General features: G+C 36.0%; 2 protein-coding genes across 2 annotated transcripts in view; one reads left to right on the top strand and one right to left on the bottom strand.

Moving 5' to 3' along the window:
- Positions 1–34,977: 34,977 nt before the first annotated feature.
- On the bottom strand, positions 34,978–95,017 carry LOC109073041 (complexin-1). Its single transcript, XM_019089226.2, has 4 exons — positions 94,826–95,017; positions 93,768–93,880; positions 43,843–44,018; positions 34,978–38,602 (listed from the first exon to the last, which is right to left on the bottom strand). Exons 2-4 carry the CDS (start codon positions 93,796–93,798, stop codon positions 38,405–38,407), a joined length of 405 nt encoding a protein of 134 aa, XP_018944771.1. The 5' UTR covers positions 93,799–93,880; positions 94,826–95,017; the 3' UTR covers positions 34,978–38,404.
- A 45,832-nt stretch (positions 95,018–140,849) lies between these two features.
- The window catches only part of smu1a (SMU1 DNA replication regulator and spliceosomal factor a), a 4,978-nt gene continuing 1,648 nt past the window's right edge, over positions 140,850–144,179 (top strand). The window contains exons 1-7 of the mRNA XM_042769923.1: positions 140,850–141,007; positions 141,492–141,702; positions 141,824–141,976; positions 143,119–143,229; positions 143,353–143,481; positions 143,571–143,690; positions 143,777–143,893. Of these exons, the coding sequence (XP_042625857.1) occupies positions 140,982–141,007; positions 141,492–141,702; positions 141,824–141,976; positions 143,119–143,229; positions 143,353–143,481; positions 143,571–143,690; positions 143,777–143,893 (867 nt within the window). The 5' untranslated portion in view covers positions 140,850–140,981. The remainder of the gene's footprint in view (positions 141,008–141,491; positions 141,703–141,823; positions 141,977–143,118; positions 143,230–143,352; positions 143,482–143,570; positions 143,691–143,776; positions 143,894–144,179) is intronic.

Raw genomic sequence — 144,179 nt, forward strand, 5'->3', positions numbered from 1 at the left:
ACTTCCGTTTACTTGGTAAAAATTACATTTGTTTTGGATTTATTTATTTCATTAGAATTTCATTAGAATTGTAACACCTTAAATTCAATCCCAATTAAATTGACATTTTTAAATTGGAAAAACATTCTCAATTCAGATCTGAATGGTCCACAACCCTGATTCACACACAGTTCGGTTATTAGTGAGATTGACAACTGTATTCTGTAACTGAAGTGACTCCCTTACATTTACTTTTGTGCTTGAGTTCACTTGAGTTGAGTTCAGACTGTGCGAATGCAATGCAGTGGGCAACTAGCTGTCTGTCACACATTCTTGTCTAGTGTGTGCCATTTTTTTTTTTAATCCTATAACTCACTGGACAGCGGTTATGTCATCCAAAAGTGTTAAATCCAGTCTCAGTTTTGTGTTCTGGGCACGACTTGAATGTTGCACTTGGTTAATTAAGATTAGACGGATTAAATCGCACCTTGATTAGACTCGTTTATTAAATAATGTCATGTCAGTTGCGATAAGACTTTATGGTGTTATGGATGTCACTATTTTTGACATTTACTTTAGTGACTGTCACTATGGTTACAGGGTTATTCACAGTTATTGCTATAGAAAAGGCACTTAACTTTGGTTATTTGCTCACATACAGTATGAACAGGACAGTTTGAGGGTCACACCTGTTCATAAAACACAAAAAGCCCAATAGATCTGAGCATTTTAGTTTCATTAAACTATTAATAACAAGAAAATGCATCATTTATATACTAGCATGAGTTCAAAGAAATTATTTTGCTGGTTAAAACAGTCCAGTCTGGATATAACTTTTAAAGTACACACTCAGCAGTTCAGAGCAGCATGAATAATTTACAGAATGATCCACTTTGATGTTCATCACTGGCAGCTGCTGATTTCCTCATGATGAACCCTAGAGGAGCCACGAGACACACACTCATCCACTCCAGATGCAGCTGTTGCCCGGATGAGCCTCCGCCCCACAGGATCATGCAAAGCCACCCATCCAAACTCACTGACGTCTGTGCTGTGACACCAGGGGCTCATGTTTAATTCAGTTTGACCTCACATATTCGTTCAAGGTTAGAATATATGTCTTGGGAATTTCAGGTCTTCATTGTCTTCTCACTCTCTCTTTCTTTCTTTCTTTTTTAAAACCCTTGTGTGGTCTTCGGTCATTTCTGACCAGAGAATTTTACATTTAGAATTTTTCAAAATCGTAGCTTCACCAGAATGGTATGAAACTTGGCTTTTATTTGGCATTTTTTACTTGGCATTTTAACACATACACAAAATTGAGGCCATGATTCGAAAAAGTTAAGTGGTAGTAAAAAAAAATAGTCACACTCATGGTCTTCGGTCAAAAATGACCGACCATAGGAAATTAATGGGAAATTATAAAAAAATTTTCTATTTTATAAAAAATACAGAAAAAATCACTGTTTGCGGACATTATATTAAATATGGGAGTTAAAAGCAGTGTTTGCGGACATTATATTTTTTCACTTCAGTAGTTTCTTTTGTCTTGCACCTGCCAGAAGGTGGGATGTGCACACAATTACTTAATTAACTAAAATCAGATCAGACCCAGAAGGATTAAGCTCTGATAAAGCATTCCTGTTAATTTATTTTATTTTATTTATTTATTTATTTATTTTAATAGAATTTTATTCAAAAATGCTTTCTGTGTTCAGGTTGGAATGTAGTAATAATAATGCAATAAAACTACACTTCAAATCAACATTTAAAACAACAATTATATACATTTAACCATAATATACATATAAATCCACAACCTAATAAAAGTTAAGTCTAAAAACAACTATGGAATTCACAGGCCACTCTATAGAGTCCTATACAGGAATCAAGTGGTTACACCATGAAATTACAGTTTTTTTTTCTGCTCTCACCAGGAGGTGCTATTCTGCCTTCAAAAATTGGATTTTAAAGGCCTAGTCTCTATTTTGATCTGAAATACTGCATTAATTGAAAAATAATTGTAAAAATTTAGAAAAAAAATGTTTGTACTATTTTCAATGGGAAAAAATTATCATAATTATTGCATACATATTAATTATCGAAAAAAAAATATTATTGAACAAAAATATATTACACTGATTTCACTGAAGAAAAAAAAGTTAGGGTTAGGGTTAGGGTTATATTTCATATATTATATTTCAGGTGTCCGGTCACTTTTGAGCACAATGACCATGAGTGTGACTCCCAAATAAGGAGCGCACAAGGGTTAAACTTAAAGTATTCAAGAGGCTTTTGTGTAATCTCTAATATGGATTGAAGACATTGTTATGTCTATAAATAACTAGATTATTAAAGTTAATTAGCTTTAAAGTAATAGTTCTGGTAATCTTCAACTACTCTAAATCTCCGAAATGAAATCTCTGTGTGTGTTTTTACCCTTTTATGTAGTTTTAATTTATGTTTGACAGCGCTGTTATTTACATTTACCCTACTTTTCAAAAGTATGGGGTTAGTAAGTTTTATAGTTCCCCTTCAGGAACTCGAGCTGCATCAAGAAAAGCTTTGGGAATGCCCCTCCGTAACCGCATTCTGAAGTACGTGTAAAAACAGCCCAATGGAGCAGCGAGACGTCACGAGTGGGGTGACGTGAGCAACCAGGAAGTATAAAAGTGCATCCGGCAGTCGCGCAAGTTAGCTTCTGCTCTTCATTAGCACTGTGTGTATGTGTCAGTCTTATTTACTGTTGTCTGTCAGTCACAAGCATTCATTTATTCATTCAATATATCTAAAACAAAGTTTAAATCAGTGGCGAGCGAACCACATTACAGACGTTGTGTTCCTCCCTGCCCACGATGGCAGTGGGGGATACACACGATCTGTGTGTTGTTTGTTTAGGAGCGGAGCATGCAGGGTCAGCTCTCGAGGGGGCTGATTGTAATGACTGTGAGCTGCTCTCGCTGTGTGTGCTTCGCTCTCGTCTGACGGTGTTTGATGAGAGCGGCCAGGCTAGCGATCGCGCTGGCAGCAGTCCTGCTGTTGCCGAGGTACAGCGTAGACTGTTGTCATGGGGATCGCAAGTGGATTTAGCCGAGGGATCCGAGATGGGCTCGTCCTTTTCTCGGTCTTCACCCGCTAGATCCAAGGCTCCCTCTTAGGGATCGGAAGCCCTCGCTGCAGTTTCTTCCCCCCCAAGAGAGAGCCAAGCACTTTGTTTATCCTCTTCCGAGGAGGTGGATATTATGAGTGTTGAGACATGGGAGACTGTGGACTCGCCAGCACAGTCCCTCATGTATAAGGAGCTTGTGGAGGTTGTGACTCATGTAGCCAAATTAAATATCGGTTGGCCAGCTGAGAAAACAGGACACTGATCCAAAAAGTAAATTAGATGAGCGTTTTCTGAGATCCAGATCACAGCCTTTATGACGGGGCCTTCCGTTTTTCCTCGATCTCCATGCTGAGGTGTCAAGATCGTGGGAGAAACCGTACTCATTCTGTATTTACAGCCCCACAGTTTCAAAATATTCCAACATCGTGGGGCTGAATGATAAAGGATATGGGGCGATGCCAGTGGTGGAGCAGACGCTTGCAAGCTATCTCTCCCCATCTTCAGCATCGTCCCTGTAGGCCCCGAAGCTTCTCACCAGGCCCGTTAGACTGACATCGAGTCTGGATGGGAAAGCTTATACGGCAGCAGGTCAGGCTGGCGCATGTTTGCACACCATGGCGGTGTTACAAGCGTACCAGGCTGACCTGCTCAGGGACCTGGATGACAGGGGGAGGAGGAATCCAACGTAGTAGCAGAACTGCATCGGCCCACAGATTTGTCTCTCTGGGCCACCAAAGAAACGACCAGAGCTATCGCCTGTTCTATGGCAGCTATGGTGGCCACGGAACGGCACCTGTGGTTGAATCTGTCCGAAATGCAAGATAAGGACAGATTCTTTCTCCTAGATGCCCCGCTCTCACCCTCTGGCCTTTTTGGCGACACAGTCAACACTGTCGTCGATAGGTTTCAGGAGACGAGGAAGCAAGCGGCGGCATTCCAACGTTTCCTCCCTCGTTGCTCCCAGGCCCATGCCGTCAAGCTCCTTCATACTGCCAGTCTCAAAAGCAGAGTGTTGCAACCTGCAACCCTCCACAGAAAGAGTGGGGGTCGGGGCGACGCTCTCAGTCGGGGTCTTCTAGACCGAAAACGGATCTACGGACAGTTATTTTGTGTAAGAGGACCTCGGCTAAACGGCCCTGATGCCACCATCGTCAGGTCCCTGAGGGCAACCCTACCTGGGGAGGGAAGGATAACACCTCAGTATACGGTGCCCAATCCTCCTCAGTGCCCTCACGGAGGCTCGTTGATACCTCTGCCACCCTCGGTGCTTCAGGGCTCAGTGAGCTCTGATGAGCGAAATTCCCAGCTGCCACCCAGCGATGGTACGGCACGGGAGAGCTTGTCCCCTTTAGTGAGGGTGCTACAGCAGTCAGGTCAGTCATTCCCTGCTGGTCATCCACTTCAGGGCAATGAAATGGCTCCTATAATAACACCAGAGGCCAGCCTTGAGAGGCTGGTTCCCTTAGTAGATTTTTTGGCAGTGTGGAAAATTCTACCAAATGTCTCAAAATGGGTCCATCCTTCCTCAACATTGGAAGTTCCTGAGGTTTGCTTTCGGGGGCGAAGCATACCAATATCGAGTTCTTCCCTTTGGCCTATCACTCTCACCCCGCACTTTCACAAAGTGTATGGATGCTGCTCTGGCTCCTCTGTGACTCCAGGGCATCCGCATACTCAATTACATCAACGATTGGTTAATACTAGCTCAATCAGAGCAGATGGCGGCTTGGCATCGAGATGTCGTCCCTGCCCATATAAGAGAGCTGGGGTTAAGACTAAACACCAAGAAAAGTGTGCTTTCTCCACTACAGAGAACTACTTATTTAGGCATGGTGTGGGATTCAACCACGATGCAGGCACGTTTATCTCCTGCTCTTATCGAGTCAATCCTCACGGCAGTCAAGAGAGTAAGAGAAGGCCAGTCACTCACTGTCAAACAGTTCCAAAGGCTGTTGGGTCTGATGGCAGCAGCGTCCAACGTGACACCTTTTGGCCTGCTATACATGAGAATCTTGCAGTGGTGGCTCAGAACCAAGGGACTTTCCCCAAGGGGGAATCCACTTCGCATGATCAAGGTCATGTGGCGATGCTTACATGCCTTGGACATGTGGAAGAAATGTTGGTTCCTAGCTCAAGGCCCGATGTTAGGGGCTCCTTGTCATCATGTAACGCTAACGACAGATGCCTCCCTCACAGGTCGGGGGGCGGTCATGTTGAGTGGCTGTTCTGCCCAGGGTCTGTGGGAAGGCCATCATCTCACGTGGCACATAAACTGCCTGGAGATGCTGGCTGTGTTTCGAGCTCTGACACACTTCCTTCCAGACCTAAGGGGACATCATGTGCTTGTCCGCACAGACAACACATCAGTGGTCTCCTACATCAATTGTCAGGGGGGTCTGCACTCACGCCCTTTGTACAAGCTGGCACGCCAGATCCTTCTGTGGGCTCAGGGAAAGCTCCTCTCACTAAAAGCAGTATATATTCTTGGTTATCATAATCAGGGGGCAGACATCCTGTCGAGGCAGGGGCTGAGGCCCGGGGGATGGAGACTCCACCCAGAGGTGGTGGAGCTCCTTTGGAAGGAGTTTGGCCAGGCGGAAGTGGATCTATTTGCATCACAGGAAATGATACACTGTCCGCTCTGGTTCTTCCTCACATATCCAGCTCCACATGGGCTGGTTGCCATGGTGCAGATGTGGCCGAGGCTTCGTCTGTATGCTTTTCCCCCGATCGTTCTGCTCCCGGGAGTTCTGGAGAGAGTACGCCAGGAAGGGGTCCATCTGCTGCTTGACCCCCGTTTTGGCTGGCCTGAGTATGGTTCTCGGACCTGGTGTGCCTCCTCGATGGCTCTCCACTGGAGATTCTGATCAGGAGGGACCTCCTCTCTCAGGCGGGGGGCACCATTCTTCACCCCCGCCCAGAGTTGTGGAAGCTGTGGGCATGGCCCCTGAGGGGGCACAGCTCCCTAGCATCTGGTCTCTCAACTGAGGTTGTCGAAAAAGTGAAAACTTTTTACTTCTTGGTGCAGACAGTGACTGCAAGACCCAGTCAACTGCCCAGTTGGTACAGTTCTGAAGTTTTTGCAGGAGCGATCCTCTGTAGGGTTATCTCCCTCCCTTAGCTGTTTACCACACCCTTCTGGGTGGTCAATCATTGGGAAGACACCCACTTGTCACTTGTTTCCTCTGTGGCTCTCTGAGGCTGAGGCCAGTACAGTGCACTAAGGTGCCCTCATAGGACTTGGCAGTGGTTCTGGAGAGCTCCTTCACCCCACACTTTCCAGTCAAGTTTCTCACGCTCAAGACTATTTTCCTCCTCACTATTTCCTCACTTAAAAGGATCGGGGATTGCTCCAGGCATGGTTAGGGCATTCCTTTACCCGAGGGTTGGGTATGTCCCTAAGGTGCCCGCTTCTTTGCCAGGGCCCATAGTACTTCAGGCATTCTGTCCTCCTCCATTCCAGGAAGTAGGCCAAGAAAGGCTTAATGTGCTCTGTCCAGTTCGAGCACTGGACACTTACGCACACAGAGCTGCCCCATGGCGTAAGGCAGATTAATTGTTTGTTTGTTTTGGTCCGCCAAAGAAAGGCTCTCCAGCGACCAAGCAGACTATGAGTAGGTGGGTAGGCGAGGCCATCTCACTAGCCTTCGAGTCCTCTGGCCTTTGTCCTCTATGGGGTCAGAGCACACTCGACCAGGAGTATGGCGGCCTCCAAGGCTTTCAACTTGGGTGTGGCCTTGCAGGACATTTGTGCTGCAGCAGGCTGGTCCTTTCCGCACACTTTTGTCCGCTTCTAAAACCTAAACCTGGCATCTCCCCAGGGTCCCAAGTTCTCTCTTCATGATGTGTTCAAGAAATACACACACAGGAATGGGACTTGCTCATATGGCGCAGTGGGTATTCTTGTTCCCAAAGCATTTCTCGATGCAGCTCGAGTTCCTGAAGGGGAACGTCTCCAGGTTACATATGTAACCATGGTTCCCCAAGGGAATGAGATGCTGCGTCTCTTTGCCATACTTCCTGCATCCCTGCAGGCGCTACTTCATCGAAGCTAACTTGCGCGACTGCCAGATGTGCTTTTATACTTCCTGGTTGCTCACATCACCCTGCTTGTGATGTCTCCCTGCTCCATTGGGCTGTTTTTACACGTACTTCAGAACTTGGTCACGCAGGGGCGTTCCCAAAGGGTTTCTCGACGCACCATCTAATCCCCTGGGAAACCGTGGTTACATACGTAACCTGGAGACGTTTTTGATAGAAAGCAATATTATGATTATGTATGTCATAATATTGGTCATACCAATATTATGGTCATACCATACCAATATTGGTCATAATATTGGTTTCCTTCAGTGTCACATGATCTGTCTTATATTGTCACATGATATTGTCTTCAGTGTCACATGATCCTATATGATGATTTGATGCTCAAAAAAAAATTCTTATTATTATCAGATTATCAGATTATCAGATTAAAACTGTTGTTCTAATTAATATGATACAGTTATACTTTTTAAATAATTCTTTCATTTGTCACTAGTAGCTGGCAAAGAAGGAAAGTCAAATCAATTTCCTCTTTGGAATAACATACACTGATATAAAAAAAAGTGAAAAAAAAATTTAAATCTAAAAATCATTTACATTGTAAATACAATGTTTTATACTTTAATAAGTGTGTAAGCAGTAAAACAACACAAACGGGGAAAAAAGCATTTTAAGTTTAAAAACATTTTGAGTCTCCACCTCCCTTGCCTCACAGTGCTTTGGTCCAAATGCCTGCTTTCCTCTATTACATCACATAGGCTACACACAAGAGTCCGGTGAGAGAGAACAAAGTCAATAGTTGTGGAACTCCAAGGCTGTCAAGGCTATTTTATTCACTCAAATGTCAGATGAAGTGATTATTTTCTCTTTAATACAGATGATGCCAATGTATTTTTCGATGAGTTGCTACGCTAGCAATAATAAGGTTACCAGCTTGATGGAATGGGTTTCCAGTTTTTTTGTTTTAACAACAAAACCCCCTCCATTTCTACCCAAAACTATCCCAAAAGCTAACTGCGTTTCGAGGGGTCCCCCGGTAATAATCACATTTAAAATACACGTTATTGGGGTTGCTTCAACCCACAGACATGAAAAACAACCTGCAGCAACAGTGATAAAGGAGCCCAGTTCCATGGAAAAACCGTGGACTTGGCAACACTGTGACAGATACAATGGACACGAGTGCTGTCGTTGTCTTATTAGGCGAGCCTGGTCTCATGAAATGCTTATTTGGCATACTATTTATACACACTTTCATGAGATCGGGTTAAATTTGGCATGGTTTCCCTGCTGTACTAATAGTAGTAAGGCTTTCCTCTGTGTATACATATCCTACAAGTACAATTTTAGCTGTATTATTTGTGTCCCCTTCAAAAATCACTCTTGAAAAATTTTATGTTTATTGTCCCTCTCAACTGTTAGACAAAATTTATGCCTCTGGTAATATACACCTAGGATGCCTTGGGGGTGAGTAAAACGCAGCCTAATTTTCATTTTTGGGTAAACTAACCCTTTAACACACTGTATGATGACTTGGTCTCAAGTTAAAGGTACAACACTGAAGCCCATTCTTTCCCTGTATAAGCAGGCATATAAAGTGTTAGACAGAAAACCTAATACATACCACCACTGTGATATTTTACGCAAATATGATATCCTTAGTTGGGACAATCTAACAAAATATACTGACGCCTGAAGGTTTTGTTTAGGATCTTAAATTGAAAAGCTCCTCCACCATTTAGTTTTTTTATTAAGCAGAAAGATCCAAATAACAGATCTACAAGATCCACTCAGAGAGGGGACTGTGAAATCCCTTTCAGGTCCACCTCATTCAGCCAATTATGCCCCATGTCCCATGTCAAAACATGGCTTGGGTATGTTTGGATTATTTAATTAGTTAATAAATTTTCTGGAATACTTTTTATAGTGTTGTTATGCAATTTAGGTGTTTGCTATTATTTATTATAACTCAAAATTGCATCTGTTGTGCTTTATGTATGCTTACTGTTTTCCAGCAGGCTTGCATCTTATGTATTTAGGGTTGTGTGTTGTCACTTTGTGTGATTGCATGGCTAATTGTGGAAATGTTATTGAGTTATTCTGCTGAAGTTTTGTTGTTATTTCTTTTGTTATTTTAAATGTTTTTTAAACATCTTGCCGAAGGACTGCAGTTGAAAATTATGTTTGTATTAAGTATGAGGGGGTGAATTATTGCTAACCTGAGTGGGAACATATCAGTGTGGGGCACATTATGGCGAGAGCAAGACATTCTGTGAAACTAGTGAAGCGAGAGGCGTATTTCTCTGTTCACCTTTTTCCTTCCTTCTCCATTATTTAACTCTCTTAGCCCTCTTATGGATTTTCTCCCTGTTCTCACCTCCCAGTCACTGTCAAATTAAAGGAGCCCATGAAAGGAGGCATGTAGGTGTGCATCTAGATCCTCACTGTTTACCTGAGGAAGTATTTAGCACTGTTATGCTCCCTTTGCATCACTTTTTCAAATTTCTTTCTATTTTACACAGTTGAAATAAAATCACGGTTGGCGACTTTGCCTTGCAGCACTTGAATCAGTGCAGCATAAAGTTATAAAATCAGAATCAGCTTTTAGTGACACTATAATAAATACTTTTGGTTGCTCTTAATTGGTGCATCCTGAATGTAATTTCTTACTTGTTAGAACACAATGAAGAGCTTTTTGAAGTTTAGAGTTTAGCCAACAGAATGTGCCAGAAGCTGCCCCTACGTAGCTTTTGCTGGTTAACGTTGATTTAATCAATTATTTGTGTCCATCAAACGTGAGGAGAACAAAACACATTTGTGACCCTGGACCAAAAAACCAGTATTGAGTGTCAATTTTTTTTTCGAAATTGAGATTTATACATTTGAAAACTGAATAAATAAGCTTTCCATTGATGTATGGTTTATTAGGATCTGACAATATTTGTCCGAGATACAACTATTTGAAAATGCAAAAAATCTAAATACTGACAAAATTGCTTTTGAAGTTGTCCAAATGAATTCTTAACAATGCAGATTACTAATCAAAAAATAAGTTTTGATATATTTACGGTAGGAACATGATCTTTACTTAATATCCTAATGATTTTTGGCATAAAAGAAAAATCTATAATTTTGACCCATAAAATGCATTTTTTTGGCTATTGCTAAAAATATACCCCAGCAACTTAAGACTGGTTTTGTGGTCCAGGGTCACATTTCTAATATTCATTAACTGCAGCACTCATGTGCTGAGCTGAATGAATGGGCTTACTGTAAAGTTGTATTTACTAATTAAAACGAATTTATGTGTACTTAAAATTTCTGTACTTAAAATTTCTGTTTTAAAGGGGTGATAAGTTTTATTTGTATTTACTAATTAAAACGAATTGATAATTTAAAAGGGTTACAAATTTACCATATCGCTACTTGACTTCATTATTTGTTTATTTTTACATTTTACACCCAAATTGTCAGTATTGCAGTGCTGAAACATTTCATTCTCAATACAAGAATATGCTCTCAAGCTTTAAATTTTTATTTTTAAAGTAATGAATGTGAAAAGTCAGGTCAAGGTTACTTCAACATGGTGCTAAAATCCTCAGATGACCTCATACTGAAATATTAATGCAAGAGGTCATGGTATTTTATTCCAATTACTCGCCAGGCTTTCCTTAGACAGCCTGTCCTAACGATTAAAGCACAGCTTTATGTCATTGATTCAGTCCTTCCCAAGGCCTCTCTTTAGCACTCTTGGGCTTCTCCCAAACAGACAGTGCCTTTGATGGCTGACTTGAATTGGTTGGACTTCGGTTAAAAGACTTTAGATGAGTGTCAGAGCTGACAGTTCTGGCACATCAAAGCACTCATATATCAACTGTCAAGGGAGGCTATCTAAAACTGAACCCCAGACAAAACCCAGAGTCCCTCTATTTGAACTTGGTATTTTACCCTCTTTTAAAAACAGAGCTGCTCTCACAGTCTAAGCTAAAAGCAGTTTATTGTAGCCAGCTAGCTTTTGACCCAAGTGTCATGGAAGAAAACATCTAACAGATGCTTCCTGAAATGGAAACTTGATCTACAGCAGAGCTGAAGAGTAGACAATCTAGTAACTGAGTGCATTTCCTCAGCCAGTTCCTCAGTAATGATTTTCTCTGCTCCAATTTACTGCATTGTACTGACTCCATCTCAGCCTTCTGGCCATGTTTCCACAAGCTCTAATGCGGAGCTCAATTGGTTTCTTGGAAAATCCATTGCAGGTAAAAGATAATTCCTCCCCCATTACTTTCCAGTTACTCTTCTACTCCATGCTGACAGTTTCCAGAGACCTGCATTGCTATGTATCAAGATTGCTCTCAATGTTTGTCTAAAACCCCCATGAGCCCCATCTTTCAGCCCTCTGTGGACGATTGCCTTTATTTCTTTCAAAGTCTCTTGATTAAACTGTGTTCATAACCATCAGCCTCGTATTCATCATAAAAAACCCCAGTGCCTATAACATGCTCACATATTGGGTAGTTTGTCTGAGCAACACAAAAGAATGACATAAAAGTGGGATTTCTTTTATTATGGTATCAATTATAATAGTAGAGCTCGGTTGTCATCTTGACAAGCTGTTTGTCTGCACTATTATTGTGATACTTTACAGATGGAATTATTAGTGATCTCAATGAATATAATGCATTCATAATGGCTCAGTGGCTATTGTTGCTTCTTCTTATGGTGATTTGCAGTGTTCCTTGTTTGAACGTGAATAAAAAATAAAAATAAAAGCAATAATGATGGAAAGTCAATTTTTTTTTTTTTTTTTTTTTTACATTTTCTGAGTAAGCAGTAGCTGCACATTCAGAGCTAATTGTCACGATAATAAAGTGTTGTGGGTGATTACAAGGGTGTTTTGTGTGGTTAGTGTGTTGTTATGTGGCTGCTGGGGGTTGTCCAGGGTGTTCTGAGTGGTCATAGTGTGTTTCTGTGGTGGTCTGGGTGGTTGTTTACTCTTGTTTATATCAGAATGTGTCTTAAATTTGAGAGAATGTAATAAATTATTTTTAAGTGTTAAGGGCAACATTTATAATGTTAATATAAGACATTTATAATGTTAATAATGAAACATTTTTAATAAATGCTGATTTTTTTTTTTAACTTTCTACTGAACAAAAAACAATACTGAGAAAATGTATTACATTTTCAACAAAAATATTAAGTTGAACAAATGTTTTCAACATTGATAGCAATATGACAAAAGCACCAAATCAGCATTTAAGAATGATTTCTGAAGGATCATGTGACACTAAAGAGTGGAGTAAATGCTGAAAATTCAACCTGAAAATTCAAAAATGCAGCCTTGGTGAGCATATAACTTTGGCACTATTTTTATCTTTTTTTTTCTTTTCTTTTTTTTTTTGAAAAAGCAAAGATTTTTTTTGACATTTTAATCATTTGTTTTGCCTTAAGTGCATTGGTGAATAAAACCTATTTATTTTAGAAATGTTTTTGTAATATCAAATGTATATATATTTTTTTTAATATATAGCTGTGTTTATAATTTAGAAAGGGTCATCAAATAGTTAGGGATTCTTAGCTAAAGTTGCTAAAGTTTAAATCCACTAACATTGCTTCTGTAAGCAATGCTAACACATAAATATGACCTACAGTTTACATGTCCTCCCATTGCTATGCATCAACACAATAGAAGTGGATGGCAAGGTTCAAGTGCCATCACCAAGGTTGATTTGTAGGAGCAGAAACAATAAATTGTTATTACTTTGGTAGAGGAACATTTGTTATTTAGACAGGGTTCCCTCCATGCATAATGAAATGTATTCCCTGGAACAATCTCTTTTATCTGTGTATCTATTTTATCCTGTGCTCCAACTCAGAATCGACTGTGAAATAAACCGCTTTTCAGACCATGTTCCCCCATCTTGCCGTGACTGGGACTAAAAACGGCACCATTTAGAGTAAGCGAGTCATTCAAAAACATGCATAGCTATTGCCTTGATGTTAACAACACAGCTAGCTGATTGCATATAATCAGTCATTCAGTTGGCATTCATGTCATTTTCACTCTCACAAAAAACATGTAAAGGCATGGCAGACTTCTCACAAGTGTTCCTGTGAGGGTGAAGGTACAGATCAAAGAACAATAGGTTTAACTCTTCGAGATGAAAAGAAAATCTATCAGTGCAGAGGTAGTTGGAGAATACACATAGGGATTTGGGGCTTCATTTGCGATGGCAGTCAGCAGGCAGTGTTAAACTGCTCTAGCTCTGAGCGGCACGCAGATGTGACACGCTACTAACGGTGAGCTGCAACTGGAGGTTTCAGGGGTTAGAGTGCGGTCAGGGGAATTGAATGGGGCTTTACGGCCATTATGAAGAAGTAATGTAGATGACAAGAATTCTTGGATGACAGGAAGTTAGATGATCGCAATCACATTTTTGCTCGCCTGGACGCTCGGGTATGAACGCGCTACATTTATTATGGTTCCCCGATGGCCTTTGCTTGTGCTGAATGTGGCAAATCGAAAATGGAAATCAGTATCATTTCTAGTGGTGAGACTTCTATTTTTGTGCATAATTTTATCATGAATATTATGAATGATCAAGTGCATTTTAAAGGTTTTAATATTATGACTATTGATTGGAAAATTCAAAAGAACTATGTTTGACTTTTTTGGGAACAATTTAAAAGTTTTTATTGTAACTTTTAATCTTGTTTTGTTTTGGGGCAGAAATGATCTATTTGTGCATAAGCATAACTGTATTATTTATATTATGAGTGATCAAGTGCTTTTTTAATGATTTTATTACATTAAAAAGAACAGCACTTTTTGTAATATTTTAAATATTTTTATTTTAATATTTCTTTCAAAGAAATAAAAATCATACTTTTTGAATTTCAAATGTTTCAAAATCAGAACTTTAGAATGCACACATTATATATTTATTTATTTTGTTTTTTTTTTGGACAGAAATGACAGCGGAAATCTATTTTTCTCATTTATCTATTTAATATAAAATAAAATCTATTTTAGCATGAATTTCTAATGGTTTTACTGTTATGAGTAGGCTGCATATATTCTGCAATGGTTAAAATCATCTTTTTTTTCACATCAGCTTCACTTAAATGTGGAAAATACAGAATGTTAAGGAATATTTTTCTCAGTGACAAATAAATCATTTTTATGGTCTTAATTTATCATCTTCTTCACAGTAGTGCACAAGTAGGCCATACAGTTCCGCACAATTTAACATCTTTGTTCTGGGCTCTTGTGTACTTAGTAGATGTGTACTTTGGAGAGATTTTGAAAGCTTTGGAGAAGCCTGAGTGCTGATGAGGAGCAAGTGTAAAAGATCCGTCTAGCCTTTCACTCCCTCTGTCATTCATCAACGCCGTCTGACAGCCTGATGCAAATCCAGTAGGAAGTTTGTCTCTATTTTGATGCCACTCACAGAGAAAATGTTCCCAGGGCAAGGTGTCTAAAATTGCTGCAGAAATTAGAGTCTGAAAAAATGTTCAGTCAACCTTAGAATGGAACGACAGAATATAAAAAGTGTCTTTCAGTGTAGAAACAAGGATACAAAACATGCGAGGACAACAGATTTATAATTAGAGATGCTACAAAGGGCCGTTCACGGTAGGCAAAGCTCTTAAGAAATATGCTTGTGGCAGGTTTTTGTGTGATGCTGCACACAAATGATTACAAATAGACGGAGAAAAGCAGCTTTGAGAACCTATACAGTACAAATGAAGCAGTGGCGCAGCTTCAAAAAGGTTTGTATAGGAGGTGACAGTCAAAATGGTGTGTAAACCATATTCACTCGATCAAATCTCTCCTGTAAAGAGATTCTATTCTAGTACTCCTATTCAAATTTATTGCTTTTTTTTAAATGCTGCTCAGTGGTGTTTGATTATAATCACATTAGCTATGCTTTAGTGTAATGTCACATTTTGAGTCGTCACACACACACACATACACACACACACACAAATGTCTTTAGCTGTGGTTTTGTATGCTGGTTTCATACAACCTACAGTATATGTTTATTTATTTTTGTAAATTATGTCCTCTAATGAAAACACCAACATAATCATACGTATGTAATATATGTATATTATATAATATAATGTTACATCATATTTTATCTACTGTGTGTTTTCTTTAGAACTGGTTTTATATTATTTGTGTATTATATAGTATGTATGTCACAAAACTGTGAATATTTTATTGGTATTACCAAAGTCACATGATCCTTAACAAATCATTGAAATGCTGCTTAATATTTTTGTGGAAACTGATATTTTTTGTAAATAAAATTGTTTTATGTCAACTTTGAAATGTTTGCAGTTTAGATTTGTGTGCCATATAATGGTTTAAAATTTTAAATGTATACCTTTATTGGAAATTATCTTGTTTAATGACATGTTCCTATTTGCACACACACACACACACACACACACACACACACACACACACACACACACACACACACACACACACACACACACACACACACACACACACAGTTTTTGGCATGTTTTCACAAAAGGTCAATTTGTGTTATATGAAATCTCTCTCTCTCTCTCTCTCTCTCTCTCTCTCTCTCTCTCTCTCTCTCTCTCTCTCTCTCTCTCTCTCTCTCTCTCTCTCTTTTGGCCAGCAATGATGCTGGAAATACCTTTAAAATATGTGCCTATACAAAAAAGAAGTGTGACATCTAGTCCATATAGCTCAAACCCAAAAGCAAATCCTGTCTTTCCTTATAACAGTTCCTATACATCTGCGCTCATTATCTCATAAGAACATGGTCTTTCTGTAGCGCTGTGCCATGCTTTTTCTGTCTCTTTGAGAGACAGATGGACAGCGTTCCCTGTCTGCTAGTGAGAAGAAATCAACCCCCGATGTCTCCACGGCTCTCTCAACTCCTCCTGGATCCTTATTGTGCCACCTGGCACCAGAGCCGAACTGTTTCACGACACGCTCATCCTGAATGTCAGCATCAGAGGCTGGTAAAGCTGTATTTTTAGATATCCTGTGCTGTGATTGACCCACAATTATCTGAAGGCTCCCAGCATGACATTGTTTGGAATCAGGGGGGTATAATCAGGTGTTAAATGAGAGTTTCCTCTGTTTGTCTTGGTGCTAAGGAAGAACTCCAGATCGCTTGTTAATGCTGGCTGCATGGCAGAGTCTGACTCATTTCACTGTCAGCTCTCTGTTTGTACACTCGCAAAGCCCCAGGCCTGAGAACAGACCCCTGTGCTTAGAAAAGACCCCCCACCTTGTGTCATCTCCTCTCCTGTCTTTGGCAAAATAGCAGCTTGTTGCACAATATGCTGGGCTCTGACAGCATCCACAAACCCGGCAAGCATGATTACACACACACAAATATACAGAGAGAAACTGGGGCACACACACACTGAAGAGACCGTGTGTCAGAGCCTCTCACCTTACTTCCTGTGAACCTAGATCTCTAAGTCTTTGCTGACAGGAACAGAAGGGGCAGCGGGGAGCAGGAGAAGGGGTAAACACTGTCATTCCTGTAGTTCCTTCCCTTTTTAGCTGACAAGTCAAAATGTGATGACCGAAGGTCAGATGAGTAGCAGAAACATAGAGTGATGCCCTGAATTCTCACGGGAGATGTGACTTGGAGTGAGTTTTTTTAGCTAACTGTTTGGCTGTTGGAGGTCCATTTATTTGGATGGTCATACTGTAACCATTTTAACAGCTTACTTTTGAAGAAAGGAGGGATCAAGGGTCTTCAGTGTCACATGATCCTTCAGAAATCTTTCTGATATTTGCTGATTTGCTGCTCAAGAATCATTTCTTATTATTATCAATGAAGAAAACTTTGAAAAAATAAATGGGAAAAAATGTTGTGCTGCTAAATATTTTGTGGAATCCTCAATCAAGTCTTTCTTTTCAGGATTCACTGATGAATAGAAAGTTTAAAAGAACAGCTTTTATTTGAAAATAAATAATTTGTAACGTTACAAATGTCTTCACTGTCATTTTTAATGATTTTAATATGTCCTTGCTGAATAAAAGTATTCATTTCAATAAATAAATAATTTTACTGACCTCACACTTTTGAATGATAGGATACTTATAAACGCAATGCCTAATTATAATACTGATTTAATAGAAAAAAAAATCACTGAAGAGTTTATGCATTATCTTTCAGATGTACAACCTCATATTCACTCATAACCTGCAGTCTATTTAATTACATGTGAAAAATTAAATACATGTGAAATTTGTATTTAACTAATAATTTTTTTCAGCACAATCACACATTCTTTTATGTAAATTCTGTTTGTTAACAACCTAAATTTCAGTCGCTATATCACATAACGCAATCATATTTCAGGTTTCAGGCTTGAAATACACTAGTCATATGCTTTTATGGGTTTATGTCTTTTTTTGGAGCTTGACAGCATCCTTCCCCATTCACTGTCATTGTATGCTAAAGTTGTGTTGTGATACATGTTAAAACAGCATGAGGATGAGTAAGCAATTTATTGTTGGTTAAACTATTTACAGCATCATCCATTTTGTTTTTTGTTGAGATACACTATATACTTTGGAAGCATTTTTAAATGAATTGACAGTGATTATCACAGCTTGAGTCAGAGTGAGACATAATACTGTGATGTGCCCATCAGTTGCTGAATCACTTCAGGTTTTGATACGGGTATCTTGCCAGACAGTCATATTTTACCAGCACCACTGAGGTTTAACTGGCAGCAAACCCCAAACGCCATCGATCACAAGGAATGACATCATAGTCTGTCTGCATATCCAATTTCAGGGAGGTGCTGGTGCAAAAAATTGAGGAATGAGGAACAGGGTTGATCTGAACCATCTATCATTTCAGACTCACCCACCCACACACACGCTTTTGGAGCTATATTAGTGCGGCCCTCTTATAGATGTGATGGTTTTCATACTAAGATAATGATAATTGCTTTAATGCACACCTTCATGAACCTCTTGACATTTTTAAATAGGCTTTGGCTGATTTGGAGCATTTCAAATAAAAGGGACTAGTTAAAATGTCCACACAAATCAGTTTGTGAAATGATAAAATTTATGAGAATATAGTCATATACATACATGCATTTAATGATTTAAATGAATTTTGTATTAATCATTTATACAATTAATCATCCCTGAATGTCTCCACAGGGAGATTTGGTCAATTTTAGCTCACATCTGCAAAGAATTTGTTCCTTTAAATAATGCACACGCTTACATTTCTTTTGTTTTTCTTTGACTTCTGTTGTTTTATACTGAGTTAAGTAGTTAACACTTCACAATAAGGTTACATTAGTTAACAATGAAAAAATACTTCTATAGATTTATTAATCTTACTTAATTTATTAATTTACTAATCCATTTTTGAAATCAAAAGTTGTATCTGTTAAAGTTATTTCCATGTTATGGACCTGACATAAACATGAACAAATAATGAACAGTTGTATTTTTTATTAACTAACGTTAACAAAGATTAATAAATACTGTAACCAATATATTGTTTATTGTTAGTTAATGAATTAACTGTTATAAACGAATGGGACCTTATTGTAAACTGTGACCAATAATTATATTTTCTATTCCCCAGACCCTCACTATCACAAAAAACTTTTTTCATTTTTTATTAAGTATTACTATTTTGGTAACGCGATACAATAAGGTTCATTAGTTAACTACTATAGTTAACATGAACTTAGCATGAACAATACTTCTACAGCATTAATTAATCTTAGCTAGTGTTAATTTACATTTACTAATGCATTATTAAAATCAAAAGTTGTGCTTGTTAACATTAGTTAATGCATTGTTAATAAACATAAACATTACCAAATATTAATAAATACTGTAATAAATGTAATGTTCATTGTTTATTCATGTTAATTAATACATTAGATAAATTAATATTAATTTATTTAAATAATTTTCCTAACTTTTTGTTCTGTATTATTATTATTTAACCATAATGAGCCCATAATCCCCTGGAGTATTTTTTCTTTCTCGTTACATTAGAAGTGTATTTCATTACACTTCTAACTCCTTCCAAATCATGTCAGAGGTGGGATGTAGGTTATTTTAAGTTTTGCTATTTATTCCTCACAATGTTCTTGTCTTAGTTTCAAACACAGTAATATAGCAGTATTATATATAATCATAACTACAGTGGTGAAAACCCGTTGAGGCTGTCATTTCTTAGCTAAATCAGTTTCCCATTAACACATAGAGATTGTAAATATATAATCGGTAAAAAGGCAGAAATTGTCACAAACTATCATACAGACAAGCTGGAATTATTCTTGGACTAGTGCGTCCATGACCTTGTCATTAGCCTTTATTAGTTTAACAAATTGCCAATTTGAACTTCTTGTTCAAGTTTGACCTTTCTGTTGTATTAGTTAAAGCTTTTTAAATCAAAAGCGTCCATTGGGTATGATGGTGTCATCTCAAGGAGCTCTGTTGAGAACAGAAGGTGAAACTTGAACCTCATGGTTTTTAACTCCAGCACTTACAAATAAATAAGTAAATAAATAATAATAATTAAAAAATCATAACATCATATAACCAACACTAAATGGCTGGAAGATATCAAGTAGGAATTTCCCACTTCCCCCTCAAGCCATTATTTCTCAGGCACACCTGCAGGAATGGAGGAAGTGAGGAAGAGAAGGGCTCGCGATGATTTTAGATGGAGTGAAAGAAATGAAAATAATGCCTTCCTGTCCTTCATGATCCACTGCCCTCCACGCCTCGCTGGTAATGCTGCTCATCAGACTCACACCTGAGTGGCAGCAGGAGGAGAGAGATGCTCCTGGGAGACTGACTGCTGAAACAAAAAATAATTCTCTAACAGCACAGTCTGCCCTCGCGTCTAATGGAAACACCCCACTGAAGCCCCATGATGGATGAGACATTCAGTACTTTCATAGTGGCATCTTTCATTACTGATTAACAAGGCTGCAGGTGAGAGTATTAATGACCTTGCTTTAACTTACAGCGCTCTGTTCTCACAACACTGTCAGATTAATATCAAAAGTTTCCATTTATCCAGTTAATATACTGCTTACTGAATACTGCATGATATGTACTGTGGAGTACTGCATAACTGTATTTTACAGTAGTGTGACAGTAGTGTTGCATATGCATATATATATATATATTCTGAGTATGGGTTATATATTCTGAGTATGGGTCACCATACTTGGCTGTATGTCACGTCACTTTCATATATATATATATATATATATATATATATATATATATATATATATATATATATATATATATATATATATATATATATAAGAAAGAAAGAAAGAAAGAAAGAAATTGTAAAAATTTTGTTTGATATTTTCAATTCTTTCAAAATGGGCTACTGGGCAAAAGTGTACTGTATGTTTAGCTTTTTTTCTGTAGGTAAAATAAAAAAAAAATTAATGACCTTGCACATTGTTGGCCTATTAAGTGTAACTGCCACATGTACATTAGTGGTAAAATTTTGGAATGATTAGGATTTTTTTTTTTTATGTTGTCAAAAGAAGAAGTCTATTAAGCTCACCAAGGCTGCATTTTTGATTAAAACATATTTTTCAAATGTAAAATATCTGCTTTCTGTTGTTATAATTCTTTCAAGACTTAATACATCTTCAATTATTCCAAAACATTTGACCGCTAGTATGAATATACATTGTATATGTAAAATTCTGGTTAATGATAAGAAGTAAATTAATTATTATTCATTATTAATGATAACAATTATTTATTATTCTTATCTATGGTTCTTCATTGTTTTAGGCTTCATAATGGGCACAATTATAATTTTTATTTTTTATTTTGGATGTTTCCCCATTTCATAAAAACTGCCTTACAGCACTCCTTCTCCACTGTAATTAATGGTTGCAAATGGTCTGCTTTATATAATGTGCAATAAGCGGCATCAGATTCATTGAGGCTTTTATTCAATATAGCCAAATCTTTGAAGGATGTCTTTTAGTCTGTTCACCTTATATGATGTCTTTGCGTGAGTGTTTGAATATTGCTCATAGTTGTGCATGTTGTCCTTCATTTTCTTGTGACTTTTAAAAATCCACATGATATTTCCAGGATACTTGCATCGCTGTATGTCATCTTAGCTCACCAAGAGAGACACCAACTGCACTTTTGCAGATCTGACGGCGTCATTGAGTCTTTCAGCCGTGTTTCTCACCTCCCACAAGCAGGTTTGAGTTTCTCTCCATTAGGAGACATTTAAATTATGCAAATGAAGTAAATAATACACCACCCAAAGGCAGGTCCTATTATTAATTTTGACTGTTTTAATTAATCTGTCGTGATCTAAATGAATAATTAACTTTCCAATAATTATTTCAAATGTTGTCTTGAGTGCTAGAGTCTGTAAAGACTCTTTGCGGGGTCAGATCAAGCGTATCTGTATCTTTGACTCTTAAAGGGATAATTCCCCCCAAAATGAAAATTCTGTCATTTCCTTGTCATTTTGGACCACATAAGACTTTCAAATAGCCAAAACAAATTAAACATCTTTTTTTAGTCTCTCTCATGTCTTGTGCTAGCTATTTGAGCTGTTCTGGCAAAGGACATTTTTGTCAACCAGAGGAGTTCCTGATACAAAGAAATACGTAGCAGTCATAGATGTTTCAAAGAAGCCCTCTCTTTTTGAATCACTTAGCAGAGTTCTGTATGACATTCTGCTGAAACATCAACACAGGCAGGCTGAGTTTAAAGAGGAACTGTAAAATGGAGATTTCTGTTCAAGGTCATTGCTTTGACCTTGGTGGCAAAGAATTTAGCTTGCTTTCTCACAGCAGGGGGAGGAAAGAGAGTGAGGGACAGGAATCAGGGAGCTGAGAATAAACTAAGTTAAGGGGCGGTCACACTGCACTTTTCGTTCCATTGACTTCCATTCATACGCATGCGAATGCGTCAGACCGGAAACGCAAGCTCATGCGAAAAATTTCGCATTTCGCTGCGTTCCAAAGTTCAAGTTTGGTGAAACTCTGACCTGCGAATTCGCATCACGTGAAGACGGGGGATCAGTAGAATACCAATACGTCACTGCGTGACCTCTCTGTACAGAAATTCAAAAATTAAGGAAGCGCTAATTTTAGCCTTAGCGCAGCATCCTATTTTAATACTACATCTTTAAAAGATTATTTAAAAAAAAAAAGCTGCATGGTTCGCAGTGTCAATGGAAACAGGAACAGATGGTACATTTGAATGAGGACACATTTTATAATTTTTTATTGCTTAGTGTGTATGTATTTATATAGAGAGAGAGAGACAGACAGAGAGTAAAAACATAATAAAACGCTTTCGACCCCGTCGAAAAAGGCACAGTACAAGCACCGTTAACCTGCTCCCGCCCATATTCGCAGCGGTGTCCGAAAAAATTTCGCACATTCAAACAACATTGTGACAGCCCCGTTAGACCTCTTCGATCTGTCACTTAGGCTTTGTTCAGACAGGCAGCAAAAATCCGATATTTCCGTATCCATCCACAATCGGTTTAGTTCAGAGGTTCTCAACCTTGGGACAGTGTCTGAACAAATGGATCCAATTTGAATACTTGCACAATGACAGTACGGACATTGTGTCCTAAATAGCAGATTTGATAAACAAAAGCCATGGTCTTCCACATCTATTTTTAAATATCTACAGAAATTATTGATGCATTTGAGTGATTTATAAACAGCTAAGACTGGTAGACCTTTTCTTGGCATCAGATTTGGATGCTGTTCATAATTTAGATACTATTTTTTAATGCATGCATCTCATGTGGAGTCACTAGCAGCAAATGCAAGGGAGTGTTTCATGCTATCTGGATAAGAGCAGTTGTCCGAAATAAAACATTGACAGTAAAACAGAACATATGATTGATTTTCAAGATATTAATTCATGGCATTGCTCAAAAAGTTTTTTTTTTTTTTTTTTTTTCTCTACTATTGAAACTGGAAATCTGTACATGTTTCACATACATTTCATACTTTATATCAAGAATCCTTAACAGTCTTGACTTTTTAAGGACTTTGCTCTGTTTGTTTTTGGTTCTAGCCTTGTACAAGAATAATGAGCCACCTAATCTCATTAGAGCTGTATCAAACACCGGTGTGTGTTTGCAGTGACTAACAAATGCCTACAGTGTTAATGATTTAGTATCTGCATTTAATTCTCTAATTAAGAACATTCAAATAAGAGTTTTGGCAGATTCATTTAACATAGTGCACCAATATGTTAAACCATTAAATTGACAGAATCTTTTCCAGACTGGCACTTTCCGTGAATGGAATACAAAATATGGCCAGCTGTAGATCATAAACCTCTTCAAGTAAATCCAAATATAGGCTATTGTAAATTATTTTTATATTTATTATGCATCAGGTTTGTACATTTTTGAAAATAACATGGTTGCAGATTTATCTAAGATGTCACTCAGTTTTGTCATTCAAAGCTAGTTTGCTTTGTACTTTTGATGAGTATAAAACCACCTGCTTTTCAATCTAGGTAAATTTTTAGCAGATCGTAGTTTATCCAACATATTTTATAATGCTTACTATAAAATAAAACATGGGATTTGTCCTTTAAAAAAATGGGACACCAAAATATACCTTATTCCAGTATTTCTCGAAAGTGCAGACTACTGTTTTCACATCCTCCCACAGTTTGTTGCAAACACCATTTGTATGTCAACCAAGGCTGAAGTCAGGGAAAGATACATTTATTCTCATAACCTTTCCAGTGTTTGTTCCCACTTCCAGTTTGATTTATAGCTTCCTGCTCTAGAGCTTAAAAAAGCACCCCCATCCACCCCCTTATACTATTTTCCCTCTTTCTCTCACTCCCTTGATCTTTTTTTGACTGAAAGTGTTGTGTGGGGATTTCCTCCACCCTGTGATTTGCAAGAACTTGGCAGCTGTCGTTTTCCAGCATGAAGAACAGAATGAATTATGGGAGCCCATCAGAGCATGATGCTCCAACATTAATGAGATACAGCAACACATTAACGTAGTAGGTCTGAGTCCAATAGCAGCAGAATATATTGTTAGAAAATCCCCTGCTGAACAACATTAAGATGTATGATGATGTGAGAAGTTGCTCTTTTTAGAAACTTTTTGCTTGAAACTATTTGACACTTTTATGGCTTTGCTAATATTATAGAGCTGAGTGTATGCATTGCAAATTACTATTGATTTTCACCTCCTCATGCATGAGGTCTAATGTTTTGGTTTCTACAGAGTATTGTTTATTCATGCTTAAAATAGATAATGAAATTGCATTTCATCAAATTGTTCCTGTTAGTTTGTAAGAAGCCCAGGAGGATAAATGAAGACAAAAGGTACAAAAAAGATGCTCTCTCTGCTAAAAAGATATACCTTGCCTTTTCTTCTTCCCTCATCCCCCACCTAAAGTCTTAAATCTAATATCAAACAGCATACCACAAGGAAGGGCCACCATAAACTTGTTTCACATTAATGATTGAGGATTTCCTGTGTCTCTCAGCCAGTCCCTTAGAGAGCCAATCTTGCCATGTTCTGACTCTGATGGGCCACCATAGAGGTTTCTAATGGCAGAGCAACAGGAGAGCTGTCACAATTGCAATGGTTCAATCACCTTCTGCAAGCATCCTGTGAATGTGATGTGAAGAAATGCTCTTAAAACAAAGCTTTGCCTCTTGAGTGACCTTCATGTTTGCCATAATCCCTGCACTCCCATGCATTCTCAAAGCAATCGTATTCCCAGAATCCATGTTAGATGAAATCTCATCACTTTGACATTGAGAATTTCCAGGGCCCTGTTTGATGCAAATGTACTATATATACCGTAGTAGGTGCTAGGATATATTCAGTATGCAGTTAAACTGGATTTTGGGTAGATATTCAGTAAGATGCAAATAAAACTATGCATTCATGCTTCAGAGTTTTGTTTGAAGCCTATACATTTTTGTTTTTGTACAACCATTCACAAAGATTATTTGCAATATTTGAAGTTTTTCTGTCCAATATTATAATATAATAATATAATAGGTGCATCATATTTCCATTTTTTGTTTCTTACTCATTTTTGGGTACTGATTTTATATATATATATATATATATATATATATATATAGATATATATATATATATATTATATATATAGATATATATAATATATATAATGGATATTATAAACTGTACAAGATAGAATGTTTTTATATATTGTCTCTTACCCTTAATCAAGAAACAAAATATCGAAAAGCCATTCCTTTTTGCAAATAGATTTTAGATTTACTCAAGGATTTACTCATGAATGCAAAATAAACTGTGGCCACTTTAAATGTCTCTTCCCCTTTAAAAAAGGTAATTCTTTGCCAAAATAAGATATCATGTAAACTGGCTAGAATAAGCTGGCATTTGAACAAGACTTTATGTTGATAGTGAAAATACATATACCTGGCTGATTGATACTCTGTGAAGGTCAGTAGGTCATCTTGGACATCTATAGGCTTTTTATATAGCGGAAGGCAATGATGTTTTGTCCTTCAACATAGGTGAAGAGATTGGTGGCAGTGATGAGAGGCAGCTCAGATTTGTCGATGGTGGGCTTGAGGTGACAACCAGGTTGAAATGTTAGTGACAGATGGGATGTGGGAAAATTAGTGTGGAGTGTCGTTGATTAACATCTCATTTCAGTGGTGTACAAAATTGTAGGTTGATGAGCTAGATTTAGTCTTGAACAGACAGACCACTATTTTCCAGCACAAGCTGAAAACTGTAGTATTTTAATGTTGTGAAATATTGTTGCAATTAAATATCTTTTATTTTCTATCTGTTTGGATTCTATCTGGATTATTTGATGAATAGAAAGTTTAATATTCTAACATTATAAAAGCATTTACTGTTACTTTTGATCAATTTAATGCATCCTTGCTGAATAAAACTACTAATTTCTTTTAAAAAATCTTACTGACACCAATATTTTTGCACGTCATATACCAGGTCTTTTCATTTTATTTAATGCATTTAATGCATAAAGTGAAGGTTACAATAAAACCTTCTTAACTTGAGCTTTGATTGGAGTGAAATCAGTATTACTGTAACATTTAATTTGTTTACAAAAATTAGTTTTGAGTTTAAACCATAATTGGCAGAGCCCTTGTGGTACTGCTGCAAACCCCTCTGTTGAAGACTCCTGATTTATGTTTTTTTCTTTAAAGTGTGTCTTATTTTTTCATTTGATCACAAGATCACAAAGTGCCACATAGAAATAAAAAAAAAAAAAAATTCAACTGTAATTTTCAACATTACTGACCATAATTAAGACAAGTATTAAGATAATGCTTCTAATTAATTTGTGTGATTTTTTTAGTTTATATAGCATTGACTTGCAGTTAATTTGATTATACCTCACATATCTCAATTTCACCACTGACTTTGATCATTGTGAAAGATGTAAAGAATAACTTTTCTCAGGAGCTTGCTTGTTTTGTACAGATGGCTCTGAGAGACACTCATGTCTAATCAGCGGAGATTAATAGCTTCGGAGAGTTATGCAGTTGTTACAAAGAGAGAGAGAGAGAGAGAGACAAAGAAAAAAGACAGAAAGATGAATCTCATTCCCAACAGGATTAAAATAAAAAGGAGCGTACAACACTTAATTATGATCAAGATAATTACAGATGTTGAATATTTAAAAGCCATGAGAACTTTGTCTTGTACGAGTATTGTACTGTCACTTTTAGGCTTTTTGAGGTGCATATGAGGTCAACATAATATGCTTTGGCTTTAGTTTAGCCTGTTTAAATTAGTTTATATTTTCATAAGTCTACACTATATTATTCTTTTAGCCTTGAGCCATGTGCAAATATGTATATTAGGCTACATACATACAACTCAGCCTAAAAGCATCATAAGAAAGAGAAGTATGCATATACATATTCTTAGATAATATTTACTGATGTTTCTAACAAGGTGAAAACAAGGTATTGTAATGAAATAAAAAGCATTATGTACATTATTGGATTTCCGTTAAAGGCCCTATTCTGTGTTTGTGGAAATAACAATCAATCAAAGATGAATTGGCCCCTAAAGCAAAGCTTCGTGATTTAATCAGCGTCAGTAAGAGGCAGGTAGAAAAGAAGAGTGAAGGTGCAAAACAAGAGGAGAGCCCCATGAGGTTCATCTGAACTTTCAAAGAAATCCAATTAAACGAGGGCGATAAAGAGACAAACACCAGCAGGGTTCCCTTTGTCTGCGGCTCTTTTCGTACAAAATGCTATTTGCTCACTGCATTGCTGGGAGACGTTAGGAAAATAAATAAATAAATGAAAAACAAACCCAGTCTGCAGCTATTGAAGTTTGATGTGTATTTTTTGTGCACGGGTTTAAAGTGAACACAAACCATGGTGCTTGGCAAAGCAAAACGAGCGCAAAGGTGCTTATCACATCTGCTAGTTTTCAATTAGCCACAATATACCTTTTCTTTGCATGTGACATGAGACGTGTGCACTGGATCCTAAAATAACACAAGGGAAGGAAACCCATTATTTACACTGTTCTCATGCATCTAAAATTGCGTAATGTAAAACCAGAGACAGTATTTTTTGGTGATTTCAGACTTGAAAAGAACACAGTCATTTTATTTTTAGTACCATTGATTTGTGTGACTGAATGATGTGCACATTGCATTAATATTGATTTCATGTCTTAAATCCTATTGGTGTTTTTTTATGGTTCGGATTGTTATTTTGGGGTCATTTGTCTTTGCAATGATGAATTACAGACTAAACGAATGGATGATTGGATGTATCCAGTGGATGGATGGATAGATAGATAGTTTCAGAGAAAAGAAAGTTATGTAAGTTTATGGCAGCACTGTCTGATTATTTTTTTTTCAATGACAGGGAAACCTCTTTTGCAGCAGTCAAAATTTTTTCAATCATGGTTGCTGGCACCAAAATCACACCCTTCATCTTTAAGTGCTCATCTTTTGTTGTTAGAAGAGTCCTTGTGATTATTATAATGGACTAGATTATAACGGACATAATAAGTTATAACAAGTGCATTATTTCATGGCACTATAGTTTGGATGAACAAAGAGGCTCCCAAGATATTTTCTTTTAAATTCTGAATGAAATGAGTTTTAAAAAAAATAGATTTCTATATGAAAGTAGCCCCTTTCAAGCTGTGCTACTTAATTTGAATAAATCACTCCCGGGATTAATAGGGTCCTTTGATGTTTCTTTGGGTTTTATGAAACAATTAATTTCTACATTCGATTACACGTTGCTGCATTGGCCATAGAGAGTTAAACTTAAGTGGCCCAGATGTTTCATCAATCAGCAAGACAATAACATATCAAAGGGCCCCTCTGGGATGGTGGTGATGCTCCACCAACTCTTGAATTTGCCTTCACTTTCTTCATTTATGCCCTGCTTTAATAAGCATGAAAAGCTGATTTACTCAACATCGCTCTTCTTGGAGGCCATGGAAAGAGAGAGACATTTGGGTTCAGTGCGTTAGGCTCAGCTATCAAATTTCTATAGGTGGCTGGCAGTTCAATTTTGCAGCCCAGCAGAGCTTAATTCAAAGAAATGCAGTCAGGAAGTAAGAGAGCGGATTTGCTTGGGGAAAATGGGATATGATATTTAGCACCACCATATTCAATGGCAAATAAGCTTTCATAAAAAACTTTTCATTCAACACATCTGCTGCACTGGATACTTTAAACTGCATGAAGCACAGCTAAGCTCCTTCTGTATCTTAATTTTATTTTGGGGCTGCAAACACACCAGAAAACAAGGCATTACGTAAACCAAGGCACTCGAGTGCACAGATTGAGAATGTAAGGACTGTTTATGTACACCAAGACCTGCGGTGTGATGAAAACATGGTCATATGGGCATGTTTACACCATGTACGTCGTTAACATCCATCTCAGCTTATCCAATCACAAGCAAGGCTGGTAGTAAAATGTGTCTTTTAAGGCATCTCCTGTGACCACTTGTGATTGGATTTCATGGAGAGGGAACACATTTTGATTAGCATGTTGATAACTAAATTAAACATGATTTAAACTATACAGCATTTTGCCAATATATGATGTTTTATTAAGAAGGTTCGGGAGGAGCACGATCAGATAATCAATCAGTATGGCCCAAGCACAATACGGGTATATATACAGCCTTGAGGGTTGAGGAAAATAAAGAATTAAAGACAATAAACCAAAACTTTAAAACAAATAAAAAAAACCATCTCAAAAATAACGATATCAACTATCGGTATCATAATAAAAACTATGTTCACAATATAAAAATCACAACATAATTTAAGGCCAAGTCATGCATCAATTCTATGCATCAAAATAACTTTAGAATAAAAACTATCAAAATAAAACACCTACTAAAAAAAAATCTATGTTTTATGTTTACTCTTGTGTCACGATTAACCATTAATCAGCATCAGAACTGTGAACAAGTCATTTTAATTTAAAGTCATTTTTAACTTAAAATCTCAGAAGGTACTTAAAATATTTTACTTCTAAGAGGTTCAGGTGACAAAAAAACTTTGGGAACCCCTGACTTAACTTAGTCACAGTGCATTCTGGAATTGGAATGGCATGCAGTGCATTAACAAGGTATACCTGTAATGGGTTGTCACACAATTACGTTTTGAGACATTTGTCATAATCAGTTAAAATTGTTAAGTTATATATGGCCATTTTTTTATTTGTATTTATTTCTTCAATGCATACTGTTCTATTGAAAGTATTTCATAAGTTTTGCATCTTTTTGTTGAACATTCTCTAAAAGGTTTTAAAGGTCTTCACCACATGCCACTGGATTGCCTTCTCCACGTACTGTAGGATGCATGCAATGCTGCATTATAACTTGACCTATTGGAACAGACCTTGTGCCAGTAGCATTCCTACAATGCCTTAAAATGCTGTCTATCTAGGCAGCTCACCAGGCATTGGAACAGCACTATTATTTCTTTATAGCCCATAAACCGTGCAGTGCAGTGTCAGTTTAGCTGAAGGTAACTGGCTTTATCTCATGCTGTTTACTGCTTATATGTGTCTTGATGCATTTTTCACTGTTTTTGTCGCATCGATTTGGACTCTTCCAACATTTGGCTTCGGACTGAGAGTATTTTGTCCCTGTTTCTCAGTATCTGTAAAATGGCTAAGGACACAGACTCACTAATTGAGGTCACAAGGTCTCTCCAGCAGTGCTTTTCTAATCTCCATAGCCTTCAGTCTCGCTCTTCATATTATGCTGAAATGGAGAAGTCCTCCAGGGGTAACCTTTGAAATTAAATGGCCCATAATTCTACTGATATGTGTCAGCACCTGTCATTAGAAGGCAGGGCTTGTATATGTGTGTATCTGTGTGAGTATGTGGCCATCTTCTCACCTGTCCCTTAAAGCTGCAGGTCCCAGAAGAGCTGCCTTCATTGCTTTCCATTCCCAGAGCACACCCTCTTTTTACCATTTGTGTGTCAATGGAGCTGTCAATCATGGTGTCCCCAGGCTATAAAAAATATTCAGAGGATATCATATTTCAGAGGATGAATCTCAAATTCCTGGGCCAAAAACTCTCTCAATGTGATGCTGCTCTGATGAAGATTTGATGATAGAACAGTCCTCCCAGTCTTTCTTCTTCAGCCTCATTTACACATCTAATCTGAGAATCTATTGAATGCAAATAGATACCCCCTGACTGACAGACATGCAAATTTATGGGAGATAGTTTGGATAGGCTCATGTTCTTGGAGTGATATATTCATATGCATCACATATTAGAAATAAACAGAATTTAGAGAATTCTTGATAGTCATTCATCATGATTTGCAAGAACTAATTTACAGTACATTTAGTCAAAATCATTTATTGCTAATGCTAAATTTATCATATATTGTGATTCATGGAGACATTCATACTTGCACTGAAAGTGTGAAAAACACAGTCATAGTGCTGAGTGACTTTGTGGTGACTTTCTGGTCTAACAGTGCATGATTAATCAATATAGCAATGATATCAAAAGGCAAATGCGTCATGTTTTGGGCAAATACATTTCGATATACTTTTTTTTTATACATATACATACATACATATATATATATATATATATATATTACTATTGTAATTGTATTAAAATAAAGGATCTGATGGGCATTTGAAAACTTGTAAAATGAGTGATTTAGGGCTACAAAGTGATGGAAAGGGGGCTGATATTTTATACTTATTTGTTTGGTTTGCCAGGAGCATTAAATTCTTTTATATATATATATATATATATATATATATATATATATATATATATATATATATATATATATATATAAAGATAAAAATGACTGATCTGACAGGAGGCCCCAGTGGTCAGTTTGCTCTGAATGGTTAGCTTGGGTTGAATACTGCCTGAGGCATTAGAGGCCCCATGGTCCCACGATAGTCATTTATTTAAGTTTTTGTCCTCCTTAAAGGGATAGTTCACTCAAAAATGAACTCTCTATCCTCATTTACTCACCCTCATGTAGTTCCAAACTGTATAACTTTATTTATGTATTTCCAGATTTATTTCAGATTTATTTGGGGGGGGGATAAATGAATGACATGAGAGTGTGTAAATGATCATGTAATTTTATTTTTTGGGCGAACTATTCATGTAAATAACATTATGATGCAGTTAATTTTGAAATCACAAAACAATTCTGTTATACTAACACTGCTGTCATTCTAAACCTGTATGACTATCTTTTGTTAAACACAAATATATATCTTTATATATATATATATTCATCAAAAACTTAATTTCTTTTTCGACTGAAGAAAGAAATACATAAACATCTTGGATGACATGGGGGTGAGTAAATTATCAGGAAATTTTAATTTTAAAGTGAACTTATCCTTTAACTGCTGCAACCAGAATCAGTATGTTTTTGAATTTCAGAACCAGATTGGCCAGATTTGAAAATAAATCACTCAGACTAGAACTTGACCAAGTGATTGATTGGAAAGATCCAATTTAAAGGAATGGTTATGTCACAAATCAGAAATTAAATTAATTAATGCCTACCTCTTTTAAATGCCTAAAGCAGATGTCAGGATTTTCAAAGCAAGATTTTGATTCATCACACAAGCTATCGTTTGGCTTCATAAGACTTGGAATAGCATTATTTAAAATTATGGATTATATATGGTGCTTTTTGTCATTTTGACACTTGGTCATGCATCACATTCATTATATATAAATAATGATACTTGATAATTGAAAGGCTTTTTTTTTTCAGGATTCTTTGATGAAAAGAAAGAACAACATTTATTTTAAATGGAAATCTTTATTGTCACTTTTGACCATTTTAATGCATCCTAACTGAATAAAATAGTAAATTTATTTTTTGGCAGCGGCTATTTGCACTAAGTGTAAATGGCGAAAGAGGCTGTAATTGTAAATAGCATGTTTTCTTAGCGATAGATGCTATTTACACTAAGTGCAAATAGCTATAGATTCTATTTACACTATATGTTAAAATAGCAGGATTTTCTGCTATTTATACTAATTATTGCAAATAGTGGCAATTATCTGCACCTCAGTATTGTAGTATTATAAAACAGTATGCAATAATAACTTATTGAGTGTAAGTTTTAATTCAAATTATTAAATGGATGCCACCTTATTGGGGCAATAAAGCCCTCCCTACACCTACCCTTACCTTACCCAATGCTTTATTTTCAACCAAAAGGCAGTATAGTGTACTTAAAATAAAGTATTCTTCCTATACCGCTGCTGTTGTTTTAGATAAGATGTGGTGCTGAATACAGATTGCAGAGAAATCCACCTCAAGAGATTACCTCAGAAATGTTTCTTATGTAAAATGTGACGGGGGGTCTCCTCACTAGTCTTATGTAGGGCCCAATGGAGACCATTTAATTGACAGACTTTTCATGGCTGCAGGATGCCAATTGAAGCCTGGCTCTCCTATCAGTTGAGTGCTGTTCTGAGATGAACAAAGCAGCTGAGTATGAAAAGGCCACTCTTGAGCATAAAATGATAATAGAATTGATTTTTCTCCAGCAACCTCATGTTTTTGTGGAGCAGGAAGTGGAGTGCATGCTTCGGTGCAAAAGCACAGACATGGTAGTAAACAGAGATGCAGGAATATGCTACGCTACGCAATTAGAGCTCTAGTTTTTTTATTTCCCCCTTGCACTGTTAAAAGCAACATAGGAGCCATAAGTTGTCTAAATCAGTTTACTTTTATAAACTTTTAGATAAATAGGAATTTGGGAACCCAACATAACAGATCTAGTGCTTTCCTATATAAGTACTAATACAATGGGTATAGAAAAGAATCACCCGCCTTTAAAACAGCTCTTCCAGGACTGTCATTCTGAACTCTTTCATAAGGATAAATCACAGAGCTCTCAAATGGGTGAGGAGTGCCATCTTAATATTCATGTCTAATATGTTTTCTAAACTTGCCATCAATGGAAAAAGGTTAGAAATTATGTGACTTTTCATTATAGACAGGACTTTTTGATTGTACCTTTTAAAAACGCCTTATAGACCTTGGTCAAGGTATAGTGAGAATTAAAAGTTGCATATTTATTTTTTGACAGGAATGAAAAAAGGCTTTGAGGGATAGAAATACAGGGTCTTCAATGGATTGTTCAACTGTTGAAATCTTTCCAAAAGACTTTCAGTACAAAAAAAAAAAAAAAAAAAAAAAAACATTTCTAAAAAACATTCACAGCCTCGTTTTCAGCCATGTAAAATTCAGTAGGGCATCTACACTCTCAGAAAAAAGGTACAAAAGCTGTCACTTTTGTACCTTTAAGGTACTATTTAGAATTATTTAGCATTTTTTTTTTTTTTTACAATTTAACACTTAACTATTTAACACTTTAGGTGCTAATATGTACCTTTAAGGTACCAGTATGGACTCTGTAGATACAAAGGCATGCCGTTTGAATATTAACTATACTAATTAATTCCTTCAGCAGCCCTAATGTTATTGATTGATCGATCGCGTGATCGATCGATTGATTGATTGATTGTTTGATTGTTTGTTTTATGCAGTGAGACATTTCTGTTTAAAGCCCTTTCATGTTTTGTTTTGTTTTGTTTGTTTGTTTTTCTTTTAACTAATTTCAGAATTGTCAGAAAATGTGTAAATGTAGAACAGGCATTATATTTTTGGATTGGAATAAAGAAATTGGTAAGTAAAACAAATAGTCAAACTAAAAAAAAAAAAAAATTATATATAGCCTATTAATATACAGTATCTTAATTATTTAAAAAATAATCAATAGTTTTACAGAAAAACATCTAAAAACTAAAGATAGACCAAGATACAATCGCATGGGAAGCAAGACTGTATAAAACATTAAGACATGTTTTAATAGACTGTGTCTCAAATACAAGTGTATTTTGTCTGTGCACAGGTAGATTTTTATTATTATTATTATTATTACTATTATTGTTTATACTCAAAATAGGTAAAAATAAATAAATCTGCTGGTATAATAAGTCAAAATACACTTGTATTAAATATACATACTGTAAAAACAATTCTTGTGTTGCTTCTGAACTAAATATTTTTTCAAAAATTGTTAGGTATTTAACTGAAAAACAAGACAGAAATACTCTTTGAGAAGCCTTTTTTGCAAAGTACACTATATAATCTATAAGAACTGTATTTATAAGATAACTTGTTTGTCCTGCACATTAAAAATATGTTTCTGTTTTCCTTCAGCCTCAATAAACAGAAGATTTTGCAGTCCACCAGACAGCAGGAACACAAAACCATAAAAAAAATTATATGAAATCACTTTATTATCCGTGTGTTGGTGATTCCATTTGGCAGGAATGTTACAGTCTAAAATCTGTCTATAACAGGCATGCAGTGAGGCCTACAGATGGAGTGCTCAGAAAACACAGAGGACACACAGAAATATCATTTATAACCTCACATCATATGCATGCATACAATTCATTAACAAAGAGAGAGGGAGAAGATTCTACAATGACTTTAAAAAAATGCACCAAATAAGAAACATAATTTTTCCAAAATACAACCACAGAGAGACAGGAACAGATTACAGACAGACAATCACACCAAGATAATTTATTGTTTTTAACATAGAGGAAACCATGTAGGACGATGCAATAGAACAGTAGACACATACATTCAGTTAACAACAATGGAATATTTCATAACATTACTGTGTTAGGCAGTATCTTCATTAGCATCTGAGAGACACGGAATGACTTTGAGTAAATGTATGATTTACATTTAGAGAACATGATGATGACTATGCAATATTTTTTTTTCCTTCACTCTAATAATCAGTATTGAATAGAAAATATGTTTAGGGAATGGATGAACATTTTGTCATTGTTTTTAGACTTTAAATTTAATTGTGTGATAATTTCTCTGTTCATTTTAGGAATCTGTTAAGGACAATCACAAAACCCAAAGCCTAGAGAGCTGAGATGGTAATCGCACATCACACTAATTTAGACACTAAATGTAAAAGAACAGCATTAAAAATTAGAAATAATGGTATAATGGTTCTCACAAACAGGAACACTCTTTGGTTTAATAAAACAAGTGATGATAGGATGGGTGATGGGTTTCGGGCAGTATTTACTTTATCAGTGCAGCTGTTGGAAATTCACCACGTCACACAGATCATACTATGAGAGAGGCAGAATCAAGGACAGTTGATAGTCATGTAGAAAAATCATGGAACTGCAAAATTTGTGCTCAAAAATGGCCTCTGTTGATTGTAAAGTACACTCAGTGGCAGAAACGCAAGATTTTAAGTCATTTGCGTGAAAGGTTGCACATAGTTTGTTAGCGATTATATGTTATACTAATGTTTTTAGCTGAATATCATCTTTCCTAAAGTGTTACAGCTCACAACATCACTTCTAGTGAGCAAAGGCCTTAAATACAAGTGGCAGTAAAATTAGACAGCATTCAGGATGATTGGCCACTACAATGAAATGTAGCATCTTAGCAACTGGCTAGTTTGTTTAGCTGTTGAAGGACACCATTCTAATCTCCAAGCACATCCATATCATAAACATTAATATATTTTAATCAACTTTCTTGTTTCTTGTTTTTAATTAAGTTTCTTGTGGTACATGGCAGGACAGAACGATATGACATCACTGTGACTGTGTGCTATAAATCGACACTATTTTATTAACTAAACTGGGTTTTACTTTTAAAGCCACAGTTTATACTGTATGCTTTCTAGAAACACTGAATAACATTTTTTTTTTTTTTTTTATATACATATGCACACAAGCCAGTGTGGATAGACTGGAATGTCTGGAATATTTGGAATGTTCAAAACAACAGAATGGCAGCTTGATTCCTAGTATTTTTCTGAATCTTAAAATTTGCCTGCGTTTAGACATGCACAATGATCTATGACTAACAGGTTTTCCTGAACGTATTGTTATTTACAATAATTGTGGATGTAATCTAATGAGAATACCAGCATACTCTTTCAAACCACAGCCTAGCTTATCTTTTTTTTCTTAGTAAACAAAGAGAGAATGGATAATAGAATCTGACTCTGCATCTTTCAAATCTGATTTTCTCATTATTGAGAAATTCAGTCCTGCTGTTTTCCCTCTTGTCAATGCATTTACAACAACAAGAAATAATGTCATACATAAACTAGCAACAAGCAAGCATAAAAACACAAGTCAGATCCTTTTTTCTCTCATTAAACAAGAGCCAGGCTTCATTTAGAGATCCTAAAAAGTAGGAATCTCATAACTTCCTTCTCCAGTTTACTTTTACTAAGCTCATTTGGCTGATACTAGGAAGACGACATAGCATTTGCACACAAACATTTTCAAATAAGCTGAATACATAATCATGAAGATTGTCTGTTATTGCTTGATTTGGGAGCAGAGTCCCGTATACAACCAACGGACACAGAACATCTTCATTCAGAAACAAATATTGCACCATTGTCACTGTCTGTTTACGTAATGTGTGCTCACAACCACATTGTGAGAGCTAACGTAAATAAATGTAGACTTAGATTCTACTGTACAGCAGTGAAGATGAGGAGATTATATATATATATATGTATATAGCCCTATTGATCCAATTGTAGTTGTATGTGATCTATGTCAACCCTCACATTCTTAAGTACTGTAAAAAGCACAAATAAGTCAATTCAAGATGAGCACTAAGAGCTAAAGTTTCACTCACGGAGGCTAGCAAACACGTGATTTCATTTTAATCGATCAAATCCAGTTTACTAGAGTGTGATGTGAATGTGCGGGACAATGTAATGAGGGATACTGTATAGTTTTGTTTTCTCTAAAGGAAGATCTTCTACAGAGATGTGAGCAACATGCCATTTAACACTGGTGTCTGTCAGACAACAAAATACAAAACCAGAGTTATTGCCTTAAGTTTCAGTGTATTTTAGCTAAAAATGCCAAATGAAATGGGATACAGTGTACTAAAAAAAAAGAAAAAATGTGTGCATGCTTAGAGGAAAACATCCAGCAAAACAACCAGATCTTGTGTGATATCCTACATTCTCTTTCATATTACAGTTTTCAGTCATATTAATCAGATATGATGTGACACTTCACGATGGCAGCAGGAACTATACTAGTCTGAAGTATGGATTATAAATGAATCTGTATACAGTATATATCTGTAAGTATACCACATGGGTTCATCAATAATATCTATAACAGAGCAACAATCAAAAATATGATATGACTGAAGAAACCTCTCCAAGATAAATTTATGGCTTTTACTCATAGTCATTGTTTATATATATATATATATATATATATATATATATATATATATATATATATATATATATATATATATATATATATATATATATATTTGTAGTCATATAGTTATTTTTATCATTTGCTATTTACAAACAAAATTAATGAAGCATGGGGAATATTCTTGCTCTAAGGTCTGGACTCAGGGGGCATTAAGTTTGTCTTTAAACAGAGACAGATATATGCAATGTAACATTTCTAGTGCACACATGTTTTTTTCTCATCCTTTTAATCAGAAAATGTCACATATGTATCGCAGTTAAAGACAGATGTTATGGCACACGTTTTGAGTCCAGAGATCTTAGAACAAATGCGAGAGAGGGAACGGGGAAAGAGGATGTGGATTTCATGAGATTAATGATTCCCGTTTTATCACTACTTGTCATTAGTAACGCTGTTACTTTTTATTGAACATATCTTGAAACGGGCCTGGGAGGAACTTCATGACGGTGTCCACAATGCTTTCCTCCTCCTCTTCTTCATTGCCGCAGCCGGCAGGGATGGCTTTCTTGGGACGGGTAAGACTGCCTTCTGATGCCTGCTCCATGGCTGCCTGGGCTTCTGCCTCCTTCTCTTCCTTCTTCTTTATACCATACTGAAAAACACAGGGCGGCAGGTTAGGTGTTTTCACATGTGACCTTTGGTTGTTTAATAAGCACATTTCTATGTCCATTGTTGTTTTTTCTCTGCAAAGATTTGCATGCAGTTTACTAAAGTAAACCTATAATTTTTTTTTTTTAAATGAAATAAAATATATATATATAAAAAACATTTTATTTTAGCTAGCTGCAACATTTCTAATTTTCATACTATGTGTCTTCATGTACAAAAAAGATAATAAAACAAACATTTAAAAAAATACAAAAACTTTAAAATTAAAATTAAAACAGAAACTATAAAAATAAAAACTAATACAACCTATAATAGTATCTCCATGATACTAAAATAACCCTGCTTGCATGTGAACTTGTTTAAACTATAATGGAAAAAATTAGGGGGAAAAAATTGAAAAAATAATCTTTATTTTACTTAAAACTTAAGTAAGTGATTCATCAAACCAAAGTATCCATACATTTATATATTTATAAATTTATATATATATATATATATATATATATATATATATATATATATATATATATATATATATATATATATATATATATATATATATATATATATATATAAAAATTATAAATATATAAATGTATGGATACTTTGGTGGCTGGAAAGGACAGGCAGTTTGCTTGATGAATCACTTGCAGGAATATTTCCTCTTAATTAGCATACAAATATTTCAGCATTGGACAATTTTGGCTTTAAATTGGAATGGTGTTGACTATGTCAATAAAACCATGGTGGACTGCCACTTGGCAAGTCAGTGTAATCACGTGGACCTGACAGTTAGCTTAGTGACTTTTACTCTTTTACTCACCAAGGCTATATTTATTTGATCAAAAATACAGTAAAACAGTAACATTATGAAATATTATTACAATTTTAAATATTTTAAAATGTAATTTTATTCCTGTGATGCAAAGCTGAATTTTTCAGCAGCCATTACTCCAGTCTTTATTGTCACATGATCCTTCAGAAATCATTCTACACTGCTCATTTGGTGCTCAACACGCATTTTGTATATCAGTATTGATAACAGTGCTTCTTAATATTTTTTTTTTTTGAAACTGTGATACTTTTTCCGGATTCTTTGATGAATGAAAAGTTCAAAAGAACAGCATTTGTTTGAAATAGAATTTTGATCAATTTAATGCATCCTTGCTGAACAAGTAATTTCTTTAAAACAAATCTTACTGACCTTAAACTTTTGAATGATTGTGTACATTGTCATATACTGTATATATTTCTTGTTTTAATTCATACAATCTGCAAATATATGATGGGTTCTGTTTGCTGTATCGCTTCGGTAATCACTATCACACCCTGAGGAATCAGGATGTTTTGTATTGGGATGAAGGGAGATTTATATGAAGTAATGAAGTTTAGGGCAAGGCATTACCCTTAGGACTCAGCTGCTCTGAGAAATATATAATTGTGATGTTTTGCCAATAAATGGATTAAACAATGGATGATTTCTGCCTCTGTCTGCTGAGGTCACAAACTAGCTCATGCAATCAGCAGCTGACCTTCCAAACCAGCGGTTCTCAATTCTCGTCCAGTTAAGACCACTGACAGGTGAAGAGAATAATGCTGATTATCGTAAATATTGATATATCGTAAATTAAATCAGGAGAACAGACCACAGATGTGCAGTAAATGTTGTCCTTTTTCATACTATTACAGCGGAATGCAAAGGAAAAAAAGAAAATAATCTTTAGGAAAAGAATGCAGCGACTGAAAAGAGCTCTTGCCATAGATATTGTTGTTATAACGTCACATTAAAATACCAATCGTTACGTTATTGTCATGATGTCTGAATATTTACATTTACACTTAGTCATTTTGCAGATGCTTTTATCCAAAGCGACTTACAATTGGGGGATACATAAAGCAATTTTTCTTAAAGAGGCAAACAGACACAGGAAGTCCTTGTAATACCAAGTTTTAGACATTGCTCAAATAAGTACAAGCTAGAAAGAGAAGGAATAAATAAAGATCAAGACAGTTCTTTTTTTTTAAGTTTTTTTTTTTTCATGATGAAGTCAAGTAGCTTCGAAAGAGATGAGTTTTCAGCTTTCGCTTGAAAATTGTCAGGGATTCTGCATTACGGATGGGGGTGGGAAGATCATTCCACCAGCCAGGAATGGTGAACGAGAATGTTCTGGAAATTGATTTTGAGCCTCTCTGTGATGGTACCACGAGGCGTAGCTCACAAGCGGATCTCAGACTTCTGGAGGGGATGTAGATTCGTAGTAGTGAGTGGAAGTAGGCGGGTGCTGAGCCTGTGGCTGTTCTGTATGCAAGCATCAATGTCTTGAACTTGATGCGACTCGCAACCAGTAGCCAGTGAAAAAAGATAAAGAGAGGTGTAACATGGGCTCTTTTGGGCTCGTTGAAGACCAGTCGTGCTGCTGCATTCTGATACAACAAATGTCGAATACAACAAAGGTCTGGAGTGATAAGAGATGCATACATAATGTGGGGGTTGCAAGGACTGGAATTGAGAACCACTGTTCTAAACAATGATTTTCTGCTTTTCTCAAACCATCTATCTACTTGCTATAATGTGGATTCCATCACGTATGTACACATGAAATCTTAGTAATGAAGCTTAATCTGAGAAATATTTAAATGGGTTACTTGAAGAGAGTGCTTGGCAAACCCTGAAGTTCAGCCATCGTGGATAAGACATAAGGAGTACCCTCAGTATTACAGTTACATTTTGTACAGAATGTGGAGATGCTGCCCTAATCCTTGTGGTAAATAAGACCCATGGGGTGATGGCTTATTAGAAAAAAGACCTCTCCTCTCAACATGGATTTGCATAAAAATGTAGCTTTTTTACTCCAACTCCGTTTGCTCACATAAGAGGAGATCATCCTCCATTTTATGCAGCCATGCGTACAATCTCTGAGACTCAGCGGCCCAAGGTAAATTATCATGACAATTTCGTAAGTGGCAAGTCTGTTAAGCAGAATAATAATTTTCAGCTCTGTCTTTAATACATCGAATGAACCAAATGTTCTTGATGTCACTTAAACGATCACAGCTTTTGACCTGTATGTTATTGAAGAATAATATTTAGGTTGTCTTTAGAGAGAGAGAGAGACTTTCTTTTACTCAATTATAATATATACATATAAACATTATATATGTAATGGTATATATATATATATATATATATATATATAATATATGAATATAAGTGAAAGCAAATATATATATATATATATATATATATATATAATATTACATTTCTATATGAATATAAGTGAAAGCAAATTAATCAAAGTGTCATGGCAATTCTATAGATTGACTATTATAGCATGGATTAATGTAATAATGTTTATTGTAATGTACATAATGCAATGAAGTTGTTAAATATGTTAAATATGACATGTTAAATACCACTGTCTATTATTAGAATAATATTTCCATTTTTATAATCCCTGGGTCTTTCTGGGTCCATGACACCTTTTCCCATTTTTTTCATATTGTCACACAAAAAAAGCAGCCATATGGTAGTATGAGTGCAGGGAGTGAAGCATAGTTAATCTCCACAGCCTCCACAGTAATGGAATGCTTGCCAGAGTTAGACTGTTATTTTCCAGCCCCTCTGGTTCACAGCCTGCGCCTCAGGGCCCGTCCATCCCCATACACAGGATACCACTCAACTGCTACAAAGCAGCATTCAGCCTCGCCAAGAGTGAATCAAACAGAAAAAAAAAAGAAAAAGAAAAAAAAAACCTTTAATAACTTTCACTTTATGTATTTATGTGGTCTGTATAATTCTATGATGTCAATCAATCACTACTTTTCCAGTATTTTATGGTATTAATATAATATTTTCTAAATAGCCTAGATCAGTGATTCTCAAACAAAAGTGAAATATCATATAAATAAAAGATAAAATATTAAAATATTTGTAGCATTTTACATTTCATACACTGCAAAAACTTAATTACTCAGTTTTTGTCTTGTTTTACAGTGCAAATGTCTAAACATTATTAAATTAAGATAAATTTATATAAAATGTAAAATTACAAGATATTAAGTTATTAGTTATTAGTTACATGTATACTTTTGATTTGAGTACAATATTATTATTGTAATCATAACACATTACTTTACTAAAAAATATAATTAAATATAATAATAAAATAAATTTTAATAAGTGAGTTTTTGCTTAAAACAAGAACAAATATCTGCCAGTGAGGTCAGAAAAATAATCCTGTTTTCTTTAAATTAAGTTTATTTTTCTTACCCCACTGGCAGATAATTTCTTTCCTTGTTTTAAGCATAAACTCACTTAATTTTAATATGTTTTTTCAGAAAACAAGACTTAATATCTTAAGTCATTTTGCTTTGAAAAGCAAATGTATCCTGAATTAAGAATGTTTAGATTTTTGTATTGGAAACCAAGACAAAAATAGTAAGTAAAAAAAAAAAAAAAAAAATATATAATATATATATATATATATATATATATATATATGGATATATATATAATATATATATATATATATATATATATATATATATATATATATATTTTTTTTTTTTTTTTTACTTACTATTTTTGTAAGTAAAAAAATATATATATTTATATATATATATACAGTATATATATATATATATAATATATATATATATATATATATATATATATATATATATATATATATATATATATATATATATTTTTTTTTTTTTTTTTTTGCATTGTACAAGAGTTTGAAAACCACTGGCCTATTTTATTGGTATTATTTTACTATCATTGATGTATTATTATAGTTTTTGTAAATGTTTTGAATTAGATTAGTTTTTTTTTATTTCTTCTTTCTATTTTATATTGTGTTTTTGTAATTTTTATTTGATTTTTAAAAAATGTTTATATAGAATTTATTACAATAATATATATAATATATATTATATATTATTCCATAATATATATATAATAATATAATATATAATATATATATAATATATAATATATAAAATTTATTCGTTTTAGTTTAGTTTTAGTTATTTTAAATGAAAATCAGAAAGGCTGCCTTGGCAACTAGCTGAAATAAAGTTTAATATAAGTTTAAGTTTTCTTTTTATGTTATTTCAGTTAATGTTAATGATAATCACCCTGGCCTAGATTATCAAAAGTGATCATATAAACATTTTGACAACACATAACACTGAATAACTATTTAACAGTACATGTACCTTGTCCCTGATGCCCTGTCGAATCGATTCCCTCTCTGCTTCCATTTTTGCATACTTTGCTTTCCTCTCCTCCTCTTGTTGCCTGAGGGCTTCCTGTCTTTCTTCCTCCTTCCTCTCGGCATCAGGGTCCTTCTCCTCCTCGCCCCCCAGCATTTTCCCCATGTCTTTGGTCGCCCCTTTGAGAGAAAGAATGAGAGACTCAGGAACAGGATCTCACTCAACAGAGTCCATGGACTACATACTGGTCACAAAAAGGGACTTCCAGGTACATTTGGAGGATAACCTCTAACACAGGGTGAACTGAAAAGCTGATAAATTAGTTCTCACTGTCATCCAGTTTCTTTTATAAATACTCTCAATGTCGACTACTCTCTTTGTTGGCAAGACATGCAAGTAGGACAGCCGCCAAGAAAAGGACAATGGGTCACATCATTATAACAGAAGGACTCCATTAGGGCCATGATAATACAGGATTTTAACAAAGCATTAATTTCTGATGACATCCGCTGCACACATTCATCAGTCATCAGATCGTTTGTTAGCTCTCCGCAGTGTGACTATCTGAGACGTCGTGTATCTCTCCAAACCGTATTAATGCAACACAATGTTAGGTTGTGTCAGGCTCACTTTTGTTATAAGGGAGAAATTAGAATTTAGCAAAAGACAAGTGCTTAAAATCACACATACAATATCCCTTCGTGAGCAGCCAGCTAATGTGATGCCCCTAAAACACTCAATATGCCATTAAATCAAGGGAAATAATAGAAATACTGCATTGATTTTATACTGACAGGAACAAAAAGGGTCTTAAATCAGAGCAGGAAGTCTTAAATTCATAAATTCATGGCATTAAATATTGCATGCGCTCCCCAAAAAACTGAATATCTAGTGCCATATCTTTTTAGTTTTCCAATACAAAAATCTAAACATCCTTGAATCAAGATACATCATACTTGATACGTCAAGATACTTGAGATGCAAATTAAACATGAAGTCTTGTTTTGAACAAATTTGAGATCATGTAGACATAAAATTGAACAAAATGAACTGTGTTCATGCTTAGTACAAGAACAAACTTTTGTTGATGGGGTATGAAAATTGTTTTCCCTTTGAATTAAGTAGATTTTTTGAGCCCACTGGCAGACATTTGTTCTTGTTTTAATCGTAAACTCACTTCGCTTTGAAAAATTTCTCATAAACCAAGGCTTATTTTATGCCATTTTGCTTCTCAAGTAAATTTATCTTGATTTAGACATTTGCACTTTTATGCAGTGTGATCAGAACTACAATAATTGTTATTTCCATATGTTTGGAAGCAGAGCTATTGAAGCATTTTTTTTTCTTTTGTTTTCTTTCTTTTTTTTAAATAAAATTAATTAAAAAGTAATATTTAATTTTAAATGTTTAACTCGCATAGTTATATTTTTAAACCTTTAAGCATTGCTTATTCAAGACATGCCTTTTTAAAACCTGCAGAAACTCTGGATAAAAGCGTCTGCTAAATGTAATACGATCTGATGATACTGTTAAAGGTTTGATTTTAAAATAGATTTTTCCACTACATTTATCTGAAGCAACTTAAATTCCATTCATGCTATATTATATATACCATTGCCTACCTGGTCTCATGGCATAAATGTACCTGGGTGCACTTTTTAGAGAGACACGAAATACGTATCACTGCAGTTTCCAAAATAAATGAACACTAGAGTAAGTAAAACTCCGACACATTTTATTCCTTTTCACACAAATTTACACAAAAAAATGTATTTTGTGTAAAACGTTTAATTGTTTTTTTTTGTTTGTTTTTTTTAAAGTTGAAATAAAGCTTTTTTTTCTTTTTCTTTTTTTTATGATTGCAGTGTTAATAATTTTAATTATAGGCCTATAATCAATAAACCTGCTTTGAAAGACCTTTTTAAAAACATTTTCAATGAGGAGTAAGCTAGCCTAATCTTGACCTCTCAGTTTTGCAGTGATGCACTATGAAATTATTGTGGGGCAAAACAATTGTAATATTAATTTAAGAATAAAAGTAACTTAATAATATGAATAGGCCTAATAATCAGAAGAATGTAACAGGCCTACATTAATTGCAAAATGGCAAATTAGATATAGCCTAACTAAAGTGTATAAAATAATTTAATTCAGAAATGTCATGTTTGTGATTTATTTTATTATTATTATTATTATTTTTTCAATTCGTTATTTAAATGATCTTCAAATAAGGAAACAGGTGCATTTAATCGCCGGCGTCAGTCACAAAATTTATATAGGCCTATATAGTAGGCTATATAGCTATATAAAAAAATAGGTTAATCATGTGGATGACTGGCAACAGCTGGTCTTGAATTCTATAGACACCGCGCACCAAACGACTTTAAACGCCGACTGAAAACACTGACTGAGCTCAAATAACATTCATTACCGGCCTGACAGTATGTTTTCCGGCTTCATGCCCGAAACAATTGGCTAACACTGCTGTCAGTCAAACTTATCAAGAATTATGCAAAAACACATTTTAATTATTTTAGTTATTTGAGATGTTATAATAGTTCTCTAATTGTGTTAAAATAGATGAAACAGTAATTATTAAACAAATATTAGCTATATTTGTATAATGGGGGGGCCTGTCATCAGAGTGAGCGGGCCTGTGCCCGTCAGGCCCTCCGCTGCCTACGACCAAACACATAATAAAAGTTGCCAAAGCAACTGGCACAGTTGTCCAAGTTATACAATAAATTTGTTTAATGAATGGACCAAATTTTAAGTGATGATAATCCTCTCTATGGAGAAGCGATAAAAACAAAAGAATCGCTGAGTCAAAATTGACAGGGCTCGTTTCCCACGGTCCCAAGCAATGTCATTATAGTTCAATATTTAACAACCACAGTTCGCTAACGATGCTTTTGGGTAACACACCTCATATCTATCCAATTTGTGAACCATTGGTTTCCACCTCTATGGTTTCCACACTGGTTTCGTTAAACAAAATAAATGATTATTTTAAAAGATTGACTCAAAAAAATCATCTGTTCACGAATCAGATCATGAACTTGCATTACCGAGTCAAAGATGATCTATTCTTGAACATTTAGAATGAATAAAGACTTCATGTTCATCTGTAAAGCAAACAAAGCTATCGTTTGACTTTATAACTTTTATTGCATGCATGATTCGTATGGATCTGTTAACTGAATGCAAAGTGTGAATTCTAGGATAATTTTTGTGTCGTGATGATGAGCATGTACACGCTCACTAGGAGTTGCTAAATGAACAGGCTGCTGCATGCAGTTTTTTGTTTGTTTGTTTGTTTGTTTGTTTGTTTGTTTGTTTTTTTTTCAAAACAGAAAACCATTCCACAAAATTTAAAAAACCCACACACTTTACACAAAAATAAAAAAAAAAAAAAACACAAAAAAAAAAAAAAAAAACACTTTTAAAATAAAAAACTACTCTTAAGAAAAAACTGTAATCTGATTACCCCTTATTTAAAATGTAATTATAACGAAATACATTTACTCATATTTTGTAAATTAAATATGTAACGCCGTTACATGTATTTCGTTACTCCCCACCCCTGACTATCGGGTAGGTTTAGGGTTGGGTTTGGTGTAGGGCATATTTCCAACATGATAGAACACAAAATACTAACCACAATCAACCGGATATTTGAATTCTTAACAGCCACAATACGTACCTGAAGCAACATAATAAAAACACAGCAATACGTACCTATTTCAACGTAATAAAAACGTGCCAGGGTTCACGAATTGAACCAGTGTTTTATCGCCACTCAGTGGACATTTCTCTTTGAAACTGCAGCGAAAAGTGCAGTAAGGTACGTAAAAACAGTGTTGCACAAAAAGTGCACAGAGTTACGCATTGCTGTCATGCTCTACAGTGAAAAAAAAAAAAATCCAAAGTAGAAACAGAAAAGGTACTGGTAATTTCCTGACAGGACATCATCCATTAAGTTTATGGTTAAGTTTATATATATATATATATATATATATATATACTGTAGGTGACATTCTAATGAAGTAGCAAAGAGAAAAAATTAGTAACTTTAAGGGGTTCTTCTGTTGAGTCAGGTTGTGAAACACTTTTATTTCCAATGATTTCTATAGATATCACCAATATCTTGTGGTCAGTAGTGCTGAGCTCAAATAAAAGTACAAATCTAGTCACATTCAAGACCATACTTTTTGTCCCTCTGCCACCTTTGTGTTTGAGTTACTGTAGGCTGACATAGCAGAACAGAAAAGTTATCCAACTTCATGCAATATGTATTCATGTCACGTCAGTTTGTGCTAGGAGACAGAACGGCATGTAAATGCATGAAGGGTCCTGTTTTCAGTCCAGGAGTTTTGTTCTCCCTGGATCAGCAGTTGAGGGCGGCACACTGCCATTCCACCAGTCCATAAGGCCTGTGTTCAACCTGCTTGACACATGGTCTCACATTTACTGCTCTCTAGCAATTGATTTTAATGAGGACTGGGTCGCTCTGACAGCAGAGACGTGTAAAGACTTCAGCCTTCAGATCTGACGATTCACTTGTCTTTCATCAGCTTGGGCTGTTCGTTCACATCCTACATACATGAGAGTTAGGAGGACCAAGCCTGTCTTTACTCTGGAGAGGGTTACTGAGCACATAGTCATCTGTTTTTTGTCAGGTATTCATGAGAGACCCAGTTTTATGGTTAGTGGCTGCTAGAATCTTAGTGAAAGTTGCTAATAACTAGAGAGTAAGAAAGTTAAAGCCACAAAAACAAGATTGTTTTACTGTAATTGACAAACATTTACTGTATTTTGAAATTTTACTGTACTGAAATGAGATTGCACATTGTTGGTCTTATAGTGTATAATTAATCTGGCTGCATAATACATTTTTGATGTTTGTGTAAAAAGAATATAGTAGCAACAGTTTCGGTTATACAGAACTCAACTCAAATTTATAATAAAAGAGGTATGCTTTACTGATAAAGTGTTAATATGCTATCTAAAATAATAACATTTATTTTGTACTAATATACTGTATTTATCATGTGTCTCTTTTATTATGTATTATTATGGTGGTTATCAGTACCATTTTCAGATACATCTTTCGGTCAAAAAGACTCTGCAATCAACTGCAAACTTGCTTTCAGCCTGTCTTCATCTGTTATAGAACACACACTTCATTTTAGATAAATCCAAGTTTAGCCCTACTTTTAGTTCTCAAAATATCTTGTTTTTGAAAGTGAAATGCACTGTAAATAGAATTGGTTGATTTTAAATTTAGCTGCATGTTGTGAGGTCAGAACATAAATTTATATCACAAACTGATTGACGTTTCAGTGTGACTCAATTCAGTCGTACTGTAATTGTAATTCCGACTAAATGAAACAAATATGACACTGGAGCCTGCCATTCAGCTTTAGCACAATCAATAGGTTAGTACGAGGCAGAATTGTACACCTTTATGAGCTTGAACAAAGCATGCCCATAAGGATTGTAAACTTATTACTGGTAGGAAAATAAGAGGAAACATTTGTCTCCATCTTTAAAATTCATTGATTTTAGAACAGTTGATTTGGGGTTTTAATTTTTGGGTTGGATTAACCTATGAAAAGTGACTCAGAGGTGACTGAACTGAAATTACCCACTAAGGCATCCATGGAAAAGATTAGCTGACATAACTGAAAACTTACTGAAACCGAGAGATTTTGTAGAGAGCTGTCATCCTGAATTACCAGTCAAGTACAGAGTATATCACTGTACAGAACAGCTTTAGCAAACTCAAGTTTTGAAATGAGAATGGCTGGTGTGTATTCACAGAAAATATCTGTAGTAGGTGAATGTCTTGAAGGTGCAAATAGAGCTTCTCTCAAAGTATTTTGCTTTGAAATCGCTCTTTTGAATTGGTCAGAATGGTCTGTATTTGTATCATTTCAGTGTTGGAGAGAATAAAGTAATGCATGATATTTGAGGTTTGAATTTTGCATGGTACTCTCTTAAATGGGCCAAACCACAGACATTTTATAAATTCTGTGGATATATTTTTAAGGGTGTTTTTTAAGGGAGTATCCCTTTCAATAAGATTTTCTTCCAGTTTTTGAACAATTGACAGCCAGTCAGAATTTTATGAAAGCTTGCCTCCACCATGGGATAAACAAATAAAGGAAAATGTGACATTTTATCTCACAATTCAGATTTTTTTCTTACAATTTTAAGAAGAAAAGTTAAAATTGTGAGATATCAACTCACAAATGTGAGATAGAAGTCAGAATTGTCAGATAAAAGGTTAAATATTGAATTGTGAAATGTGAAGTTAGAATTCTGAGAATAAAAAGTTCGAATTTTCAAGATGTAAACTCAGACTTCTGGGAAGTAAATATATTTTTCTTTCTGACTTCTTTCTGACTATTTTCTCAGAATTGCAAGAAAAAAAGTTCACATTATAAGATAAAATGTTGCAATTACCTTTTTTGCTTATATATCTATTTTATCCCATGGCGGAAATGGGCTTCCACAGAATCCATCCTCGTCCGTTGGAGTGGACACTAATACAGTTATTGTTATGATTTTCTTTATAGCCATCATTCTTGGTGTGTTGGGCCTTAAGACTTGATTATATCCACTGGGAATTTATTTTAAGACTATACTAAATCTAAATAAAAACTAAAAATACTTATAAAATACTCAACTCAACTTTGGCTGGACCATATGCTCTAACCAAAGAAATCTGAAGGAAAGACAAACACAACTACATAATATCAACCTCCAGTCCAATTAATAGGCGAAAGCCATCGCTCTGTTCTCCCATTTGAACTCTAGTGTTTTTCATTGTCTGTTTTTAATTAGAGCTGTTTTCACTGGCTTGGCACTGGCTCTTGTCTCAGCTCCTCTGCAGCACGCGCTGTTAATCTGCGCTCCTGAGGCTAATTAGCTCATCTGATCGTGACAAAGTCGCTGCATGACACACAAACTCTTTACGGCGTCTCTGTGCAGCATAGCGTTATCTACTGCTCAGCCACTCATGCAGACCAGACCTGAGTCCCTGAAGTAAATCTCTTCATAACATGCAGCTAACCATGCTAAAGCTACACTGTTCAAGGGTCTCCTCTATGTGTCATCGTACATCTGTCGGCTGGGAGGCACTGAACAATTTGAAAGACGCCGAAGTGATGCTTGAATTTTGAAAACGGTACAGTCACATGGGCTGTAAATGGACTGTGTTACATAAAATGAGTGTGTTTGCGTAAGTACGTGTCTGTTATAGCGGAAAAAGTGATGGAGATGGCATACTTGACAGGTGCCATATTCTCATACCTTTGTGTGGTTGGCAGTGTGTGTCTATGTGTCCTTACTGTGAGAGGAAGTGTGGGTAGATGAGAACAAAATGTGCCACTTTTTACCCGAGTGCCTGTGTAGAAAAGGAAAACGTAGCCGTAGGGCCGTGTGGTATGTATTGTGTGATAGATACAATGTGTCAGCTGGGGGAGATTTTTGGTCTCCATCTATCCATCCATCCGTCCATCCATCTTTGTTTCCCCTAGGGTGTGTGTGTGTGTACACACACACACACACACATACACACACACACACACACACCAAGATATGTATAAAATCATATCCTTTAATTTGCCCTTAATTGAGAGAATAATACAGTTTACAATAGTGTACTTTTTATGCATAAATTTTTTAGATCACTAAATTATTCAAAAATAGACATTCCCGCATGAATAATTATGAACCATTTTTTCTTTGAACTTTCCTCAAAAATAATAATTATATTATGTTTTCTACTCTTATTGTGGATAAATGTATCCCAACTATACTTTTCAAGGTTATTTTTCTCTCTGTGGATGTGTGTATCTGTTGCTGGGTGTGTGAAGGTCATCTGCACACTGAAGGACTGTGAGTGGGGTGACCAAGTCCTCCGTGGAGCCCAGGCACATGGAGAGAGCGCAAACTCAAGGACTCTGTGTTCCTTTCTTGCTCCATCTGTCTTTATCTCGCACCTGCTAAACAGCGAGAGCACAGTAGCACACCCTCCACCCTGAGAGGACATTAATGTCCACTGACAGATCAGATACCACACGGGACACCCACAAACACTGTCTCTTCCACAGTGCCACACAGCAGAGAGGGCATGACCTCTCCACTACTCTCCATATGTTACCGGTAATCACGTGTCTCATGTGACGTATTTAATCCATCCCAATTAAATGAAGATTTATGGTGAGGGTGCTTCAACCTTGAAAAAAATCAAATTATCTATATGAGACTTTGAAAACTGATTTTTTAAAACATAGCATCCTGTGCTTGATTATATCCATAACTCCAAAATAATGAATATTATAATAACAATAAATAAAACAAAAAACCATTGCCCCTACACACCCAGCATCCCCCAATTCCAACCCCCACACCCCCGACCCCCCGGGAAAATTTTCTTTTTTTTCTTTTCTTTCTTTAGTGCTTTAAAACTAAACATGGAAGGGATTTGGGGGTACAGTGACTATGTAGAGTACATGGCAGGCAATAATGGGATTTACTTGTTGTTTTGTGTGTTATATGATCACAATACGCAAATGTCATTGTTGATTAGTCTTTGATCATAAAAAGTATAATGCACTCCAGAAATCTTTCAGATTTTGTTGGTCAGGTTTTCTGCTCTCTCTCTCTCTCTCTCTCTCTCTTTTTTTTTTTTGCTTACTATATATACCCTCACAATTTCCCAGTACTGAGGAAACCAAAAAGAGAAGAGCAGTGAGCAATCAGCTTCACCGGTGTGATATATGTGTCTTTCAGGAGAGGTCGAGTAAACTAAGAATTGTGCAAAAGCCTAGAGCCAAAATTGAAGGATTTGGCCAGTACTCCATACTTTAATAAGAGGTGGATTTTAAACTGCCGGAGTTTAGCAGTCATTGTGGCCATTAATTCATGATACATGACAATCTGTAAGGAAATCGAAGGAAAGGGACTAAGTATCTATCTATCTATCTATCTATCTATCTATCTATCTATCTATCTATCTATCTATCTATCTATCTATCTATCTATCTATCTATCTATCTATCTATCTATCTATCTATCTATCTATCTATCTATCTATCTAATGCCATCTAAATTTGCTGCTCTCGTGCAAGTCCTCCACCTTTAGCTGTGCGTGCTGGAAGTACTGCAGTCCTGGGCAGCTCAGCATGCTGATCTTGGTGGGCTGCCAGAAATCGTGTACAACTGCAGCTGCCTCTCTCACACTCTATTACTTTCATCTTGCTGGGTACAGAATTATGTCAGGAAGGCGAGAGTGCCTTGTCCCTCAGTGCTGAGGAACAGACAGAGCCCACTCCACAAAATCTTGGGGTGAAAGGATTATTCGAACGAAATTCAAAGTGCTGCCATCGTTGCCCAGTGATTGCCCTTCACAACAGATGCAGTGTCACGCGTAAAGTCTCAGCATAGGGAAATCAGAGGGAAGGAAGTGCAGAGAGAGGATTGCTTTTGGGGACTGGAGTCCATGGGAGATTTAATCTTCAACTTAACGATTCAGGGATGCTACTTTGTCTCTGTAATGGAAGCCTGATCAGTAGAGCTTATGTTCTTGTAACTTTGAAGATTTTTTCAAGGGTCTATGACAAACTTGTGTAACAGAATCTAGTGAGGTAACCTTGAATACCAATTACCAAGGATCACAATGACACCTCCTGCCTAGTGTCCTCTGCTCTGCTCTAAAGACATCAGGGAATATTTCATAGGGAATTATTTTTAAATTCAAAGGGTTAAAAATAGTTTTCCTTTTTTTTTTTGGTCTGCTCAGATAAATGATGGAGGATATATACGCCCTGAATGAGTGCAGAACAAGATTAATGGGGAGAAAAAAATAGCATTCTAGAGTCTCTAGGTCTGGAAATTCAATATAAAAGACTTGCTTCTCTCACAAAGAGGTTGTAAGAATGAGAGAGAGAGAGAAAATTATGAGATGGCACCCACATTTTTATTTACTAAAGCACGTAGGATGTTAATACAGTATTTTACCTTGGATATGCCAAATGCTTGTGGAGCTGTTTAACTACACTGTTTTCTTTCATGTTTCTGTTATTTGTGACCTTGAACATTTTCTTGAGAATTTTATTTATTTATTTATTTTTTCAGGCAAGCTGTGCTCTTGTATTACAGTTTTTCTCGGTCGCTTTGGTGAGTTTCTCAAATCAGAAATGAAATTCTCAAAACTACTTGTACAACCTCCACATCATCTAGTCATTTGTACACATCATAAAACCAGTTTATCATTCTTTTGAACAAGTTTAGATTGCTTTGGTACATTCATGCAATTGATTATGTACATTTATCTGCAGTTTCCTACATTATCAGCTGCTAATGTCATGTTGCTCAAAATGTATTATATAGTTTTCTGTGCAATAGTCTTACCCCTCAAAACATCTAGTCTTTAGTTCATCGTATAAGTCATTAAATGCAAAATGGTTCATCTAGCTGGCATAAACTGTCAAGCACATTTTTTTTACACATTATTATTAGACTTTTTTATAAATTTGGCATGAATTGTGCAAGTGAATCTTGACTAATAAAGTGAAAGTATATCAACCAATGATAAACCATTAGTCTGAAACAGAATCAAAGGTTCAGCTCATGAATCTTCAGCTGGAAAGCATATAGTGTATAGGACAACACAAGAGTTAAAAAATCTGACAATGGACTTATTTTTTATTTTGATCTTTGTGGCCATATTTATTTTTCCTTTTCTATATCACAATGACATTGGATATTTTTTTTTTTTTGTCAGACCACTAGTACAAGTGTAACTATCCAGTCACTTTCAATCAATATCCCACATACAGTAATGTGTAAATTTGTACTTTTAAAATGGATATATGGCATACATAAGCATATGGCATACTGTTCAATACAGTAACTGTCATCCAAAATGTTGCCATAGTCAGGTAGTACTAACAAAGTGCACTGTTACAGTTTTTCTCAGTCACTTTGGTGCATTTCTCAAATCAGAAATGAAATTCTCAAAACTACTTGTACAACCTCCACATCATCTAGTCATTTATACACATCATAAAACCAGTTTCTCATTCTTTTGAACAAGTTGCGATTGCTTTTATACATTCATGTAATTGATTATGCACATTTATCTGCAGTTTCCTACATTATCAGTTGCTAATGTCATGTTACTCAAAATGTATTATATAGTTTTCTGTGCAATAGTCTTACCCCTCAAAACATCTTGTCGTTAGCTCATCGTATAAGTCATTAAATGCAAAAAGGTTCATCTAGTTGTCATAAACTGCCAAGCACATTTTTTTTTTACACATTATTATTAGACTTTTTGTAAATTTGGCATAAATTGTGCAAGTGCATCTTGACTAATGAAGAGAAAGCAGATAAACCAATGATAAAGCATTTCTCTGAAATAGCTCAAAGGTTCATCTCATGAATCTTCAGTTGGAAAGCATAGACAGAGGACAACACAAGAGTTACAAGTTTTGACAGTGGTCTTCTTTTTTTATTTTCATCTTTGTGCCCTTATTTCTTTTTCCTCTTTTCATTATCACAATGACATTGTAAAGGGTTTTTATTCATTTTTTTTGGTCAGACCACTAGTAAAAGTGTAACTAGGAATTCTATCCAGTCTCTTTCAATCAATATCCCACATACAGTAATGTGTAAATTTGTACTTTTGAAATTGGATATATGGCATACATAAGCATATGGCATAATGTTCAATACAGTAACTGTCATCCAAAATGTTGCCATAGTTTACATCAGAACATCCCTCCAGAGTACACTGTTATATAGACAACATGACCAAGTAATTTGACTGTCTTATCTTTACACAGTGACACAAAGACTTGTCATTCTGATGGCACTGGCATGTTCATTGACACAGATATTTATTTTTGAGAGATGAACTAAGGATTTTGAGCAAGAGACTGGCTTTTGCAGGTAATCCATGGTGTTTTGCTATTTGTACCAGTTGTTTTGAGAAATGATGCACTTACTGTTTTGCAAAATGTGACTAAGCATTCGAGAAATGCACCAAAGCGACTGAGAAAAACTGTATATTGACAACATGACTAAGCATTTTGACTATCTTGTTTGTGAGCAATGACTCAAGGACTTTTTATTCTGATGACACTGATATGTTGACTGACATAAATACTTACTTTTGAGAGATGAACTTAAGATTTTGAGTAAGTTACAGGCTTTTGCAGATAATTGTGTGGTGCTGTTTGTACGAATTGTTTTGAGAAATGCACATACCTTTTTGCAAATATTAAGGATGATTTGAGAAATGCACCAAAGCGACTGAGAAAAACTGCAACAAAAGCACATATCCAAAAACAAAAACAAACAAACAAACAAACAAACAAAAAAAATATGTATGTATATATATATATATATATGTGTGTGTGTGTGTGTGTGTGTGTGTGTGTGTACTGATTTATTGTAACTTGGATTTTGAGAAGATGGTGTGCACATTTGTGTTTTTCATTGTTTGATAATGATTGATTACCTAACTATAGCTAAATGTAGCACTGTACAGATGATAGAAGTCTCTCATAAATGAACACTGTCACTGAATATTGGGTGCATTTTATGTGAAATTAAAGTAAGTAAATATGATTAATATTTTATATATTAATTATTTGTTAGTCAGCAACCCGTTTCCCTGTGTCTTCTGAGAGCATTCTGATGTTTCTCCACATATGTGAACAAAAACAAGAATTTATATATATATCTAGCTCACCTATTTACTCTATAATTTAAATAAACCCATGGAAATTAACTATAATGAGATAAGTCTCATTTCTTTTGCATATCAGATGCAGCTAACATGCCCGTAATTGTTGATTCGGCAGCCAATTAAAATGATTCTCTGGCAGGGTCACAGAGATGGAGCTGGTTATTAACACCTATTCTAACACGTTTACACATTAGCATTCAACTAATCAGCAACTGGTCCAGACTCACTTACAAATTACATTCCGCATGTTTGCATTGTGTGCTCTCTTAATTGTCCTTGCCTTACACAATTAGATCTTTTCTTTGAGCCGGCTAACTGGTATAAAGACTTTTAAGTCTTTAAAGTGTTTAAGTTTGTTTTTTAACTTTCTTTTCAGACTTCTTATTTCCACTGCTGGTAAAGTGTTGATAGGATGTCGTTTCAAAAAGTACAAAGGCAAGTTTGGAAATATCAAAACAGCTATTCGTTTGTGTTGTGTGTACTGTGGTGTGAGTGTTCATGTGTGATTGCTTCTTCTTGTGTGGTGCGCCGTCACCTAACAATTGTGAGAATAGATTCAGACGTGCAAATTAACACATACCTTTGCATTGCACTGTGTGCCTGAACTTCATCTGCTGTACATCTCTTGTACTTGCACATATATGGTGTAAAGTATACCTCCATGTTTAACTGCTGATATTTTAGAGTAGCTTTTAATTAGGATGTTTTATACTGAAAGGCAGCAGGGCAACCAACAGCGTGGTGTTAAAAGCACAGCAACAAGTTTTATGTCACACTGTACTTCAACTCGGCTCAAATAAAACTACTGGTGTGTTATTTTTATTTTTATTTTTTAATTTAACACATTTAAGTAAAAACAAGACAACATATACATCATAGTGCCATCAAAAGGATAGTTGATATTTGGGATATTAGCTGTGTCTCAATTCAGGGGCTGCACCTTTGAAGAATGCAAACTTCAAAGGCCACATCTTCGAAGGCAGATAAGGTCGGACTGAGCATTGTTAAATGGGACGGTCTAGCCTATGGAAGGTTGCTCTTGTCGGCTAGCAACTGTGACACCTGCTGCTGGTGAATGGCAGTTATGTTTGTACTGGACTTTTTTAAAAGTTTTATTCAACTGTGAAAACAAAACAGGGTTCACAACCTGTCTTAATATTTCCTTCTTGGTCCATTTATGTACATAATAAAACTTGATCTGTAAAATAGGATCTTAGTAAGATATGTCAAATATGTTTTATTTATTTTTTAGAATGTGTTGAAACCCAGTACTTACATTTAGAAGTGTAATCTGGCATTTTCTCTCTTTTGCTTTCTCAAAAAAATAATAATAATAATAATAATTGAGCATTGAACCTTGGGATAGTCTAAGCCATGGAGGATCCATTTATTGTATCCTTCATGGCCTGGGAAACAAAGGATGAATTTTGAGACTGCATTTGAAGAAGCTTTCAAAATGAGACAGCCTTCATCGCGCATCTGTGACACATTCAGTCTTCAAATGCAGCCTTCAAAAGATGCAGGCTCGGGACACAGCTATTGTTTATTTGAGAAATCGTTTGTGATCTGTCTTTCCTGTCATTGATTTTCAATGTTTATTTTTAAGTGCAACTTTATGTAGTTTGCATGCTGTAGCAACACTAGTGCCAGTACTATTCTCTTTGTCTGACTGGAGTTTGCTAATATCATATTTTCCTCATGACTGAAGGCTGTGCTGTTGTTGTTTTTTGTTTTTTTTGTTTTTGTATGAAGCTCTTATTTCTACCCTGGATCATAATAGTGTGTAGTATTAACCTGTGGTTTCTAAATTATGAAAATTTTTACTTTTTTATCATAGAGAGAGTTTCACTTATATGCTTTGAGGAATAAAAGTAAAGAGAGTGGAACAGGTGGTAGATAAGCACCATATACTGTATATCATTGTGCATTAGCAAATGCATTTACTCAGATTACAGTTCTAGCCCTGGTCACTGGGGGGACCATTTCATTTGACCATTTGATATATATATTTCACTGATCCTGTCCACGAACTTCCATCCTCTTGCCATCAGAGGTCGCCCTCCCATTATATTGACTCTCACACCACACAGACTATCACATATCACCCTGGACTACATTTCCCATGCTCCATTGCACTAATCACAAGCTCACCTGAAACCAATCACACACAGCTGCTACCAACAACACACACTATATAAATCAGTCTCACACCACTGTTCAGTGCTGAGTATTGTTTAAGCATTTATGCTGTTTAGAGTAGCTACATTACGAAGCCAGTTCCCTGTGCTTGTTTAAGCTTCTAGACCTAGTTTCCTTAGTGTAGTCAAAGTCTTGCCTTGCCTGTTTTCTGATCTTCTGCCTGTGTATCTTGGATTACCCTTTGCCTTGCTGTTTCGGACAGTGTTTGTACCTCGCCTGGACTATTGCTTATTGTATTGGATTACACCTCTTGTCAAGCCCTTTGGATTATGTTCGCTGTTGATCGACCTACGTCTGTTCATTGGATTACTCTTGTGTCTTGCCCTCAATATACCTGTTGCCATTGTCTGACCCTAGCCTGTTTCTGACCATTCAAATGAACAAATGGATCTGCTCATCTCTCGTCCCTGTCGCCTCGTTAAATAATACTCAGCCACACAAGGATTCAGCAGCTTTTCCAATGGAAATGGACAATGGCTAGGTATGGACACTACAAGATTACTATTAACCGTTAAACAAGGCCCATATTCACCATCTGCTTCACCCTGGTGGGCTTCTACTCTGCCCTAGCTTCCTGCTTCCCCCAGCATTGCCCTGGTTCTCTGCTCTGCTCTGGCTTCCAGCTTCTCCGTATCCGCCTGGGTGCCCTGCTCTGCATCAGCCCCTGGTCTCTCCATTTCCACGTGGTCCTGGCCCTCCGTCCCTCCCCCTGTTCAGCCCTGTTTCTGACCATTCTAATGAATAAAGCTTTGCAAATGGATCCACACATCTCTCGTCCCTGTCGCCTCGTGTGTATATATATGTATATGTATGTATGTGTGTGTGTGTGTTAACTGCAATATTAAACTAGTGCTGCTTGTCACATGTCAGAATTAGACAAGAGTGACTGATAGCTCATTATTGGGCTTGGTAAATGTCAAAATCGGTTGAATAAGGTCAGCCTTAAGGTCCACTGACTGACACAGATAAAGGTCACAGAGAAAGGCCAGACTGATTTGCCATTAGGACAGTATTACTGGAGCCCTCAAGAAACCAACACCAGAGTGCTAATATTAAAGGAAAAATAGACTCTGCTTCTGCTCTGTGTGAATCCAGGCATAACACACACACACACACACATAGAACCACAATTAAACATACGTTGTTTCAGCAGTGGTATAAAGCATTTAGCAAATGAAGACTTTTGCTTAATTGTATTATTTATTTTTTTTTCTACATTGCAGAAAAAATGTTCTCAATTTTTTTTTCAGTCAAATGTCTAAACATTCTTAAATCAAGATGCATTTTCTTTAAAAGATTTAATGATTACAAATTTAATTAATGATAATTAAATGATTTTATGCATAACATGGACTTTGTTTTGTTGACAGAAGCTTCCACAGCACAAACAGAATGGCAGTGACAAGACAGATAATAAAAATAGGATAAGTAAATAGGAAATAACAATATACAAAAAATCAATAAAAATAAAAATATATAAAAATATATGAAGTAGACAAGTAGACAGTAGATGGTTTTTGTGTTTACAGGTGTGTTATGTACAAATGCAAGAAAATGTAAAAAGAGGTATGTGTGTTAAATAAATACATTTATAAATAGTGTTATGTATTACACGTTTATTGCCAAGTTAGCTGTTCATGAGATGGATTGCCTGAGGATAGAATCTGTTCTTATGCCTGGCCGTTCTGGTGCTCAGTGCTCTGTAACGCCGACCAGACAGCAACAGTTCAAAGAGGAAGTGGACTGGGTGTGAGAGGTCCAGAATGATTTTGCTAGCTCCTTTACTCACTCTGGATGAGTGCAGTTCTTTGAGAGTGGGAAGGGTTGTACCAGCGATTCGCTCTACAGTCCGGACTTTCTGCTGCAATCTTCTGAGGTCTGATTTGGTAGCTGAGCTGAACCAGACAGTTATAGAAGTGCAGGGGTTGGATTCAATGACTACAGAGTAGAACTGTAGCAGCTCCTGTGGCAGGTTTAACTTTCTAACCTGGCGAAGGAAGTACAGCCTCAGCTGGGCTTTCTTGACAATGGAGTCTATGTGGACCTCTCACTTCAGGTCCTGATAGATGGTGGTGCCCAGAAACTTGAATGACTCCACTGTTGTTACAGTGCTGTCCATGACGGTGAGTGGGGGGTATGCAGGGGGGTTCCTCCTGAAGTCCACAATCATCTCAAATGTTTTGAGCATGTTCAACACCAGGTTGTTATAACTGAACCAGACAGCCAGCTCTTTAACCTACTTTCTGTAAGCAGAATCCTCTCTGTCCTGGATGAGGGCGATAATTGTGCTGTCATCTGCAAACTTCAGGAGCTTGACAGAGGGGTCTTTAGAGGTGCAGTTATTGGTATAGAGCAGGGGTGTCAAACTAAATTCCTGGTGGGCTGGAGCCCTGCAGAGTTTTGTTCCAACCCTGCTTCAACACACATACCATGTAGCTTTCAAGGATCAAGTGTGTTTAATTAGGGTTGAATCCAAACTATGCAAGGGCTCCGGCCCTCCAGGAATTGAGTTTGACACCCCTGGTGTAGAGAGACAGATGGAGGTGACACTGACAGATGGAGGTGGGCACAGAGAACTGAGTTCATTTGGACAGGATGAGGTTTGGGATGATAGTGTTGAAAGCCGAACTAAAGTCCACAAACAGGATCTTCACAAAAGTCCCTTGTCTGTCCAGATGTTGTAGGATATAATGCAGTCCCATGTTGACTACATCATCCACAGTCCTGTTTGCTCGGTAAACAACTGCAGGGGGTCCAGCAAGGGTCCAGTGATGTCCTTCAGGTGCGACAGCACCAGTCTTTCGAATGACTTCATGACCAAAGATGTTAAAGCCACATGTCTGTAATCATTAAGTCCTGTTATTTTAGGTTTCTTTCCACACTGATGAAGGTTCATTGTCAGAAAAATGAATTGACTTCACACAGCTCCAGTGATCTGTTGAAGATCTGTGTGAAGATGGGGGCCAGCTGGTCAGCACAAGTTTTTTAGATAGGCTGGTATAACACGATCTGGGCCTGTTGCGTTCTTTCTCTTCAGCTGAGAAGACTTAACAAACATCTCTTTTTTTTGCTGGAGGTGTTAATAGATCCATGGAGAGAAGGTCAGAATGGGTGTGGGGTGTGAGACTGGGTTTTCAAACCTGCTATAAAACCCATTCAAATCGTTGGCCAGTTGTGATTCTCCACAGTGCTGGGGGATGGTGTCTTTTAGTTGGTGATGTCTTTCAGGCCTTTCCACACTGATGCAGGGTCACTGGCAGAAAACTGGTTTCTCAGTTTTCAGGGTAGTTCCTCTTAGCCACTCTGATGTCTTTTGTCAGTGTTTTTGGCCTGTTTATACAGTCTCTGTCCCCATTCCTGTAGGCATCTTCTTTGGCCTGATGGAGCTGTCTGAGTTTTGCAGTGAACCAAGGTTTGTCGTAAGTTAAATGAGTCCTGGTAGGGATGTACATATCCTCACAGACACTGATGCATGAGATCGGTGGCTGCAGCTTCAAAAACATTCCAATCATTTCAGTTGAAGCAGGCTTGTAAATCCTGCTCTGCTTCATTAGTCCATTTCTTTACACTCCTTATTCCATGTTTCACTGATTTCAGTCTCTGTTTGTAGGTTGGCCGTGGGACTGCCTGTGGGACAGAGTGATATGCATCCTTTATTGTGGTGTAACAGTGGTCCAGTATATTACTGTCTAGGACATGTAGCGTGCTGTCTGTATTTTGGCAGTTCACGTGTGAGGTTTGCTTTATTAAAGTCCCTGAGAATGATTATATCAGAGTCCAGGTGTTGTTGTTCTGTCTCTGTGATCTGATCAGCCAGCTGTTGTAGCGCTGCACTCACATGCGCTTGCGGTGGAATGTAAACATTTAAGAGAATGAATGAGGAAAACTCCCGTGGTGAGTAGAATGGCTTACAGTTGAGCGCAAAAGTGCTTCTAGATCAGCACAGCAAATCTTCTTCAACACTGTTACATCTGTACACCACCTTTTGTTTTCCCACGATTTCCCTGTTGATTTTGTGTCGCAATCCTCCCTGTACAGCTGGAAGTCTGGAAGATGTAGAGTGCTGTCTGGAATGGCATCATTCACCCAGGTTTCCGCAAAACACAGAGTAGCATAGTTTGAAAATTCCTTATTTATTCGGGAGAGCAGAAGTTCGTCCATTTTGTTGGGTAGTGAGTGGAGATTCGCCAGATGGATGCTAGGCAGCCCCGTTCTAATGTCGTACTGTTGGAGCTTGATCACGCCAGCTCGCTTTCCATGCTTGTGTGTCTTAAAACACTTAAACAGCGCTGCTGCTCCGCCAACTACAATGTTCAACAAAACGTCCACATAATCAACAACCAGTAGAAGATAGTGTGGCGTGTACTGCCTGAATGTTCAGCAGTTCATCTCTGGTAAAACTTATTGTGTTTCAAAAACAACAAACAGAAAAAACTAACAAAAACATTAAAACAACTGGAGAGCTCCTCACTGAGGCAGCCATGCGCAGCGCCATCTTGAAGGTTATAGGAGAAGCATTGGAAACAGATCTTGATATTTGATACTTGGACCAAGAACTAGGTATATTTCATAAGCTATAAATGAGAAAAATTGAAGCCCTCAAATTCTCCTTTGTTGTTTACTGGCACTTGACTCGGCATGGTAAAGTATTAGCCATCTAAATGTGCCTTTTCTTATTCTGTGCAAACATACCAGCCTCCTGACTGTGACTCCCAGAAGTCAGCCATCCATCTTGTTGCCATTCTGATTCCCAAGATAACTAACATCATTATTCAAATTCTGGCTCGCCTACATCCCTCCCAGCCTGGGCCTGTGTGTGACGGAATTTGTTTGCATTCAATTAATCATGAGATCTATGAAATCTCATTCGAGGACAATCCCATTCCAAGCATGATGCTCATGAGAACACTACGGACGGGTCAGAGCAACACTTGAAAAGCTCTTGAGTGAGTCTCATCAGAATACATTATCCAAATGCACAATGTTGGTTAAGCAGCCTGGTATTTGCCCTCCTCTTTCCTCTTTTTCTCCCAACAGCCTTGAAAAAAAGCCATTTCGTGAAACATATTGAAGCTTGCGTTGAGCCAATAAGCCATGGTCAAGGACAATTGCACTCCATGCAGGTCACACCATTTGTCGATTCACAGGATTAGACTCACTTTATCTTGCCGACACCATTAAGGTGAAGCTGTGCTGTTTGGCCTACTGAAAAGAACAGGGTAGCTGGTCACCACAAGGCTTCTTATCTAGTTCAGCCAAAAAAAAAAAGTGCAGTATCACCAGTTTGATTGCATGTCTTTGTTGGTCCACCAGCTAGTCCAGCACCAGATGTATATATATTCATACCAAACCTAATATGTATATTAAGGCTGTTGATTTAACTAATTAATTTGCAATTAATTATGTAAAAAATAATGTGTAAGAATTATTAATGCACTTAATGTACCCGCCCCGGCCCAGACCTGTATGTATTTTACACTGCATGCCGTTGCTGACGAACATGATGCAGGACTATTGGCATGATGTGACCTATTGAATGCAGTTATATCCCCCTAAAATTCAAGATATAAGGAAAAAAAGGCCCCTGTATGGGTTTTTGTCTTATATTTATATCATATGATATAGTTTTGTAATATCACACAAACAAGTGTGTTGTTTTTTCCCAAATATCGGTACGATTGCAAATGTGATTTTATAAAATAGGTCAATAAGCAAAAAGTGAATGTGTTAAATTTTATACACAATATTGTCTGTTTTTGCTCAATTTCTGCATATTTCTGTGTTCTGTGTATATTTGATCTGAAAGACCAACATGAAAATTCATGATCTTCAAAACGAGTCTTTTTTTGAACTGTAAAAATTACTGAATTGAATTGTGATTACTGTTAACGTTTGATGACCTTGTTTTCTTTAATGTATTTATTATTGTTTTCATAATGTTTTTAATTACGTTGCAGCCATTAAACATGCCAGTCAATTGCAGGTGGTATTGGGGGTGGGGCATTCTCATTTGAGAGGGCGTTTGATCGGACAAAAATCTGTGTAGTGCACGATGAGTCATTATCATTTTTGGTCTGTTGTCCTTTAAGAGAAAGATTTTTAATTGTCAGTTTTAAATGTATATATCTACTTTACATTTTAATAGGGCCTATCGCACCGCTTTAGTTCCAGAACTAAAAGTACAGTACTAAAGTACTGGGACAATTTTGCGCAAACTGTTTCCCAGTACCATTTAAAGGGTTGCATTCACACCGAGAGTGTGTACTAGGATGTGATGTAAGCTGGTCGTCAACTATGTAATTTGTGCGTGGCTTTCAACAACGTTAACAAAGAAGAACAACATTAACAACAAGAGGATGGAGGACGCTGTGATCTGAGCTGTGTTTTCGTTGTGTCTTGCAGGTTTCACAATAATGGACATGGAATGTCGACGTATACGTAAAGTGATTGAAAGAACGGAAAGGAGGACTAAGAATCTCCAACGACAGCTGGCAGTGCTACATTTGCTACAAGTGCCTGCACTTCACTGTTCGTCATACTTGCGAAATACAGTAAGTTGACACAATGTTTACAGTATGTTACACGGCATTTTAAATCATGGTGGGTGAGGGCGATTTCGAACGCGTCTGGCCAATCAATGTCTACTTACGTCACGGCTAGTACCAGTTGTGCAGGTTAGACCCTGCTCCGGAGTAGGAGCTAATTTGGTTCTCGAAAAAGGCAGTCCAGTACCAAAAAACGCCCAAAAGTGGGTAGTTCTACAATTAGTTCTGGTACTGTGAAAATCTTCCTGCGGTGCGAAAGGCCGTATTGTAAATAGTACAAAATTATCAACCCAGAATCCTCTTATAAAAAGTTTGAGTAGAGGCACTTTTCTGTGTTGTTCTACATCTGATCTAGAAGAATAGTGTTTATCCATTCTGTTCAAGGCATTCAGGTATTCATCAATCTGAGGTGTCTGGTAATTGCAAAGGGACAGGACCTTAACCTTATTATTTGCTTACAATCTGATTCAGAGCTATGCAGATTTTCAATTAGGGCATGACTCTGCAGTCACTCTCCTCCAAGTCCATTAATCCAGTGTTAATGTGACAGTTATAGTGTTTGGGGTTTGTCCTATCAGCCATTGAGGCCCCTGAAACCACAGCAATGCACAAACATCACACAAGCATTTTGATCCAAAAATCTCCATGTTCTCATTATAGTGAGATGGGTAGAGCATGTACTTTTTTTTTTTTTGAGACAGTACTGTATGTGTAATGTTTGACTAGGTGATGATGAGTTGTTTTTAGCACCCTGTGACATTGTCACATTTTGAAAGCCACTGAAAAGAGCAAGTGTGTACATTGACTGCATTGAATCGAAAGTTTGAAACTGAGTGCAAATTACTCAGTGGCGAGGGGCATTTCTAGATTTTATTGTTCATGTGGATTCTATTAAAATTTCAAGCAGCCCAAATTACAATTTTCTGCCCCAAGCACAGTTAGCCCACCTTACAGGTATCTTGATGGGTTTTGTCTAAACTAAAGTTTAGAGCACTAAAGTTTACGGATGACATTTTTTTTTTCTTGTCTTTTCTTTTTTTTCTTTTTTTTTGCGATAAATAAAGCTATAATTAGGTGTGACAGTTTGAATTTTGTCGGTATACCTTCACATAGTGATCCAAACTAAATGTGTTCAAGAAGCCTACTGTTGCTATGGTTACTCCATGTGGCAAACACAACTTTTGGTAGCAAGCATCTATTTGGTGTCAAGTGAAAATACTCTGACTAACTTTTGTTGTTACTAAAATACTGTTATTATTATTAATATTATTATTATTTTTATATATATATATTTTGAAAGGAATTCATTCTTTTAATTTAGTTCTGAATGGTGCACAACCCTGTTTTCAAAACCTAAAGGATATCACACACAGAAATTGAAATTTACAATTAGAAATATTCCATTATTAAGGAATATAGAACAGGTGACATAAGCAAGTCTGTCTCAGCATAGTGCACTAGTGTTTTCTTAGTTCTGTATGTGTCAAGCTGTGCTGCAAGATGCATGTTCAAATGTCTCAAGGACAATGTTTCAAGTTTTTTCAAATGTCTTATTACTAAAAGTGAAGATTCTATAACCGTTTGCCAAGCCTCTGAGGCATCAGTGTTTTAAATATCAAGAATTCCCCAATGTTAGTGAGTGGACAAGGACATCGAAACAAAGAGAGCCAAGCAATATGCTGTAGGTTTTGATTTATGCTTACTCATTTACCATGACGACCTTCTCCTGGCCTGCCCAGTAATATCAATAGCTACATCTTGCAGAGCCAGGCTGTTTATTTCTCTCAGCATTCCAAGTTTCCGTTTGCAATTGCATTGTTTGGCTCATCTTTCACAGTAAATGTTTTAGACAAGGACAGCAACAATGGTACAGGAATACCCAAAAGGCACAAGAAGGAGATCTATTTTAAAAGCTCTCCCCTTTTGTATTCAGATTTTAAACTGCTTTTTGACTTTTAACTGCTCTTTAAACTTGTAGACTGTCAGGTTTAAAGAGCAGCGTTTACTGAAGACTCCATTCCTTAGTTAGTCCTCATTATTAGCCGTGTCCTCAAAAAGATTTTAATTTCAAAACATTTTAACATCTGGAAACTGAAGTTTTGCTAGACTCCACCCCCTTGGTTACTGTTGCTAACTTTACTGACCACCACTTTGAAATCCACTTTGAAATGATTTTCAGTTAAATGTGTTCATAAACTGGTAAATAAAAGGCAATTATTCTTAAGTGAGCTGAAATTAATTGTGACGATGCAAAGCATTTTTATCCGTCATTTTTCTTAAAAAAAAAAAGATTAATTAATGCTTTAACATAGTAAAAATTTTTAATTTATTTAAATTTGGGGAAAATAATCTATATTATCACTAATATAAAAGTCCCGGCAACAACATTTTTATAATGTGTATAACTTCTGTTAAATATTTTTTAAAATGATACAAACACACAGAACAGATTTGTCAGATGACAACAGTTGCTATTATACAATTGGTCAGTAATGTTTTTTGGTGGGGCATTGCACAGGGTCTAAAATTATGGCAAGCCGTTCAGGAAATAATTATATTTATAATATGAAGTCTGAATATATGTGGAATGAAAGTCTGAATATACATGGAATGAAAGTCTGAATATACATGGAATGAAAGTCTGAATATATATAGAATGAAAGTCTGAATATATATAGAATGAAAGTCTGAATATATATATATAGAATGAAAGTCTGAATATATATGGAAGTTGAATATATATAATGATCTGAATATATATAGAATAAATCTGAATATATATGGAATGAAAGTCTGAATATACATGGAATGAAAGTCTGAATATATATGGAATGAAAGTATGTATATGGATGAAAGTCTGAATATATATAAATGAACGTCTGAATATATATATATAGAATGAAATCTGATATATATGGAATGAAAGTCTGAATATGAATGAAAGTCTGAATTATATTGAAAGTCTGAATATATATAATGAAAGTCTGAATATATATGGAATGAAAGTCTGAATATATATGGAATGAAAGTCCTGAATATATACGGAATGAAAGTCCGAATATACATGGAATGAAAGTCTGAATATATATAGAATGAAAGTCTGAATATATATAGGAATGAAAGTCTGATAATATATATAGATGAATGAAAGTCTGAGTATATGGAATAAAAGTCTGAATATATATAGAATAGTCTGAATATATATAGAATGAAAGTCTGAATATATATGGAATGAAAGTCTGAATATATATGGAATGAAGTCTGAATATATCTGGAATGAAAGTCTGAATTATATGGAATGAAAGTCTGAATATAGATAGAATGAAAGTGCAATAGAATGAAAGTCTGAATATATTGGAATGAAAGTCTGAATATATATAGAATGAAAGTCTGAATATATATGTCTGTGAAAGTCTGAATATATATTGGAATGAAAGTCTGAATATATATGGAATGAAAGTCTGAATATATATGGAATGAAATAGAATAATATATATGGAATGAAAGTCTGAATATATATAGAATGAAAGTCTGAATATATATATATAGAATGAAAGTCTGAATATATATGGAATGAAAGTCTGAATATATATGGAATGAAATCTGAATATATATGGAATGAAAGTCTGAATATATATGGAATGAAAGTCTGAATATATATAGAATGAAAGTCTGAATATATATATATAGAATGAAAGTCTGAATATATATGGAATGAAAGTCTGAATATATATGGAATGAAAGTCTGAATATATATGGAATGAAAGTCTGAATATATATAGAATGAAAGTCTGAATATATATATATAGAATGAAAGTCTGAATATATATGGAATGAAAGTCTGATATATATGGAATGAAAGTCTGATATATATGGAATGAAAGTCTGAATTATATGGAATGAAAGTCTGAATATATATAGAATGAAAGTCTGAATATATATATATAGAATGAAAGTCTGAATATATATGGAATGAAAGTCTGAATATATATAGAATGAAAGTCTGAATATATATGGAATGAAAGTGTGAATATATATGGAATGAAAGTCTGAATATATATAGAATGAAAGTCTGAATATATATAGAATGAAAGTCTGAATATATATATATAGAATGAAAGTCTGAATATATATATATAGAATGAAAGTCTGAATATATATGGAATGAAAGTCTGAATATATATGGAATGAAAGTCTGAATATATATGGAATGAAAGTCTGAATATATATAGAATGAAAGTCTGAATATATATAGAATGAAAGTCTGAATATATATAGAATAAAAGTCCGAATATATATAGAATAAAAGTCCGAATATATAAAACGAAAGTCTGAATATATGGTATGAAAATCTCATATTATCAGCGCCATCTTGTGTTATTCGTCTACTATTTTTTTATTCACATTTTGAGCAATGAGCAAGTCCGCACGAAATTTAGTAGCAGCAATTTTAAGTAACGATCATCTAATTAACACCCTGGCGAATGCGTGTACGGGCAAAAATATTGGCAACCGTACACAACATCGTTCTACTGATGAAGAAATTTATTCGTTATTTCATCGCGGAAGAGCGAATGCGGTGAACTTCACAGCCCAGGAAGTTCCTGCTTATCAAGCAAACATTACAGACTTTCATTCTATATATATTCAGACTTTCATTCTATATATATTTAGACTTTCATTCTATATATATTCAGACTTTCATTCTATATATATTCAGACTTTCATTCCATATATTTTCAGACTTTCATTCTATATATATTCAGACTTTCATTCCATATATTTTCAGACTTTCATTCTATATATATTCAGACTTTCATTCTATATATATTCAGACTTTAATTCCATATATATATTCAGACTTTCATTCCATATATATTCAGACTTTCATTCCATATATATTCAGACTTTCATTCTATATATATTCAGACTTTCATTCTATATATTCAGACTTTCATTCCATATATATTCAGACTTTCATTCTATATATATATTCAGACTTTTGTTCTATGTATATTCAGACTTTCATTCCATATATATTCAGGCTTTCATTCTATATATATTCAGACTTTCATTCTATGTATATTCAGACTTTCATTCTATATATTCAGACTTTCATTCCATATATATTCAGACTTTCATTCTATATATATTCAGACTTTTGTTCTATGTATATTCAGACTTTCGTTCTATATATTCAGACTTTCATTCCATATATATTCAGGCTTTCATCTATATATATTCAGACTTTCATTCTATATATATTCAGACTTTCATTCTATATATATTCAGACTTTCATTCTATATATGTTCAGACCTTCATTTTATATATTCAGACCTTCATTTTATATATTCAGACATTCATTTTATATATTAAGAATTTCATTCCATATATATTCAGACTTTCATTCTATATATATTCAGACTTTCGTTCTATATATTCAGACTTTCGTTCCATATATATTCAGACTTTCATTCTATATATATTCAGACTTTCATTCTATATATATTCAGGCTTTCATCTATATATATTCAGACTTTCATTCTATATATATTCAGACCTTCATTTTATATATTCAGACATTCATTTTATATATTAAGAATTTCATTCCATATATATTCAGACTTTCGTTCCATATATATTCAGACTCTAAATATATACATACTCACACTCTAATTACAAATAATCAGACATTCGTTTTATATATTCAGACTTTCATTCTATATATTCAGACTTCATATTATAAATATATTTTTTTCCTGAACGGCTTGCCATAATAAATATATATATATATATATATATTGTATATATATATAAATATATATATATATATATATATATATATATATATATATATTATATATATATATATACATGTATATGTGTATATATAATATATATATATATATATATATATACATGTATGTGTGTGTGTATATATATATATAATATATATATATATATATTCTTTGTTCTCAAAAAGCAGATTCTTCCATTTGATAAAAGCTGATACAATAAAACAAAAGTTTTTGACTTTGTGTGTGATTTTTTTAGTTATTTATTTATTTCTTTTGCCATAGAAGAACAGTTTTGGTTCCCCAAAGAAACTTTCAATCAACAGTTTTTCTTAATGCAAACATTTTTATAATCTAAATAACCTCTTTCCAATGTAAAGAACCTTTTGTGCATTAGAAAGCTTCCATGCATGTTAAAGGTTCGTCTTGGAACCATAGATGTGAATAAAGAACCTTTATTTTTTTAAAGTATGTTTCTAAAGCAAGAGTTGAGGAATAACCCTTCTGACAATATACTTAAGATAGGATTGAATTATTTATATATGGATAAAATATGACACTTTCTATGGTAGGATAATAGATGAACCTCTTGTGACTCGTTCAACCAGAGATCCTCACTTTTCATTCAGCCTTGCAGGCACATTAAGTGTTATTTACATCACGATAGACCTGGAAAGCTTAGCCTCTCATCGAGTTATCTGACTCAGCACTCAATGAGCCATACGGTGAGTGTGTTGACCCTCTGGCCGTTGCTCACAGACTCACAGACTCACACACAGTTGTTGCAGAGATGCAGTCGGTGTACACACTGCCATTGTCTGGATCTATTACATTCGTCATTACGGTAATGCATCTGACAGGACCTGCTCACTTGGAAGATTAACCTTTTTATCCTTGAGGGGAGACTGGCAAATGGAGTGGGCATGGTAGGCTTCTGTGCAAGATGCTAAAGAAAGCAAGAATGAACATGTAGGTTGATTTATTTGGTGCCAGAACCACTTGGATTGTTCGCACACTTGAGTTAAAAGCCTGGGGCCGAACAGTACAATGACAAGTAGGCTCAAAGCAATGCAAACAAAAGCCCACAACAGCCACAGCACTAGCAGGACAACTGCCGATAAAACTAGCATTCATCTGTTAGTCGTCCAAATAGATCTGTCAAGGAAGTTCTGGAAATCTTAAGGGCTTTTCAAACTAGAACTAACCCCAAACTGCTTGTACCAAGGGAATACAAAAACAATGCAGTGCTAGAATGTCAAAGCGTGTTGTTTAGCAAAAGACAACCAATCATGAAATGCCCCAGTGTTTGCCTCATTAAATATTTATGCACTTTGTAGTCAACAAAATTTTCACACGGTTTGCTCAGTTTCAGTGGTTGAGCTGAAATGTCCAACAGTGATTAAATTCTCATTTCCATTTAATTTTTGTTCATGTTTTGGGATATTTTAGACACCTAGACTCAGTGTTTTAATATTGTAAATAGGCCTTTTTTAAAGTTAATAAGATTATTGTGAATCTTGCATTTTTTTATAATGTTGGTTGTTGTGTATGCACTGCGTAACTCAGAAATTAAATGTCACGTGAGTGGTGCTAAAATGCTAATGTTCTGTTGCATCTGAAAATCATCTCAGGTTACGTATGTAACCATGGTTCCTCGAGGGAACGAGACGCTGCGTCATAAAACACTTTGGTAACACCTCTAGCATGACCAGCTCTGAATCATGTGTGTAATCAGAGCAGTGGATGGGCGAGAGGTCATAGGCGGGTGACGTCAGAGACCAGGAAGCTTAAAAGCAGGAAGCTTAAAAGCAGGAAGCAGAAGGGTGGCACTGCGACTCAGGATCTCATTCCCTCGAGTAACCATGGTTTCATACGTAACCTGAGACGTCCCTCTTCAGGAACTCGAGTTGTGTCATAAAACGCTTTGGGAACGAGAATGCCCACGCTGTCAGACTTACAAATCTCTGCCTAGTGTGGGAAACTGCACAGCTAGGGTGAGAGAACAGAAGAGCCTGGAGTGGCTCGCATATCTAGTCGATAGAACCTGACAAAGGTTAAGGGCGTAGACCAACCCGCAGCATCACAGATGTCTCTCATAGAGACACCCGCTAAGAAGGCCTTGGAAGCCGCCACACCTCTGGTGGATTGAGCCTTGACCCCCAGGGGAGAGGGGAGGCCAGAGGACTCATAAGCTATAGAAATGGCATCTACTATCCACCGACTGAGGGTCTTTTTAGTAGTGGGGAGACCTCTCTTAGGGGGACCATAGCAAACGAATAACTGTTCCGCCCTTCTCCAGGCGATGCTCTGCTTTTGTGCCTCCCTGTATGAGGAGCTGGTACTCGGTGGAGGCTGCCCCCACCCAGCAGCCTCTGGAATTAGAGACGACGAGGGAGGAACCGCTGGAACGCCGCCGCCTGCTTGTGAGCCTCCTGGTACCAGTTGACGACAGAATTAACGGAGTTGCCGAACATGCCCGAGGACACAAGCTGGGCGTCCATGAGGCAGACCCTGTCTTTGTCCCTCATATCGGACAGGGTCAGCCACAAATGTCTCTCCTTAACCACCATAGCTGCGCCCAATGGCACCTCGGTGTGCAAATCGGGGAAAAAAGGCAGGTTCCGGCGTGGAGGTGGCGGCTTAGTTTGCAGAAAACGCTCATCCAACTTGCTTCTCTGGGGTTCAGCATTTTTCTCGGCAGGCCAATCGATGTTTAACTTGGCCACAGCATGAGTAACCAACTCCAAAAGCTCCTCATACTGGGGTGACTGAGGGGGCAAATCCTCATCGATGCCCAACACGTCAAACTCCTCGGAGGAAGACATGTGAAGCGCCAAGCCTGCTCCCTGGGTGGAAGTAGCGCCGGAGCACACTTCCGATCCCTGAGAACGGGCACTGGAGAGCCGACTCTGCATGCTCTGCTCCCGAAGCAGACAATGCACAAACTGTGTGTATCCCCACCCGAAATGTAACGCGGGCAGGTAGGAACACACAGCTTGAAATGCTGCCTGCCCTTGCCCAGACTGTGTTTTGTTTTGTGAGGTGCTTTAGACATTGTTTTGGGAGGGACAAACAACACTAAATAAGACTCACAAACGAAAATGGTACAGACACACACAGAGCGCTTGCTGAAAGACAGAAGGCTAATGCCGGTTTCAACGCACTTGTTTTTAAGCTTCCTGGTCTCTGATGTCACCTGCCTATGACGTCTCGCCAATCCATTGGTCTGATTACACACATGATTCAGAGCCGCTCACGCTGGAGGCATTCCCAAAGCATTTTACGACACAGCTCGAGTTCATGAAGAGGAAATATACTGTACTGTATCACATAAATCTTACAAATAGTATAAAAGCAAAGGTGAGACAAAAGCAAATTTGCTGAAGCAATCATGCCATTTTAGCTTGCTTCTTTTATCAGGATTTGAATCCGAGCACTCCACATAGCAAGAGCAATACTATACCAGGTGAGCTACTGAGCAAGTTTACTATGGCAGAAAAGCTGTACATATTGAGTTGGTGACGTGATGCAAATGTCAAAATGTATTAGTTTACAAACCATGCACTATGGTAAAAGCATTTTGACATCATAGCATAGCATTTTGCAAGGAACTGTGTAAAAATAAATCTTTATTAATCATGTATAGCATAAGAAGATCCAATAATCTATATATCTGCAACCCAGTGCTACATCCGGTGCTATACAGTCCAACAATGGTAATCACATACAATTTTTTAACCATTACTAAGAACATACCCTCAAACCAGTTACACAAAATTTCTCTTTACAAGCATTTTGACCCAAACCTGGTCAGACCTCACCCATTGACAGTGCATTATAGGAAACTGGTGGCAGTACAGTATCTTTAATAAGAATATGTTTTGTCTTAGTGCACTGGCTGATTCTTTCACTTGTTTAAAGTGTGAACATGTACAAAAATCTGCCAGTACACATTATACTCATGAAAAACAAGTGTTAATATCTTATGCAGTGTTGTTTCACAAGTACATGTGTTGTTTTAAGTTTTTTGTTGTTGTTGTTGTTGTTTTTTTTAGATATTTTTACTGGAAAACCAGTCAAAAAATACCAATTAAAAGTAATTTTTGCAGTGTGAAAAAAAAGAGTCAAAAATGTGGGAAATTTTGAATTACGAAAGACTAGCACTATGGAAACAACAAGCATGTAGCTTTGATTTTGGGTTTACACCCCCATCCCTGGTTAAATAATCTATTTTAAGATCTCATCGTGTAATGAGCAGATTCTAATTAATCAGCTTCACCCTGATTGCATTCCAGCATCCTTCTTCCCTAATCGAAATCACTAGTAATTAACCGCTTTAAGCATGTACCACCATTGTCCCTGTCTCACCCCTGAAGCCTAGCATATCATTTTGGTTTCCCCCTCATTAACAAAGCTCAGCATGATACCAACTCAACTTGGAACATGGCCCATGGTGACATCTTGTCCTGTGATGGAGCAGCCTCTGTACTGTAAAAACTATGAAGCCAATATTGGCTTTTATGTTGCACTTCCAAAACCACCCCCTTGTCCCATCGCTCATAGATTGACATGTTGATTCTTCATGTTAAAAATGAGCCAAAACATGGTTTAAATAATTAATCATGCCTGGCAGAGGTGTAATAGTGACATAAATCACTGAAAATGCTACACAAACATGATGACAGCTCAAGAAAACAAAAGAAAAATTGTTTTGAATTCTTCAGAAATGTTACAATGTTATCACAGATTCTCCAGAGAAAATATTGGTATATTTAGTCATATCAAACCCATCATTAACAAGTCTGGCAAAAGTTGCATTATTTTCGAACTATACCATTAAAGCAAAATCAAGCCCAGTGACCTCTGACCTGTTAATGTATAAGAACAGAGACACTTCTAACATTTCCTTTGAATGGTCTGTTATTACGGAGCTGATAGTCACTATGTCGGCCCCCATTTTGAGCTTTTACACTGCTATCTCTGTGCATTAACCACAAATGGGTTTCTAATTACATTCCTACATTAGTGTTGCTCGTCCACTGTCTACTCTGACTTACAATAACAGCAAATGACACTGGTGCTCGGCCCTCTGCTGATGTTTTCTTTCATTGATTACTCTGCTGTGCACTTTCTGAGATGTGGCTTCAACGTAAATGACATTCATTGTTGAAGTGTGCTAGAATATTGTTGTGCAATTCCATTCATGTCCCTGACCTTTCCATGTGTAGCCATGCATGACTCTGGAATTGTTCACCTGCAGAATTGGTTGATTGCAATCGATTTTGCTCCCATTATTATTTTATAGGAGTCACACTATCTGTCTATGTCTCTGTCTGTCTTCGTCCACCCCTTCTGTCTTACTCGTATGATAATCTAATGCAAGATAAACCAGTTGCATCAAATACACTTAAGCGTTTTCAAACCTTTGTTTGTTTCCAGATTTAAATTGGATATTGATTATGGACCCTGCCTTTTGGATCCCATGTTATCTTCCTTTCCCAGGATAGGCTGGTTTGGTCCAGTGCATTTGGCCTGTAGTCAGATGTATTTGTGCATTGGAGTGTATGGATGAGACTGATATCACTAGCTGTTGTTTCAAGTACAATGCCACCCTTTGATGTCTGCACTCCAACAGTCCCATAAGTCCACTGGCTGCCAGCCATCCAGATGAGGTCAGCATTTCCAAAAACACAACCTAACCTTTCTTCCCCAAAACACAATCTGCAGTCCTGCAGTTAAGTTGATCTAATTCAGGACTGTGTATGCCAGTATGACCTTCTCAAGGTGATATTTTTTAGGTGTTAAAATGCCATGGGCATGGAAGGAAGTGTAGACACAAGAGTTTCTCTTTTGTTTGCTCTCTGAACCCCTTTTCTTTTTCCTAGAAGCAGGTCTGTCTGTTTGTCATGCAGAACACGCTGACATTTTAGAGGCATCTCTGATCAATAGTGAAATGTGCTGTCATTAATTCAGCTTGTCAAAGAATACAATCACTTTAAAGTGATTCGCCAAGCTCTGGCATTTTAGTAATTTTCGTTTATATTTCTTTCTAAGATGAGTCCATTTAATAGGATAGTTCATCTAAAAATGGAAAATTCTATCATCTTTTGCTCACTCTCATGTTGTTCAGAACCTGTATGACAACAAAAGGATAAAAAAAATTCTATTTCTAGTTTTCTATTCAATTACATTCAATAAAATAAAATAAATTACTTAATACATGAATGAATAACACTTTAAAGGTATCAAACAAGTGGTTCATACAGCTTTTGTGCTAAATTCGTGTTTTAATACAACAATGTGTAATTGATGTCAGAATTGTCATTTTTGGATGAATTATTTCTTTTCTCAGTGATGAGGCTTAACTAACTAAGGCAACGCTAATGTAACAAAGGGAGGCCATACATTCTCTTTTTCCTGGATATATCTAAATTGCCTAAAATGTCTGGGTTTTGGTTATGTTTTCCTATTGACATGCTCTCTACATTCCACATACATTATATGTATGCATGACCTGTATATCCCACTTACTCACACGCCATGATTGGTTGATTATGTATGATGTCTGCACGCTATTTGTCAAACTAATTTTCAGTAAAGTATGAAAACAATATAGGAAAACAAAGCCAAAACTCTGACATTTTAGGCAATTTAACAATCTCGACCAGGTCATGTCCAGGAAAAAAATATAAAAGTAGTGTTGCTATTCCACATTTTTAGTGGCATCACATATAATAAATCAATTAGATGATTTCAAAGTAGTGTTGCTATTCCAGTAAAAGGCTGCTTTGTACAAATACTGGTATGTTGTGACAAAACAGTAGCCTCATATGTCCATTCTCTCATCTATATAAAGCATTGAGAAGTCCAATTCATTTTAACAAATCAGTTTTATAAAATAATTCACTGACTCATTTATATGTCACACCATTTCTTAGCACTGCACTTAAAGTGACAATACACCCAAAATTATAATTCCTCCATAATTTACACAATGTAACCTTTTACAAAAACACAAAAGATGGTTTGAAATTTGGGGTCCAAACAATATTTGACCCCACTGAGTTTCATTTGATTTTTTTTTTAAATAAAAAATATAAAAATATCTTTTTATGTTTCACAGAAGAAGGAAATTCATACGGATTTAGAATTACATGAGGGTAAATGATGACAGAATTAAACATTTTTTAGTTGACTATCCCTTTAACACTCTGTTCCTATATGAAGTGCTGTCTGTGCAGTTGTTGCATAAGGTAAACCTACAGATCTAATAAAACCGGTGTGTTCGGATTTATTATTCCTATTAGTAAAACACAGAATTGGCAGGCCCATGAATTTGAGCAAATCTGCAGCCTCATCAAAATACCAGCTGTAGCCACAACTGGGGATCCATGTGTTTTCCTATCTTAGTTACTAATTTGTCATTTTGCTGAAGCTTTTATCCAGAGCAGCATACAGTACACTAATTACAGACACAGTGTGCAAGGGCACAGCACTGATGGTTCATAGCTCAAATCTTGTGAATTTACAGTTACTGTACCAGATCATAGCCCATTAGATTACACATTCATAGCTACAGTAGGTTTCTGCTTTTCATTTCCTAATTTATTTGTAAATAACTAAACATCACATGCAAAAAGACTGAATGCCAGAATGAGTATTCCTTGCATTTATTTTCCTTGTATTTATTTATTTTCATTGTGGCATTTTGATTTGGAAGTAGAACTATACCTATATATATATATATATATATATCATATATATACTATATATATCATTATTTTCAAACCTAAAATCATCAAACTTTTATTTTGGCAGGTTGAATTAAGTATATGCGCTGCAGTGAAGTGAAGTGAATGAAATGCCAGTTTTGCATTGTCTCTGAAAACAGTAGTGCATAACCTAGATTTCGCTGGAGTGGAAATCTTATACAGTATTACTGTCAGATTTAGTCAATCTAAAACAGTGATTGTGTCAATAATGTCGGTATGAAAATGAGCGGTCAGAACATATTTACATATCACATTTTTTATTTTGTTCACGCATGTGCACCGGGGTACCATTTATGTGCACCACTTTGTGTGTGTGTATGTATATATATATATATATATATATATATATATATATATATATATAGATACAGGTCCTTCTCAAAAAATTAGCATATTGTGAAAAAGTTTTATTTTCCATAATGTAATGATAAAAATTAAACTTTCATATATTTTAGATTCATTGCACACCAACTGAAATATTTCAGGTCTTTTATTGTTTTTATACTGATGATTTTGGCATACAGCTCATGAATACCCAAAATTCCTATCTCAAAAAATTAGCATATTTCATCCGACCAATAAAAGAAAAGTGTTTTTAATACAAGTCAAAGTAACCTTCAAATAATTATGTTCAGTTATGCACTCAATACTTGGTCGGGAATCCTTTTGCAGAAATGACTGCTTCAATGCGGCGTGGCATGGTTGCAATCAGCCTGTGGCACTGCTGAGGTGTTCCCAGGATGCTTCGATAGCGGCCTTAAGCTCATCCAGAGTGTTGGGTCTTGCGTCTCTCAACTTTCACAATATCCCACAGATTCTCTATGGGGTTCAGGTCAGGAGAGTTGGCAGGCCAATTGAGCACAGTAATACCATGTCAGTAAACCCATGTGGTTTTGGCACTGTGAGCAGGTGCAAGTCGTGCTGAAAAACAAAATCTTCATCTCCATAAAGCTTTTCAGCAGATGGAAGCATGAAGTGCTCCAAAATCTCCTGATAGCTAGCTGCATTGACCCTGCCCTTGATAAAACACAGTGGACCAACACCAGCAGCTGACATGGCACCCCAGACCATCACTGACTGTGGGTACTTGACACTGGACTTCAGGCATTTTGGCATTTCCTTCTCCCCAGTCTTCCTCCAGACTCTGGCACCTTGATTTCCGAATGACATGTAAAATTTGCTTTCATCCGAAAAGTAAGTAACCACTGAGCAAACAGTCCAGTGCTGCTTCTCTGTAGCCCATCAGGCGCTTCTGTCGCTGTTTCTGGTTCAAAAGCACACGCCTGTGCACGGTGGCTCTGGATGTTTCTACTCCAGACTCAGTCCACTGCTTCCGCAGGTCCCCCAAGGTCTGGAAACCGGTCCTTCTCCACAATCTTCCTCAGGGTCCGGTCACCTCTTCTCGTTGTGCAGCGTTTTTTGCACACTTTTTCCTTCCCACAGACTTCCCACTGAGGTGCCTTGATACAGCACTCTGGGAACAGCCTATTCGTTCAGAAATTTTTTCTGTGTCTTACCCTCTCGCTTGAGGGTGTCAATGATGGCCTTCTGGGTTAACCTCTTACCCATGATTGCGGTTTTTAGTAATGAACCAGGCTGGGAGTTTTTAAAAGCCTCAGGAATCTTTTGCAGGTGTTTTAGAGTTAATTAGTTGATTCAGATGATTAGGTTAATAGCTCGTTTAGAGAACCTTTTCATGATATGCTAATTTTTTGAGATTTTTGGGTTTTCATGAGCTGTATGCCAAAATCATCAGTATTAAAACAATAAAAGACCTGAAATATTTCAGTTGGTGTGCAATGAATATAAAATATATAAAGTTTCATTTTTATCATTACATATGGAAAATAATATACAATATGCTAATTTTTTGAGAAGGACCTATATATATATATATATATATATATATATATATATATATATATATATATATAAAACCTACCATAATTACTATTAGAAGAATTAGCATAAATACTTCATGCATACACCCACACACTGCATTTATAAATTACACACTACGATATACTGTTAGGCTATAAATCACTGCATAGCTTTTAGAAGACAGGCATTAAGCAAGAGTCAACTGTAAGTGAAGAAGTGTATTTGGCAGCTTTTGCTCTCCGTGGCTTTCAGTACTGGCTGGATGTATTTGTTTAGATGGAGGTGGTGCTTTCTGGCGGAGCTCTGCAGGGACTCTGTAAAATGTTGGTGGATCAGCAGAGGCCTCTCCAGACGCCCACTACTCCCTTTTTCTCTGACGCCTACCTTCACCACTTGGGTACCGCTCTGAAGGCATACCGAAACACAAGATTTGTTCTGAGACCTTCAACTCAAATGGAGGAAAAAAAAATCTCCTTTACAAAAGATGCTTTTTCTAAAGTACATCTCAAAGATCACATGATTCTGGCTTTAATAATTTTTGACCTTTCATCAAATGAAAAAGTTTAAAAGCACATGTTTTGAAAAGCATGCAACCTTTTGCAGTCGTAGTCTTATTATGAACACAACCCTGTTTGGAGGCAATGGACTATCTTTTTATATTCCTAATGTTGCTCACAGTGCAAAGCTCTCTGTGAGTAATGGTTTTCCAATGGCGTCACTGTAGGCCATAACTTTCCACCAGTGTCACAGGGACCACAGTGACTGTGTATGCTGCACAATTTCATATACACCATTTGTTAAATGCAAGGCCGCTCTCTTTCTCTGACCTAGAATAGATTTTTAGGTGAGGAAGTGGTGAGAAATGCTGAATAGTAAATTTTTTATTTCTCTATGTGCTTTGGAATTCAAGGCTATATATACCTATATGGTAGCACTTCATTTTACAGTCCATGTACTTCCCTGGTACAAACATGGTAAATATCTTGTACCTACATAACACAAGGTACAGTACTTACCTGAAGGTACATGGTAACAAATAAGAAACACGGCTGTACTTAGTCTTTAAGTCTTCTCTAAGTATTTATATTTACTCCGGTTTTGCTCAAGCAATTTTTTTTTTTTTTTCCATTATTTAAATTTTTATTTATTTATTTGATGTAAACATAGAATCAATCTTAGAATTTCTACTGCTTTAGTATTTCATGGACAATATTTTTTTTAAAGTTATTTGAACATCTGCCAGGAAATAAGAAGCCAAAAATAGCTGGCAGTGATCAAAACATACTGTAGACACTTGCATCCCATCTCCTCATACCACACCCAAAGGGCACAGAAAATTTATTACAACTTTCACAAGAGGGGGAAATTTCCCTGTGACAGATGGTAAATGACATAGCCTCCTGTCTGCATTAGTGGAAGCTGGGGTAATACTGGGATCCAGTTCTATCTGAAACCACTGAGAGTATCACGCTTTTTATCTGTGCTGGTGACATTTTATATACTCTAGTTGACCGTAAAGGCAAAGTGTGTAATTATTCTGATGTGAAAGTGCAGTGTAGTGACAACTATAAGTAAACCATTGGTAGGCTGACTTCCTGAAGTGTGTAAAAGCTTCAGCTCTGTGGCACTGTCAAAACATGTGTTTCTAACATGTCAGCTTCTGGCTCAGCCAAGAGAACATATAAGTATTTGGGAAACCTGTTTGAAAGCAATCATTATTTTAGAATTTAAGTTTGGTTTGTGGCACACCTGTAAGGTCCATAGTGACACACATGGGAGGGCATTTAAAAAAATAAGGTATGAAGACCTGTCATGTAAATATGACTATTAATGTAATGTAATCAAATGAACTAGCACTATATATATATATATATATATATATATATAACTGTATATTTATATAAAATATGTGCTGTCAAACCATTTTGTTTTAATATATTAATAACAAAAAATAAAATAAGATATATATATTCTGAAGAGTCTTAATATTTATGCAGTTTTGCTGCTCAAGTAAGTTTTTTAACGAATATTTCTAAGATTAATGAGCATTCACACTTGTAGTATGTTTCTTTATTGTTGATAAAAAGACTGACTCCATCTCTATGGTAATGAGGCCGAAAAAGACTTTCCATTAAAGAGTGTGATCTCTGGTGTTATTGTAGGCACAGGCCAAATATCCACCACCGTTCACACGTACACTCCGTATCAAACACACACACACACACACACACACACACACACACACACACACACACACACTGACAAATGGTCTAGTAGTTCATCACAAAAGCACCAGACTGCTTAATAGACCTCTACACCAGCTTGTGGGTCATGACTGATGAGCTCTGGAGAAAAAGTCGACAGAAAGTAGCGCCTGCAACCGCAGTCATGGAAAGGGAAGGGCTCACAACCTTTCCAGGCCTCCTGTAGGATTAACTCTGCTAGGGACAGAAAGGTTGCCAGAGATTCATGCTGGGCCACGACCATTTTGGACAGCGGTCAAGGACAAGCAGTGTATTGGCCAAAAGACCTCTGCCCTGTGCCAGTGAGTGATGGAGTTCTCTCGCAGGGATACCGGATAGCAGCTCGGAGACCCAACCGCCAGAGCATGGCACGTCAAGGTTATCTAACAGCTGACGTCGGCAACCTATTTTTTGCTTGCCGAGGTTCCTTTATGTAATTTGCACAAAACATTATGGGTGTTAGGAGTTAACTTTCACTCATTAGTTTGAGATTCTATTTAGAGTCTGTTGAATTCTCAAGAGACATTCTGAGTTTATTGTGTCTGGATCTATTTTTAAACTCGAATATTCCTAATTTAGGTCAGATGTCTTGTAGCTAAAAAAAGTCTTAAAACAAAGATGTTTTAAAGTTTTTGTCATGTCGGCAGTCATATAATAATCTTCCCTGAGGAGCTCTTGGATACTGACTATGATAATTGTTCCCTGGGCCGGGCTGTTTTATGATTAAGATTAACCTTACAATGGTATCATGACACTGGATTAATATTAGGCCAACTGCAGGAGGAAAGTAACAGTTGAAGAAAGAGCTACTAAATCACTTTTTTCCTTATCAAAAAAATTAAATTTAAAACAGGCAATAGGGGCCATTTGAACAACAGATCACCACATCAGTAGGTACTAAATCACTTTTTTCCTTATTTTAACTTTTTTTTTTATATCAGGCAAGAGGCAGTAATGACCGTGTGTGCACCAGGAAGAGAGCATTACCTATTTTTTATACGGGTTCTTATAAAATGTTAATTTAGTTCTGATAGTCAAATTTCAGTTTAAAAGTTGAGATGGGGAAATGTTTGATAACGATGCTGTAAAGGTGTCATGCCGATGGTGAGGATGAGGTGAAGGACGTTTGTAGTTTATGACGGTGATGATGATTTTTCTAATGATCTACTGACACCTGCCTGAATCAATGACTCCACAGTACAAAGTGAGAGCTCACTGATTACACTGATGAGCATTTGTTGTTTCTCATTTGTTGCTGGGATGTATAGAATTTTAGAAATGATGGGCATTCAAAATTCTGGGCATTTGCAGAAATATGTAGTAGATTTTGGTTTTAATGTAAATAAAATAAACAATGTCAAATCGTTTGACTGAAATGATTCATTGACTCACTTATGAAGTCACTTTTATTTACTTATTATTTTCATTTATTAAATGAGTGTTTCTCAAAGAATCGTTTCACGAGTTCACACTTACATATAATCGGATTGAGCAAATAGTAAGCATAATTGGCGTGCTGTCCTAAGGGAGGGCTCCAAGCCAGGAATATAGCTGGAACCCAGAGAACCAACACCCCTACCCCCATCCCTAGTCTGGAATGAGAATAGTTTAAGAGTGAGGAGTTGGGTTGGAGTAGGGATGCTGGAAAACTTTTGTGGGTCAGAGGCGAGTTGGCTGTATATATATATATATATATATATATATATATATATATCTATATATATATATATATATATATATATCGTGCTAGTTAATTTGATTATTTTGATGAGATCCATCTGTGCTGAACTGATTGATTATCTGAACGTGCTCCTCCCGACCCTTGTTAATAAAACATTGATTAAATTAATTATTCAATGACGTTCTCATTTGTTTTCGTTCATGAATGATTCTGTGTTTTAGAATTGCTTACTAATGAAGATCATTTCACTTCCATTTTTTCTCCAGTAAAGTGCGCTTGCTGTGTCAAACTGGCAAAGACCTTATGAGGCCCCATGGCATCGTGTAGGACCATCGTCCGCTCCAAAGTCATGACTCATCCATTTGTAACACACATGAATGGCTGCAGCTTGACCAGATATCTAACCCGCGGTCATTCTGGGGACAGAGCCCATCTGTGCTGCGTCTGTACGTGAATGTGTGCTCATACGAGTATGTGTGCAAATGTGTCACTGCATGTGACTCGGCAATTAAAGAACATTGATTGTGAATTGATGTGTTGACAAGGTGTCCACATGACATAATTTGCACATGAATGGATCACAATGCCAATCTGATACATGCATTTGTGCATTGTGGGTGTGGGTGTGTGTGTGTGTGTGTGTGTGTGTGTGTGTGTGTGTGTGTGTGTGTGTGTGTGTGTGTGTGTGTGTGTGTGTGTGTGTGTGTGTGTGTGTGTGTGTGTGTTTGTCATGATGGCAGGTGTTTTCTCTGCGTGGAACTGAAAGGGCCATTGCACACTTGTAGTCCCTGCAGCTCAGAGCCAGAAACCTACAGCCAGAGAACCAACCCATGTGTCTTACCATGTGGTCATCTACTGATCCGAAAGAGAGATGGATTGAGATAGTGAGAGAGAGAAAGATATCGAGAGAGCAGAGCACTGTGTTCTGCTCAGAGGTTTAAGGTCAGGCACGATTCACAGCAATACTGTTTCCTATGCTACTGTATCTACAGGAGGGACAAGAAAACATATTGGATCCGATCCTGGAGAGCCATTAAAACAAGTGTGAAGGTGTGCATGACGAAAGACAAGTCTGGGGATGTGTGTGTGGGTTTATTAAGCTGTTTACCAGTGGTTTATATATATATATATATATATATATATATATATATATATATATATATATATATAAATTTTTTTCTGTTCTTTGCTGATTTGATTTTCATTATAACTATCCACAAGGTTTTTAAATAATGACTGTCAACAGAAAAGGATAATTATAAATTCAGAAAATTAAGTAATGTATTTTTATATTGTCCATATTAAAATATTTAAGATATTAAAATATATAATTTATTTATTAAATCTGATTAAAAAATTAAATCAGTAAAAAACAGAATGTATATACACACTACAAAAATTATTTTTCAATGTTATAAATAAAACAGATTATAAAACAGAGAGATTATAGTATGTTTTACAAGAAATGCTATTTTTCTACTTCAAATTTGTTTAATTCAATGTTTCACTTTGTGTTTGTGAAATTAACTATCAATTTCTAAGTGAAGATTTTTTTAACCATTTATTTTTATTTTTTTCTCGCTTATTTTATTTTGAATTATAACTACATGAACATTGCTCTCTGTCAGTATGACTGTCAATAAATAATAATCACGATTCTCATGCTTTTAGACCTGTTTTTTTTAAAAAACAGAATGAAATATCATGTACATGTTATGTAAATATTATGTAATAATGTAAAAGTCAGTAAATATTATTTCTCATCTCAAATTTTCCACTGACCCTGTATGAAAACCCATACTACCTGTACCTTGAGGGCAAAATCATCCTCAAAAGTTAGCTAAATATGGCAAAGCATCCCTTTGAGGATGCTTCGTAAATAGTTCATTGGTCATTCTAGATTTTATTGCCCTGCCTCTGCCTGATTTCCTTCACTCACCTTAGAGGCTCACATTACAATTAAAACTTGATGACTGTCAGATTAGACCATGACTTTAGCTCTAAGAGCTCTTAAAAGCCCTATAATCAATTTAATGTTCGTCTGATTCCGTCTGAAAATCTCAGATGGCATTATCGTTCTTTTCTTTACATGGTTAAAAATCATGCCAGCTGAACGCAAGTGATCAGTCATTTTTAGGTCAACACATAAATCAATAGAGGTCAGCTCTGGTGCTGCTCAGATCTGGGCTTCCTGATGTCACAGGGGTTTATTTCATTATCGCTGATGCACATTGTTACTGTGGTAATTTAAAGGTTTGGGTTTTAGTTCATGTCTGTTTGCTTTTAGGTCATCTATATCTTAGTGCCAGAACTTTTAAACTGGGGTCTGGGAGTGCAGAAAATTTCAGACATGACAAGGTTAACATTTATAAGATTAAAAGTAACAAATTATGGGATTAAAAATTATGGGGGGAAAACCAATTGTCCCAAAGACCCTCTTATGTTTAGAATTACTTTCTGCATATTCAGAACTGTTAAAACATACAGTCCTGAGTGATCAAATCGATTGACTAAAATGATTCAATTACTTTCTCATAAAGACTGTCTCTTGTTTTGTTACTTAATAAATCAGCGTTTCTGAATAAATTAATTGAATGGATGATTCAGTGACATCCACATTAACACTCACTCGTTTCCTTCCCGAATGATTCCATATTTTTTGAACGATTCAGTTGACTAAATGATTCCATGACTCGCTCGAAAATACAGTCACTTGTTTTTATCCCCTGGATGATTCAGTATTTTTGAACAAATCTGTTGACTGAATGATTTAAAGGCTCACTCATAAAAACAATTGATTTTTTTCATTTCTGCATGATTTAGTGTTTTGAATGGTTGAATAAGAAAGTCAATTCCTCACTCATAAAGACAGTCAGTCTGTAAATACACCACTGTAAAAATCTAACCTGGAGAAAGAGTCATATATTGTATGAATATACAGTGCCTTGTGAAAGTATTCATGCCCCTTCCTTTTTTTTTCCACATTTTATTATGTTGCTGCCTTATGATAAACTTCTTTGAATTACCTTTTTCCCACATAAATCTACACTCCATACACCATACTGACAAACAACTTGACCATACTGTCAAAAATTCGTAAATTTATTAAAAATAAAAAACTGAAATTTGAATACTAATTGCATAAGTATTCATACGCTTAACTAAATATTTAGCTTAAGCACCTTTACAGCCTAAAGTCTTTTTTGTTTGATGCGATAAGCTTTGCTCATCAGCATTTGCCAATTATCTGCCATCCTTCTCCTCATCTTTTCACCTCTCAAGCTCTGTCAGGTTGGATGGGGGCAGATGCACATTTTCAGGTTTCTCCAGAAATATTTGATTGGGTTCAAGCTCAGGCTCTGGCTGGGCCACTCAAGGACATTCACAGAGTTGTCTATAAGCTACTCTTGCTGTGGGTTTAGGGTCACTGTCCTGTTGGAAGATGAACCTTCTGCCCAGTCTGATCTTCTGAATGCTCTGGACTGGGTTTTCATCAAGGCCATCTCTATATTTTGCTGCACTGAGTGTTCCCGTATGGGGCGTAGATTGTTGTGGGGAAAAAAACGAATTTAAAGCAGTTTAACATAAGGCAGCAACAAAACAAAACGTGAAAACAATAAAAATCTTGTCTTTAGTATATTAACACTATAAAAGCCAATTCATTTCACAAAAAACATGTTGTTGTTTTAATATCCTTCCTACTGTTTTTCTCACACAGATGGGTTTTTAGGATTTTAGGAAGAGGATCATCATATTATGTGGCTTTAGGCATTAAAAAAAATGGAAAACCCCACGATTATGTACTTTTAAATACTGCATATATATTTATATTAATTTATTTATTATTATTTTCAGTTATACACATTTTACATGACAATTTTTTTTATTTTTTTTTGTCCAATATAATGCTCTTAATAAAAGTAGAATAAGTGTCTTGCAACTGACAACCAAGCTTATTGGCTATTTATAATAAGGGGTGAGCTTTTTGATATGCCCTGCCACCACAGGACAGAAGCTTAAAATGGGAAAACATGACATAAGTAATAGCTTGTTTTCACATGATTAATTTGTTCCGTCATTAAGGTGAAACAAATTAACCCCTGTGACAGCTGTGATGTGGTATTACAGCACAGTTTTGCACAGACATCATTTCAATAGAACTCAGTTTAGTTCATTTCAATTGACTTGAAGTTGCATTGTGCTTTTGATTAGGGGCATTTGATTAGATTAAGCATTTCTGCGACCCACGCTAATGCATGACCCTTTGTCAGAGTGGCCCAGCAGAACCCCACAGGAAGCGCAAGAGTGTTGACGCTAGTGTGAAGGTGATCTGATTCAGGTCCGAACGCTTCAGTGCAGTTGTTAAAATTGGATTCAACTGAGCAGCTTCTGCATATTAATGACAAGAGGTGTTAATTTACCACAAATGTGAGCATCCCAATTAAGAAAATTAGATATACAGTGAGGCCTAAAAAGCACATTGAAAATCTGCAATTTAAACCTGGAAATAAACTTGAAAAATTAAAGCACAGTCAGGCATGTCGAGCTTATTAACAACGCTGACCAACTCTACTCGAGACTCTCTTTCCACCCCACCGAGCTGCTTTAGCCAGAGAGATGCAAAGAGAGGAGAAAAGGAGGAAGTGGTCAAAATATCAGGGTTATAGCAGGGAAATACTGCAAAAATGTATGTGTATGTCAAGTCAAGTCACCTTTATATATATAGAGCACTTTATTTAATATAGATTGTTTTTAATCAGCTTAACAGTAATAAACAGGAAAATAACAGCATCAATAGCTACATTTCCATCCAAAGCTGAAAATTTAACTTATGCATGAAATTAGAATATTGCATTAAACATTTTCAAATAAAGCAATGTTTCCATCCCATTTTTTTCAGTTTGAACAAAACTGTCACTTCCTGGGAAACTGGCACAAAGTATTAATAATAAGAAGCTGCTCTAAACGAGGAAGGCTGTGCCTCTTTTTTCCTCTAAATAAATTACAAAATGCAATTAAAAACAATCTTGAATTCGGACTGGAGGCAGATGATCTTCAGGAACACAATTGAATGAGGTAATTATACCAAATAATTTTGAGTACATTTTGAGATGGTGTGCAATGAGACTGGTGCACCGGTAGGTCCAGTGATCCAATCACATGATCTGGTGAGTCAAAATCACATGAGTAAGTGGCTTATGATATGATTGGTTGAATGGCAAGCTCGCATCTGATTGGCTAAAGAGTACGACAGACCCACGTGGGAAGAGAGCTCTGCCAGGAAAGTCTCAAAAACACACACACACAAATCCGAGTGGATTCAAAGTAAATGACGATTTGTACATTCAGACACTCGTACATTTTAAACATTCAAAGGTTTTTGTGCACAGTTGTATATCTACGAATTGTGTTTTGCATTTGTGAAATGTATTTTATGAATATATAATTTTATTTTGCGCATGTGAATTGCTTTTTGAGAATATATATTTTTTTTTCACGCACGTGAATTTTTTTTGTGTGTACGTGAATTAGGTTTCATGCATGTGAAATTGTCTACGCATGTGTGAATCGTGTTTTTTGCGTGAATTATATTTGAGACTAATCTGCTTCCATATCCATCCACCTCACAGGTGTGGCATATCAAGATGCTGATTAGACAGCATGATTATTGCACAGGTGTGCCTTAGGCTGGCCACAATAAAAGGCCACTCTAAAATGTGCAGTTTTATCACACAGCACAATCCCACAGATGTCGCAAGTTTTTAGGGAGCGTGCAATTGGCATGCTGACTGCAGGAATGTCCACCAGAGCTGTTGCCCGTGAATTGAATGTTCATTGTACAGTACATTCAAGTGCAGTACTGAGCATAATATGTAGAAGAAAAGATAACAGAGCAAATGTGTGTGAAATTCAGCAAGAAAGTGAGATGAGTAAGTGTGAGAATGCATGTGTGAATAGGGGTGGCCTCCCATTCTGGTTGCATTCTGATGCTGCTGGGATGCCCAGGAGATTTCTCTCACATAATTGTGATTAGTCTTACATCCGTGAGCTTTAGTGCCGAACTCTCTCGCCACATGCTGACCCGCTGCCTCTAAATCTCTTACTGAGCCAGACAGGCCCATTATTTCACTTCAGCCTGAGCTTTATTATCTAATGTCGGTCAGAACCGTGTGTGGGGGCCTGTCAAAACGTCTGCTGGCAAATGGAGATTGCCTGTTCTATGATTTACAGGCTCAATCAATGGTGGAGACTGCAAGCATACAAAAAATAAAATAAAATAAAATAAATAAATAAATAAATAAAACACCCACAGCAGCTGTTTTGAACTGGACTAGTATAGTAATGCATTTATGGATGCATCTGAATGATGCAATAAAAGCATTAGAGCAAATGCATACAGCCTCTTCCATTTATTTAGTATAATGGGATTGTTTCTTTTATGCATCAGTTTGCATACTTAATTATGATTGGCCTGGCCTTCCTTGCATATACAGTATTTCAATGTTTATTTGATTGTACCTTTCCTTTAGTGTTTAATATAGCTGTTTGAGCAACTGCAAAGTAGCCATTACATTTTTCATTCTTTTTCATGTTATACAATGGCAGCCTACTGGCTGTTTTAGCCCCGCTCTTAAAGAGCAGTTGGGTAAGTGATTTAATTTTTTTTTTTTTTATTTTTTTTTTTTGTATGGTGGGCAAATAAAGTGTCAGGATTATGGACCTGTTTTGCCCCTGTTTCTGTTTCAGTGTTCCCTTATTTGTTCATGTTCCCGTTCTCGTTGTCACATTATTAGTTGATTCCCTGCACCTGTCTGTCCCTCATTAAGTTTAGTATAAATGTTTAATCTGCCTCATGTTTCCTTGTCGGGTCTTGAACTTCTTCCTTTTGCGCTGTCTCCCCCTGTTGAATCATTAAAGACTCTCATTTTGTGAAATCGCCACGTCTCCTCATCTCCTCGTTTCCTTGCTCCAGCTAATCGTGACATAAAGATTGTACAGACTTCTAAAAGTGACACCACAGTTACCAAAGATACTGTATAATACTATTTAAGTCAAGTCACCTTTATTGATATTGTGCTTTATACAGTACAAATCAAACTCAAATAAACTATATAGCATTAACAACAATAAAAATAATAAAAATAAAAAATCTCATTTAAAATACATCTAATGAAGACAACAATGTCATTATTCAGTTTAAGTCAGTTCAGTGTTGATTCAGTTCAGCTCAATAACTGTATAAAATTCATCAATTATGAAACAAGCTCAATTCAGCTATATACAATAATGTCATTATTCAGCTCAAGTCAGTTCACTATTGATTCAATATTGCAAAATTCATCAGTTATGAAACGATGCGTTTACAGCTGCTAATGAAGCCTCGGGAGCTGAAACCCAAATATTGTAAGGGGCGTTACACTTCCAACATAAGCTCTAAGTGGCTGACCAATCACAACAGTCTGTGCTTTTTAGAAAGATGTGTTTTAAAGGCATACTTTTTGAAACAGGGTATTTCAGATGGTGTATAGTATGAGAAAAACAATGTGTTTTTTGAACTTTAAATCATGTAAATGTGTTCTAGCAGACCCCAAAAACAAATTTATGAACTTGCATAATATGGATACTTTCACCATTTTTAACAACCATTATTGTGTGCAGCCTGCTGAAAACAAGACGCACCATGAGAGTGATCATCATTTGCACAGAGCCAAAGCCTGAAACTAAGCTAACCTAAAACTTATTCTCTTGCTGCCTTGCAAGCACGGGTAATTCCTGCAGGAAATGAAAATCTAGTAATAGGCCACTTGAAATCTTTAAAAACATAATTACCCAAAAACATCTGTAGCCAGGATCAATTTATCTTAGACATGCACTGCTACTCTTTGAAAAGGACATGAGAGGACGAGAGAGGAAAGTTGGGAGTAAACATGAAGCTGGGGACCAGACTCTCTTCTCAAGGGTGAAATCCCTTTTGGTACAGCTCAGTGGATTTCACTCATTTTCTTTATCGACGGAGCAAGTGGACTAGGGCAGGACCCTCATAGGCTACTTTCTCCAGCAGCTGGTTAATGAAACAGGTCATACAACACCTTTTTATAGCACATCCCTGCTAATCAACCGCCGCAGTCCTGCTCTCGTGACATCCCTCAAGACTGGACTGTCAATCTCAGTCTTGATGGGGCTAAGTGCTTTGACGAGCGGAATTCCGCAGAGAGTGAGACGGATAAAATCCTCATTACGGATACAAAGGAGATTAATGGAACACATTAAGATGCCATTCTGTTTGGACATTTAATGCCAATATTTATGGCATTGTTGTTATTTCGATTAGGCACGGCAAAGCACATTGTCAATTGTCAGTAATTCTGGTGTGTCTGGATATAATATATGTCTTGCAAAAATAATTAAAATGGAAATAATAATAATGAACAAAAAGATCATTAAAAAATAGAGAGAATAGAGATAAATAGAGAAAAACATCTGAATTGGCTTCCAACTAGAAAACTAACCCCCTTATCATGAAAACAACAGAGAGCTGCGGCAGATTTTCAAATGCACAAAGACTCACGACCTCTATTTGTGACCAAATACCATACCAAGAGATCAAGTGCTTTCTAATCCATCACAATATTTTCTTAGACCTCACGGTTTGACTTAGAAGATGAGCTACACAAGACTAAGATAAATAGGAAAAAACTACTACAAAGAGAAAAAAAAAAAGACAACAAAAAAAGCAACTCTTGGTTCACTTTCCATGTGTATGCAAATAAAGAGCAGTGCATGACATATAAGCCAAGAGAAAGGTAATACATAGGCAGACTGAACATAATGGTATTTCTGTGCAAGCTTACTGCATGAATGTATAGTTTCTGCTCTGAGCCTATTCTCTCTCTCTCTCTCTCTCTCTCTCCCCCCCCCCTCTCTCTGTGTGTGTGTGTGTGTGTGTGTGTGTGTGTGTGTGTGTGTGTGTGTGTGTGTGTGTGTGTGTGTGTGTGTGTGTGTGTGTGTGTGATGTTTGGAGAAACGGGACAGTCTGAAACTTACCTCCCAACGCTTGCTTCATAACAAAATTCATGATGATGGCTTTTTATTCCTGCCTTCTTCAACGAAATATTACATTCAGGTTAAGCTTTTCAAGTAGTCCCTTGTCACCCGATCTACAATGTGAAACAGACAATTACTTAATAGCAAAAACGTAGTATGTATAAACAGCTATTCCCTGTAAAAAAAGAAAAGAAAAAAAACTTGTCCCATAAAAATAGTTCATTTGAGTATGTGTGTGATTTTGTAATATTAAATAATGTGTTTGACTGGATCAAAAACATTATAAGTGTCACAGATGAAGGCACATTTAGGTTATATGACAAAACATTACTAAAGACTAAATAATAGTGACTGCATGGCATATGCAATTCTATCCAGCCGATCAGTTCACAAGATGCGACATATGAAGGACAGTAAAGGTCAATATACCACGCATACAGTTCACAAAAAGTGCAGATTTGTAAAATTACCACGGGCTATCATTAGTGGCTTATTGGTGTCTGCAAGTAACTTAACCTTCACTAGGAAAAATAGCGTTAATGACATGCTCTGGGACAAGCATCGTGTACATTTGAAGTAAATCTGCAAAGAGCGTTTGTTCTTCTCGAGGGCAATAGCAATATTACACCGCAACCTGAATATAAAATAACATTTGAGGGGGGAAAAAGCGTATTGTGATGATCGTTTCGCATTGTTAGAATAGATTATATTACATTACAAGGCGTGAATGGATCCCTTAATCTGTGTGTAAACTTTCCCTCGTCCATCCGTATCAAACCCACACGCTTATAGTCCGATGTACCGAAACGATGACTGATGAATGAGTCCGGGTAAATCTCGTACGCTGCTGTGCTCTTAGTGTCTTCTTACGCCTATAAATGCCTTAAAATGACCCGCTTTAATATTTACTCCCGTTCCCGATACGTGCCGAATCCAAAATCACTTCCTCGTTCATTGAGGCTGATTTCAGCACCAATGCTGGCGGACAGCTCCCGCTCCATCCCACATAGAGCAAAAGCCAAACGCTCGCGTTCCAAACACATTAAGGTCATAATTACCTGCACGGTGATTTCAAATGTCTCGAGAAGCTGATTAACTCCACAGAAATGAAAGTTGTGCAGTAATGATACAGCGAGGCTTTAACTGCTCGTTCCTAACATCTCTGGTTTCCAGGCAAAAGAAGGACGTCCTTGTTTCTCGTGCTTAGAGAGGCAGTGTGAGTGTCTGTGAGGGGAACTGCAGCTGCCGCTAATAAAGGCACTCACTAAATCACATGGAGAGCTCCCATATGAAGCGTCCCATGTTCCGAGCGATCTTTTTTAACGACTGTGACTGTCGTGGGCAGATGTCCTGCTACATATTCCCATTATATGCTTGTACAATCCCAGCGCAAGGGGATACGCTTATTTAAAGCACCTTGCCTTGGAATGCAAAGGTCTTGTCGCATATAAATGGAGCATGCATGAAAGGTTATGTATATAGGCTGCGGTGCAATGCTTTTAGTGTTACGGTATGGTATGATTGAACGATTAAGCCTCCGTTTGCTTGGCCTCACCTCGATTCGTCCTTGAAAGCTGTTGGATGCGACTCTGCATGCGTTTTCCTGATAAAGCATGATTTCAAAAAGTGTGGCCGATATATTTACCCGTGAGCGTGATGAGTGCTGGTGGTACAGATGTGCTTCGGGTTTCAGCTAGCAGGTTTATTGTTGTGTGCAATTGAAGAATCTTTAGTGAAACCATGTAAGCCACCAAATCCAAGACTGGATGCATTAAAGCAGGTCAAACCTGCTACTGTGTGCATCATTTGCGAAATATTCCCTATAAGTGTATACTATATTAATAGTTCATTTACCTTATTCAGGTCTACAAATACCTGTAGGAAAAAAAAAAAAGCTATCCAACTGTAAACTGTATATCCACACACATGTGTCTTTGTTTCTTTCTAATTTGTTGTGAAAATTGTTTCAACACCACATTTCTTTTCCATACAGCAAATGAAAATATAAATGTTTTGTTCATCTTATGAACTTACAAATTCTTGTCAAGGCAATTAAAGATTCTTTAGTATCTAGCAAAGCTACAAACCTTGTTCTTTCATAACTATCTTTGATTTTCAAAGCCCACTACATGACATTACTGCCTCTTAAAACTAGATGCAAACATATTTTCCTGATATATTAAATATATTATACCCAAGAGTTGCAATGAGATGCATATGCTAATGAAACTGCATTTCATTAGCTCTGTACTTGTACTCTGCATATTGACGATAAAGTTGAATCTAATCTAATCTAGTCTAAAATGCCTCAACGCACAAATCTCAAACACAGTGAGATCAACAAATGTTAATTCAGTACTATATATATGTGTGTGTGTGTGTGTGTGTGTGTGTGTGTGTGTGTGTGTGTGTGTGTGTGTGTGTGTGTGTGTGTGTGTGTCAAATCAGAATACAAATTTTTGATTGGCCATTAATATAAAAAAGATGCTGTTTGGGTACAAATTATGTGCTTCTAACATCTACCAGCAGGGGCTGAAATATTTGAGACCACATTAACAGACTTGGCATGCTTTGTCAAATTCAGTGATTAGTCCGATGCCTTGTGAACATAACTTCACTTCCAGACTAGTACTCTCCAATTTCCCAGCAACTTGATTGAAGCTGCTGATCTTTGGGTATGGCTTGCCAGATTTGTTTGCATCATACAGTCAGGAGGCGAACAGTGGGTGTCCGTGGGTCTCTGCGTAGCTACAGAAGAAATGTTTTTAATTTACTTGATGCAACCAAGTAGTGAAGGGTGAAGCTTTATCCAGACTAAAAAGGTTGGGGAAAAAAAGTGAAGCACTGACTGGTAGATCAGTCATGCTGCTTTTTGTGTCTAGATATGACAAGAGAGAAAATCCATTTTGTTAATCTAATCTTGTGTGTGTATGCAAACAAATTACTTCAAGTGTTAAGTAGGCAGACATGATTTTGAAATTACCATTACTTGTCATGAGATTATCATGGCTATATCTGTTAACACTGAAACCTTCCCTGCATTTTTAAAGCCAACTTGATCTAAAAATGCTACTGGTAAAGTGACATATTGCAGCAGAATTTACAGTGCATGCAGTAGTGAAGTATTATCTTTATGATTTGACCATCCTCCCTGCCCTTCCACACTGCAATATTTTATTCAGCTTTGTATTCAAATCCACCCATTTGTACTGATGCCAAAAGAGAAAATGATTCACATATGGGGGAATGAAGGCTGGTAATAACCTGGATTACAGGACTCAGTGGGTGTCAGATTCCCTGGGAATTTTGAAGTTGACATTTTGAGACATTTCGCCTCCCACCGCGCGGTTACAAACAGCAGTGGAGGAGCATTCAGCCTCAATCAGCGTTGTCGCCCACACAAGAACCTCCCAAATGCTAAACACCGCCTAAATACTTCACTTTCTGACCAATACCATGCATACAATAGTGATTAAGATGATCGAAGTGATGATGACGATGAAGCTAGGTGGCAATATTTTGTGAACAGCTGCATTTTTGCATTGTTTTTTTAATGTATCATTTAATGCTACCTCCTTAAAACCGCTCCTTAAATTAGAGATTCATTCCCCACATCTTTGTTTATCTGTTTTTGGCTCTATCTCCCTCATATCAGTCTAAACACATTAACATGTAAAATGGCTTTGGGGCTGAATTGAGTAGCATTATCAAAACAGCCTGTCACACTTTTGCAGCATTTGATTTCTTGTCTCTATTTGTCGAGTTATTGCTACCTAGAATTGAATATGGCTTTCGAAAATTGTGACATTAGAGTCACTATCTAAACCTCAATCTTTCTCATCTTTGTCTAATGATGACGGTTTCTCAGCGACACACACTTTCCCTTAGCAATCAAAATAGTCTGACATTTATTTAAACCTGATTTTATTCCCTACTTCGTTTTCAGACAGTGTTCAGTTGATTTTGCCCAAGACTGTGCCAGCTAAAATACATTTAATTTTTAATGTGTAGCATTTTTAATAAGCAGCAGCATCCAGTTCATGGCCAAATAATGGAAAAGTAACCTGAATCAACTTATTATTGGGGAAACAACATGAATAGCTTTTCTTTAAAGCTCTTGTGTCCTTCAACATGAGCTGTTTCCATGCCGTGTTGTTTTCATTTTTTTAATCACGCCATAGTCAATTAAGGGAACAGGCTATACTTTACATGGGTATTAACAAAAATCCCAGTCTGCAAAATTGTCTAAATCATGAACTATAGAAAGTGAAACACCCACACATCGTATTTTACAGCAGGTACCACATTTTCAGCTTTCAAAGAGCAATTGAGAGTTAGAGAGAGGCAGAAAAGACAGAAGTGTTTACTAAAGAAATGGATGTTCTGACGCACCGTTCCAAAGAAACAACACAGATCCTGGCTTCTAATCTCTAATATAAAATGCTCTAATTCTGAGGATATTTTCAACAGTCTTCTGTGTCCTAAATATTAAACTGTGACTGCAGGGCTGTTGTAGTAAATGTGTAAATGTGTAAATGCATCATGCGAAAGTCTTAAGGTACCCTGCAAGTCAAAAAACAACTAAAGAACAGGAAACAGACCAACACACAGGTGTAAGTATATATACCGAGCAATTTGCTCACTCCCAAAATGAACTGAATTACCCTGAGTAAGCACAGTACTCCATCTGCACTTGTGTTCGTTGTTATTTCTTAGTAGACAGTGTGCAGGTTTGCAATAATGACCGTGGGTAAGTGGATGCTGAGAGACCCCTGAATAGGATGACTGCAATTTTCCATCCCTCCCGGTTCCTTCACGGGATGTGAAACAGTTTCCTTAAGGTAAGAGATAATTAATAAATCCCCACTGTTCATTTCCCTTTGGATTCCAGGCATTTATGAAAGTTGGAGTACTTCAAGGGTTTAATAAAAATAGCTTTAATTATGATAGATTTTATGTTCAATTATTGGGTAAATATGAAGGCTGTAGTAAACAAACCTGCTCAGTCCTTGAGGCTGTGATGACAATAATTTTGTTTATTCTAAACTGCTGAATCTTCAGATGCACACTGAATCCACCTGCAATTTCAAGGAGATGGAAACTGTCCTTGTCATTGGAAAAAGCATAGTTTGCTAATGAATTCATTCATAAAGGTTGTGAACTAATTCATAAAGGGAGAGTTTATACGAAAATTTTATTCTATAATCATTTACTCATCCTCATGTCATTTTAAACCTGAATTTCTTTTCTTCTGTGGAACACAACAGGTCCATAACAATAATAATGAAAAAAAAAAAATAGCCCATTTATGGCACAGAATATTAAATAGATAAAATAGTGTTCCCATGTAAAGCCTATTCCAGAAATCCCTAAACTTTGTTTTAGTTAGAATTTCAAAATAAATGAATACAAAAAAATAATAATAACATTAAAAAACATAAAAAAGCCATGATACAGTAGCTTTTCGTTATTCATTAAAATTATTCACAACAGTTCATGAGAGAAATATTGTGAAGTCTGATTTATAACAAATCTGTTCATTGAATCAGATCTTTTCAATAATTTGTTTGATCAGGTTGCCGCAGAGCACTTCCATTCACTCTTGGACTCTGTCTAAAGTTTTTAGAATAGCCTTGCTCATGTTGTGTGTCTTACAGCAGCTATTCAGATAATAATGTCTGTCTAGACCTTAATATATTTAGCTCTATATTTCTTTCACTGAGTCATGAACAATGGTCCATATTGATAGACCCAATTCAGGTCCCTCACACAAAACTGGCCTACCTATTTACAACAGGACAGAATGTTACTCTCTGATCACAGAGGTGGATTTTTGTCTCTCTGACCATCTCAAAATAAGCCTGATCACGTCACATTCCTTATATAAACACTGAGCTGTATTTTGTATACTTTTTGTACACTATATTTTGTAACTAATTGCTGTAACTAACAGTACTTTTTCTAAGCAGTTCTACTGTATAATTTATATTAAATAGAGTTCTATTGTATAATTGTGAATACAGTTTTTATCATAAGAAATGAATGTTAAATCTTGTAAAATCTTGACAGTGTGGAAACATGCTACTCCTTGTTATGTACTGAAACAACACTGGCTGATATTCATACATTCTATCATTTTTATCTCTGTTAGAGTGGAATACAACAGCGCTGAGTTTCACATGGTTTTGTTGTAACATGTCCCCAGATAATAAGTCTATTCTGCTGTGTTGTGTCGTTTTCTTCTTAAAGTTCTTTTCTTTGTCTCTCTTGTCCCCTCCCTCTCTCTTTCTCACTTATTACATCTCAATACTCTGCTTGTGACCCAAACTGTCACATTAATGTTTATATTAATGCTGTCATAACTAAGCAGTCTGAAAATAAGGAGCCTTTCAAAGAGATAAACCTGGAGCAGACAATGGTGCTTTGATGCAGATTCTTTTTTTTTTTTTTTTTTTTTTTTTTTACATGACAATTTACTGTTAAATCATGATTTCTGCAAGAAAACATATTTTATGCATAAATACATATGTGTTCATTGTTAGTAAATGACACCCAATGTGTTTTAAGCAGTGAACTTTGCACAATAAACAGATTTAGTGGAACTGTTTGTTCACGCTTTTGTAAAAACGTAGTACCAGAACAAGTACTCGCACAGAGTAGAATTGCTTTATTGTATGTATTATTTACAAAAGGTATTGCTGACAGACTACTTTTATTATATTTTACAATGCAGAAGTGACAAAGCATGTAAATAACAAAACAGCTAAATAAGATGACCATGTGCCTTGCACCTGTCGCTGAAAATTGTTGGCATTGCAGATTGTTGAAGAGTAATTCATAATCAGAATAAGAATCACTGCTCTGGGGAGTCAAGTGTAGCTTTAACAGTGCTGTTTTCCATTAACGTCAGCAGATCTGTCAGACTCCCTCTCGTACAATCCAGCCACCATAATGTCTAATTCTGTTTCTGTGTAGTAGCAGTCTGAGGACACAAACCAAGCATCATCTCAATTTGAACAGTTAGGCATTTCAAGAAAAAGACCACATGTAGTGCAGACTTCACTTTCAGTGTGCTTTATGAAGAATTTCAGCTAAAATGCTAAGAGGAGACTCCATCTTTTTTGACCCTTGTGTGAAACTGAACTAAAGACTTTCTAACTTCCCAAATCCTGCTGAATTTCTATGCTACTTCAGGCTGGTTTATGTTAGTTAGTACTAGTATATCATTTTAGCCATGCTGTTCACCAGCTAGACCAGCACTAACCAGCCTGAGGATCCATCCAGCTGGTCTTATCAGCAGGTTAGTCATTGAAAAGTAGTAAAGCAACAGTTCATTCCCTGACCACTTTTCTCTTACATATACCATAACACTTCAGATATAACCTGATGGCACTAACACAACAAATAAGATAAAGAGAAGAAGGTCATGAAACCTATGACTAAGGAGGGAGGTTTATTATTCCCAACACAGGTGCTGAAATTAACTTTGGCAGTGTGAATTAGATTGGTGGCCGGCTGACCCACTCTCAGTGGTGTAACTTTAATTATCTTTCCCCAGAAGAGGTAAGATGAGACTGATGAGACGGCTTTACAATATAGTATGAGCAAGACTTAAAATATCAAGGCCAAGAGAAAAAAAGTTAATTATGTTCAAAAGTTATTTGAGGATATAATGAATAGCTGATATATTTATGCAACTGCTAGTGGCTAGTGAGGATGTCGGCCTTTTCCTGGCAAAATGATATCCAGGTGATGAAAAGTTACTGTAAAACTGCAGCTGCCATCATTATGCTAGGAAAATGGGAGAGAAGAAAAAAAGCTTTGTCTCATTTTCTGCATGAGTACAACTGTGTCCCACAAGATCAAATAGAACAACAAGAAATAGTGAGCCATACATCTCTGTAGTCAAAAGAGAATGAAAATGGGGCGTAGATTAGCAGAATAAAAAAAAAAAAAAAAAAAAAAAAAAAAAAAAGTCATTTCATGTGCACATGGCGTCATTTTGAAAACAGGCATATGTGTTCTTTAATATGAAACAGTGACTAATAATTTAAAATTTCCTAGTGACAAAAAAACAACAAATATAGGCAGCATTTTAAGCATCACAGGTGCACTCTTGATGCAAAGAAGGTTCCAAAAACTAGGCAAACATACTTATTAGAGTATAAAGCCTTCTTTCGGATAAATCCTGAGGCAAAATCACATGTAAATGAAGAAGAAAATCCAATAATACATTGCATTTTCACAAGCTCAGTAAAAGATGGCAAACAAGTCAATATAAATATTTGATAAACATATTTATATGTAATTAACAATTAACTATTTTCCACTATATTTGAGTGCATTGATTATAGTTCAGTTTAGTGTTAGCAACATTTACATGTTTTTTTTTTACTGCATATACAGTAAAGTTGCTGCTCAGAAGATGCAAGTACATTTCACAAATAATTACATCATTAGTAAGTAACACTGTTTTTATTTACTTTGAAAAATCTTTTTTTCAAATGTAAAAAAAAAAGATTAAAATAAAAAGGGTTTTATTTTGTTTCTTATCTATAAAATACTATTTATTATACATACATAATTTATACATGTAGTTAAATCAAATTTTAATAAAATGGTAAAAATAGAAAATAAATAAATATTTTACCTAATACATGTGTTATCTGTATGCTTAGAGTACAATGTCATCAGCTAAGCAATGTGTTAAACATTTGAAATGAAATGTTGACTTTTTTTTTAGACACGGTTGCTTCATATGAATCAAATAACTTATGAGGTTCTGTTTCAGTTACTGTTCAAACACAAAGGTAGCCCAAGGAATTATGGAACAGACACCATGTGTTATAAAAAGTGAGAGAGTGAGAAAAGCCACAAGAAGCAAAACAGTGGAGGGGTCACTGCTTAGTAAACCTCATTAAAAGCCTCAGGGTCGTCACAAACCTCAATCTGATCTGAGAAGCGGGACATGATGGCGTTCTGCTCTCTAATGAGGAGAGAGAAGGGCCTGAAGCCTCCGAGAGAAGCCAGTGTCTGGCACTCTGTCTCTGCGACACATAGAGGCCTGTCACACAATCTCTCCCTATGCTCTTTTCGTCACTCCCTCTTTCTCTCTATTCCTTTTCTTACTTTACATATTCATTCACACACACAAACACACACACACACACATTCACTGAGACAAAGAGAAGCAGGAAACCTCTCACAGGACTGAAATTGGTCTGTGTGATAGAGTCTCACAGTCTCAGTGGGGCACCTCATATAATTTCAACGTGGGATCTGATACCGATGACCAGTTTAATGAGCTTGTCTCTCTTTCCTGCATCTTGCAGCCTTTTCCCAGAACACCTCAGGTATGTGAAATGAACCGGTGTTGCAAACAACAGTATACCAAAATTTTGTTTTACGACGACACATTTCTGTCGACACTATAAAAGCATTTGACTTGAGGACAGAATGGAGTGCTGTCATACTTCAGTGGATTGTGGTCAGGAAAAAACAGTTCAATTACTCTGTGCATTTCCGCTGGAGATTTTCACTGACGTAATGGATTACTAAAGCAGGTGGAAATGCTCTGAAGTATTTCAGAATGATAAAATAGCTATTAAATGCATAACAATATGGCTTTTTCATAATTTATTCTCTGGTAAGCGTGAACAAATCAGTCTTGACATCCTAATTAATCTGGTTTTTAATTAAATTAAAAAAATATATATATATTTTTTAAATGTCTATATATAATATTTGAATATTAATATACTTTTCACGTGATGGCATTGAGCTGGTAATTTAACTCTTACAACCTCATCCCTATATATAATATTGAAAAAATAAAGGTTGTAAAATCTGTCCACCAGACTCTGGTAAAATACATATTGATTCATTGTGCTTCACAAAATGAGAGCAGCAGCCACGGCAGGTCACATCACTTCAGAAAATAAAAGACTGTCCTATAAATTTATGAAGGGAGAAAATTCATTCTGTTGAAGAACTTTTTAGGTCACGTCTCGAAATGTAGAAAGTACGTTACTTGAATCTTAATTCATTGGTTCAACACAGCAGATGTGAGTTAGACTTAAAATCTCTATTCAGGACCAGTAAATCTCAGAACAGATGGGGGCTACACACTATGAGATTCTCTTTGCAGGAAATGATGCATATAAGATCCTGTCTTCAATTGCTCTTAATTGTCATTATGCTTCACTTATGTATAACTCATAAGAGACATGAATTTTGCTGTTGAACCCTACATCGAAGACCTTACAGATCAAAGTGAAGAGCTCAACTTGGAAGCTCAGCTTGTATGGCCTCTCAACACAGCATACTCACCTTTTTACTCAAGATCTCCCCCATAGGTCCATCTCCATTGCTGCAGGCTCTCAGTGTGTAAAAATTATCACGTCCTGGACAACCAACTGACCTTGTGCTTAATGCTGTCAGTGTTCCATATTAACAAAGCAGACTAATTCAAGCTAGTTGTTTCTTGAATTATAAAGAATCTACCTTTTTTCTTTTAATGCTTTTAAAACTTTTTATTATTATTATTGTAAGAAATAAAAAATGAATGTAAAAAGTAATGCAATTTAATTGCCAGATAATGAAATTGAATTCCAATAAAAGAATGTTTACATATATTTTAATTGACTTTTCAGTCTTTTTGAAATCAGCATAAATTCAACCCAGTTGGCCTAAATGATTAAACTATATACAGTACATAAACATGTGTTTGCATTTCTCTTTTTTTTTATTTAAAATATTATCAACAAAACTCAGAATGTGTTACTACACTGCTTTAAGTCTCACAGTTGTAAGCTGTATGTCTTTGGTCTACTAAAAAGAGCCAACTCATTAGAATAATTTTGGGAATCGGACTACACTGGTTGCGCTGAATGTTTTTGATGCACTTAAAAGAACCTATCCGACCCATTAGAGTAATTTGTTGGGGAATCGGAATATAATGGTTGCAATATATGTTTTGATTCAATAAAAAGAACCAACTCAATAGAAACTCAAACTCCAAACTGATTGCACTGTATTTTATGTAAAATCATTTTTGTAAAATCATTTTTAAAAATTCATTTTAAATAAGTCCATTTTTAAATAATTTCAAAGTTCTAAAAATTGCTTGTTTTAGATTATTTTTTCTTCATGATTATTTTACTTTCTTTTATGGCACTTTGAATTACCATTGTGTACAAAATGTGCTATACAAATAACTCATTAAAATAAAAACTCAAATCAGACTACACTGGTTGCTCTGAATATTTTGGATTCACTAAAAAGTATCAACTCATTATAATAAACTGTTTAGGAGTCAAACTACACTGGTTTCACTGAATGTTTTTGATTCACTAAAAAGAACCGACTCATTAGAATCAGTTCTTTGGGAATCAGACTACACTGGTTGTGCTGAATGTTTTTGATCCACTAAAAATAACCTAGACTACATTTAATGGGGAATCAGAATACATTGGTTGCAATTTACGTTTTAATTCAATGAATGGAACCGACTCATTAGAAAAATTCATTTAGGTATCAGTTATAAATGTTTTTGATTCACTAAAAAGAAACTGATATACTTTAGAGTCATTTGGTTCTAACTACACTGGTAACTGGTAACTGGTAAAGTTTTGATGTAATGAAAAGAACCAACTTATTAGAGTCATTTGTTGTACGCTGTTTCAGTAGTGGTGTTGTGCTTTGATTCATTCCCACTGGCAGAAGAATGAAAATGCAAGTCGTTTGGTTCTCAGTTGACTAATCTTTACTAACTGCAGCACAACATACCGTAAGCACTTAAAAAATACTTCTGAATCCTTATTCAATCATCAGAACTTGATTCAAACCTCTCAATAGCCTTCTTCCTCTTTCATTAACCTACCACACCAGATTAACTACTATGACTGCTGCGTTGGTTCTACTGTAGCTGTAGTTTACTTTATTTCTGGACCATGTTTAGTAGCTTATTCAGGCTTACATAATCTCTGTTTTACTGAAAGTATTAAATTTTTTTTTTATTACAATTTATTGACACTACAATATGTCTTTTGTACCCTCTGCTGCCTGCTGTAATGTTGAATAGGACGGAATGTTCATTACAGCAATATAAAAGAACATTTAGAATTAATAAATTGTCATTGGTGTATAGTACTGTATATTCAAGAGTGGTCACTGTGTTCACTCTTATGAATACAAATTGGATGCAAATCCAATATGGATCATAATTAAAAAAAACCCGATCTGGATCACATCCTCTCACCTTGTATACTGTCTCCTGGATTTTAAAATACATTAAAGGTCTGATTAAAAATATTGTCTTCTTTTAAGCTGTCATAGTCATGTTCATCACATTTTTTCTCAAGATGGTTCGTATTGCAATTACTTAACAACCAACAGTTTGGCTTTGTCTTAATTTGTATCTTCTAGTGCTGGTTTAATTGTAGAAAGCTTATAAAAACATAAAGTATTCTCCTCTCAGCCTTTAAATCACAGTAACAATAATATTCCGAATAGATAACTTGGTATTATTGTATATCCCAGAATGGTCACTGTGTTCGTTCTTATGAATACACATTGTGAAGCCACAGGGCATGAGACAGAAAATCTAATATATGGATCATGTCAGAGGAAAACGAGACCTCCGGTGAGAGGTGAGATAATGGGACCGAATAAAGAAAAAACAAAGCACAGTTTATTTTTCTTTATAGCTGTGGCCTGTGGCATCTGGTGAGCAGTGGCTTGTGCATCTACATTGGCTGCGTTAGAGTTTACAGTTCAGTTAATGGCATCTGGAGGCAGTTCCAGGGTCAGTGGATATTCGCAGCTCAGCTCAGACATCTGTGTACCATCATTTGAAGTAATACTGGAATCTGATACACTGTAAATAAATGTTAAAACGTTATATCAGTGAGAAGTCGTGTTATAAAGGAAATATTTCAGTATTACTGGAGCAACAAGGAAAATATATACTCAACCATGCACAAAGGTCAGAAGTTATAGTCCAGGGCTCAAATGATTCTGTAACATAGGCTGTTTTCCCTATCTATGGCAATGAGTTCTAATTTCTGATATCTGAATAGACACCTGCATCATTATTTAGATGAGCTTTCAACTCATTTTTCAGAGCAGGATAAACAATATGCAGAATTAGAGCTCTGAATTATATTATTATTATTATATTAATTTGAAATAGAAACTTCTGGGTTTTACTAAAGACATTTTATGCACCAAATATGATGGCAGGAAATTCCATGCTAATAATGAACTGTTGAATGATATACACTACTGTTCAAAAGTTTGAGGTTGGTAAGGTTTTAAAATGCATTAAAAAATGTAAAATATTTTCATAAATACAAAGAGCACAAGGGCTATATTTAGTAATTTTGCCTAAACATTTTATAAACGTAGTGTTTAATCCGTAATTATGAACTGACATGTACAGTACATTGGGGCTTCCTGCATCTTTGATGTATGTTGGAAAAGTCTGGTCTTCATATTTCTGCTCAAGCTTTAAATTATTTATTAAAAATGAGAAAAGTCTGTGCTTTTCTGTGAGCTGGTTGATTTTCACATTTTGTTTTTGTCCAGCTGGTATCAGCACTCATGTGCTGGGAGCTCTGCGGCAAACACTGGCACTGTGGGAAAACTCCTGCTGACTCACAACCTGCAGTTCAACACTGAGTGATTGAGACAAACATTTTTGGGTAAAATGAAAACTCTAGTTTTCGGTTTCAAGGCTTTTCTGTTAGCGGTTAAAGAAAAAAATCAGGCAAAAATGAAAAGTCTGTCATTATTTAGTCTACAAAACCTGAAATCGTTAAAGAACATCTCAAGTCTGCTGGATGCAGTACTTAACTCATACATCAAACAATAGCACATTCACAATAACAATGGCAAAAATTAAATCTCTGTGAATATGTGGTAATTTTCTTTAGTTCTATTATTAGTAGGTTACGTAACCAGGTGAAACCTTTTGTCCCTTTAACAACGTGTGATAAATAGCTGCACACAGCCGGTATGCATAACATGATATTCTATACATAAGCATGATGGAACCCATAATTACCTAAATGTAGTGGTTCTATTTCAGTCATTAATATAGTCTCCCAGCCACAAAAGCCCCCTGACAGCCTATCATTTCGCCATGCCTTTTAGAGACCCTGACAAACTTTAGACAGGAGTTATATTATCTAGAGCACATGTATACTTTGAAGTCTCTTTGAGTTTTTGAATGTCTTTCTGTGCCTGACTACTGACAGCATAGAAAAATTTGAGTGAGGTCACCTTTATTTATATAGCGCTTTATACAATACAGATAGTTTCAAATCAGTTTCACAGTAATAAAAAGCAAAATAACATGATCCAAACTTCTTCAAATATGAGACAAAATCAACTTATTCAGCTCAATTCAATTCCATAACAGTGTTGCAAAACTCATCAAATCTGAAACAAAGATAATTGAAGAAGCATTACAGCAGCTCTACAGAAGACAGCAGTGTCATCATCCAGCTCAGTTCAGTTCAAGTTTTTCTTCTTATCCAATAGTTTCAGAGCAGTCAAATCAATAATGTTATTGAATATTCTAATGTAAAACATTCTGTTATCCTTTAAAAAAGTTCATAAAGTTGACTGGAGGACAAAATGTACACTATCTGATGCAACTGTATTAATAATTTATTTTCCTGGTTCAGCTTTCAAACCATCCACTGATGTTACATGACAGATTCACCTCTTTCCTCTGCTCCCCTATATAAGTGCTTGGAGGCTTTGATGCTGTGCCTTTTCTATCGATGTCAGTGTTTTGAGGAGAGTCAGACAACACCGCCTTCACACGCAGAAGTTTGCAGATGAAAATGGGCCTGGATCCTTTCATTCTGCGCTGCTGAAGGTAGAGAGGGGGGTGAAATCTCATGGGGAGACCTCCGCTTTCTTGAGAAACATCGACATTTAACTCCTACTCTCCTCTCTCTCTCTCTCTCTCTCTCTCTCTCTCTCTCAAAAATTGTTAGTAAATTTCACAAATAATCACAAAGAAATTAAAAGTAACATTGAATGAATTTTTTGTTTGCATGCATCTGTATTCTTATATTCATAAACTGTATGAATGTATGTTGTGCATTTCAAACAAGATGATTTGATACCAGTCCAGACAGTTGCTTCTGGCTTTTTATCCATTCCATCAGCTAATTTTATTCTTCCAGCCTCTTCACAGTATTGATTGTTTCTTATGTTAACCAAAAAAAAAAAAAAAAAAAAAAAAAAAAAAAAACATCTATAGGCCTAATCCTGGAAATACAGCTTATGTTTTATATTTTCTGTTCTCTTTCTCAAATAGCTTATATGCCACATCAGGATTCCTATATATAAACAAAACATACATATGCTTTTAAATAAATAAATGTATGTAAACTCACACCTCTAAGATAAAATCATGCAATACATGTATATGTAATTTGAAATGCTGTTTTTCACTGCAAGCTGTTTCCATTTTAAATATGTATGAAGATTCTCTTGCTTCATCTGTAGAGCTATCCATAGCTATCCAGCCAGGGGCTCTTCATTCTTCCATCAGCAAAAAATGGAGCTGCTCATCACACTGGCCTTCCTTTCCTCTGAAAATTATCGATCACTGACCCATGTCTCCTGCTCTCTCCCCCCGTATCTTTTGCCTGTTTGGATAACTCATTGAACCATTTCATGTGTGTGTACTGGGACACAGATGGAACTCCTACTCACTTTAATAAAGACAAAAGATGAAGCACTGATGCATCAAAATAGCAGAAAATAGCAGGTGTAGTGATTTGGTTTGCCTGCACACTTTTATTCACCAGATTTTTACATCAAATAACATTCTGGAATGCTACCATTCAATTATGTTTAACTGTGAGAAAAAAATACCAAAACCCTGAGCATATTGTAAAATGTTATTTAATTAAATGCAAAAGCATATTATAGTGGTATCATGGTTCAGTGATGGTAACAGATATTGTATTGTTTGAGTACCCTGTATCATGTCATTGTTGATTCGTTCATTCTGATTGGTTGACAGAGTGTTGAGTGCATGGACATGAAGTAGTAGATATGTTGATTGCATTTCAGTTCTATACCACTGAATTATTGAAAATTAATGCTGATTAATACCTGATTGCATGATCTCCATGAAAGAATAGGATTGGAAAGATATGTCTTTGAAGACGACTACACTGCACAGATGCTGCTAGTAATTCTGATGTGTCTATGTGAATGCATTAAGAAGAAAAACAACAGTACGCTCTGTTGAAATGACTCCAGGGAAAAGGAGTCAACGAATAGATGAATGCACTGTGTATATTAAAGTGATAAAGGGTGCAGTTCTATTACCAGGCAAAGGATATCTACTACAGTGAGCCTCAGAGGGAGTGCTTTTGTACTCAAGAGAACTGAGTCTGATAAAGCAAGCCACCAGTGAAAAGGCCTACAGTACGTCATCAATGCCTGTGTATGCACGTGTTCTCACAAGCTCCATAAAACTGTTGGCGACAAGTCAGTTTGACACCAGAGTTCAGTAAAAACTGCTTTCCAATTAATTGCATGGGGTCTGCTTGAAAAGGTTATGTTAGTTATCTTCGATTTGTGGCCTAATCTTTATTTTAAAGTCAGAATGGACTAGAAATTGCACTTTTTTTTCTTCCCTATTGTTTCTCAAATGAGAAAAATGTAAGCTGGGGCTTGATTTTGTCCATTGGGAATTGCTGTTTGCTAATGGAGGGGGAGTTATTGTTTTTAATTAAAGATCACGAGGGCACACACATTTAGTTAAATTATTTATAATGAATCCTGCAGTACTCCACAAATAATAATAATAGTAATAGTAATTTCAAGGTGATTTTATGTCTACCCATTTTCAATGAACTTCACCACAATTCATTGATGAATTTAAAGGGATAGTTCACCCAAAAATGAAAATTACCCCATGATTTACTCACCCTCAAGCCTTCTCAGGTGTATATGTCTTTCTTCTTTCAGATGAATACAGTCAGAGTTATTAAAAAAATGTCCTGGCTCTTCCAAGCTTTATAATGGCACAGAATGGGTGGTAATTTTCAGTAGTCCAATAGAAATCTAATAAACTGCGTCCATTCATCATGAAAAATGCCCCACACGGCTCCGGGGTGTGAATAAAGGTGCCCTACGTCATCCGCTGGAACGTGGCACTCTCATGTATGCGCATATGACAGTTAGCGTAAACACTATGGTTTATAAAGTTTTAAATATGGATATTTTTCTTACAAAAACACAGATTTGCTTCAAGAGGCCTTTATTATTAATTGGCTTAAGAATTTTCTTAAAAATCCCTCCCACTTTGTAATATTATGCCTAATTATATTTTCTCTTGCTGGCCTGAATTTTCTCTTACTCTGTAATTATAATGTTTCAAAGATCCCTATCAAACCATAAGCATAAGCAGATTTCCATAAGCAGATGCTTTTGGCTTGGTCCTTAATATACAAACACAACTTTTTTCCGCACATATATTATTTATGTAATAATAAGGATATTCTCTACAAGAATAGATAACTTTTCTTTGATAAATGGTTAAAACAAAGTTTATTTTAGTTGGACAGCTTTTTAACTCTCAAGGCAGACTTTATAACTACTCAGATTTCTCACAGAAATATAAAATTTCTGTATCTGCTGACAAATATGCTATTGTTTTCAATGCCATTCCTTCTGGCCTGTCTTTTCTGTTGCAAGGCACTACATTTCCATGGCCATTTACTTACACTCTGAATTTAACTGACACAGTTATCGAAAGTGTTTGCTTTTCTGTAGACCAACAAAAAACTATAAAATAAGAGCTCTTTTTCAGAGGGAGATAAAAACAATTTTTATACAGTCTGTGGTGTGAGCTGATATTAGGCTAATATAGATCTACCGATAGGTTTTGCTCAATATGATGTTAAAGGGGTCCTTTGATGTTGCTAAAAAGAGCAAACATTATTTTGTGTATTTGGTGTAATGTAATGTTTATGTGGTTTAAAATTCAAAAAACACATTATTTTCACATACTGTACATTATTGTTTCTCCTCTATGCCCCACCTTTCTGAAACACTTTGATAATTACAAAGCTTATCAGTCTGAAAAGCGAGGTGTGTTGTGATTGGCCGAATGCCTCAAGCATGTGACGGAAATGTTACGACCATTATTATACTGTGATGCGTGTCCTGGTCAGAATAACGATGCAACAAGACAAAAACAATAAAACTAATTACAAACAAGCCATTTGTTGCATCCAGTGGGGACATAATTACGAATTATCGCACACTGTAAACATCAAACCTCCATAAAATGTGCTGCACACATCTGAATATTTGGGTTGAGACTACTTTATGCTGCTCAAAAATCACCATTCAACCACGTAGTCTTCTCTCCCAGGATCAGTCCTCCATAAAATGTGCTGCACACATCTGAATATTTGGGTTGAGCTGTTCTGGAAAAGTATTGTAAATACAACTTAACCACTGATTTCTAGTTGTGTCCTCTTTTGGAAGACCAAACAAAGTATTTTTGCTTTCACAGTGAAACAGCGTCTCCACAATAAAAACTTTTATTAAGAATATCTCTTTGAGTTTGAGACTTTAGTTTTTGCAACTTTAGGGATCTTATCTGTTCACGCACAGCTTGTAACACTCCAAAGAGAAAGGAAAACTTGAAATCACATCATATGACCCCTTTAAGTGGCAGATGTGGGCTTGCTGCGGTTGAATATCTTAATAAGAGACATCCTCAATCCCAGACGAAACCAAAAATACTATGTGGAGGACGCGAATAATTTAATAATTATAAAATGACCACGTGGTGAACCTATGAACCTAACTCATATTTAAACACGGTCTACATGCTATGGCAATTTTGGCTGCATTATGTCTGTCCCTTTCAAAAATTGCTCTTCAGAAACTGTTCGATAAAATTTACGCCCTTGGCAGTAATATCCCCAAAATATAATGTGAAACTACCTGCCAAAGCTGCCAAAGATGCAACAAAGCATAAATGAGGTAAACTTTATTCAACTCACCGCCATAGCGATAAACCTAAGGTCTTGCTTTGTGTGTGTGTATGTGATGAGCTTCAATACTTCTGTAGAGGTTATGCCTGTTTGTAGGTGTGTGTGTTGTGAGAAATGTCTTGTGATTAAAGTGGGCTCTGGCGGTTCGTGTGTGGGTGGTGACGCTCCCTGCGGTAGTTGTGTAGAGAGGTGAGCGGCGCCGTCGGGCTTTTGTGTCGTTTGTTTTGTTTCCGTTTCTGCAGGTTGAAGGAGAGAATAGTTGAAAAGATTCTTCTTGTATCAGTACCTGCTCTTGGAGGACTCGATTGTTTTTTACATAGTGACTGAATTGATGTTTGAGCGCTGTTGATGTTCAGCTGTCAGGCTGGAAATAAGAGGTCATCTCAGGACGACATATTGACTATTTATTTCTTAGAGAAAACTTGTACAGTTACAAATATACTGCAATTAAATTCAAAAGAAAATTTCACGTCAACATATTGATTTAGTGGGAACTGCCATGAAATAAGCAAGACAGCATACAGTCCCTTTCATAATTTATGGGTGCTATTAAATGCAGTTCCAAATGTGGGAACTCGTGTAAATCATGTCATTTTCTGTCGCAGTTGTACTGATGCTTTTTCTTACGCTTGCAGTGCGAAACCCATTTACTTCAGTTTCATTTGATATTAAAAATGTAAAGTCTCATAATGGTGTTTCATCCATATGTGAGCTGAATCTGAAGTGGCATCTCAAGTCACAGCTGAAAGAAAAGCAGCTTGGATCGCGTATTGATTTCTGCCACGCTCCTGTAATGAAGATGGTGTGCACTTTGACAAACCTGCTAATGGTTGGGCAGATATTCCACAGCTGCTGCCACTCTTCGGCTTTTGTTTGGCTCCACGGGAAGACGCACAGCCCTGAGAGCCAAAACCATCTAAAAGATCTGTTTCCTACTCTTTCCAGCAAGGGTGGCCCATTATGTGCAGCCTGTAATTAGCTACTGATTGATGGAGACAGAGGTGCCATGTCCTTTCAAAAATAAATGATACAGCCTCTGCAAACCATGTGAGCCATCCACAGTCAGGACATTATCCAGAAGTCTGTGCGCTGTGCTATTTATGGTTCCAGTCTTCATAAACACGTCAGAAATTTGCGAATGAATAATCCTTGTTTTTTCTAGCACCCTACAGTATCGCTCATGATTTCAGGCCTTTTTAATCCTCATAACTGAGGATGTGCTGCTATGCAATTGTCCTTGGGGTGGATAATGCATACAGGGTTACTAAACAGTCTCTACAATGTCAAGAGCCTTTCTTTCATGTCATCTCCATTACAGGAGTAGGTATGATGCATAATTGAATTTTGTGAATAGCTTGACAGCAGCTGGTGGGGGCCCTGGCCCCTGCCCCCAGGGTTAACAGTGTTTACTTTCCAGTAGACACAGGATGAAAAACGAAGCTGTTTAAATTGAAAGGCGATTTTTCTGTTCTCATTCACGCAGCAGGGTTTGCAGGGCATCCGCTGAGAGGCTGTCATGGGTAATGACAGAATTATAAAGATTTTTTTGTTTTATTTCCCTTTAATTATCTTTTTACTTTTCTTTCAAGAGGCTGGAAAGCTCAGGGAGTCATCCAGGTGCCAAAACTTCTAATAGACGTCTTATTTTGGATATTCTTTTTTAACTGTTACAGCGTTATGTGTTTTGACATATATTTCATTTTAACCCCTAAGTTTTTTCTTATCCCAGACAGTTTGGACATACAGGCTAGGGGATACCTGCCAATTATCAGGTCAAGTGAATTATCAACCATCTTTACTCACATAGATTTGTATTATTTGAGTTGTAGTGTGTTAGAAAACATTAGTTTTTTTTTTTTTATACTGTATATGGTCCTGACCCTTTAAGGGTTAAGTAAAATTAGTAAGCGTGTGTACTCTACATGCAATGAAACACTGAGTGGTCTTCACATGGGCGACACTAGTTTGTGTCAAACGTCCAGTAATATCCGATTATGTGCTGTCATCTCTTAACTATTGTTTTAGCATTTTCTATGTTTTGACATATTTATCCTTTTATTTTCATCATTATTTCCATTTATCATGTTTTGGACTGCAGTGACTTTCATTGTATAGACAAACACACTGAGAGGTTTTTCAAAATACCTTTTTTGTATTTGTTTTTGTTTGTTTGTTTGTTTGTTTGTTTGTTTGTTTGTTTGTGTGAGTATATGATGACAGATATTACTTTTTTTGGGTGTACTTTTCTTTTTCTTTTCTTTTTGGTAGGATGCAGCTCTTTAAAACTCTCTTCAGCAGTCCAGTGCAGCTACAGTATATTTCAGCAAAGGCAGCCAAGCTAAGACACACTATGAAATGCATGTAATTAGTTCAGATGTATGCCTGGATTACCATTATGCAAACATATCATAAATTCATGTCTGTGCAAGCAAAACAAGTCACTGCTCTCACATGATTACAGAAGCTCAGCTGTCATCCTGGCTACAGAGACAGCTATGTATGTGTGTGTGAGAGAGAGATAGAAGATGCAACATTTAATATTTTCTCCTCTGCTGCAGTGGATCAGTGATGTCTGTGGTGTCAGTGGTTTCTCGACACACTGGTTGAAAAAACAACCTGTCATCCATCACATCATGCCATACATCCACACATGTAAACTGCACAAGAAAGAGTGAGTTCACAAATATTCATTTAGTATGTTTGGTAAAAGTGTTTTTGCATTAAAGGTACAGTTAATTTTTGGTCATGTGAATTGTACAATTAAATGTATATCAGCTGGTTATCTTAAAGGGATACTCCACCCCAAAATGAAAATTTTGTCATTAATCTCTTACCCCCATGTCATTCCAAACCCGTAAAAGCTTCTTTCGTCTTCGGAACACAATTTAAGATATTTTGGATGAAAACCGGGAGGCCTGTGACTGTCCCATTGACTGCCAAGTAAATAACAGTGTCAAGGTCCATAAATGGTATAAAAGTCGTCATCAGAATACTCCATCTGCCATCAGATGTGCAATCTGGGTTAAATGAAGCGATTGGAACACTTTTTGTAAGCGAAGAAAACAAAAATAAAGATTTTATTCAACAATTATTTTGTCAACGGTCTCCTCTGTGTCTCTCCATATCACCGTATGCTCTTCTGTATCATCCGCGTCACAAGGATGCGTTTTTTTACTAATTATACATAACATCGATTGTGCTCCTAAGACTAAATCATCTTAAAACGGTTGATAAACAAGTGCACACCCATCACACGGTGATATGGAGAGACACAGAGGACACTGTTGACAAAAGAATTGTTGAATAAAATCGTTATTTTTATTTTCTTCGCTTACAAAAAGTGTTCCCATCGCTTCATATAACCCAGTTTGCACGTCTGACGACATACATACCATTCATACAACTACACACATACATTTAATTGACATTCAGAACTGTTAATTAACTGACTACCAATAAGACAGTCACAGACCTCACAGGTTTTCATCCAAAATATCTTACATTGTGTTCCAAAGACGAACAAAGCTTATACGGGTTTGGAACGACATGGGGGTAAGTGATTAATGACAACATTTTCATTTTGGGGTGGAGTATCTCTTTAAAGATATTAATTGAGCAGAGATCAAGGGTCTTTCTCCTTCCAGTTGTCTGCATATGTTCATGATGTTTGGTGATGAAAAGCAGCCAGAAGGTCAAAACAAAAGCCTTCTGCTACCTGACACCAGGTGTGTGACAACGTTCCTCTGTTGATGTGCTGACAACACACAGGAATTATATTGGTGGCTAATAACTAGAAGCACATTCACCAAGAACAGTACTCACACCACAAAAATAACAATTTGAACAACTGTATAGCTTAAGTAATACATGTTTTTGTGGAAGAATTAATATAAGTGCTAAACATGAGCATAGCATTTTGCCCTTAAGAGTAAACCCTCTAGACGCTGAATACGTTTAATTTCATAGTAAATATGTTTAACAATTTTTTTATTTATATTTTTATCTATGTATTTCTGTATTTATTTGACATTATGCCATAAATGTTATCGACTAACAGATAATTAAGTGCAAATTATTTTACTCTTATTAGACCCATTTTGACATCATTTTTAAATAATTATAATGGTCTTTCTATGAAAGTTTCCTGCTGTACAAATGTCTGGCCACTCTATAATGTCCTTAAAGTTGTACATTTACAAGAGTTTTTACATTTTATGTCATTATGTTGTTATTGTACAATTCAGCATCTATACAAACTACAAATAATTTAGTTGTACACTTCACATACCTACAAATACGAAAGAGATCACTCTGTCAAGAGATTACCTAACACAAAGTTGTTTATCTTAGAAAAAAAAGTGATCAAAATGACCATGTTCAAACATTGAAATGTATGATTATTACAGTGTTCGGGGATGAGGAATGGACATGCAGCCCATCTGTTTTTGCCAGAGGAATATGCAAAAGAAGAGTTTGATTGGACCCATGACCTTTGACATTAGCAAAATAATTAGACATGTAGCATGTGTTTCAGGAGTCAAGTTCACATCACCATCTGTTGCCCCCTCACCACATGTTCACCGATTCAAGTGCATATCAAAGGCAAAAACTTTGTGTTTGCTAAGTTTAGTGAGTTTTAGAAAGTTGTCTGTGCTTCTGGACGGACTGATGGATGGATGGATAGATAGATAGATAGATAGATAGATAGATAGATAGATAGATAGATAGATAGATAGATAGATATTAGCTTTAATATTTAGGAAGATAGGTGTCAGGATCCTGCCCTGACAGTCTTGTCTGTCCTGTCTTTGGTTTAATGTGTCTCTGTTTATATTGTGCCTGAGCACATGGTTGTGTCTTTGTTTATGTTGGCCGTGTGCTCCTCTTGTCCTACCTCCTCGTTTTCAATCACCACGCCCCCTTGTTTAGTCCTGTCTTTCCAATTAGGTTCACCTGTTCCTTGTGTGCTCTGCTCCCTTTATATTGGGCTCATTTCCCTCTTGTCTTCGCTGGTTCGTTTTGTGTGTGCCTTGTGTACAGTCTCTTGTTTGCATATTTAGTCTTGTTAGAACGCTTTCTTCAGAATATTGCATCTTGTCTAGTTCACTCTTGTTTTTGTTTGTTCCCGTCTAGTTCCAGTCTTTGTGGTTTAGTTTTTATTTTAACCCTAGGCATTGGTTTGCAAGTTACTTTTGATCTGTCGCTCTTGTCTCTCCTGTTGTATTGTCTTTGAATGTCAGTTGTGTTGGTTCTGCCCTGTTTCCTGAGTCCTCCCTGGTCGCTGGTTCTTCTGACCTGACAGACATTCTGGTGCTTCAAGAGTTCCCATCAACAGAGTCAAACCTGTGGTTCCTTGAGTTGCTACAAGGGTCCCTTTGCCACAGAGTCTGGAAACCTCCTTCCGACCAGCCTGTTCTCCTGTCGTGTGCCCTGCCCTATTGTGTGTGACTGTCTTCCTGCCTCATCTGTTTGTGTTCTCTCTCTTGTTAATAAACTGTTCTCCCTGTTAATTCTGCAGTTGGGTCCTCCCTTGCCAAACCCTGACAGATTCATTGGTTTTTTTCATACACTGTCAACTTGAGTTATTTACTTTTCGCTCTGCCGTTCATCGTGCTGTGTGAGGCTGTTTATGTAACAGCACAGCAGTGTGTATCCAACTAAAATGCTTTTGGTTATCCCTCTGCCGATCCAACTAGTGGCTTCTTATCAGACACTGTCAACTTGAATCAATGTAGCATTAGCCGGAACTCACAAGAAGAGTGAAACTTTATAACTTTATAACTTTATAACCTCATACACCCTCTTCTGAAACTCTGCAACATTAGACTAATGTGGGATCGGTGAGACACAAAAAATCCATATGACACAGAAAATCCATATGATAAAGATGATTGCAGGAGATAATCAGCCTACATTTTACCTATATTTATGCAATAGAAAGCAAGCTCGTAGTCAGCTGCATTGGTATATGATAACTAGATCTTTTTTTTCTTTAGAAACATGAAACATGCCTTAAGAACAATGCTAGGGTGTTGATATACAGTTTCTATAATGTTTTGAGTGTGTTGCTATATGGTTGCTAGAGTATACTATGTGGGTTTTTAGGTCCTGCCCGAGAGCCCACCTCTATAACATTCTGGATTCTATATAACTCAAATCTCTCCCTTGAAGTAGAGCAAAAATTATGCCAATGTTTGTGCTTAGAAAGATCGAATAATTAATCGTTTCTTGTGAAAATGTCACATTTTTATGAGAGAGAAAAAAAAAATCATACTTGTACCAGCTGCACACGCAGCACACTGTCATGCTTCAGTAAAATGTCAATCTCATTTATAAACAATTGCTTATTTTCTTCAGAGATTTGACACTTTAGCAAAATGTGTCAACCACTATATGAGAGTATTTTTTTTGCCATTTTTCTAATGTCAGAATAATTAATTTTACACTTACAAGTTTGTAATAATTTGCTGAATAATCAGCTTATGTCTGCTGGGGGGAATTAGAGATCATATGCTGGCCTTTATTCACACCCACAGGACATCAGCAGCAGAAGAACCACCTGTGGAGATCTGTCAAAATACATATGCTCGCTAATTACTCTACTGGTGGTCACTTCACTCTGTACAGGTGGCAGTAATTCTGTTAAAGACACACTCCAGCTAACAGAGTTTCACAGAACAGAACTTTGGCTTACATTCTGGCAGGGTTGTCTCAAAATTAACAAACATTCTTCCAGTAAGGTTAACATATGTTAGTTATCCGGTCTTTAATAATGTTCTCAAAACATTAGCACAAAAACATTATACATTTTTTGCTGAAATGTTTTAGTTGGACATTTGTCAGACTTTTTCTTTTAATTTTACCACTTGTTTCAGAATGTGCAGAGAACATTCAAAAGTAAAATTCTCATAATGTCTGCAAAAAGATAACATTCATTGTTCGCTTACACTGGCATAACTAGAGAAAAAGAAAAGTTTTTACTTTAACTTAATGGGAACGTTAACAAAACATTCTGTTAGTTGGGCTAATATGTAAAAAAAACTGCAATTAGCTTTATATTAATTTGGAACATTATTCAAACTCACTTGAAATAGGTGAATTTAGATTGGTTGGAGTATAGAACCATGTGTGTATGTTAGGTTTATTTTGACCGCTTTAAAATCAATAATGAGGTTAAGACAAGTAAATGAGATTGTCTTTTGAATAATATTTACGCAATAATACACTCCAATTCTTGATGCATTAATAAAACAGAATATGTATCATGCATCAAAGCAATCTCTTCCACTTCTTCTAAGATGTTTCTCTTTTGGGAATCGTTCCTCTAGAAATGTTTACACCTCTTTCATCACCTCTTCAGATGTGTCTAAACAGCAATCTATGCACCAAAAAAAATAATTAGCCTTTTTCCTCCCTATAGCTTTTTTAAGATTTTTTAGTTTCTGCAGCAGACTTTCCAAAAACACACACAAGCAATTGCCCCTGAGCTCAGCATCAAGTTAGCAGAACGAGTCTGTGTAAGAATTCTGGTTTGAACATTTACCCTAAGAGTTAAGCAGTTAAAATATAACAGGAACAGAATAATAAAATTGGCGTACACAGTGGAATAGACAAAAGTAAGATAATAGCACATTGTGAATAAATAAAAGAAAATTTCACAAAGTAGTTTATAAAACAGCTAATAAGCAAGCATAGAGTGGTCCCAAAAAGTATTTGAACATTAAAGTGCACTTAAAATCTTACAGTATGAATTATTTATTGTATTAGTTAACAGAAAAGCAAACTTCACTGGAGAAAGCGTTATTATGGATAGAGGACTCATATTTTCGTTGGTTTGAAGTTAAAATGCCTTGATGAATTTGTTTCTTTGCGCTTTACAAGATGTTAATTGATGGAAAGGAGTCGTGTGGAATATTGTGATGTTTTTATCAGCTGTTTGGACTCTCATTCTGACGGCACCCATTCACTGCAGAGGATCCATTGCTGAACACTGAAAATGTGTTTCATTGAAGAAGCAAATTTAAATTTCTTTAATGAACATGTTTTCATAGAAGGCATATTTTTATTAAATCAGTTCACAGCACAAAAGTGTGTGTGTGTGTGTGTGTGTGTGTGTGTGTGTGTGTATATATATATATATATATATATATATATATATATATATATATATATATATATATATATATGTGAACAAGTGCTTTCCTTATTCCTTCCAAGAATTCATATGTTCATATATCCATTTTTCCACATTCCTAATTTACATCTTATAAGTGTTTTTTTAATTTGTTTTTTTATTTTATTGCTGTAGAAAATTCAATATTGAATATATTGTATATGCTGACTCTGAGACAGATTTGAAAAGCTTTTTCTTTCTCCCATACAGGTGAGATAATTACATTCTCTCATAATTTACTAATATTTCTGTTTCTTTGCTGCTTCACCTCAGCTGTCTTATTTTTAGAAAGCATGTGGGCTGTAATTCAGTATTTTTTCCCTTTGCAGTATAACGTTATGTTCCTGCTCCTTACATGGCCCACTTTCACTCTCCCATGACACTGCATACAGAGGAGCTGCTCACTCCAGGTCTCCACTTTAAAGGCAACAGTCCAGCAGTGCTGAATCACCTGAGGAATTGGCTCCCGCTGAGATTGTAATTTATTGTTTTCAAACATCTGCTTGAAATCATAATAGGAAAAGAGAGACATGTTCATATTCTGTTACAGTATTTGTTCTTGCACTTGCCTTTTCTTAAAAGGCTGCCAACTGCAACTTTAAAATTCAGTGACATTTTGCTTCTTCTCATAGTGACAGTTTTGAAAGCAGAGGTACAGTCAGAAAATGTCACTGCATAACATGTCAATGTGGGCAGAAGTTGCTGATGCTGATCTGAAATCAGCTTTGCAGTGTTACTAGCAGCGGTGATATTTTAAGATGGAAGGAACGGTGTCTGACGCTGGTCTAGGATCAGCGAAATGTCCACCCAGACAGATGCTGAGATGTTTGCTAAAGGGCAGGTCTCCTGGGATATCTGCCATCTCTCATCCTGCTGATGTCCTGATGCTGCATGCAGAACCACAGGAGAGGAAGAAAAATACCACTGCTCTGTAAAAATATTTTTTTGTGCACATTTGATTTAATTTAGGTGTTGTTTGACAACACTTTCATTATAAATATAAAATATAAAAGCTTTTTCCTGATTTATCCTGCTTCAGTAACTAATACTTTTCTTTCCCCCACTATCCTGCACTACAATATGATTTGTACTGTGCTTGCTATCAGAACTACTCAGCTTCAACCGTAATATTAGACATGTTAACCTGCCTCATCTCAGCTTTGTACCAGAATGTAGCACTGGAACAGCGTAAGCACTTATATTTTCAATTGTTTTGTCTCCTTGTATCAGTGCAAACGCTCACTGTGCTCTCAAATAGTCGAAAATTACTTTTTTTTTTTTTAATTTTCTGAAAATGTGAGTGATGCCTATTTGAGATTCAGTAATGCATCACATTTGTTCTGTTTCTTCAGTTTCACAGAACATTTGGAGGGAAATCTTTCATTTTGTGAATTCATATTGCATTTGCATAGTGTTCTTAGAGGATTAAATATGTAGCCACATGTGGTTGCTAGGGCAAGTAAAGTTGGTTTATAAACAAATTGTTTTAAAGCAGCTTCACAGTAATAAACAGGAAAATCACAGAAGCAGAGATGCAAATTGCATCAAATTTGAGACCTATCCAAATTCTTCTGTAAAGTAGCTCTAAAATGGCAATAGTGTCATTATTCAGCTCAATTCAGTTCAGTGTTGGTTCAGTTCAATAACTGTCTAAAGTTAAATAATTATGAAACAACAAGCTCAATTAATCTATAAGCAGATCAACTGAAGATCAATTGTCATTATTCAGCTTTAGTCAGTTCAATGTTGATTCAGTTCAGTCAATTCATCAGTCAATTATAAAACAAATTTGATTTAGCTAATAGCAGCTCAACAAAAGACATAGTGTTTCATTCAGCTCAGTTCAGTTTAAGTTTTGTTTTTATATCCAATAGTGCAAGTGCAGTCAAATCAGTAATATTACTGAATATTTAGTATCTTTTAAACCCTAAGAAATCAAGTTGAAGGAGACAGTGACAATGAGCCCAAACTCCATCAGGTGATATGTATGGAGTCGGATGACCTAAATGGCCTAAATGAATGAATATGGTGTGATTTATGATTTCGGAATGTATCACAAGTCCAGTTTATGGATTGATATTATTTAGGTGGTGTATGTGATTCTAAGGTGATTAAGTGGTTGCTTACAAGCCAAACTGCAGACCTCACTATTTAAGAAATTCTTTCAGTCTTCTTTCAAATTCTTCAAGTCAGTTTGCTTAGAAAATTAATACCATTCCTCTACTCAACAAACCCATAGTTTGAGGTGTCATATGTCTATAGTTGTGCACCAAAGTTTATTATTTAGGCTTAGATGGTTGTTCAAATCAATAGCTCCAAGAATCAGCAACATATATGCAATAACCAGCTGCAAAAAACGGTCAATATTTAAAAAGTTAGATCTTCATTTTAGGATGTTGCAGTCAGTCCCAGTGTACAGAGAACAAGCAAATTACATATTCAAATTGCTAGAGCTTACTCATTTGATGTCCCATTGTCACAGAATATGGCATAAAAAGGAACTGATTTCCTTTGTGTATGTGATTGAAGGTGATGCCAGAAAGCCTGTCAGAATGCCACGTTGTTTGGTTTCATTTACGCACTGAGAGAGATGTGTGTGCGTTCATTTATTTGTAATTGCCTTTCACAGAGGAATCTCCACACATCATCTTTAACTGAAGTTGACATATAATCTACAAATAGCTGAATGCCTGAAAATGGGATTTAAATTATGCAAAGACTTCTCTAGGTGCCGAGTCACTTGGTATGTTGACATTTACCTGCCGACAGCATACATCCAAAATGGAAATCAAGTAACTAACAGAAATGTGCAAGAAATTTAAAAAGATGTCAAAGAGCAGAACTTCTCGATGCAGGATTCGGCCCACAAACCATTTATCCACGCTGGGTTATAAACACTTGTGCTCAGCCAGAACCTCTCCTCCCACGCACCATATTTGCTATTGCTGCATGCATGTGTAAGCATTCATCTGCCTCTACTTCAGCATATGCAGGGGATCAACCCGGCTTTCATTTAGGTCTTATTCTTTATTGGATAGGAGAGCAGTGCAAAGGATTTTCTTTCTCTGTGACTACTAGTTTGCTGGTTTCTGCACAGTAGATATGAGCATTTTTTCCCAGAATGCTTTTAACAAAATCTTATTATATGATCTCATCAGTATTTGTAGGTGTTCATTTGAGTAGAAGTACAATATCAAAGCTTCTAAAACAAATCTTTTTATGCTTATACTTCAGAGACGTACACATTTTTATGAATTCTCTTTCTAAAGACTTGTCAGAAATGGAATTGCTGGAAATTTTGCAGCAGTACTGCAACAGCTCCAAGTTCAACATTCTGACAATATATTATCATAATTAATATACTGTAAATAATGGAGAAACATTGGATGAGGAAAACATTTATAATTGCTAAATTAATTATTATAATATTATATAGACACACACCATTGCCATTGGAATATACTGTCTCATACAATGTTTATATTATTATATTATATTATGTTATATTATTATGTTATGTTGCAAGGTCGAAAAATATTGAAGGTTTCTTTGCACCAAAAATAATTGTATCTTAGTTTTTCATTAACATTTTCCAGCCCCTTTTTGACTTTTAATGAAATTAAATTTAATTAATTTTATTTTATTTTATTTTATCTTTGCTGTGTCCATTATAGGTTTTAGTGATCTATCCTTCAACAACAGACTCAATGCAAATTCTGTATTTCTGAAAGTCTGATTCAGAAACTGTAAGATTCATAAGAAATTCTGTTGTTTAGGAATAATAGCTTTCTCCAGATTTCCTCACCATGTGTGCTAGAACTTTACATAAAAATGCTTACGAATACTTAATCACATCCATTAATATTTCAATGCGTGAAACATGTTTGTAAACATGTTTGTAAATCTTCTAAAATTTAAATGTTTGTCTCATTAGTTAAACAGGGAGTGAATTAACTCTGTATCTACTTCCAACATTATTTACTTCAGTAGAGCCTACCAATCATTAGCTGAACATGTCTAAACAAAGAATGTTTTCTTTTGTGTGTTCTTAGTAGCTCATGTACTATATGTTTGTCAAACAGACTGTTTAAAGTGGGGGCACTTGAAGCCAGATCCAGCAGTCAAAACTGTCATGACTTCTGCTGTCCTTTGATGAGATTTCTTCCACATAGCAGACACAACTCTGTGTATATGTGGCGCTATCAACGGTAGCCGCGAGAGGCCGATGCAGTCCGTTGCTGAAGGCTGATCCTGACATATCGATTTGTCTTGCATGTTGAGTGTGTGTGGTGTGTCTTGCATACTGAATGAGTAAGTGTGGTTTTGTTTTCCATGCTGAGTGACTATTTATCCCAGTAGTGTCTACAGATATTGACCGGGGAACCTCTGACAAGCAAAACCCTCCTCTGTTCTCCTCTGAATTTTTCTCCCCTGGCCTTCAGTTTCTCTCTACATACTAAATAAGATTTTGTATTTAACAAAACTTGTAAGTCTGTGTGTGTGTGTGTGTGTGTGTGTGTGTGTGTGTGTGTGTGTGTGTGTGTGTGTGTGTGTGTGTGTGTGTGTGTGTGTGTGTGTGTGTGCGCACATGTGTGTGAGGCTTTTGCTGGCCATTCTCCTTCCATATCATTGTGCCTTGTTCAGATGAAAGCAAAGTAATTAGCATGTTAATTGTATTCTAATTAAGCAAGCCATTTAATTTATCCTACAATGCTCCCTCTAATCATCCATTCTTTCTCCTTTTCATTTAGAAATGGATGGACATTGTGCAACAACAGTGTGCTACGTACACATAACAGTGAGTTATTCAATGTAATTTTTCAGTAAGACTATAAAAAGTCGCCTTAATCTAACAACTGCCTCACTGTCACCTCTCATAACTTTTTATTGAGGAAATTAGCATTTAATTAAATAAAAAATAAATAAAATAAATAATTTTGCACCTAAGAAGGCAATACTAAAAGTGCAGAATTAACCCCATCTAGAAATGTCATAAGAAGCTTTTCTTCATTACTTAAATCAGAAAAATCTACGATAACTTTATGTGAAAGAACTGACTGTGCATAACTTCACACAGAGAAAACTGACCCAGAGTTACTTTACAGCAGATTATGTAATGGCATCCATTCTCACAGAAAGCCTCTTAATGTTGCCCAGATTATTAGTATCACCTCACATGTGAGATGACTTTAACCTGTGAGTCAACCATAGCAGGATTTATGAGACATACATAATGCTCGTACTGTTGAAAAAACCAAGAATGTTGTATATGCATGCATTTGTTGTGCAAAAGCAAGAATTTCGTTACAAATAGATAGGGTTGGGAACCGAGAACCAGTTCTTATTCAGAACCGGTTCTGTTCTTTGAAAAGAATCGGAACCGTAAGCAATTTCTAAGTTTCGGTTCCGAAAACGGTTCTGGTGTGACACATGACCAAGCTCTGTGAGCATTTTTGTCTGACTGTACATGTACCGGCAGCGCGCAGCACCTGCCGCCACTAAATTACATTATATTTGTCCCATATTCTCATTAATATACATACTGACTTAAACTTGGACCACTAAATAAATAGACTGCTTGTTATGTAAGTATGAGGGTTAGATTATTTAGTGTACAGGTCATTCCAAGAGTGATAAACAAAGTGATAGAAAATATTTATTTTCATGCATTTTAAATGTTTAAAAATGTGGAAACCACTCATTGCATCACACCATCTCCTGACTGCATTATTATTTGTAAAATAGGGGCTTTGTGGAGTGTGTATACATGGTTATAAGTATAACAGTTTATATTTCATTAATGTAGGGTGTAGGGTCAAAAATTATCAAAGACTTCTGTTTTCCTGTCCCAAACTATCTTGAGTAACAAAAGGGCCATTTGGCATTCCTGAAGGCACAGAATTGCTGATATCGATCAAGGCCTGTAGGCCAACATGTTTATACATTGGGGGTCTGCTAATTGTCACACCTTTTGGGTGAAGCTGTAGTCTGCTGATTGGTCAGTTTGAATGTCTCACATTTGGGTTTCAGTCACATGGGTCAAGGAAGGGATAAAAGAAGACTGTAAATGTTGCTCTGTCTCTTTCTCTCTGCTGGCTTTCCTTTGCTGGAGCTCTCTTCTCAGGGCTCTGCCCTCTGCCCTCTCTCCCTCTTTTTTCTCCCTCTTTCCATCTTCCCCTCTCTCTTTCTCTCTCAGGTAATATTTTACATACATGTTAGGTACAATTAACCATATGTTTTACTATCCTTCATCTATTTTGTAACCAATTCAAGTGTAACCATAACAAAATATTGTAATTAAACCATTTCAATTATTAATTATATGCTAACTAATCTTGATTCAATATTAACTTTGAAGTGCTACCTATTTCAATACAATATAATCACTTAATAGCAATGCTCTCCCACATATTTAGCTATTGTAACTGCACTTATTTCCGTCGTTGGTTGGTATAAGTGGCAGTGGGTGGTAACAGACTAGAAATGGACAGTTTTATACCATCGTGCTGATAACGTTTCTTTAGTCCTTCGGCAATCCTACAGCCTGAACCATTGTAGGGAAACCACCTTTACATAGGGAAATGAACAAGAGGGACTATTTGGCCAACCAGCTTATTCCTGCTTGAAAAGCAAAATGTTATTGATAGTGTAAAAAACATCAACTTTGAAGCACATGCTGATTGATGGACTAGCATTACTCAACATTACTTACTACCTTCCAGCAACATACATTCAATGAAGGTAAAATAGTAAAAAACATAATAACAGTTCATTTAAATGGAACCGGAATCGGAAAATTTCTAACAATACCCAGTCCTACTTATGAAGATCTGTATACTGTAATATATGTAGAATTTTGACATTGCCAACCTTTAAATTAAGTTGACAGTAAGTAATAAACAGTATTGTGCATTGAGAAGTTGAGTATTGTGCATTCTACTTTTTAATAGTTATCCAATTAATTTAATGAAACCAAAATAACAACAATAACAACCAAAACCCTAAAATACCCAAATATTCCCAACCCTACAAATAGACCTACACTGATAGAACATAATGGACTGTAGGGATGTGTAGAAATATTGTTTTCCAAGTGTGATTTCATTTTAATGATCCAGTATTGATTTATAAAATTTATCATTTTTGCTTTCACTTCTTTGAATGTGTAATATCCACTTTTTATATGTAAGCAAATTGACATTGTAATTAAAATGCTCCTAATTTAATAAATATCAAACTATGAATGAATTGAATCAGATTAAATCCACTCAAATTAAGAATTTGATTTGAAAGGAATAGGTCACCTAAACTTGTTTCTTCATCGGAACAGACTTATACTCCCAGGCCTTCCAAGATATAGATGAGCTTGTTTCTTCATCGGAACAGATTTGGAGAAATTTAGCATTACATCACTTACTCACCAATTGATCCTCTGCAGTGAATGGGTGCCATCAGAATGAGTGAACAGCACCCATTCACTGCTGAGGATCCACTGATGAGGAAGTGATGTAATGCTAAATTTCTCTAAATCTGTTCCGCTGACAAAAAAAAAAAAAACCCAGATATACAGGTATGGTCCAGGATGAGTACATTTCATTTTTGGAAATGTCTTTTGAAAACATCTTGGTTAAATCAAAACATCCCTAATTCAATTGCTATCAGAATCAAACTGAATCACAATTAGCTTGAATGAAGCCTTTGTGAATCAGATCAAATGATATCAAAGCCTACTAAAAAATAGTTTAGACACATTTGACAATGTATGTTGCTCACAAAACTTTTGATGCAGTGTTTTAAATGCTTAAAATTAAAAGTTTTAAAGATAAATATAAATTGTGCCTACGAATAACTTAAATTTTGCAGGCTAAATTCAGTTTTTTTCCATTGTCCTATTTTTTATAATGAACTTGAGAATGTTTTTTGACAGTTATCAGAATTTCAGTGTAGAGTTTTATTCATTCCGACACACTTGTCATGTTAAATAAATAGCTATTTAATCTCTGCATGTGTCTTTTTTAAATTTAATTCTTGACATATGCTTTCCTACAACTCTGCTGTCAAAGGAACATATAGCCCTGACAACTGATATACAAGAGATACATGGTCCAGCTGTCATCACCGAGCAACATGTGTGACTGCAGGACCCTGTACATGATATCAGACCACTCATCAGACAGCAAAGGCATCATAGCGGGGTGACAGACTGATCTGGAGGTTAGGATGAGATGAAAGTGATGGACACTGTGGAGAAGAGACTCCACACAGCATTATACTTGCAGCATGCCAGCTCTGATCAAAGCCTGGAGCAGTGCAGAAACTACTCGGTAAACACACTGAAACACGAAGGAGAGGGAGAGAAAGAGAGTGAGGTATAAAACACCTTCCTAAGCAGGCCAGTGTCTTTGTTACAATGCCATTTTCCTTTTCACTTCAGTCCTGATGCGCACACACATACATACACAGAGATTTTGTATTTTTCTACCTCTTGCTCCAGGACCTGAATTAGCACTACTGTGTCTGGATCCAGTGCTGTTTGGGACCAACTGTGTTAATGGTTACAGAACTGCCGTTGGCTGTTAATATGCTCTATTATGACATCCATCCAAAATATTTAAGTCGAAGGTGTGAGGTGTTATAATGTTCCCATACCACCAGTTCTGTGGCACAGATTGGACCAAAGTCTGTGATTAAGCATTCTTCCATCCCAAAATCTGCCCTGGAGTATCAGAACTCCATGTATCCAAGAAGATCCATTACTAATACATGTTAAATTATGCAAATCTGCCCTCTAATAGAATTTCCCACATTCTAGAACATTCTTCAGGAAATGTGTCAAACTGCGCCTCTAATTTCCTGCCAGATCTGAATTTCAATCATTTTGACTGATGAAGGTTTTATTTTTAGAGATCAGAACAAGATCATTGGTCTGTGGTAACACAGGGTCATTTTTAGTAGCTCGTCAAGTTCTCAGTGAAGTCTGTCTCTTGTAAATCAAACAGAACCCCACAATTTCCATTGTTCCATTAGAAAGGGACTAATTAGCAGGTTCTGGTTGCTGATTGGTCAATTCCAGTCACATCATAATTTGAATTGGTAGTAGCTTTGATGTGAGACACTTGTTACTTGTTTAGCTTAATTAAAATGCTCAGTTCTTGAATATTTTGTCACAAATTTAAATCATTTGGTTACTTACTTTGTTATGACAAAGTTAATATTTTTGTTGCATAATATGAAACTTGGCAGGGGATTTTGAGTTCCCAGCTTACTTTGCACAAGCAGATTAACTCTGTGTGTGAAATCGCTTACTTTCCATGTACTTAATGACTACTTTTTAAACATTAGTTCTTTTTACAGTGAGTTGCTTTATTGAAAGCTTATTGTATTAAAAGCTGACTGTATTATATAAAGTTGAGTATTTTTAAGAGAGAGATTGATGGAGCGAGTGTGAATACCTGCATCTGATACAGCATTCATTATTCAACTCAATCTCATATTCACAATAAAAGTTTGAATGTCCGCTGAGGAAAGCGTTATGTTTGTAGTACTGTCCTTTCATCTGTTAAGGGTGATTTCTGATGACAACACTGCTCAGTGCATTTGTTGGCTGCATCTTACAAGGTGTTGTTGAAAGTAGGGGTTGAACGACTTTTTAAAGTCGACATTTTTTTATTTCGACAGGCTGTCATGAAGGTCTTTCGGTTTTACTTTCAGGTTCAGTGTTTATTTGACAGTATTTTTTCTCAAATGAAACGGTGTAAAGCTTGTGAAGTGACTTTCAGAGCAGCTCTGGAGACTGAAGTTAATGTTTTCATGTCTAGACTGCAGATGCTGAAAAAAAATGTGTGTCCCTTGTTTTTGTGTTCCAGAGAAAAAAAGAATGTTAGACTGGTATGGTAGACTGTTGGTTTAAAGGGATACTCCACCCCAAAATGAATCACTTATCCCCATGTCGTTCCAAACCCATAAAAGCTCCGTTCGTCTTCGGAACACAATTTAAGATATTTTGGATGAAAACCGGGAGGCCTGTGACTGTCCCATAGACTGCCAAGTAAATAACAGTTCAAGGTCCATAAAAGGTATGAAAGTCGTTGTCAGAATATTCCATCTGCCATCAGCCGTGCAATCTAGGTTATATGAAGCGATAGGAACACTTTTTGTAAGTGAAGAAAACAAAAGTAACAACTTTATTCAACAATTCCTTTGTCAACAATCTTCTCTGCCTATCCATATCACCATATGCCCATCTGAATCATCCGCGCCACAAGGATGCGCTGTTTCTACGTGTATTTAGCTTTGATTTGAAAGAAAACAGTGCATCCTTGTGGTGCAGATGACACAGAAGCGCATACGCAGCATACGGTGATATGGGGAAACACAGAGGAGACTGTTGACAAAGGAATTGTTGAATAATGTCGTTATTTTTGTTTTCTTTGATTACAAAAAGTGTTCCCGTCATTTCATATAACCCAGATTGAAGGTCTGATGGCAGATGGAGTATTCTGACAACCACTTTCATACCTTTTATGGACCTTGACACTGTTATTTACTCGGCAGTCTATGGGACAGTCACAGACCTCCCGGTTTTCATCCAAAATATCTTAAATTGTGTTCCGAAGACAAACGAAGCTTTTGGTACGACATGGGGCTAAGTGATTAATGACAAAATCCCTTTAAGTGTTATTTTATGTGCTTTTGAGATAGATGAGGAAAGAAATATGTTTCTGTTATGTTGTAGTTGTTGAGGGTTACCATTATACCATTATACAAGAGTGGACTGCGTTGTTAGGTTAAGAATGGCTAATGCGCAAATTATGTGTAAAAGTCATTGCATTTAGTATGCTAAAGGGCAGCATTTTGAGCTAGTAGACAACCTGAAGACAATTCATTTGAGTTACTGTAATATTTAATGACTAGTGTTATTGGGACTTACTCAATTTAGGTAGGTTTCTGCTACACAAAGCCTTTGTGTCTACATTAATATTATGGTAATAAAACTATTTCCAACATGGAACCACTGTCCACAACTAAATCAAGTTAAGCCAAAGAATAATTTGACTTTTTTTTTTCTTTTTTTTTCTTTTTGGATGTAGCATGCTACACTGTCTATACTATCTGCAGATCATTATTTTTGTTGCATAATGCATACTTAAAGCATTTTAATTTTTTATTATTTGTATATATTCTTTTTTATGTATTATTTCATGTATAATGTATTAGCCATTCAATGTATTTTTTTTTTTTTTGTAATATTTTTTTTGTATTTTTTTTTTTTTATTTGATTTTTATTTGTATTTTCCCATCCATTTCTGGCATTCTATTTTCCAGCACAGCACTGCGATTATGCCTAGGAAGCAAAACTACATCTGAAAGATAACTTTGACCTGCTAACCTTTGCCACTCATTTAGACACTTGTTTTGTCTTCAGGGACATGGCACTGTATGCACCGAGTCCCTGTTTATACACGAGCTGTCAATCAAACGGGTGCATGCGGAATCTAGACTGAAGCAGCCGCTACATGCCTGCGGAATTACCCACGGCATTCCATCTGTCATACATATGTTAAAAAACACACACAGAGACAACAGCATGATCAACACATTAAAATTTTATTCAAACATACTACATGTGCTCTGTTCTCTGGGCTCCTTGGGTCAATGGAATAAGTATACAACCAGCCTGTAGAAATTTATAAGATTCTATTTTCATATTTGAGTGTATAAGTGGACAAAAGAATTGATTCAAAAATCTGATATGGCTTTCAAGGACATCACTGTTGTTAGTGAATGCTGTTTCATCCTTGAGTAGTTTGAAAAAGAATGTTCATGAAACATGAAAGAGCTCAGCTAGTGCACAGCACTGGAACGCTGATTACAAAAAGGCTGCGCCACAGATTTACAGACGTGCTGTGAAATGCAGCATCTTCCAAAGAATGAAGCAACAATTCTGCATCAGATTTCTTCATGCATTTAGGTTAGCATTCACTGGCATGGGGTAAAATACAGCTGCCTACATTTTCTAAACTGCTTGATTTTTCTTTCTATACTATTAGCAAAGACACACCAAAGACACATACACTCAAAAGCAATAATAATAAAACTACTATTGTTATTATTATTATTATGCCGTGAATGTGTCTATGAAAGAAAAAAAGATAAAAAATGGAAAAAATAATATTAATATCTGCTTTTGAAGTGAAAGACAAAATTGCTAAATTCTTTGGAAGATGCTGCATTTCACAGCGGGTCTGTAAATCTGTGACAGTCTGTGTTCAGTGTGCTGCACATGTTTATTAGAATTAACCAAATTTCAAACAAGCACTAAAACCATAAAAAAAAAATATGAAAATATGAAAAAACTAATTTAAACTAATTTAAAAATATGTATTTTGATATAAACTTATTTTATTTCAGCTAGTTGCCAAGGCAACATTTCTCATTTTCATGTATCTTATATTGATGTTCTAAAATAACTAAAACTGAAAAAATGATTGAAAACTGTTTATTGAAAAAAAAAACTGATGACAAAACAAAATTACTGACACTTTAACTAAAATTAAAATGTAAACAGAAAATGCTGTACATTTTTTTTTTTTTGAGTTTTTAAAAATATTATTATTATTATTATTATTATTATTATTATTATTATTATTATTATTATTATTAATATTATTATCATATGTCAGTGTGTGTAACTAAAATGCACTTTAAAGCTCTTTTAACTCGGACCAGTAAGCAACCAGAAAACCCTGGAAACCCTATGCAACCATGCACCTATGGTGGTGAATTTTGCATGAGAAAGCAGTACGATTTTCTTTACAAAATAGCTGTGTCCCAGTTGACACACTATACTCTATCAAAGTCCCTTTAAGGGTATTCTATAGTCTTTGACTCTATGCACTATGTACTTATGTACAGTACTATGTACTATGTACTGTGTACTATTTACCATGTAGTGTATGAATTATATAAGATTATTTCGTCATTCATAAAGCAGTGAGTTGAGTGCATAAGGTGTCCAATATTCCACACTTTGTTTTTTTCAGTTATTTAAGTGCATCATCTGGGTATTTAAAGTTAACTTTTTCTTTTTGGAATTTTCAGTGTGAACGCACTACTCTATTTATTTATCCTACAAAACATCATAGAATAGCACATAAGTATGTGATTTGTGACGCAACTAATTTATAAATGTACCATAACATCTTATTTTGTTTTAATTTTGACCTGTTTGTTTAATCTAGTTATTTTAATTTTAATTTTATTTTTTATAAATGTGGTAACACTTTACAATAAGGTTTAATTTGTTAACATTAATTAACTATATTAGTTAACATGAACAATATTTATATAACATTTATTAATCTTAGTTAATATTAAGTTCAAAACTTACTAATGCATTATTAAAATGTAAAGTTATATCTGTTAATATTAGTTAATGTACTGGGAACTAACATGAACATTAATATTTTTATCAACTAACATAAACAACGATTAATAAATTATGTAAAAATATATTGTTTATTGTTAGTTCATGTTGGTTAATGCATTAACTAATGTTAACAATGAGACTTTATTGTAAAGTGTTACCATAAATATTTAGAATTTATTTTCTAATCTGTTTTTCACAAAATACCATGTTTTAACTGTAAAGTTCTTTATTCTTAAATTGCCCTAAACTATTTGAGAGTCTTTAGCATCATCTTTTATTCTAAAACATACACACTCTCCTGAATCAGATAAACTCAGGAGTCAAAGCAATGAAAACTCAGTCTGTTCTCATAAAGAGAGATGCCTTGAAATTGCTATTGATTGTTTCCTGTGTGAGGCAGTGAGAACACTGGAATTTAACCCACTAAATGTCTGAACAGCTGTAGTTACTGTTTGAAAAAGAAACATGTCTATTACAATTCACTTCACAGCGGCACAAAAATCAGTCCACATCTCATGGATAGATCAGAAGACATCGTAGACTGGCTTGTTACATATTGTGGAGTGAAATGAGGCCTTTAGGGATGAAACCAGAGGGTTTTACTGAAAACTAATTCTGTTTCTAGTACTTCCAAAAGTAGTGGATATGAAATCAGCATCTTCCCTCAAACGATTGGAAGATCACTTCAAAGAACAACGCATGAATTAAATTCACATCAAGATCAAACCAAAGATGAGGCAGAAGCCTCTAGGTAAAAACCTGTCTGGTCTAGAGAAGCAGGCTTCTCTGAATCTGCTGCGTTTTTTATTATTATTATTATGTATTATTATTGCTCTCAGTGCGTGAGATCTTATGAGATAGATTGTGTGTCCTTTAATATCAGCAGCAATGTGACCCATAACTCCCTCCAGTCACTTTAATTTAAATTTTGTATAGGCCTGTGGGAAATAGGCCCACATCTCGGAGCAAAGCAAAGGGCAGCACAGGTGATAGAATAAACACAGACTGAAGTACTCAAAACATTTAAGGTAATGGGGCATTTTGGGGAAGACAGATGAAAAACACCCTAAATAGTCTCAAATGGAACAGAAAAGAATATGAGGCAAATATTAGATTATAGAGGAGAGCTTAGGTCTCAAGACTTTGTATATACAAAAAAAAAAAATGGCTTGTTTACTTTCTTGTGGTAAAGACAGGAAGTTAGGATGGGACAATGGTTTTTTAATGACCAGTACATATCACAACATCCCAGCATAAAACATTATTAGCAGTGTTTTTAAAACAGCAACAACAGCTTTATGATAAAAGAGCCAAATCATTTTGCTTCCCTTGTTTTTCTCAAAACCAGTATTGTTATTGTTAACTAAAACTAAAATTTAAAAGATTTAAAATGATGTGTGTGTGTGTGTGTGTGTGTGTGTGTGTGTGTGTGTGTGTGTGTGTGTGTGTGTGTGAAGTAAATAACATGTGTGTGTGTGGTGTGTGTGTGTGGTGGCTGTGTGTGTGTGTGTGTTTCCAATTGTTCATTTAAATAAAGCTGAAATAAAAAACTCTCTTAATTCAGTATCAATAACAAAAAAAAAAAAAAAATTGGGAATGTTGTCTTGGTAACTAACTAAAATAAAACAAATATTGTAAGCTGAAGTAAATAAAGTACTAAAATGTAAGTACTAAAAATGAAGTACTAAAATTACTAAAAGGTAATTTTAAAAAAATGACAAAGGCATACAGCAAAATTGCTAAACTTCTGTCGTCGCCTTTATTTGGCACTTCTCTGTTAAAATGACACATGCTGTCTATTTCTATTAAATATTAATAAACTCTCTTAATTCAGTATCACAGAACATCTGATGGTGCTGAATTTATTGTCATTGGCTCTTCTTACGCCAAAGCCTAATTCAATTACTGAAGCCTCTGTCAAACTGTGATAACCTAGGCACTGTGTAGACATCACATGCTAAAATGATGTTTATAGCAGCTTCCTTCACCACCCTTTCTCAAAAAGAAAATCAGATACACAGCACAGAACGCAGCGCACAACATTTGGGCAGAGATTCTTTATGTCCCGTACACCATGAACTAATCTGTTTGAGAGGAGGACTGTTATTTTCTTTGTCAGGTGGAATCTATTCTGAGAAGTCAGGATAAATTTTTGCTACATGACGAATAGAGCTGTGGAAACTAAGCTCTCGCCCATGAAGGTTCAGAAGAGTAGCAACAAATTATCTCCACACTGTGATTTCCTGAACATACCAATTAAAGCATTGCTGGGTTTAGTTGAGCTAGTCGTTAGCACAGCATGACCAACTTAAAATACTAAATTAATGAACAGACAAAGTCAATAATAAAAAAATAAAACCAAAGATAGCATCAAAAAATAAAAAATAAAACGGCAGATTGCATCAGAAGGGGAAACTGGGGCTAGTTGTCAAACTTTTTAAGTCTTATGAGCTGCAAATATATTTTCACAGTTGATACCCAAGAAACAAATTATAAAATCAAAAATAAAACAATAACCTAAATTAAAAAAATCAATAATAAAATATTAAACTAAAAAAAAAATATATATAATACACTTTACAATGAAAAAAATATAAAAAGTTACTACATTCATTCTTAAATTTAAAGTATACAAAATATACATATCAAACTAAAAATATTAAAATCATATAACCCCAATTCCTACATAAAACATCTATAAAATCAAAATTAAACAGGATGTCAGTAAAACAGTTACATACAAAGACAGATTACGATCTGTGAAGCCTCGTCTCTTCAGAATTGTGTTAGAATTGCAAGATGTAACATCTATATAATGAGAAATCATGATGCAAACAACATAAATGCAAAGTATAAAGTTGCAGATGAACACATCTTGTGTGTAAGACATAGCAAAACACATTCGCTTATTACATGTGAGATCCAACAGCATTGTTATAAATGTTTGCGTTCCACTCCAAAAAAGAAAACAGCAAAGAATTGTAAGGGGCCATTCACAAAAAAGCAGAAATTTTAAAGAACACATCTCAAGGCTTTGCATTTTTTCAAGGCGCAAAAAAATGCAAGGTCTTTTAAAAACTTGAATGGTTTTTCAGTTTGAGCACACATTTTCAGAACGCTGTATTATGCGCAAGACCCTGAAAAATACTTCAATAATGCAAAAACATCAATTTAGCATGTTACATTAGAAAAACAGTGGAATGCAAAAACATGTTCAGTGTAAACAGCGTCTAAGGATGAGTAAATAACACAATTGTCATTTTCGTGTAAACTGTTCCTTTAAATATTAGCCACTGGTATTTAAATAGACTAAAATTTATGCATCCCTGCTGAATGACTCTCAGCAGTATTGTGATGTGTCGGCCCTTCCACTCCAGATTGGCTGCTGTGCTTTGCTTAGTGGCCCATTAGTAGTATAGGCACCTATTCCCAGCGAGGTCTGAGGAAGATGGATTTAGTTATTATCGCCTTTCTGCTGGTGTGGTGTGAAAGATTCAAGGAAATCAATAGGCTCTTTGGAAAAGGAAAAGGCATCCCATCTGATGTATAATAAACCCAGAAGACATCAACTAAATTATAGATCTTTAAGATATGTTTCTTACAGTCAGCTGCTCTTAAGTAGCACGTCAAATCTTAAAACACACATTCTCTCTCTCTCTCTCTAACAGCAAATGCTGTTATTTTCAACAGGGAAAGTAATCTTGTCTGAAACAATAGAAATATGCACAGAAATAAGTGAAAACAGTCCAAAACACCCATATGTCAGTGGATTTTGATGTGAGAGGACAACAGTGGATGGACTTTTTTCACTGGGGGAAGCATTATTATGGATCCATTGGTGAGCAAGTGATGTAAAATTTCTGTGAATTTTTTTCCAAATCTGTTATGATGAAGAAACAATCTTCTCTACATCTGAGAGTAAATTTTCAGCAAATTTTCATTTTTGGGTGAACCATTACTTTAACACAGAAATAATATCTTTCAGTGGGGTTGAAGGAAAAAAACTTGTTTTAAATGAATTATTATCTTAAGTCATTTTCCTTCTCAAGTAAATGTATCTTGATTTAAGAATGTCAAGATATTTGTAATAGGAAACAAGTCAAAAATACAGAATAATAGAGATAAGGTGCATCTCTGACTTCTTGGTTTTTGGCTGGGAAAAGTTCTACTGCTTTCTTAATCTGTGCCACTGTAATGCCCCACTGAGAAATCTGATATTTGTAAGAATCTTTGAATATTTGTGAGGTTATTTTTCAGTAATTCAACTTTCTATCATCAGTTATTCCTTACTTTGCCTTAGAAGGTATGTCAACCAATCAGAATCAATCATTCAACAGTCCTGTTGTGCATAAAATGATCAACCATTCACAGACACTTTAGTTTCACATATGGCCTCCTTTTAAACAATAATAGCACTCGAGACAATGATCCTGATATAGGCAAAGCGTGCCAGTGCTGTAGGCTTTTATGTAGGTGTTTAGATGTCAAAATGCTACTTATAGTTGATGATCAACACTTTCTGTCTTTTAGTGTGCAATAACACAGCTGATTTATCACACGCTTACAAAATCCCTAAATTATGTTCTAAATTAAGATATAGACTAGATTTCCACATTTGCAACAAAAGTGACTTGCGATTATCTGTGTAAAAGTCAGATGCTACATGATGCTAGAGTGTTGCAGAGGGTCGCAAGGTCATTGCTGTTTGGTTGCTAAGGTGCGCTGAGCTTGTGCATACCGATGTAAGCTTAAAAATAGCTAATTGTGCTCACTAAATATGGCTCAGTGTAAGTCTATGGTGTATTTTATTACCTGCTGGCAAAAAATTATACATAATCAACAGGAAAAGTAATGGAACAAAATTATGCTGCATGATTTGAGGTATTATTCATGTCTGTATCACAAACGGTACGGGATGAGTTTCCTAAGTTTAATACTAAGGGTTTGGGTTTTGATCAAATGTAGAAGCCTGTTTACACCATGGGATAAAAAATAAAGGTAGCTGTGACTTTTTATCTTACAATTCTGACATTTTTTCTCACAATTGTGAGTTTATAACTTGTAATTGTGACTTTTTCTCTGAATTCTGAGTTTACATCTTGCAATTATTTATTTATTTTTTTCTGCAAGAAAATAAAAAATTAAAAAGGTAATTCTGAGTTAATATCGCACAATTCTGACTTTTTTTCAAAATTGTAAGATCAAAGATCAAAATTGTAAGATAAAAAGCCCCAGTAACCTTTCTTGTTTCTTTATTTTGTGCATTGTGGAAACAGGTTTCCATAGTTCAAACATGTCTAAGTACCAAATTAAGTACTTGGAAGGTAAAATTTAAGGTCTTTCTTTCTTTTAGATGAACCATGGAAATAACACACTTGCCAACAGGCCCTCAATATAATGTTAGAGTCCATATTCCCACATAATCTTCTCTTGGGGTGTGAGTGGTGGGACTGTTACCAATGATGAACAGGGTCCGGCTTATAAGTCCAGAATAACATATTAGCTAGAAACAATACCTCTGGTGTTATACTGTGTGCTGGCTCATAATAAAAAACTGCTCGTTGTAGTGCTCAGTCTGTTTAAAACCTCATATTGACTAGCTTATAAAACAGGTATTGAGGTATTGCTGCAATTTTCTAAATGCCACAGCCCTGTTACTTTTAGTCTCAGTGTTTAATGGTAAGCATTGAAATTGTAATCACGAGAAGAACGAATGCACACTTGGGTGCAAATCACACACAAAAAAGTAAGTGTTATTTCGTGGTGGGCAATTAGATTTGCAGCAGTGAGCAGATTTTTCTGGGCAGTTAAATGCCCATGGCGTTGTGCCCTCGTAACAGACCAGCATGTGAGGCTGATACAGCAATAAATGCTTTAACCTTGAGAGACCTTCAGTCGCAGGGCGCGCAGGAATAAACGCGTCTTTTTGGCGCCCCCTACAGACAAACACGGAACTGCAGCTAATTACGTGAACAATCAGAAGCGATGCGCAGAGATGATGATAATGGCACACCAGCCCTAGACAGAGCCTGGAATACAAAACATGCAATCACAGCAGGATTTTTCAAGTGCTTATGATCATTAGAGCCCGTGCTCAGATAGAGGACTCTTACTCCAGACTAATTTAGACCATCTTGGAAGAAGGGTTAAATGGCATGGATTGGATTGATGAGGCATCATCATATTAACCGTTTAACCTTAATGTAACATGAAAAGGACGAACCGAAGTGTGTCAAATATTATAGTGATGACATTAAAGTGAAAAATCATTTGAAATCAAAAACAAAATATATCCGAATAAAGTACTGCGTAAAGTACTGGCTTTGTTTCACTGAATAGTACAATAAAAAATGTTTTTCGCATTACAAGAAAAACGTTTGCGAATATAAAACGGACTTGTATATATAAATATCAGAATAACTGGCGAGGGTTGGTAATAGCCGCTAGATGTCGCTGTTGTGCTTAATTCAGAAGTAGTCAGAGCCGTAGAAGAAGACGCGTGTGTTGTTCCTGTCGCGGTGTGACTTCAGCTTCTCACCAAACATCAGTATTATCATTTTTCAATAATGTCTATTGAAATAGAGTCAGCAGAGTAAGTGAATTAAATTGTGTGTTTTCAAACATCACATGCATGCATAATTGTGTAATTTAGACGAGCACGTCTTATTTAGAGACTGTTTTTTCCGCTGTTTAGGTCTTGGGGTTGTTTATCTAGCTAGCTTTGTTAGCATTATCAGGAGCTTGTTTTGCACACAGCTTGGATATTAAATAAGAATGTTTCTCTTTTATATAGGTTAGTATTTTGCCTGGTTTTAGTGGCAAAGACAGCTCGCGATTCCTCCATATGTTTTCATTCAGTTCTAAACGTTTGTTTAGAAGAACAAAATCGTGCATTGAGATGGATGTTATATGTGTGCTGTATCACAATACAAGGTTCCTAAACATCGCTGTTTTGTTTATCAACTTGTAAACATTGCTTATAACTAGACCCTATTCTTTAATTCAACATTCTTGTAACATATTTGCTCTCCACAGTCTTTCAAAGTACTAAAGTGTCGTTCTTGATGTTTTTCCAGCGTTATTCGTCTGATCATGCAGTATCTGAAGGAAAACAGCTTGCAACGTACTCTAGCAACGCTCCAGGAGGAGACGACAGTGTCCCTCAACACGGTGGACAGTATTGAGAGTTTCGTGGCAGATATCAACAGCGGTCACTGGGACACTGTGCTTCAGGCTATACAGTCCCTCAAACTCCCTGACAAGACCCTCATTGACCTTTACGAACAGGTGAGAGGCTGGTAAAATCTGGATTTTTAGAAGTCTGCTGTAATGCAGTGGCTTATCTTGAACATTCATTGATCTGTGAGTAACTGGACACATCATAAGTGGTTTTGTGGTATTTTTGCAGGTTGTTCTTGAGCTGATTGAGCTCCGAGAGCTGGGAGCAGCCAGATCTCTGTTGAGGCAGACTGACCCCATGATCATGCTGAAACAAACCCAACCTGAGCGTTACATCCACCTGGAGAACCTTCTAGCACGCTCTTACTTTGACCCCAGAGAGGTGAGGGATCTAAAACAATGAACGTCACAAAAACCTAACAATTATTTTTTTTCCTTTTTTTTTTTTTATACATATTTAAACATATTGCATATGAAATAGAAATACATTTATATAATAGTTTACAAGGTTTTGTGAGATTATATCTAGGCTGGTTTAGGGACATGCTCTTCCAAAATACATTTTTGTACATTTTAAAGGGATACTCCACCCCAAAATGAAAATTTTGTCATTAATCACTCACTCCTAAGTCGTTCCAAACCCATAAAAGCTTTGTTCGTCTTCGGAACACAATTTAAGATATTTTGAATGAAAACCAGGAGGCCTGTGACTGTCCCATAGACTGCCAAATAAATAACAGTGTCAAGGTCCATAAAAGGTATGAAAGTCGTTGTTGATGGTCAGAAAACTCCATCTGCCATCAGACGTGCAATCTGGGTTATATGAAGCGACAGGAACACTTTTTGTAAGCGAAGGACTTTATTCAACAAGTCCTTTGTCAACAGTCTTCTCTGTGTCTTTCCATATCACCGTATGCCCATCTGAATCATCCGCGCCACAAGGATGCACTGTTTCTACGTGTATTTAGCTTTGATTTGAACGAAAACAGCGCATCCTTGTGGCGCGGATGATACAGATGAGCATACACAGCATACAGTGATATGGGGAGACACAGAGGAGACTGTTGACAAAGGAATTGTTGAATAAAGTCTTTACTTTTGTTTTCTTCGCTTACAAAAAGTGTTCCTATCGCTTCATATAACCCAGATTGCACGTCTCATGGCAGATGGAGTATTCTGACAACGACTTTCATACCTTTTATGGACATTGATACTGTTATTTATTTGACAGTCACAGGCCTCCCGGTTTTCATCCAAAATATCTTAAATTGTGTTCCGAAGACGAACAAAGCTTTTACGGGTTTGGAACGACATGGGGGTAAGTGATTAATGACTAAATTTTCATTTTGGGGTGGAGTATCCCTTTAAAGTTAAAGGCATCAACCTGGTGCACTTTGAAAGCAAAATTAAGAGCTCCAACCCGTTATTCCACAGAATGCAAAATTCAAACAGATTTAGAATGACATAAGAGAGAGTAAATGATGACAAATTTCATTGCTGACCTGACCTGACATTTATTTTTAGGCCTATCCTGATGGCAGCAGTAAAGAGAAGCGTAGAGCAGCTATAGCTCAGGCTCTTGCTGGTGAGGTCAGTGTGGTACCACCGTCACGTCTGATGGCTCTGCTTGGACAGGTGAGCTGAACTTGCAACAGGATGTTAGTACAGTAATATATTACATTTACTCTGATCTCAGAATTACACTAAAAGGTATAGATCACGTTACTGTAGTTGATGGTCTGTCTCTCTGTTTTAAAGTCTCTGAAGTGGCAGCAGCATCAGGGTCTTCTGCCTCCCGGTATGACCATTGATTTGTTCAGAGGTAAAGCAGCTGTAAAGGATGTAGAGGATGAGCGATTCCCCACTCAGCTGGCCAGACACATCAAGGTACAGGAACCAGCATCTGTCTTCCACAGTGACATGAGATGCAATGGAGGTTTGTTACTCACCTCTGTGTGTGTGTGTTTTCTTTGTAGTTTGGACAGAAGTCTCACGTTGAGTGTTCACGCTTCTCTCCTGATGGCCAGTATCTGGTTACTGGATCTGTGGATGGATTTATTGAAGTTTGGAACTTTACTACCGGAAAAATCAGAAAGGTCTGTGGATCTGCACTGTGACTTATTCATCTGTATTTGTAGTAATCGTTCATTCATGGATCACGTGTCTTATGTGTTTTCGACAGGATCTGAAGTATCAGGCTCAGGATAACTTCATGATGATGGATGACGCAGTGCTTTGCATGTCTTTCAGTCGGGACACAGAGATGTTGGCCACAGGAGCCCAGGATGGCAAGATTAAGGTCTCATACATGCTAAATTAAAATATAAATAAAATCATCAGAAGTGCTCATTCATAATCGTAGAACATAAAGTTCCCATTTGTAGTTTTTACTAATATTTGGAATTAGTTTTTATTTTTATACTTTCTTGTTGTTGTTGTTTTTTTTTTTTTGTTTGTTTTTTTTTTTATTATTATCAATTTAAATTTAAACTATTATCAATTATATAAGTTTTTTTTAACATAAATAAAACTTTTTTATTAACATAACTAAACTAAAAATTTTATATTTTTATTTATTAAAAAAA

This window comes from Cyprinus carpio, chromosome A14, assembly GCF_018340385.1.
Source record: "Cyprinus carpio isolate SPL01 chromosome A14, ASM1834038v1, whole genome shotgun sequence".
Taxonomy (NCBI): Eukaryota; Metazoa; Chordata; class Actinopteri; order Cypriniformes; family Cyprinidae; genus Cyprinus; species Cyprinus carpio.

What these genes read in the sequence shown, in the direction of transcription:
- LOC109073041 (XM_019089226.2), bottom strand. Translation starts at nt 93,798, where the DNA reads ATGAATTTTGTTATGAAGCAAGCGTTGGGAG. An exon ending in TATGAAGCAAGCGTTGGGAG is followed by an intron (nt 44,019 to 93,767) that starts GTAAGTTTCAGA and finishes TTTCTCTCAAAG; the next exon opens with GGGCGACCAAAGACATGGGG. An exon ending in GACAGGGCATCAGGGACAAG is followed by an intron (nt 38,603 to 43,842) that starts GTACATGTACTG and finishes TGTGTTTTTCAG; the next exon opens with TATGGTATAAAGAAGAAGGA.